The 126858-nt window shown below is 43.2% G+C and overlaps 1 protein-coding gene across 2 annotated transcripts; it reads left to right on the forward strand.

The window, feature by feature from the left end:
• The first annotated feature begins 56110 nt into the window (after positions 1 to 56110).
• Positions 56111 to 120815, forward strand: rgs20 (regulator of G protein signaling 20). 2 transcript variants are annotated; one of them, XM_078216176.1, is made up of 4 exons: positions 56111 to 56256; positions 87708 to 87794; positions 104182 to 104416; positions 120627 to 120815. In XM_078216176.1, the coding sequence occupies exons 1-4, from the start codon at positions 56111 to 56113 to the stop codon at positions 120813 to 120815; spliced, it is 657 nt and encodes a 218-aa protein (XP_078072302.1). The 2 variants fall into 2 exon arrangements, with proteins under 2 accessions (XP_078072302.1, XP_078072303.1); XM_078216177.1 differs by having other exon boundaries at positions 87720 to 87794.
• Positions 120816 to 126858: the final 6043 nt, after the last annotated feature.

Here is a 126858-nt window from a genome sequence, read left to right on the forward strand (position 1 = left end):
CTGAGTGCCTTTGAACAAGGTACTCTGCTGGGAGTCTGCAAGCAAACATGCCATGTTAATATCAGTGGCAACAGAATGAGGCTCTTAAGTGGGCATTCATTGTCGACTTAGGCGTTTCAATTGGCAGTGGGGAGGGAAGGCTGTCCATGGACCTTCCTGTCCCAGACATAATTAGGTGAAGCCAGGTAGGTGGTGGCGATCCCCACACACCACCTTCCCACCCAATTAAATGTCCGCCCACCATCAAACCCTCCATGAGAAGGCACAAGATTCTGCTTGTTGAGAGGATGAGTAATGGTGAATAGAGAGGAAGGAAATTAACACAAATAAAGTGCATAGAATTTTGGGAACATGGGGTGCTGCTTTCTACAGATACCAGAAGAAAAGATTCCTGAATCAGAAGACAGGAGGATTGTAAAAATCTGGTTCTGATAGTAGGAAAATCTTGGAAGCATGCAAAATAAAAGATGAGATTTTGAAGACATGGCACAGGTTAGACAAAAATCATCAAGATGTGGAGAATTTGCAAGGTGATTTTGAAGACTTGAAGAGGACCTTTGATGAATGGAAAGATACAAAGAAAGATTGCTAAGTACTTTAACACAATATCAATTCCATTGAGCTCTGTTCATATCGAATAGATGGAATTGAGAAACCTTATTCTGCCCACTAACATTTAGAAATGATTAAGTTATCCCAGAAGACAAATAGTAATTTCCACATCCTTATTAAATGAAATTTTACCTATGAAATAGTAATATCGCATAACAAAGAATACCACATAATCTTGAGTAGAATTTCACTTTCTCTCCTGTACACATGAAGTACAAATACAGAGTAAGTGCTTGTGTGAAAGTGAGGGGAAACTGAAAAATGGGAACAGAGAGCCATAGCATTCTGACTAAATTAGGATTTTTTTTTCTATTCTTGCCATGTGACTATTCAAATGTATTTAATCATCAGGAAAATGGAAAGACTCCTGGTTAGGTAGTTATTTAATTTGTTTTCTAGTAATGTATTATTCATGTTGAATGAACCTGAAGGTTGCATTTTCCTGCAAATAAACTTGACAGAATATACACCGCTTTTTCATTCCAAAGTTACTAAAGCACGTGGTAGAACTGGATTGAGTCACTACCTCAAGAATAGGTCTTGCTCTGTTGGATCCATTTCTTTCATGGAATTGTATTCGATCAAAACAATGATACCAGATAAAGGAGGACTTAAGAGCTGAAGAAAGGGTATTTGATTTTTCAAGTCTTTTTCTTTTTACGCACTCTGGACAATCTTTCCTAACCAACAAATTTCATTGCCCAAGAAGAGTTTTACAGATACAAAAGTAAAATGCTGCAGATGCTGAAAAATTGTAATAGAAACAGACAATTCTGGAAATGCTCAGCAAGTCAGACAGCATCTGTGAAGAGAAACAAGTTCTGATGAAGGGTCATCGATGTTAACTCAGTTTCTCTCCACAGAATCTGTCTGATCTGCTGAGAATTTGCAACATTTTCAGTTTCTATTTCGGAGTTTTACAAAGTTTCTAACCCAAATGTGGATCAATATCTATAGCATATACCCTTGATCAGTCCCTTCCTTAATGTAAACATAATATAGTTGCAGTAACTCAGAAAAGCATCTTGTTCCACAGAGCATTTGTAAAATCTGGAGCATGCCTCACTCAATAATAGAACCATAGAAAATTACAGCTCAGATACAGGCCTTTTGGCCCTTCTTGTCTGTGCTGAACCATTTTATGCCTAGTCCCACTGACCTGCACTTGGACCATATCCCTCCACACCCCTCTCATCCATGAACCCGTCCAAGTTTTTCTTAAATGTTAAAAGTAACCCCGCATTTACCACTTTATCCGGCAGCTCATTCCACACTCCCACCACTCTCTGCGTGAAGAAGCCCCCCCTAATATTCCCTTTAAACTTTTCTCCTTTCACCCTTAACCCATGCCCTCTGGTTTTTTTCTCCCCTAGCCTCAGCGGAAAAAGCCTGCTTGCATTCACTCTATCTATACCCATCAAAATCTTATACACCTCTATCAAATCTCCCCTCATTCTTCTACGCTCCAGGGAATAAAGTCCCAATCTATTCAATCTCTCTCTGTAACTCAGCTTCTCAAGTCCCGGCAACATCCTTGTGAACCTTCTCTGCACTCTTTCAATCTTATTTACATCCTTCCTGTAACTAGGTGACCAAAACTGTACACAATGCTCCAAATTCGGCCTCACCAATGCCTTATATAACCTTACCATAACACTCCAACTTTTATACTCGATACTCCGATTTATAAAGGCCAATGTACCAAAGGCACTCTTTACGACCCTATCCACCTGTGACGTCACTTTTAGGGAATTCTGTACCTGTATTCCCAGATCCCTTTGTTCAACTGCACTCTTCAGAGTCCTACCATTTACCCTGTACGTTCTTCTTTGGTTTGTCCTTCCAAAGTGCAATATCTCACACTTGTCTGCGTTAAATTCCATTTGCCATTTTTCAGCCCATTTTTCTAGTTGGTCCAAATCCCTCTGCAAGCTTTGAAACCTTCCTCACTGTCCACTACACCTCCAATCTTTGTATCATAATGCTGCAGCAATTTGGCTGCATGTCTTGCTTTCTTAAACCATTTCAACTGCAGATTCTCACTCGATTACTTTATTGATTCCTTCCCAAACTCAGTTGGGTCTTCCTCCTGAATCAGTACATTTTGTCCTTTGACCCATTGGAATCTCACTTTTCTGTAGTTTAGAACACATTAGGACACACACAAAAATGTTCAGTGCATAAACATAACCAAATTGCATTGTACCTACCCCTTTAGGTGACTACAATCCTACAGCATGAGATACTATATCATGGTCATTCATACAGAATGACCATGATATAGTAACTAAGCTAAATAATTACATAGAAACTAGAAGCAGGAATAAGCCATTTGGCCCTTTGAGCCTGCTCCACCATTCATTTTGATCATGGCTGATCATCAAATTCAATATCCTGATTCCTTTTCCCCTCATATAGAGTCAGAGAGGTTTACAGCATGGGAACAGGCCTTTCGGCCCAACATGTACATGCCGCCCTTTTTTTTAAATCACTAAGCTAGTCCCAATTGCCTGAGTTTGGCCTATATCCCTCTATAGCCATCTTAACCATGTAACTGTCTAAATGCTTTATAAAAGACAAAGTTGTACAAAATATCCCTTGATCCCTTTAGCCCGAGAACTATATCTAATTTTTTCTTGAAATCAGACAATGTTTTGGCCTCTTGGCGTCTTGGAGATTTATAACAGAGATGAGTAATCTGTATTGTCACATGCACATTAGTAAAACAGATGTTGTAAATAAGCTCAAGGGGCTGACAGAAGAGAAATATTTGTGAAGCATTGACCAGCACTTGAGAAAAGTTCTGACAGACTGGAAATAGACAAATATAGTATCCCTATTCAAGTAGGGCAACAGAAACATCCTTCACAACTACAGATTTATTAGACTGATGACAATGACTGGAAAACTGATGGAATCAATAATCAGAAACAAAATGGAAGAGAAATACATGGAAACATAATAACTGACAAAGGATTTCTCTTCAGAAGAAGTAGATTTTGTTTGATTCATTTAACAAACATTGTTGAAGACATAGTATTTCAAACTGATCGCCAGAAGACATATGATTCAGTATTTGTGAACATTCCAAATGGTCTTTGATGAAGTAGCAAATGAAATAACAAGGTCACTGGCTATCCAAACAACAAAAAGACATGATGGAATCATTAATAGTAAAAGGAAAGGAGACGGGAATGAATTATTAGGAGCTCTCAAATACACTGGAAGGAGTTATTGAATGCAGTACTCCAACTGCCCATGGTGGATGTAATTTAGTTCCTGACACACATGAATGTTGTTCCTAGTATACATGAATGTCCCAGATTTGCAAGATAATTATATCTGTGACAATACCTTGCTAGGCTGAACTTTGGATACAACAAAGTTCTAAACTGAGACTGATCACTAGCAAATTTAATTTTTCAGAGCAGTGCTGATATTGGAAGTAAAAATAGGAAGTACATATCTTTTATGGTTTCTGGAAAAAATACAATCAAGTATAGACCAGTTTGCCTAACATTTGTTGTTGGGAAATCAGTAGCATAAAGGATAGAATGGCTGAACACCTTGAAAAATATCAGCAGATTAGAGAGAGCTAGCTTGGATTTTTAAATAGCAGGTCATGGCTGATGAATCTGATTGAATTTTTTTGAAGAGTTGACTAAAGCAATGAACAGAGAAGTCCCTATAGACGTTATCTTATGGACTTTCGAAGGCATCTGGTAAAGTTCCTCATAAGAGATTGCTAGCTAAAGTTAAATGTAGAATTAAGGGCAAATTATTGCCCTGTTAGGAAATTGGTTGAGCAGTCAATTGGAGACAGAGTAGGATCAATGGGTAGTTACTCTAATTGGCAGAATCTGATTAGTGGCACCCTGCAAGGATCTGTGATGGGGACTCAACTATTCCCATAATTATTTATGATTTAGTGAAGGAATGGAAAAGTCACATATCTATGTGTGAATAATTAAATCTAACAAGTGTGAGATCATCCATTTGGACCTATAAAGGAGAGAACAGAGTATTTCCTAAATGGTGAAACGACAGTAAACATCCAACAAAACTTGATAGATCATGAAAATGTCATTGCTGGTACAAGAAATAATAAAAAAAGCTCATCAAATTCTGGCCTTTTTATATAGTGGGCTAAAATACAAGCAGTTAAAAGTCATGCTACAGCTGTAAAAATCCTTGATTAGACTATAGTATCATGAGTAGTTCTAGGCATCGCACATTAAGAAAAATATAAAATGGTTTTGGAAGGACTGCCTCATAGATTTAGTAGAATGAGACCTGGAACAGAATTTTTTATTGGCTCCCACTCACCCCAGTGTTGGGCTGGGAACTGGAGGGGTGTGGAATTGTGTGTGATAGAAGGATGTTATGCCCATCACATTCCTGCCTCCAGAAGTATTTTACCATGAGCAGTGAAGGTGGCAGGCAGCACACCCTCCCGTTGGCCAATTCCCACCATGGCTGGTATTTCACTGGCGGTGGATGGGCACTTTGCCACCTTGGGGTGCCACACAGTAAAAACTGCCCACCATTTACAAGGCAGAGGTCAGGAGCATGGTGGAATACTCTCTACCTGTCTGGATGAATGCAGCTCCAACAAAACTCAAGAAGCTCAACGCCATCCAGGACAAAGCAGCCCCCCTCTTGATTGGCACCCCTTCCACAAGCATTCATTCCCTCCACCATGAGCGAATAGTGGCAGCAGTGTGTACCATCCACAAGATACACTGCAGGAACTCACTCAAGTTCCTAAGACACCCAAGCATCTAAGGCAGCACTCTCCAAACCCAAGACCACTACCATCTAGAAGGACAATGGCAGCAGACACACGGGAATACTACCACCCAGAAGTTCCCCTCCAAATCACTCAACATGTGATTTGGAAGTATATCACCTTTCACTCACTGTTCCTGGGTCAAAATCCTGGAATTCCCTCCCTAACAGCACTACACCTCAGGTACTGCAATTGTTCAAGAAGGCTGCTCATCACCGCCTTCTTAAGGGCAATTAGGAATGGACGATAAATGCTGGTCTAGCCAGCGACACCCACACCCATGAATTTTTTTAAATTACACAAATAGATTATAAAGTAACTAGGATTGTATTCCCTGAAATTTAGAAGATTGAGGGTGATTTGACTGAAGCTTTCAAGATGATTCAGAGGAACTGATCAAGTAGTTAGAGACAAGCTACTGCCTCTGGTTGGGGAATCTCGGACTGGAAACATAGCCTAAAAATTGGAGCCAGGCCTTCCAGGAGATAAGTAAGGAAACATTGATCTTTTCTTACTGAGGTCAGTTTTTTTGTAAGATTTATGCCTTTTAACAGATCATGTCATCATCTATCAATATTCTTATGTGTAACAGTTCACTTGTGTCAGGCTAACCTGACACAAGTGAACTGGCTAACCTGACACAAGTCATGACTTTTCTGGGGACCATCCTCTACAGTCCCAGCTGTGGGCTCCTGCAATTGGCTTTCCTGCCCGGTAGCCAGCCAATCTGCCAATCTGGCTGACCTCTGGATGGCAAATGTAACAAAAGAATGATAATGAGGTCCCTCCCTTAAATTCGAAAGGACCTCTGCATTGTCAGGATTTCAGGAACACCCCCTTAGTAATGCACACTCCTGCTCCTTCCTCACCTCCTGTAAATATGAAGGCCGTACCTTTGGAATAATGAACTGCATCAATTGAATTTCTCTGTGATATTAGGAAATACAGTAAATTTTTACGAATGTCTTTTTACAAAACATATATGTTATTATCTTAGTAATTATTATCTTAGTTTCATTATAGTAATGCTCATGATCGGACTGCCATACATGAAGAATTATCAGATCAGTTGTAAATCGTAGAATGAATGCAATTTTCATTCAGCTTCAGAAACATTCATTTTTCTGTGGAAGCCGATGCCAAGAAGATGAAAAGAAAATACAAATTTAGGGAAGGAACAAGCAATAAATTATATCATAGAAACCCTACAGTGCAGAAGGAGGCCATTCGGCCCATCGAGTCTGCACCAACCACAATCCCACCCAGGCCCTACCCCCACATATTTTACCCACTAACCTACGCATCCCAGGACAATTTTTGTTTTTAACCTGGCCAATCAACTTAACCCGCACATCTTTGGACTGTGGGAGGAAACCAGAGCAAGGAGAATGTGCAAACTCCACACAGACAGTGACCCAAGCCAGGAATCGAACCCGGGACCCTGGAGCTGTGAAGCAGCAGTGCTAACCACTGTGCTACCGTGCCCTAACTATATGTTAGCATTATAAAGTTGTAACTCAGAACAGTGTGTATCACACTCTTTGCGCACTAGAGACTCTTTATGCTCATCAGTACATCATTTCTAATCAGTTGTGATTGTGCCAAACTTCATGGAAAATGTACAGCTTTTAATTCTGTATTACCTGTGGGAATGCTGCAGTCTATTATTTTGTGTTGATACAAAAAAATCAATAATGATAAATGTACCTGAGTAAAATAACATTTAGCAGGATATAGTGCTGTATATAAAGCTTTTCTTGGGAACCAAAGTAAAATAGTATTGTAATGAGGGAACCAAGCTATATGAAATCCATTTTAGTAAACAGCGCAGTACAGTACGTCTGTGTATCAACATGAACTGTGTTCCTTGAAATGCCCTTACTGGTTAATTTATTGAAACATACAAAATTCCACAGATGAATAGCAGAACTTCACAAAGGGAAAGATTTAAGGTGTCACAGAATATTTTTTCAGACTTTTTTTTACAGTGCAGAAGGAGGCCGGCCATTTGGCCCATTGTGTTTGCACTAACTCTTCCAAATGAGCAACTCATCGACTACCATTCCCCCCTATTTTGCCAGCAACCCAGTACATTCTTCTTTTTGATGTAACAGTCTAATTTTCTTCTGCCTGTAACCCAACACATTATTACTTTTCAGATCACAGTCTAGTTTTCTTTTGCTTGTAACCCAGCACATGATTCCTTTTCAGATAACAATCCAATTCCCTTTGAATGTATCAATTGAACCAGCCTTTACTACACTCTCAGGCAGTGCATTCCAGACCTTAACCACTCGCTGTATAAAAAGGTTTCTCCTCATGTCATGAGAGGGAATAGTTTCAGATGCAAAATACTCAGTTCAATCTAACAAAGTAAAATCATTATTAATTATTTGTAAACTGAAGTTCATCAGTTGCAGACAGAATAATGCATTTTGGTTGTATAAGGTTTTGTTTCATTTATTAAAATGCTTAACTGAATAGTCACAGAATCACAGAATTGTTACAGTGTAGTAGGAAGCCATTTGGCCCATTGTGTCTGTACCAGCTCTCCAAATGAACAATTCGCCTCGTGCCATTCATTGGTATTCTCCCGATAACATTGCAGATTGTTTCTATTCAAATAATCATCTAATTCCCTCTTGAATTCCTCAATTGAGTCTGCCTCCACCATACTCTCAGGCAGTGCATTTCAGGCCATAACCACTCCCCCCAAAGCCTCTTGTGAACTGAGGACCACCTTGTGCATGCCACTCTTTAACAATTGTTTTTGGCACCAGTGTGATTTCCCATTGGTGTGATGCAGCATTGGAAGGCCTGATGAGACACCAGCGGGCACCTGTTTTAATGAGCATTCATGAGATGTAAATGAATGCAAATTGCATTCACGTCAACTGCCAATGAGATGACCGACCCATCATCATCAATCTGCCATTGGGAGAATTACAATGTAATTTTGATTTGATTTGATTTATTATTGTCACATGTATTGATATACAGTGAAAAGTATTGTTTTGTGTGCGCTATACAGACAAAACATATCGCACATAGAGAAGGAATGTAGTATTGCAGTCATAGCTAAGGTGTAGAGAAAGATCAACTTAATGCGAGGTAGGTCCATTCAACATCTGATGGCAGCGGTGAAGAAGCTGTTCTTGAGTAGGTTGGTACGTGTCCTCAGAATTTTGTATCTTTTTCCCGATGGAAGAAGGTGGAAGAGAGTATGTCCGGGGATCCGTGGGGTCCATAATTATGCTGACTGCCTTTCTGACGCAATGGAAAGTGTAGACAGTGTTAATGGATGGGAGGCTGGTTTGAATGATGGACTGGGCTTCATTCACGGTCCTTTGTAGTTTCTTGCGGTCTTGGACAGAGCAATTTTACGCTGGTGGGTTTCCGACTTCTTGGCTCCTGTTAGATTTTTCGCTCCCACCTGCCACCAAACCCACTGTAGTTGGGTGAGGAGAATTCACTCTAAAATTTGTAGGAGATATTCAAACATTTTCAATTGTTTCAAAGCTGAAAGTAGTGGAAAATATAATGCAAATTTGGGCACCAAATGGTGCTTTAAGAGAGTTTTTGTATTTAGGGATAGTTACATTACAAATTTACGTGAAGATGGATGGCCATAGAACAAACAGAATGTCACAGTTCCTGGTGGTTTCACTTATAAGTCTGTTGTAATAAGATTTTTGTATTATGGGCTTTTGCCATTAATGACTTGCTGAAACTCAACAGGATCAATACCTGCCTCCATTATGTCCCCATGGAGAAAATGGGAAATGATGGAGTGATATATTTGACATAGATCAATTCTGCTTGATCTCCACCTATTTATGGCCTATTGGATTTTCTTGTCAGATCTCCAAGCTTCCATCCAGACTTTATTAGGATCAATAAAAGTAGTGGTATGTCATGCCCATCATTTCTTGAAATGCCGTCTGCAGCACATCAAGTGAAAATTGGTGTTAAGTCCAGAATAGAAGAGTATTTTTAAGACATTTCTGCACTATTTGGAAGACGTAGAGGTCTATGGAGGAAGGTTAGAAAGGTTAGGTCTTGTAATAGGTGCCCTAGACCTCCTCACTGGTATCTACAAACCCACATTTGCAGGCAGAAATGATGTTATCTCACTTTGGCAGAGTGGGAGTGAAGATCCCTGTTTCCAAAGATGTATTTAATAACAGGTTCCTGATGGCTTTCTAAGCTGCATGAAAACCTGACTATCTCCGACTGAAACACCCGATTTGCAGCATCTAATTATGGATAGTACGGCAAGATAATGACATGCTAGGGTAACCAAGTGCCAACATTATCTGATTAGCCAATCTGTCAAGATGTAATCAACCATTTCTCCAGGCACTAGCACAATTATTTGGCAGTAATGATGGGAGCTATTCTTCTTAGGATGTGAGTTAGCTGTGCTATCGGGCCATCTTCAACTCCATGCAGCAAGGCAATAATAGTCAGCTGTAGCCTGAAATTTGGCTGCATTTCTTTGCACGTATGTAATATCGTCCTATGGGGATGGTATCATTGAGTGACGCAAAGAACAATACTGCAGCTTCACTCAGCCATAACAGTTATCAAACACAGGATTGATTACTGGGTAGCTCCATTACTTCACTATAGACACATACCCATGCCTTGGGGTTCCTTTTGTCTTAATTCTCCCTGGTTTAGTCCTCTGCATGTACAACAGTGGCATAAGCTTCTGGTAGGTTGAGATGCCTCTTGGGGATCTACAGAGCCTATAAATTTTAGTTCACGTAACGTGGCATATAATTTTAATCTGATCAGAAATGACAAAGTTTTGAGAGGTGACGGTTTGGTTTTAGTCAAGGCACCTACCTCTACACCCCCACCTGCCCAACCCCACCCCTGGCATAAATGTAAGGAGTGAACCCACTCCCATTTCCTGGCTCGCCCCATAGCCATTCAATGGCTGCCGAGTCGTTAATTGGCTTGAGATGGGTCTTCCGCCTCTGAAAGCTGCCAGCCTATCAAATGATTGGCAGATCTCTGGTCTCAGCAGCATCATTGAGAGTAGTGGTCATTGCTAGGATGGTAGCTGACCCAAAGTGAAGCTTGCTGCGATGAAGATGGCAAAGTGGTTGGCACTCCAAAGACTGTCCAACATCTGAAAGGCACAAGTCAGGAGTGTGATAAAATGCTCTCCACTTGCCTGGATTAGTGCAACTCCAACAATCACTCAAGAAGCTCAACAACATCCAAGACAAAGCAGCCAGCTTGATCGGCACTGTATTCACCACCGTAAGCATTTTCGCCATTGCACAGTGGCAGCAATATATACCATCTGCAAGATGCACTACAGCAACTTGCCAAAGCTACTTTGACTTACAAACATGTAACCAAACAAGAGCAGCAGACCCATGGGAACCTCTAAGTTCCCTTTCAGGTCACACGCCATCCCAACTTGGAACTATATCACCGCTCCTTCACTGTCACTGTGTCAAAATCTTGGAGTTCTCACCTTAACAGGACTGTGGGTCTATCTAAACTACAAGGACTGCAGAGGCTCAAGAAGGCAGCTCTCAAGAACAATTAGCAATGGACAATAAATTCTGGCCTTGCTGGTCGTACTTACATCCTATGAACGAATATGTAGAAAAGGAAACAAAGGACTTTGATGACCTTCAAGGTGGTAACAGTGAGCAGCAGTAGAGCATAAAAAGTAATTGTCAATTAGAGAAAAACAAAAAGAATTACAGATAGGTGAAAGAAAAACTCGAAGAAAACTAAAATCCCTATTGACAGCTCATGCAAAATTTGCATTTCAAAACAGCCAGCAGTTGTGTTGTGAGAAATAAAAGACAGCAAGGAATTTGCTGACTGAAGCTTAAAAGAAATTTGCTACTGCCACTGCTTGCCAGTAATTTACAAAATAAGAAAAGGGGTGGTCAAAAACGACCCGAAGGAACATAATTGCTGTCACAATGGAGTAACAACGAAAATAGAATGGCTGTAAATTAAAATGAGGGGTAACAAGATGAAAGAATTATTTGAGACATTAGAAACACATCAGGCTGATTTAACTGGACAGTGGCAGACCTTCTCCAGGACCAAGGAAACCTCACGGTGGAGGTCCTGCCCAGCAATTGAATGGCAGCACCACCAGTGAATGATGCCAGTACAACACCCACACAAGCCCTAGTTTTGTCGCCAGATCGCAGGCCACAGGTGAGCGATGGCTTCATTGGGGTGGAGGTGGGAAGATGGCGGGTCCTCCGCCAACCAGCAGTTAGGAACACAAATGATATGTTGGTCTTCGTCACAAGGGGATTTGACCACAGTTGTAAAGAAGTCTTGCTGCAATTGTATAGAGCCTTGGTGAGACCTCACCTGGAGTATTGTGCACGGGTTTGGTCCTCTTAGCTATGGAGGGATGTACTTGCCACAGAGGGTCACCAGATTAATCCCAGTGAAGATGGGATTGTCTTATGAGGAGAGATTGAGGAAACTGGTCCATGTTCTCTAGGATTTTGAAGAATGGGAGGTGACCTGATTGAAACTTAGAAAATTCCTACAGAATATGACAGGGGGTAGTGTACAAGATTATGAAGGGTATAGATAGGGTGAACAGTGGGAAGCTTTTTCCCAGGTCGGAGGTGACGATCACGAGAGGTCACGGGCTCAAGGTGAGAGGGGCGAAGTATAACTCAGATATCAGAGGGACGTTTTTTACACAGAGGGTGGTGGGGGCCTGGAATGCGCTGCCAAGTAGGGTGGTGGAGGCAGGCACGCTGACATCGTTTAAGACTTACCTGGATAGTCACATGAGCAGCCTGGGAATGGAGGGATACAAACGATTGGTCTAGTTGGACCAAGGAGCGGCACAGGCTTGGAGGGCCGAAGGGCCTGTTTCCTGTGCTGTACTGTTCTTTGTAAAGATGTTGATAAGATGCTTCCCCTGACTGGCGAGTCTAAAATTAGGGGTCAAAATTTCAGGATAAACGGAGGGCCATTTAAGATTGCGATGAGGAGGAATTTCTTCACACAGAAGGAGGCGAATCTTTCAAGGTCTCTACTCCAGAAGGCTGTGGAACCTCAATCATTGAGCATGTTCAGGACAGGAATCGATGGATTTCTAGAAACTAATGACATCAGGGGATATGAAATAGTGCAAGAAAGTGACATTGAAGTAGATGATCAGCCATGATCTACTCGAATGGCAGAGCAAGCTTGAAGGACTGACTGGCCAACTCCTGTTCCTAATTTGTGGCAACTACTGATTTCTATCCAGCTAAATTGTGATGATATTGGGGAAATGGTTCAATGGGGCAAGGAAGAAGTTCTTGAAAATAACATCTGAAATGTGGATGCTTATTACTGTATCTTCCATGAAACCCTCCTGTTCACATTGACCAAATCTTAATTTATGTGGAGATAAAAGTTAATCTTCACAAGGAAGGAGCTACTCAGGGAAACAAACTGGCTTCCCCAGAGAAGTGATGGCGACTGAGGCAAGAAAGCTGGTGTGTAGCTGTATATCCTGTATCTCAAACAGCTGATCTCAAACAAGTGATGAGACAGAGTACAGGAATGAGATAGAGAATCTGGTGAACTGGTGTGATGACAGTAATCTCTCCCTCAATGTCAGCAAAACAAAGGAGATTGCCATCGACTTCGAGAAGCGTAGTGGAGAACATGCCCCTGTCTACATCAACAGGGATGAAGTAGAAATGGTCGAAAGCTTCAGGTTTTTAGGCGTCCAGATCATCAACAATCTGTCCTGATCCCTCCATGCTGGCACTATAATTAAGAAAGCCCACCAATGCCTCTATTTTCTCAGAAGACTAAGGAAATTTGGCATGTCAGCTACCACTCTCACCAACATTTACAGATGCACCATAGAAAGCATTCTTTCTGGTTGTATCACAGCTTGGAATGGCTCCTGCTCTTCCCAAGACCACAAGAAGCTACAATAGGTCATGAATGCAACCCAATCCATCACGCAAACCAGCCTTCCATCTATTGAATCTGTCGACATTTCCCGCTGCCTTGGCAAAGCAGCCAGCACAATTAAGGACCCTATGCACCCTGGACATACTCTCTTCCACCTTCTTCCATCGGGAAAAAGATACAAAAGTCTGGGGTCACAAACTAACCAACTCAAGAACAGCTTCTTCCCTGCTGCCATCAGACTTTTGAATGGACCTACCTTGCATTAAGTTGATCTATCTCTACACCCTAGCTATGACTGTAACACTACATTCTGCACTCTCTCATTTCCTTCTCTATGAATGGTATGTTTTGTCTGTATAGCGCGCGAGAAACAATACTTTTCACTGTATATTGATACATGTGACAATAATAAATCAAATCCAGCTTATCTCGTCACATTGTGCAGCACACTGTGCAGAACAAAATCTGCAGGGGTGGCCCATGCTGGCAGGGCAGGGCTGGAAAATTCTGTCAATGCTGGGAATGGGCATCCAAAATTTCTAATACAAAACAAATAACTCCCCCTTGCACCCCACGTGCACCCCCAGCCACACACAAGGGGAACCCACCCAAACCCCCCACCTTCTCGGACATGGGAACCCCCCTTCCATGGACACAGAATCCCCGTGGACAAGGGGAACCGCGCCCCTCAGTGGTGCTGACTTTCCTGCACTACTAAGTAATTTACAATGGATTTTGCTACTACAAGTATCAGATTGATTAGAGAAGGAAATTAGCAACTTAGGAAAGCAATTAAAAAAAACCAAATCCTTTGATGAGATATTGGAAAATATACTTTCCAGATTCTTACTTCATCAAATATCCATCATGTACCAGACACTGAATGAACAGTGAAAAATTAAAGGTGTAACACTCTGGGCACGATATCTATAGACCTTCTGGCATAGTAGCAGAGGAAAGACCACTTGTCAGCAAGAATTTATTCATTGCTGTACACCATAGAATCATAGAATTCAGCGCAGAAGGAGGCTATTTGGCCCATCGAGTTTGCATTGACCACAATCCCACCAAGGACCGTATTCCCGTAACCAGACATATTTACAATGCTAATCCCCCTGACACTAGGGTCAATTTAGCATGGCCAATCAACCTAACCCGCACATTTTTGGACTGTGGGAGGAAACCGAAGCACCCGGAAGAAACCCATGTAGACACGGGGAGAATGTGCAAACTCCACACAGACAGTGACCGAGGCTGGAATTGAACCTGGATCCCTGGCGCTGTGAGGCAGCAATGCTAACCACTGTGCCACTATGCCGCCCTTTTTGAAAGATAGTGGAAGTCTGGAGAATCTACAAGTTAAATGCATGAAAACAATATGGGAGCTGCTGGGAGCAAAGAAATAGGCTCTTTATTGCATCTGTGCCTAAGTCATGCGATTCAAACTGTATTGGACACACCGTATTCCAAATGACTTCGTAGTGCAATGCGAGGAGAATAATTTGTGTTGGAGATAGTAACTGCAGTAAAGGGAATGGGATTCCTACATACCTTTGTATGCATATTGGCAGGCTAAAACTTAATTGAACTTCCCCATCATGAAAGCTGGTTCAGTCACAACAATGACTGGGCATTTTAAAATATTTATCACAAAGTGCGTCTTGATAAAGTGAAGGAAGAAGCTCTCAAGGACTCAGAAATGACGTTTGGAAGGATGAGAATAGAATCAGAGCACTAATAAATTATTTTCAGATTCAGATTCATTAAATAGTTTTTGTATTGGTATGGACAGGAGATAGGGACAAAACTGAGACAAGACAAAAATGGTTAGCACTTCTGCCTCACAGCGCCAGGGACCTGGGTTCAATTCCAGCTTGGGTACGGACAGGAAATAGGGACAAAACTGAGACAAGACAAAAATGGTTCGCACTTCTGCCTCACAGCTCCAGGGACCTGGGTTCGAATCCCGGCTCGGGTCGCTGTCTGTGTGGAGTTTGCACATTCTCCCCGTGTCTGCGTGGGTTTCCTCTGGGTGCTCCGGTTTCCTCCCACAGTCCAAAGATGTGCGGGCTAGGTTGATTGGCCATTCTAAATTGCCCCTTAGTGTCCCGGGATACATGGGTTAGAGGGGTTAGTGGGTAAAATATGTAGGGATATGTGGATAGGGCCTGGGTGGGATTGTGGTTGGTGCAGACTCGATGGGCCGAATGGCCTCTTTCTGCACTGTAGGATTCTATGATTGGGTCACTGTCTGTGTGGAGTCTGCACGTTCTCCCCGTGTCTGCATGGGTTTCCTCCCATAATCTGAAAGCTGTGCTGGTTAAGTGCATTGGCCATGCTAAATTCTCCCTCAGTGTACCTGAACAGGTACTGTAGTGTGGCAACTAGGGTATTTTCACAGTAAGTTCATTGCAGTGTTAATGTAAGCCTACTTGTGACTAATAAATAAACTTTAAGCTGAACTCCTTTATTCTCTTACCATCTGTCCATAAGTTTTAAAAGTAGGCTTTGGCCTATTCCAAAAACCCTTTTTTTGGTGTAATCAATTTCTAAAGTCACTCACAGCAAACACTCTTCGGATTAAATCACATGTCTATTCACACATTCAAATCTGGGGGCAGGGCAAGAAGGGGTTGGGAGCAGGGGAGAGGGGGCAGCAGTGATCACAAGTTCACATACATATGCAACTGTGCAGTGAGAGAATAGAGAAAGGGGACGGGGAGGGCAGGGAGTTACACCTATGAATAACTTGACAGTTAAAAGCACCGCAGAGATGGATATCAGTTCATGTGATTGCCAGAGTCTGAAAATCCAAATCCAAAGGGAGAAGTTCCAGTTCAGGTGGGTTCCTGGCTGAAGGCAGAAGTGCAGAAATTCCTGTACTAATGATGATGACGCAGTGATCGATATTCAGATACTTGGTCTGCACACATGAGGACGGCCTAAACCGGGATGTTGGATTTATGTCACACTATCAGTAACCCCCACAGCTTGCCTCCTGGGCTTGCAGAATCTCACGAGCTGTTCTGTCTGGAGACAATACACATCTCTTTAACCTGTGTTTAATGCTCCCTCCACCCACATTGTCTGTACCTTTAAGACCTGGCTGGTTGTAGGGATTTGCATTCTAATCAGTATTCTGCAACTTGATTTTGTGTCTGTTTGCACTGTTTGAGAGCACATTTCCACTCCATCTGACGAAGGAGCAGTGCTCCGAAAGCTTATGGTATTTGCTACCAAATAAACCTGTTGGACTTTAACCTGGTGTTGTGAGACTTCTTACTGTGTTCACCCCGGTCCAACGCCGGCATCTCCACATCATGGCCCGCAGTGGCCAGTGGCTGCTAGATAAACTGGCATCAAGGAGGGCTTGTTACAGGTTGTTTGGTCAGCCTGGAGTCCTGCTGTTGGATGTTTGCTGGTTGGAGAGAAATCAGAAAATAATAAATGGTTTATTATTTATTTGATGTATTAGGGACACGTCAGTATACACAATCTCTGATATCAAATTCTATACAATAGACTGACAGCAATGTTGTGTGAAATTGTGGCAGAGTTTTTGCTCTAGTGAAGGGAATAATATTACCTACATTGCAGCACTTACCATGTTTAAAACACTTACAAAAGCATAAGTGACTCTGTTTTATTTTGTTTCTGATTTTTATTTGAACTTACTTCAGTCATAAAAATGATTCTTTCTGGCCTTTGCACTTCTGAAATAAAAATCAGGATTGTACTTCCAAGTGTTTATTACCTTCTATGTCTCGCCAATCTCTGCAAGAAGCTTTCACTAACTGACTACTGCTCCACAGTCATCTCTGTCTGTCACATTTTTGAATAAACACTGAGTCACAACCACTGATGAAGTGTCAGAAAGTCTTACAAAAATGTATGTGGTTTATTGGGAAAAGAGTGAAAAATTGAGTGAAAGTTAGTTTAAAATGAATTACGTATTTTATCTGTTTATATAATTTTTAATTTTACCAATATGTGCAGTAGGGATACTACCTAAAAGTGTCATAAAATATAGATCATAAGGCGATTCATACTAATATATTTTGTATTGATTATTGTATTGACCCACTTACTGATTGCACATAAAAACTAATTCATATCTATATTTACTCCAACACTGCTGTAGGATTTGTATAACACAAATAAATCTATTTTTCTGCAATTTGAAAATGTTCATTTTAGAATTAGATTCAGGATTTGCACATATTTGTTTAAAAGTATGACAGACAGATGTTTCAGGTAGGCAATGAATGAAGGAGTATCTGGAGTTGATGATTTGTGAAATATAGAGCGTATCAGGAATGGAAGTGTTTATTTGTAATCTTCGATATTGATAGTTTTGTTTTTCAATCATTCCCTAAATGGAAATTTTCATAAGGCACAGCTATATAATACTTCATCGAGAACATTTTATGAATCTTCATTTCCCACTGCAGAGTTTCAGCTGTCAATGACACTTGTCAGTAATTTGGGTGTGAAGTCAGCGGACCCTAAATAATTTTCTTTATGTTCACTTTAATCACAAACGTGTGTTCCTGGTGGGAAAAGCTGTGCACTCAGATTGCAATTTTGTGGAGTGCGCTTGATATTCCCATTGAAAAATTTGCATGTCAGAAATTTGAACACAAGCTGCACAGAAATTTGATATGGTTCACTGCTGGAAAGCAATCAGCGACTCATTTGGGGGCAGCATGGTGGCAAAGTGATTAGCACCGCTGCCACACAGCGCCAGGGACCCGGGTTCGAACAGGTTCCGGAGCATGGTGACTAGGGGATTTTCGCAGTGATGTCATTGCAATGTTAATATAAACCTACTTGTGACATTAATAAATAAATAAAATATCTAACAACAACTTGCATATATGTGGAATTTTAATGTAATAAAATGTGCCAAACTGCTTTACAAGAGTAGCAGCAAACAAAATTTATCACCAAGCCACGTGAGGCGATGAGAAGGTATATAACCAAAATGCTTGGTCAAAGGGGCCAGTTTGATTTAAAGGAGGAAAGAAAGATTGCAAAGTGGAGAGGTTTAGGAGGAATTTCAAGTCTCATGGCCAATGCTGATATGATTAATTTGGAGATGCTCAAGAATCCCGATTAGATGAGCGCAGATATTTCGGAGAATTGTAGGGGTCCAGGAGATTAATGTGATAGTCAGGGGGCGAGGTAACGGATGGCTTTGAAAACAAGGACAAACGTTTTGTTAAATCAAGGAGCTGCTTAACTGAGGGCCAGTGTAGGTCAGAAAGCACTGGAAGGATAATGGATGAATAGATCATGGTGCAAGTTAGGACCTGGACGACAGAGTTTTGGACAACCTCAAGCTTATAGAGGGTAGAATGTGGGAGGTTACCCAGAAGTGCATTGAAACCACAACAGTGGCAAGGGAATCCCCTCCAATCCAGGAGGAAAGCCTTGCTCAGTATGCTTTGTCATGCACTATAGGTGAGACCAGAACATCATCACACTATTTTGAGCATCTAAAACTAGAGCATCGGAACATGGAATGTGAGATCCTTGCCATAACCGAGAAAACTGACGAATCTCAAGCATGAAATGAGGTATTTGAAGGTTAACATTCTTAGTTTGAGGAAAAATGTTAGAACAATGCAGGTAATTTTACGTCAGAAGGCATCGCACTCATCTACGCAAGAGATTGCACGAGAGAATTGTCGGAATCCTTCTGGATGGAGAAGTTTCAAAATGTGTGCTCGACTATCTTGGACAGAAGGATCATTGTTAAAATCAGAGTACAACCATTTAACCTTGCCATGATCCAACTCGACACACCAATATCTGTCAGTGAAGAAGAGGATATTAATTGCTTCTATAAAGACCAGATTAAAGCCAAACATCAATGTGAAAAAAATGAGGAGAGTTTTGCAAATGTGATTCAAATGCAAAGGAAAGTTCCATCAGGAAAGGCATCATAGTTGGACCTCATGGCCTGGGTGGTCCCAGTGGAAGAGATGAAATGTGGATCGATTGGGCTACAGCAAATAATCAAGTTATTCTAAACACCTGGTTCAAGGAACATCGAAGAAGGAAATACACCTGAAAAAGCCCTGGTGACATGACCAGAAATCAAATCAACTACATGACAATAAACATCAGATTCCAAAAAGCAAAGACCTACCCTGGGGTAGTGGCCATGTTGCTGTAGTTTGTACCAAGATAAAGCTGAGGAAGTTAATAGAAACCGTGACATTAAAGAGGCTAGGGCCGGAATTCTTTTTTTAAAATTTGATTTATTATTGTCACATATGAAAAGTATTGTTTCTTGCGCGTTATATAGACAAAGCATACCGTGCATAGAGAAGGAAAGGAGAGAGTGCAGAATGTACTGTTATGGTCATAGCTAGGCTGTTCTTGAGTCAATTGGCACATGTCCTCAGACTTTTTCCCGATGAAAGAAGGTGAAAGAGCATGTCCGGGATGTGTGGGGTCCTTGATTATGCTGGCTGCTTTTCTGAGGCAGTGGGAAGTGTAGACAGAGCCAATGGATTGGAGGCTGCTTTGCGTGATGGACTGGGCTTCGTTCACAACCCTTTGTAGCTTACACCATTCTCCACTGCTGCCAGCAAGAATGGAGAATTTGGCACTCAGCCAAAACTCCATTCACTGCAGCAGGACTGGAGAATCCCAGCTGCTGACAAGGGTCAGAGAATTCCAGCCTAGATTAAAGTAAAAGTAAAGTAAAGTTTATTTATTAGTCACAAGTAAGACTTACATTAACATTGCAATGAAGTTACTGTGAAATTCCCCTCGTTGCCACAGTCTGGCGCCTGTTCAGGTCAATGCACCTAACCAGCATGTCTTTCAGAATGTGGGAGGAAGCCGGAGCACGCAGAGGAAACCCACTCAGACACGGGGAGAATGTGCAAACTCCACACAGTGACCCAAGCCAGGAATCGAACCCGGCTCCCTGGCGCTGTGAAGCAACAGTGCTAATCACTGTGCTACCGTGCCATCCATAAACTTTATGAACTGGAAGTGGACACGAGACGCCCTGTCAGTGCCCACCAGACACCCTGGCAGTGCCAGTAGGGGCTATGACTAGGGCGGGAGAGGGGGCGGGGGGTGGTATGGAGAGGGGGAATGCAGGTGGGATCATGCAGGGATGGATCATGAAAGGGGCATGTTGAGGGTCATTGTGAGGGGGACATGTTGGGGGTTATAATGGGGACTATGTTGGGGGTCATACAGGGGGACCCTATACCGGCGACCTGTGTCGGGGATGGGGGAGTAGATTACCAATGGGAGGGGGTGGCCTGATGCCCATTGTGGGAGGGAGGGGATCACCCAGTGCACTGTGAGATTGGGGCACCCTTGCAAAATGGAACCTGAGCTCTCTGCAGCCGACCTCACCAGCGCGTTTAGGTCCCGCCTCCATCAGTGCCAGTGTGAAACTCACCACTCTCCAAAACACGACTGAGTGTGGGACGATTGCGGTCCGGTATTCTGGCCATTATGACACCTGGGAAAATTCTGCTCAAGATGACTTCATGTGTTTCATTTATTATAGCAAAGCATTTGACAAGATAAAACATGAAGAACTGAAGAGCACGTTAGTGTCTCTTGACCTGATGGCAAGGATTTTGGAGCGATAGGAAATCTTTATTAGGGACAAACTGTGGTCATAAAAGTTGAGAACAATCTAAGCAATTTTGTGAAGATTAAAGAGGTGCCAGTCAGGGGTGTGTTTTCTCCACAGATTTATTCAGCTTGTATAGTGAAAATCTTCTTAGTGAGATCGACAACTTTCTTGGATTATGAGTTGGAGATTCCAACTTTAATAATACAGGATACAGTGATGATACCATTCTTATTGCCAACTGAAGAGAACCTGGGAAAGGTTTTGAATACAGTAGTGAATAAAAGTGAGTCGAAAGGACCGAGCTTAAGAAAATGTCCAGTAGTATCCAAAAAGAAAGTCATAGCAGACTGTAAGGTCACAGTGAAGAATGATACGGTCACACGGGTAGGCTATTATTGTTACTTCGGAAGTACGATAACATCGGGCAGAAAGTGTGACCAGGAAATAAGACAAATGAATGGGATGCCTAAAGATGCATTTCAAAAAATGAGAAAGATTATGATTAACTCAAAATTAGCCATGAAAATAAAGCTCGTAATCCTGTAATGCTACATCGCATCAATTTTGAAGCGAGTATTGGATACTCACTGAGGCAATGCAGAATTGAGGATGCAGAGTTGTGGCTTTTTGGTGAATAATGAAGATATCTTGGACATGTCACCATGCCAGTGAAGAGGTGCCAGCAAAACCTGAGACCAAAAGAACCCTGCTGACCAAGTTTGGGAAGAGACAGTTGGAATTTCTTGTTCATGGAACAAGAAATCATGACTTAGAAAGTCTGATGCTGATGGGAAAGATCGATGGCAAAAGAGATTGAGATAGATAAAGAAAAATATTTCTAAAGAGCCCACAAACTGGAAGAATGTACCACCAATGAAGATGATCCACAACTCCAGGGCAAGATTAGCATTGAAGTCCATGGTTTCCCAAACATAAACACTCAGGCTTGGGCTGATAAGTAACAAGTAACATTCACATTGCACAAATGCCACACAGTGACCATCTCCCAACAAGAAAGAATCCAACCATTTATTCTTGACATTCAATAGCATCACCATTGTTGAATTCCCCACCATCACCATCTTGGGGTCACCATTGTTGACAAACTGAGCTGGACTAGCCATATAAATGCTGTGGCTACAAGTTCAGGTCTGAGGCTAGGAATACTGCAGCGAGTACCTCACCTCTTGTCTCTCCAAAATCTGTCCACCATCTATAAAGCACAAGCCAGGAGTGTGATGGAAAACTCTCCACTTGCCTAGATGAATCCAGCTTTAACAACAGTCAAGAAGCTTGACACCATCCAGGACAAAGCAGCCTGCTTGATTGATACCCCATCTGCCACCTTATACATCCACTCCCTCCACTACTGACTCACAGTGGCAGCTGTGTGTGCCATCTACAAGATGTACTGCAGCAACTCCCAAGGCTCCGTTGACAGCACCTTCATGACATCTATTACCTAGAAGGACCAGGGCAGCTGATGCGGGGGAAACTACCACCTGCAAGTTCCCCTCCAAATCACACGTCATTCTGACTTGGAACTGTATTGCCATACTTTCACTGTCACTGGGTCAAAATCCTGGAGATCCCTCCTTAATAGCACTGTGGCTGTACCTACACTACACGGACTGCAAAGGTTCAAGAAGGTGACTCACCACCATCTTCTCAAGGGCACCTAGGGATTGGCAATAAAAATACTGGTTGTAGTAGTGTGAAAGAATAAAGAAAATAAAAATGATTTACTAATTGTTCAAAGTTTATTAGTCACAAGTAGGTTTACATTAACACTGCAATGAAGTTACTGTGAAAATCCCCTAGTCGCCACACTCCAACACCTGTTCGGGAACACTGAGGGAGCATTTAGCATGGCCAATGCACCGAACCAGCACTGTCTTTCAGACTGTGGGAGGAAACCAGAGCACCCAGAGGAAACCCATGTAGACATGAGGAGAACATGGAGACTCCACACAGATAGTGATCCAAGCCAGGAATCGAACCCGAGTCCCTGGTGCTGTGATACAGCAGTGCTAACCACTGTGCCATCATGCTGCCTATGCACCATGCATCTAAGAAAAACAAGCTCAATATGAAGACAGCGTTCAAATGGTCACAGCTGTTGAAAGTTTGTCATGCTCATGACCTCAATCCGTGACGTGGTCTGTTTAAATGGTGGGGCAAGTTCAGTTACAATGATTTTTAAACCAGCATGAAAGGTCATAAAACCTCAATTCATACAGCACAGAATGATTGCATTCGGCCCAAGATGTTAGCCTAGTGCCACCAGCCCACCTTTTCCCCATTGCTCTCAATTTATTTTCTCTATAGAATATATCCAATTCTCTTTTGAATGTCGTGGTTGAATCTGCTTCCACCACATTAGCTGCATAAAAATGTTTTTCCTTATGTCACTGTTGCTTCTTTTGCCAATCATCTTAAATCAGCATCATTTAGTTCTGGGTCCTTTCACCAAAAAGAACAGTTTCTCCCTATCTACTCTGTCCAAAACTCTCATGACTTCAACTTAATCCAGGCGGTGTGGCCTGTGTTTGGAATGTGTTGTCTTGGTGATTTCCCTCATATTCCCACATTTCAGTAATAAATAACAGGGTTCCATGAATATACCCACCTCACCATAAAGGCACCAACTCATCAACCTGGCATCTTCATGAACAGGAAATCTTTCCACTGTCTGAATGTGCAGCTGATTTGCAACCACACCAATGTGTACCTGCATGACTGTACACGCTACCCTGGAAGCTGCCATGACTTACTTAGCCCGAGGAACTTGCAACTGCTTCAGCTTTTTCAAACACTTACACAGATCCCAGGTTGGCTTTTGGAAGACAAGGGGTACCCCTTAAGGAGATAGCTGCTAACCCCTTTAGGCAGCTGAAATCCAATTCCAAATGACACTGTAACAACAGCCAGGTGGTGACCTGCAGTGCAATAGAGCAGTCTGTTGGTTCTCAAAATGTTCTACAAGCGGCATGACTGTTCCAGAGGAGCTCTACAATATTCCCCTGCACAGGTCTTGTGAATAGTAGCCATGTGCTGCATTCTGTACAACCTGTTGCAGTGGAGGGGCGGCAAAAGATGAGCCCGTAGCTACAACATTGGAGCAGGAGGACGTTATGAAAGATGAGGAATTCTAACCATGAGACAGTGGCAACCCATGTCCCACCCACCATCCTTTGCCCTTACCCCTTTTATGCTAACTTACATAGTATGATGTGGAGATGCCAGCGTTGGACTGGGGTGGGCACAGTAAGAAGTCTCATAACACCAGGTTAAAGTCCAACAGGTTTATTTGGGATCACAAGCTTTTGGAGCGCTGCTCCTTCATCGGGTGAGTGGAGACATACGTTTCACAAACCCGGCATATGTAGACAAAGATTGGCAATTAGTCCTTTGTCTATATATGCCGTGTTTGTGAAACCTACCTCGCCACTCACCTGATGAAGGAGCAGCGCTCCGAAAGCTCGTGATTCCAAATAAACCTGTTGGACTTTAACCTGCTGTTGAGACTTCTTACTGAACTTACATAACAGTATCCTTTGACAGTTTTTGATCACTTTGACCGTTCTTTGGCAGCTTTGACAGTTCCAATCAGTTTATGCATTTTTATTAACAATTCCAATGGGTGCCTTTCCTCTTCCAAAGCTGTCCCATGACTACATCCAAGGGGACCTCTCCAAAGGGGTGCCCTGGCAATCCAAATGAATCCACTAAGTCCAGACAAGTTCTTTCCCGGTCTAATCTGCACACTTCGGGTTTCACACTCCTGGCCGACCAAAATCCCAATTCAGCGCTGGCAGCTGGTGATTTAAGTGGCCAGCTGCTTCTGTAAATTATGCTTGTGCAAACCCTGGCCTGACTCCAATTGCAAAAATAGGAAGTGCTGTGTTCAGTGACATAACTTAGACTTTCCAGACTCGCCTGCCTTTTTCACCACGATGGAGCTCCTCTCTGTCATGGTAGAAACCTTGGCCAATGAGAATGACTGTTAACTGCCCTGTGAGGTAGCCTAGCAGGGCTACTTAGTTGTACCAAACCCCTCATCATGTGGGCCTAAGTTTAGGAAGCTGGTTCACCGCCAACTTCGCCGTGGCAATTAGGCATGGGCAACAAATGTTAGCATGCCAGTGACACACATACACTATGAATAAGGTACAAATACGAATATGAATGGCCTAATCCTGCTTCTAGTTTCTATATCTCCATGAAGAAATTAGATATAGCTCTTGGGCTAAAGGGATCAAGGGATATGGGAGGAAGGGGGGATCAGGATATCGATCAGGAATTCGATGATCAGCCATGATCAAGATGAATGGCAGAGCAGACTCAAAGGGCCGAATGGCCTACTCCTGCTTCTAGTTTCTACGTTTCTATGTTTCTAATAAAGGAAGACAGAGATATGAAGTAGATCTATTTAGTGTGAATAAATGTTAAATTTGATTTTAGTGTAAACAAAAAACAAAGATTGGAAGTTCACAGCTACAGGAACTACATTGAAGGGTGTGTTAATGAAGGGACCTAAGGATTCAGATATATAGTTTCATAATAAAGCAATAAAAAGACCAATGATGTTTTGAGCCAATTGGCCCACAGTGTAATGGTAAAAAAATACACAACAGCAATAGTTGGCATTTATATAGCCCTTTTAATGGAGAAAATATCCAAAAATGTTTCACAGAGAAGTAATCACACAAAAATGGACACTGAACCAAAGAATTAGGGATAACCAAAGGTTTGGTCAAAGAGATGGAGATGTTTTGGGTGAGGATTACATAATGTTTGGTTTAGATAGCTAAGACCACTGATGGTCAAGCAAAGGTGGAGAATGCGCAAGAGGCCAGAGTCAGGGAAACAGAGAGTTTTGGGGAGTCGCAGGTCTGGAGTTACAAAGCTAGAGAAAACACATGGATAAGTATTGTAATTGGTGGAGTTGGGGGACTCATGGTCCCCCTGTCAATGCATGTCTCCAAAAACTGGTGAAATGAGCCAACAGGACTTGAAGAGGGATAAGATAATAGCAACACAATTCTTAAGGAAGTTAAATGATAGTATTCTTAGAATCATAGAGCGCAGAAGAGGCCCTTTGGCCCATCAAGTCTGCACGGACACTGACTTCGACTGAAACTCTAAATGCAATTGCCCCAAAAACCATGAGATTGAAGATCTATGTTTGCTATTGTGCACAAGCTTAGACCAGCAAGGAGCAATCTTCAGTATGCTACCTCAGTGGGAAAATGTGCATGCTGTTGGCTATTAACACTGAGGTCAGAATTTGTAAAATGAAAATGTTTATTTTTAAGATAAATTTAATTGAAATGTACTTTAAAACATGAACTGATTACATTTTGGGACTTCAATGTGATTTATTGGGCTGACTGTCATGTTGTCAACACCCTACTTGTACTTATTAAAGGGTGTAACAACACAGAAACAAACTATCTATTCATAATCTAATAATGATGCACAAGTCACTTAAGTGCAGATGCTGCAACAAACTCTGGTCATTACACCAGGTCATCACCATGTGTGAACTGTGAACAATGTGCATACAGATGTTAAGCTGTATGCACCAATTGCTTTAAAAGGATCTAATAAGAAAGACTCATTTAGTGGTTATACCACCATTCCTCTTTTTCTGCTGGGATTTAGATTCTCAGGAGCTTTTGTTCCAGTTGTTCATGTTTTCTTATGCCCAGCCACCATTACTGGACCGGCATCAATAAGTATTCCAATGGAAACTCCCCCAGTCTGACCTCTTTGAAATTAGAGCAACATTGCAGGACGTTGAACAGTCAGGTTGCATGAGATTTTTGATGTATATGCTGTGTCCACCTGGATGTACCCATCCACCTATAATTGCTACAGAAGTGACCACATCTTGCTTTGGCAAACAATTAGTGATGTAGTGGCTGTGATGCAAAACAAATAGGTAGGTTTTAAAGTTTTTAAAAATGATCTAAGTGTATTTATTAGTGTCACAAGTACGCTTACATTAACACTGCAGTGAAGTTACTGTGAAAATCCCCTAGTCACCACACTCCAGCACCTGTTCGGGTACACTGATGGAGAATTTAGCATGGCCAATGCACCTAACCAGCACGTCTTCTAGACTTTGGGAGGAAACCAAAGGAGACCCATGCAGACACAGGGACAACATACAGGCTCCGCATAGACAGTGACCCAAGCTGGGAATCAAACCCAAGTCCCTGCCACTGTGAGGCAGCAGTGCTAACCACTGTACCACTGTGCCACACCGTGAGTGCATAGCTAGCTATAATTGTCCTTTAGAGAACTCCACTTCACTGTATGCTATGTTTTCAGTGATACTGCATAAAAGAAGACTTACCAAGCTGATCATCAACGAGCAACAGTAAGACCAAGTGCCAGAGCAAGCCCAAGATCAGGTGCAAAGCCTTTTCTTCTCAGCTTGGATTCAGTATGTCTCTCTTGTTGGGACCATGAATTGGATTCAATTTGAATTTGATTTCTGGAGCAAGCAGGATAAGGGCTTTCCCTACCCACTCTGGACATTGGCTTTGTAACTTTCTAAGAGTGGAGTAATTTTTTTTTAAAAACAGCAATAATATTGAGACACGCCATGTTCTTTGGTAACTGGGCTGACAAACCCTTTCTCCCTTCACCTTCAGGTCAGACTGCCAGAACATACTGGGGATGTAGTTCAGAGGGACTGAGGCATGTGCTACAAACTGGGAGAAGTGAATAGCTATGGCCAGATAAAAACTGGGCAGGTGGGAGCAATGCTCATTCTCCATTGCGGGTAAGAACCTGGTCATTAGAGATGAGACACTCCGGGCGGGATTGTCTGATCGTGCTCACCCCAAGGTCGGAAAATCACGCCCGAGGTCAATGGACCTTTGCATGGTTCATGTCCCGCCCACTACAGTTCCCACGGCAGGCGGGACGGTAAAATTCCACCTTCTGTGTTGCAAGTTTGGCCCATTCCTCATTCCTGTGCTGAGGTGGTCAGCTGAGCCATCTTCCACTTTAATCTGGAGGCTGAACATGGGCTGAGTTTACAGATATACAACCCACTAGATAAAGGGGGTTGTACCCATCATTCTCATCCTGAGGGCCACCTTTGTGCGTGACTGTGTCAAGCTGTGCATACACCTTCAGTATGCAAACATCAAGTGTCAATATATACTGATGTTCTACCTGGCCTCTGTGTTGCAGAGGATGGGTCTGGCCGCGCTGCCGTAGAATGCTCCAAATAGGACCACCAAAGTTTAAGTTTATTTATTAATGTCACAAGTAGGCTTACATTAACACTGCAATGAAGTTACTGTGAAAATTCCCTAGCCGCCACACTCTGGCGCCTGTTTGGGTTCACTGAGGGAGAATTTAGTATGGCCAATTCACGTAACCAGCACATCATTCAGACTGTGGGAGGAAACCAGAGTACTCAGAGGAAACCCACGCAGACACGGGGAAAACATGCAAACTCCACTCAGACAGTGACCCAAGCCGGAATCGAACCCAAGTCCCTGGCGCTGTGAAGCAGCAGTGCTAACCACTGTGCCACCGTCTCTCATGGAAAAAATTATGCAAAGAAATGTGGATTTAGGGCCTTCAAGAGGGCACCATATCAAGCACTACCACTGCTTCAGCCAACAGCATACCTTTTTTTCACACCTGCATATTGTGTTTCTTTAATGTTAGTCTGTTGCTTCCGAGCACTCTCCAACGTCAAACCTGACAGTGCTAATGGATATTTATGGATTTTAAGCCTTGCATAGCCTTTAAGAATTTTTCTCCCCTTATTTTGCCATTTCCTTTCCATTGTGCATGTCCATTACATTTCAGCTTGAAAGGATGGTAGAAGCAGGTTCAATGGTAACTTTCAAAAGGGAATTAGATAGATATTTGAAAAGGAAAGAACTTTAGGACTATGGGGAAAGAACAGTGAACGGGGACTCATTGGAAAGCTCTTTCAAGATAGTTCTTAAGAGTTGTCCCTTCACAGGGTCATTTGATCAAATGCTCTCTTGCTGTGCTGAATCATTCTTGGGTTCTGCAATTTGTGTTAAATAGCTTGCTTACCACATACATTAAAACTTGCATCATTCATTTGTCAACTACCAAAATAACTTTAATCACATCAGTCTTTCCTCATAATCTGGCCCGATAATCCTACTCATTGTTCTCTGAATCTATTCTAATTCTTCTGTAGTTGTTTTGAGGCAGGGTGCCCTGCTTTATTCCCAATTACATTCATCTGCCTTATCTCAGCTAAACTATGGTTGGAATTCTCTGACCGAGCCCACGGCTGGGATTATCTGGTCCCGCTGCTTTGAATGGAGATTTGGCTGAGCGCCAAATTCTCCATTCTCGCTGGCAGCAGTAGTGGGGCATGCGAGACCAGAGAATTCTGGCCTATATATTTACTTCAATTCTCTATGAAGATAATTAATTTACTGTCTAGTCATTACCTGTGCAGGTAATTTTGTGTCATCAGATTTTTTTAATAATACGACCACAATACCCTGTTCTCTATTACCCACAAGCATTGTCAATAGTTGGACCCAGAACAAATATATTCAGAACATTACTCATTTTTCCCAGGCAACTTTTTTTAATGTATTTTTATTTATCACCCCTCTCTATACTTTGCTGCTAATCCAATTCTCAATCCAAGATCAATGATATACTTCCGTAATTCTCAGTCAATTAGAAATATAAGTTCAGTGCTTCCTGTTGGTATACAGCATGATGTTGACAAATTGGCAGCACTGGTCAATAATGTGTGGCATCCGTTATTTTGCCTGATTTTTGTATGGCAAGAATGTACCATTATATTATTTCAAATCTGGTGCACATTAATGTAGATTAGCCTTTCTTCCGCTTAACAACTTCAGGGTTCCTGCTTGTTCAAAGAAGAGGTCACAAAATTCAAATGTTCCTGTAATAGATGAATTCCACCCATATGAAATATGCTGAGGTAGCTTCTTGCATGTTGGAATTTGAAGGGAACTGCTGGCAGCTCACAGACATTCCTACTATAATGGGAGAGGTTGATGATCGGAGTAGCGACGAGCCGGTAAAGATGTCAGACCTGCTGTGTTTTTCCAGTGTTGTCAGTTTCGGCCTTTTGGCCAAGATCAAGTGTAGTATGGATTGGATGCTGCGCTTGGTTGAGGTCATTAGGTTACATTTAAGCTTCATTTGAAGCAATTTTTAAAAGCGGCATCTCGGCCTTTTGGTTAAGATGCAAATAAGATCAAGCCTTGGAGGAGGTGAGTCTGCACCTACTCCAATCAGCTTGGCTCATGTAGATCAGGCCCAAGACAGGAATGGAGGCCCTGTCTTGTCAGCTTGGAACGGAAATGTCTCAACTTGTTGAGACTCTGAATTGGACTTGATTTGATTGAATTGGAAAAGTATTTTTTTTTTAATTTTTCTTATTTTACCAAAGGTGTACTGTGAGCACACAATGATATGTTGCTCATCACATTGACAGGCCCAGAAAGGGACTGAAAAGCATTAGCTCCAGGGGCTTCAATTTAACAGTTGATAGTGATAGAGTTGTGCCATTTTCTACAGAAAGATCTGCATAGAGATCTTAAAAGTAAGTACAACATTGCAAGCGTCTTTCAAGTTGATGACAGCTAGGAATGTGGATGCTTTCCTCCAGAAGAACACTGGGAACATCTGCAATTTGTTGTCCGTTTCCGTATTAAACAGATGATTGATGTTTTGGCCAAAAGGGAGATCAGCTTATTTCCCTTTTCCACTGACCAACCACAGTTCACTGGACTGCAGGATTTCCAAAGCAAGGCAAATGATTGATTACACCCATTTGCCACTTGGGCTTCTAACAGTAATTTAATGAACCACATGAATCGAAAGGACATCTACTTCATTAATCTGCAGCTATTCAGTGATCATCAACACCGTAGATACAGGGCAATTCACTCTTCCCAGGCAGCGCGACAATGCTTTCATTTTGTTTCAAACATCTTTGTAAAGCTAATTTGGAAGTGAAAGAAGAGTGTAAAATGGCTTCCTGAAGATCAAAGCAGCCATCTTCATCCCTGGCTGTTGAATATTTTCCTTTAGTAGCTACTGACAGAAGTGGAACATAAATAAATGAAGCTCATTTTACTACCAGAATCACTTGGACATATCATTGGTGTCTAGAAGTAGTGCTTTAGGTGTCTGAAAAGATCAGGGCATTATGTTGCAACCCCAGGCTCTCCACAATCACCCTTGTGTGGTATATCCCCTGCTACACAAAGAATTCTCACCATGGAGGCCAGCCCAAATTCAAGATCAGGGAGGGATGAGGACATTGAACTAGAATACGTAGCCTTTGAATATCTGTGCAGCCAGTTGTAATAATGTCCAGGCACTTATATAAGCAATATTCAACTGACACCAGGGCAGAATTTTTTTTCTCCCCTGAGATGTGCTACAAGAAAGGGGTGGGTCTGTTTTATTGGGCAGGAAGATGCAGGGTGGAAGCCTAAATGCCTTCCTGACTTCCTCCGGGTGGGAAGGCTGGAGGACGGTTTCCTCACTGGAAGGCAATTGAGGCCCTTACTTGGCCATGGCAAATGTACTGCAGCCCGGTGAGGGTTAGGGAGGGGAGGGAAAGTGGGTTCCTTCTTCTAGCCCATGCCCAAAGGAGGGATCAACTGGCGGTATGGGCCACTCATAGGTGGAGACCTTTGCAGCCCTAAATACAAACCTTCCCCCAGCAAACCTGCTCCATTTACCATGCTTCTGAGGCTCCATCACCTATCCTCTGCCTGGCCTCCCTGTAGTGCAGAAGTGGTCACCGCTCCCACTGGAGTAGGTAGTAATTGAGTGTTGCTGGCCCTGATTGCCGGCAGCTCTTGAGTAATGGAATAGCCGCCTGACACTTGATGGTCTGGCAATTTAATGTCCCCGGTGGAGCCAGGGGGCTAGCTGGCAGGGTTACTGCTGCCAATTCTGCTGCCAATTGGGCACTATATTCTATCAGGACTCCTGAAGATCGGGTCAGCTGGAGTGCCACCAGATTTCATTTCAGAGGTGAGACCCCTGCTTCCTGCATTAACCTTTGCCTCTAAGCAGTCCTTTAGGGAACTAATTAGTCTCATGTAAGCAATGAAGTGACCCAAAAGACTTGTAGGAATATTTCTGCACCTTTCAAACCAACATTGACACTCATCTTTTACTGTGGTGCTATAATTCTCCACAACCAGGGAGGACAAAAATCGTTCTCTGGACAAAGATTTAATACTAAGCAACAAAAGTATTGCCCAAAAAAGTGATATTATTATATATTCTCAAACTCTGTTCAATATTATTAGTGAACTTCCTGTGCCACTTACCATTTTTACCAGCTTTCGCTTTGTGACAAGAGTAAGTACAAGAGCTGGCTGCAGGGTTTCAATGCACAAAGTTGGGATCAGACAGCCCTGTAATATCATGAAATTAAAAATAGGAAATGCTGGGCAGGTCATCAACCTGAAACGTTATCTCTGTTTCTTTCTCCACAAATGCTGCATCGCCTGCTGAGTATTTCCAGCATTTTCAGTTTTCATTTTGGATTTGCAGCATCTGCAGTATTTTGGTCTACGACCTACAAACAGCATGGTTTTGCAAGAGGGAGGTCGTGCCTTACAAATTTGGTGGAGTGTTTTGAGGAAGTGACAAAAACAGTTGACGAAGGAAGGGCCATGGATGTCGTCTATATGGATTTCAGTAAGGCATTTGACAAAGTCCCTCATGGCAGGTTGGTTAAGAAGGTTAAGGCTCATGGGATACAAGGAGAGGTGGCTAGATGGGTAGAGAACTGGCTTGGCCACAGGAGACAGAGGGTAGCAGTCGAAGGGTCTTTTTCCGGCTGGAGGTCTGTGACCAGTGGTGTTCTGCAGGGCTCTGTACTGGGACCTCTGCTATTTATTATATATATAAATGATTTGGAAGAAGGTGTAACTGGTGTTATCAGCAAGTTTGCGGATGACACGAAGATGGCTGGACTTGCGGATAGCGATGAACATTGTCGGACAATACAGCAGGATATAGATAGGCTGGAAAATTGGGCGGAGAAATGGCAGATGGAATTTAATTCAGATAAATGCGAAGTGATGCATTTTGGAAGAACTAATGTAGGGGGGAGTTATACAATAAATGTCAGAGTCATCAGGAGTATAGAAACACAGAGGGACCTGGGTGTGCAAGTCCACAAATCCTTGAAGGTGGCAGCACAGGTGGAGAAGGTGGTGAAGAAGGCATATGGTATGCTTGCCTTTATAGGATGGGGTATAGAGTATAAAAGCTGGAGTCTGATGTCTGATGATGCTGGTTAGGACACATTTGGAGTCCTGCGTCCAGTTCTGGTCGCCGCACTACCAGAAGGACGTGGAGGCTTTAGAGAGAGTGCAGAGAAGGTTTACCAGGATGTTGCCTGGTATGGAGGGTCTTAGCTATGAGGAGAGATTGGGTAAACTGGGCTTGTTCTCCCTGGAAAGACGGAGAATGAGGGGAGACCTAATAGACGTGTACAAAATTATAAAGGGTATAGATAGGGTGAACAGTGGGAAGCTTTTTCCCAGGTCGGAGGTGACGATCACGAGGGGGCACGGGCTCAAGGTGAGATGGGCGAGGTATAACTCAGATATCAGAGGGATGTTTTTTACACAGAGAGTGGTGGGGGCCTGGAATGTGCTGCCAAGTAGGGTGGTGGAGGCGGACACGCTGGCATCGTTTAAGACTTACCTGGATAGTCACATGAGCAGTCTGGGAATGGAGGGATACAAACGAATGGTCTAGTTGGACCAATGAGCGGCACAGACTTGGAGGGCCAAAGGGCCTGTTTCCTGTGCTGTACTGTTCTTTGTTCTTTGACCTGTACCTTCATCTGCTGGCTCTTCAAGTTGCCTTGCCACTGATTCACCCACATTGTTCCTTGCTTATCCTGCCCACTTTGTGACAAATCAACTGATACTTGCAGAGAGATGGTACATGGATGGATGTGGAAGCTTTGAAAGAACAAATTATCCCAATCACCTTGAGGCTGGATTTTCATCCTGGGGTTGGGAACCCGACACCTGGAACCAGAACATTTCTGAGTCCCAAATCCACCTTGGGCCAGCATTAGTGATGCAATCTGATTTTAAGATGCAAAGGGTCTACCTGGCCTGGAGGATGATTAAACATCCAATTACAGGCACTGGAAGCAGCCTGAAGGCAACATCCAGTATCCAAGGGCCCGATGACAAGGCAGCAGCATGATTGTTTGCCTTTTGCTAAGGAGTTGGTGCAGTAGGATTCTCCGAGGGCAAGCATTGGGACGTAGGTATCCACAGGCAGCCCCAAGATTCTCTGAAGCCCCTCTTGAGGCCTTTGCTGACTCAGTTACTGAGTGTTGAGAGATACTGGTCAAATTTTTCTGGCCCTTCCTGCCAGCAGGATCTTCTGTTCTTGTTAATGGCAACCGCTCTTGGTGCACTCCCTGGCGGTAGAGCGAGTGGAGCACTCAAAACCCCATAGACGTTGGCTGGACCAAAAGATCCTGCCGCTGGCCAATGGCGGGCCATCTCCATCACCTGAAAACACTCCACAGGAGAGGCTGGAAAATCCCGCCCATTGTTTCTGACGTCCAGCAGTAAAGAAACCACCCAGAGACACCAAGAGGGCCCGGATGGAGTTGGTGATGGAGGTCAACAGTAGAGGACTGACCAGGAAGACATAGATCCAGTGGTGTCAAAGACCTGATAAGAGCTGGAAAACAAAGTGGCAAGCTAACCTGTGTGCAGCAGCATGCACATGAGCCAAGTAGGCTGAGTGCCCCATCCCTTGTCAGAATAGGTGTCCAACCCCATCACCAATGCATCAGCAACTTCACAATTGAGAAGGGGGCATCACTGAAGATAGCAACATTGTCACTGCCCTGTTGCAATAGGTTAAGGAGGCTAAGGTATTCATACATAAATGTCTCCACATCCTGCAGCAACCAGAGTAATTGCTTTTCAAATTATTTTGGTACACTTTATGACATACGGATACTTGGTATTTTACGGTTCAATTCAAAGCTCTGCAGTCCCGCCACATCCAACTATGAATGGTGGTTGACAATTAAACAACTAATGAGGGGAGGAGGCACCATTAATATTCCTATCACTGATAGTAGACCCTAGCATATCAATGCAAAATGACCAAGGCTGACTTAGTCATTAATATGCACTGAAAAAAACATTGGTCCACCGCCACTCTATACTTCAACTGAGTTTGAAAAACAGCCTGTCACCAGTACACTCTGCTTTATGTCTCAGTCCACCCCTACTGCCACTTTAGTACCATGAGGTTCAATTATGCTAATAATTTTATTAAGTAGCACTTTATTAAATATCTTTTCAAAGTCTGCAGAGCTAGTGGAAGACTTCCACTTTTTACTACCTACTCTCCTGATGATATCACAAGCAATGGTGCCTAGGTTGAGGCAGCACTGCTAACCACTGTGCCACCAGTCAAGGCTAATGCAAAGGAAGATGAATGTAGTTACTGGAGACCGGTTATCTTCGATGCAGTAATTCCTTAAGGTAGTGTCCTCAGTCTAACCATCCCCTGCTGTGCCACCAATGAACTAACCTTCACTAAAAGTTCCCAAGTGGGGACAGTCGCTAATCATTGCACAGTGTTTAGCACCATTCACAAGTCCTCATATACTGAAGTAGTTCATGCCCAAAAGCAGCAAGACCTGGACAACAGTCAGACTTGGGTTGACACATGATAAGTAACATTTGTGCCACACAAGTGCCAGCCAATGACCATCTCCAGAAAAAGAGAATCTAACCATCTCCACTTGATGTTCATTGGCATTATCATTGCTGAATTCCCAACCATCAATACTCTGGGGGATACTATTGATCCGAAACTTAACTGAACCAGCATATAAACACTGTGGCTTTCAGAGTAGGTCATGAGCTGGGAATTCTGCAGTGGGTAAATCATCTTCTGACTCCCCAAAGCCTGTCCACAACCTACCAGGCACAAGTCAGGAGTGTGATGGAATACTCTTCACTTGCCTGGATGAGTGCAGCTCCCACAACATTCAAGAGGAATTGACACCATCCAGGACAAAGCAGCCTGCTTGATTAGCACCCCATTCATGACCTTAATCTCCTATGGTAGCAGAAAATGTATATCATCTACAATATACACTGCAACAACTTGCCAAGAATGCATTCTACAGTCAGCATTCATTATCTCAGCAATCTTCTCCCAAGATAGTTGAATGAGTTTTTTTTGAGCAGCATGTCTATCTATCTCATTCTGGATGGCCTTCCTTTCCCACATCATTAATCAGGGCATCCTGTGTTTGTTATTTGAAGGAATTACATTATTCTTCTGGTTTCCATTCTATACCAAAATAAAAGAGCAACACTGGGCTACTTTCCCCTGTGCTGCTGGAGGAATGCAAACGTCTGTTTGTACATTTAACCTTTGCTCTGCATGCTAATCAGTGCTGGTGTTTACCTGACAGTCTGATTCTCTGGTGAAAGATCAGAACTAAAAACGATTGACCAGAAATTACTGTCACCGATAGACAAACAGCACCCACCACTCACCCAGTTAGTGTCTATGAATTTTCTTTGCTGTAAATTAGAAATCAAATAATGTGGCACCCTCATAAAGGAATGTAACCGAGTGTCTCTCTAACCAATAAGATTGAAGTATTGTTAATGACCGGCACTGAATCTGATTCAGGAACTGTAAATTAGAATACTGAATACAACGTCAAATCAGGGACAGAAAACACAATAAAGTGAGAGAAAAAAAGACTGGACAAAGAAAGAGAAGGGACAGAAAGCTAAAGTGTTTTCAAAAAAGTTAATTTACACTTTTTAAGAATTTCAAACAAAGTATATTTCTAGTATATTTCAATCAATACTTTATATTTTTAAAACCATAAAAGGATACCAAAAAGGTGGTCACCTGAGGATCACCTGACTTTTCTTGTGGATTAAAACAGTCCTCAGTCTCAAAAGGGAACAGAAGGATTCTTCAAGGACCTTTTCCTGAAACTAATTCAAAAGGGTCATTTCAAATTGAGCTGGTCATTCAAATACAAAGATGCCAACTGTCTCAAACTGATTTGATTTGATTTGATTTGATTTATTATTGTCACATGTATTAATATACAGTGAAAAGTGTTGTTTCTTGCACATTATACTGAGAAAGCATACTGTACATAGAGAAGGAAACGAGAGAGTGCAGGATGTAATGTTACAGTCATGGCTAGGCTGTAGAGAAAGATCAACTTAATGTGAGGTAGACCCATTCAAAAGTCTAATGACAGCAGGGAACAAGCTGTTCTTAAGTTGGTTGGTACGTGTCCTCAGACTTTTGTATCTTTTTCCCGATGGAAGAAGGTGGAAGAGAGAATGTCTGGGGTGTGTGGGTCCTTGATTATGCTGGCTGCTTTTCCAAGGCAGCAAGAAGTGTAGTGAGTGTCAATGGGTGGGAGGCTGGTTTGAGTGATGGACTGGGGTTCGTTCACGACCCTTTTTAGTTTCTTGTGATGTTGGGCATTACGGGAGCCATACCCAGCTGTGATACAACCAGAAAGAATGCTTTCTATGGTGCATCTGTGAAAGTTGGTGACAGTCGTAGCGGACATGCCAAATTTCCTTAGTCTTCTGAGAAAGTAGATGCTGTGGTGGGCTTTCTTAACTATAGTGTTGGCATGGCGGGACCAGGACAGGGACAGGTTGTTGGTGATCTGGACACCTAAAAACATGAAGCTCTCGACCATTTCTATTTTGTCCCCATTGATGTAGACAGGGGCATGTCTTCCACTACGCTTCCTGAAGTCAACGACTATCCCTTTCGTTTTATTGTCATTGATGGAGAGATCATTGTCATCATACTAGTTCACCAGACTCAATCTCTTTGCTGTACTCCGTCTCGTCATTGTTTGAGATTTGACCCACTATGGTGGTGTCATCAGCAAACTTGAAAATCGAGTTGGAGGGGAATTTGGCCACACAGTCATAGGTGTATAAGGAGTGTAGTAAGGGGCTAAGGACACAACCTTGATTTGATTTGATTTATTGTCACATGTATTAGCATCCAGTGAAAAATATTGTTTCTTGTGCGCTATACAAACAAAGCGCACTGGTCATAGAGAAGGAAACGAGAGAGTTCAGAATGTAATGTTACAATTATAGCTAGGGTGTAGAGAAAGATCAACTTAATGCAAGGTATGTCCATTAAGAAGTCTGATGGCAGCAGGAAGAAGCTGTTCTTGAGTCAGTTGGTACGTGACTTCAGACTTTTGTATCTTTTTCCCGACGGAAGAAGGTAGAAGAGAGAATGTCCGGGGTGCAAGGGGTCTTTAATTATGATGGTTGCTTTGCTGAGTCAATGTGGGGGAGGCTGGTGTGCATGATGGATTGGGCTACATTCATGACCTTTTGTAGTTCCTTGCGGTCTTGGGCAGAGCAGGAGCCATACCAAGCTGTGATACAACCAGAAAGAATGCTTTCTATGGTGCATCTGTAAAAGTTGGTGAGAGTTGTAGCTGACATGACAAATTTCCTTAGTCTTCTGAGAAAGGCTTTGGTTGGCTTTCTTAACTATAGTGTCGGCATGGGGGGACGAGGACAGATTGTTAGTGATCTGGACACCTAAAAACTTGAAGCTCTCGACCCTTTCTACTTGTGGGGCACCTTGTGGGGCACCAGTGTTGAGGATGATCATGGAGGAGGTGTTGTTGCCTATCCTTACTGATTGTGGTCTGTTAGTTAGGAAGTTCAGGATCCAGTCACTGAGGGAGGAGCGGAGCTCCATGCCATGGAGTTTGGAGATGAGTTTCATAGGAATAATGGTGTTGAAGGCTGAGCTGTAGTCAATAAATAGGAGTCTGACATAGGTGTCTTTGTTATCTAGGTGTTCCAGGGTTGAGTGCAGGGCCTGGGAGATAGCGTTTTCTGTGGACCTGTTGTAGCGATAGGCAAACTGTAGTGGATCCAGGCAATCAGGGAGGCTGGAATTGATTCATGCCATGACTAATCTTTTCAAGCACTTCATAAGATGGATGTCAGAACCACCAGATGATAGTCATTAAGGCACGCTGCTTGGCTTTTCTTTGGTACCAGGATGATGGTCGTCTTCTTCAAGCAGATAGGGACCTCAGATTATTCAAAGAGAAGGTGAAGATGTCTGCGAATACACCCGCCAGCTGATCCACACAGGATCTGAGTGCATGTCCGGGAACCCCATCCTGGCCAGTCGCTTTCCGTGGGTTGACCTTTGAGAAGGTTGCTCTGACGTCTGCAATGGTGACCTCAGATATAGGTTTGTCTGAGGCTTCCAGGGTGGAGGGCATGCTCTCGCTGACCTCTTGCTCAAAATGCATTGAGCTCACCAGAGAGGGGTGCATTGGCGCTGGCAATTTTACATGCCTTCATCTTGTAGCCTGTTATGTCTTGTAGACCTTGCCATAGTCGGCGGGGGTTGGTATTGCTCGCCTGGGACTCTAGCTTGGTCCGCTACGGTCTTTTGGCATCTTTGATGGTTCTCCTTAGACCATATCTGGCTTTCTTGTATAGGTCAGTGTCACCTGACTTGAACGCCTCAGACCTGGATATCCCTGCTCATCCATGGTTTCCGGTTGGGAAACACGCGGATTTGCTTCTTTGGCGCACAGTATTCTACATACTTACTAATGAAGTCAGTTACTTTAGTGGCATACTCGTTCAGGCTGGTCACAGAGTTTTTAAATACCGACCAGTCCACTGACTCCAAGCAGCCCCATAGGAGATCATCCAACTCCTCAGACCAACATTGCAGACTTTCTTTGATGGATTCTCCCGCTTCAGTTTGTGCTTGTAAGCTGGGAGCAGGAGCACAGCTCTGTGATCTGATTGGCCAAAGTGTGGGTGGGCAATAGAGTGGTAGGCATATTTGATATTTGTGCAGCAGTGGTCTAGGATGTTTGGGCCTCTGGTGGTTGGTGGTATCTTGGTAGGACACTCTTGAGCTTGGCTTGATTGAAGTCCCCGGCCATGATGAACAAGGCCTCGGGATGTTTCATCTCGAGGCTATTTGTAGTGGTGTATATTTCATCCAGCGCGATCTTCACGCCCGCATGGGGTGTGATGTAAAGTGCTGTCAGGATAACGGAGGTGAACTCCCGCGGAAGGTAGTAGGTGCAGCATTTTAGCGTCAGGTATTCTAGGTCTGGGGAGCAGAAACTCACCAGTGTTGCTATGCCTAGGCACCATGAGGTGTTGATTAGGAGGCAGACCCCACCTCCCCTAGCCTTGCCTGAGGCCACTGTGCAGTCCATTCAGTGGATTGAAAAGCTCTCTGGTTGTAAGGCACAGTCCGGTGAAGCAGGAGTGAGCCATGTCTCCGTGAAACAGAGTACGCAGCAGTCCCTCAGTTCTCTTTGAAAAGTGAGCCTGGCTTTAAGTTGGTCTAGCTTGTTTTCCAGAGATTGAACATTTGTCAGGGGTAAGCTGGGGAGGGGGACTTTGGGAGCACATTGTTTCTCTCACCCGCAGGCCTGCACGTTTTCCAAGCTTCCTGGAGTGACTGCTTCTTTTTGAGCCTGGGAGAGTGGTTTGCGGTGTTAAGGGTATTGGTGTGTCCAGTGAGGTTCTTCGCTCTGGTTGGTGTGTGGATGGAGGATTTGTTGCCTTGTTTGTGATTCCTGCATCGGTAGATGGGTCTGCGCGGTCAGGCGTTCCGTGTCGCTGTCGGGCTGCGGTTTGGCTTTGGCTTCGGAGGTTGGAGGATGGCTGCGGTTTGGTTTCAAAGGACTCTCAAGGTGTAAAATTCATCACATTATACATCATCCAGCTGTATAATCAATCTGGTTACGAACCTTATCTGGAAAAGGACTTGAGACTTTTAACATGGTGAGACAGCCGCATTTGTAGCCTGAAAGAAGCTGTTCTGCAGCAGCATCCATTCGACTGACATTAAACCAACTGCACTTCAGCTAAGCATCCAAAGTAATAAACAAGTATACACTGAAGGCAGGAGAAGGATTCTCCCCAATCTGTTCCAACTTCATGTTCACTTGAGAACCAACCTTCTGGAAAGTTGACTACAAAAGGCTTTGCAGCTTACTGAAAATCCTCTGTTTTGCAAGACTTTCACTTCAACTGATGCATCAACTCATCTGAGAAACTACAGACCTGCTAGAAGAGAGGAGACAATGATAATTTATAATTGTATTTTTTTCTCCTCATCGATATCTAATTTTTGTATAAATGATTGTGTGGATGAGTCAAGTGAATGAAACACGTTTTTTAAATCTCCAGAGCAAGTGTGCGATAATTAATTACCATCCTTATATTTAAATTCACACAAAGCTTGCTGCTTGTGACAAATTGCAGGACTTAGTTAATGGTAGGGCGTCGGGGAGAGTTACAGAACAAAGAGATCTAGGGGTACAGGTTCATAGCTCCTTGAAAGTGGAGTCACAGGTAGACAGAGTGGTGAGAAGGCATTCAGCATGCTTGGTTTCATTGATCAGAACATTGATTGCAGGAGTTGGGCATCTTATTAAAGTTGTACAAGACATTGGTAAGGCCACACTTAGAATACTGTGTACAGTTCCGGTCACCCTACTATAGAAAGGATATTATTGAACTAGAAAGAGTGCAGCAAAGATTTACTAGGATGCTACCAGGACTTGATGGTTTGAGTTATAAGGAGAGACTGGATAGACTGGGACTTTTTTCTCTGGAACGTAGAAAGCTGAGGGGTGATTTTGTAGAGGTCCATAAAATAATGAGGGGCATAGATCAGCTCGATAGTCAATATATTTTCCCAAAGGTAGGAGAGTCTAAAACTAGAGGGCACAGATTTAAGGTGAGAGGAGAGAGAAACAAAAGTGTCCAGAAGGGCAATGTTTTCACACAGAGGGTGGTGAGTGTCTGGAACAAGCTGCCAGAGGTAGTAGTAGAGGCGGGTACAATTTTGTCTTTTAAAAAGCATTTAGGCAGTTACATGGGTAAGATGGGTATCGAGGGATATGGGTCAAATGTGGGCAATTGGGACTAGCTTAGGGGTTTTTAAAAAAAGGGCGGCATTGACAAGTTGGGCCAAATGGCCTCTTTCCATGCTGTAAACCTCTATGACTAATTATGTAAATTGGGGCAATCACTTTGAGGGTTAGTAACCACACGCCCCTCACCTATAAAGCATGCTGATCACAGGCAGTAAGAGTACATATAAATTCTGCCTGTGACAAATTGCTTACTACAGTCTTGTTCATTGCAAATGAACCGAGTCTGAAATTAAAAGAATTAGATCTGAAAAAGAAAAGCAGCATGTAGTCAAAATGGTGGAAAGATGAAGGAAAATGGATAACAGTAGTAAGATTTGTGAATACTAACCAATGGAAAATAAGATGGCAACTTTTGATGTGAATGCATTTCTGCAAGAGATTGACTTAATTTGGCAAACGTTAGCATCCTTAAACATAGAACAGCTAAAGCTCATAGCTAAGCAGGTAAAATTTAATATACATTTTAAAGCGCAGAGACCCGAGGTACTAAAGATGATGGGTGAGATTTTCTGGCCCTTCATGCCATGCTCCCGCTGCAGCGCGCTCGGAGAATTTGGCACCCAGCCATATCTCCGTTCACCGCAGTGGCATGGGAAAAACCTGCAGGCGTGAAAGATGGTAAGGTTCTGGCCAATGTCTGAGCATCTCAGTCTTACTCCAGATTTGGATCTGGTAGAAGATGCAGAACTTGAAACAGACTCCATTTCCTTGTCCAAATTTTGCCTGGCAGATGGGAGGCTTGAGATAGAGTTTTAGGGAGGGAATCCCAGGAAAAAGAAATAATTCCAGAAAGAGGGAAAGAAAGGATATTTCGAGAAGGAGAACATTCTTCCAGCTCAAAAAGTTTGAGAGAGAGCTACAGGCACAGCAAAGTTGAGAACTGAGGCAGATTGCAGCAGCTAGGGAGAAACTGACTTTACTTGTTAGTAATCTAAATATCCAGAGACCAGAGACAAGTTTTGATTTCCTAAAGCATTCCCGATTTGTCCCCAGATTTTAAGAGAAGGATGTGGAAATTTTCTTTGAAAAACTGGCAGCTCAGTTAAAATGCCCACCAGAGTTTTGGACACTCCTAATACAAGGTCAGCCAGTAGGATAGGCCAGTGACATTTATTCCATGCTGCCTGCTGACAGACCTGCCAGTTATAATCAGACAAAGGTTGCTGTTCTCAGTGTCAATGAACTCGTGCCTGAGGAATAAAGCCAACAATTCTCAACCTCCCAGAAAAAAACCCACAGAGACCTTCCTGGATTTTTTTTTATTCATTTGTGGGACATGGGTGTCACTAACTGGCCAGTAATTATTGCCCATCCCTAGTTGCCCTTGAACTGAGTGATTTGCTCGGCCATTTCAGAGGGCTGTTGAGAGTCAACTGAATTGCTGTGGGTCTGGAGTCACATGTAGGCCAGACCAGGTAAGGACGGCAGATTTCTTTCCCGAAAGGACATTAGTGAACCAGATGAGTTTTTCCTGACAATCGATTCATGGTCATCACTAGACTCTTAATTCCAAATTGTTTTAATTGAATTCAAATTCCACCATCTGCTGTGGTGGGATTCAAACCCTGGTCCCCAGGACATTAGCTGAGTTTTTGGATTAATAGTCTAGCGATTATACCACTAGGCCATCGCCTCCCCCTGGAAAAAGAGAACTAAATAGCTAGCATTTGACCAGAGGGTCTGAGGTCTAAAAAATGACCACACCTACAAAAGGTGAATAGAATTGGTGCTGCCAGGGGAGTTTAAAAACTGTCTTCCATTCAGCTTTAAAACTCATATTGAGGAACAAAGGGTTTCCAAAGTCAGAGGTGCAGCTATCATGACTGATGACTATGCTTTAACCCTCCAATCCAAAATAAATCTTTGTGTGAATGACAGTGCAGGTGAGTGGAGTGAAATGTCACATTTTTAAACCTCCAGAGCAAGTGTGTGATAATAAATAATCGTCCTTATTTTTAAATTCATGAAAAACTTGCTGTTGGAATTAATTAAATTGGGATTATCACACTGAGGGCAAAAAAATGCACACCCATCACATACATGGGCAGTAACAAAATACATAAATTCTATCTGTGAAAAACACTCCACATTTGCAAAAATTAATTTTCAGTGCCAGAGAGTTTGTTCAATAGTAATTATTAAGATGCATCATACTGCTGAAAAGAATGCTTATATTGAACTGGAAAAGCCCTAACATTTTGTGGGGAGCTTCATCCATATCTACAGAGTAAGAACTGTGACTTCATGCTGCTCAATGCAATTGAATGGGGAGTTGGACAGCGCAGCTTACGGAGGAGCGGTGCATCTTTGATATGCAACTTCTGGATTTTGCTTTTAAATGCACATGTGCACACACCTGCAGTTACTGTTTGACCAGCAGATAAATAATATTAAACATCATTAGCCTCACTGTTACCTTTTAAGTACATTTAGGTCCAGTGTTTAACAGGCAATCAGCAATTCTCCAAGATAAACTTCTGAAGAGCGAAATTCCAGAAAGAAAATTGATTTGTATTTGACCTAGAAATTGATTGAGCCCATTATCTAATGTTAATCATCTAATCTAAAACCTCAGTCGGTAAAATGCTTAGTACTGTGGAACAGAATAGACATGGCAAAAGCATATGAGAATACGGAAAAATAAAAGATTGGTTAGTCCATTAATTCCTTACCTTCCGACCAACCATGTCCAGTTTGTACCATTATTTACTCTGCCAAATTTATTTAATCTCACTGGTTAAATGTCCAACAAGCTAGTTCCTAGGAAATATCTCTCAGAATTCTGCAAGTAATCAATTAACTACATAGGGTTGCACAGTGTCACAATGGGTAGCACTGCTGCCTCATGCCAGGGACCTGTGTTCGATTCCTGCCTTAGATGACTACAAAATTTGCATGTTCTCCGAGTGTCTGTGTGGGATTCCTCTGGATGCTCTGGTTTCCTCCCACAATGAAAAGTTGAGCAGGTTAGGTGGATTGGCCATGCTAAATTGCCCTTAGTGTCCAAAGATGTGTAGGTTAGATGGTTTAGCCATGGTAAATGCACAGGGCTATGGGAATGGGGGAGTGGCTTGGACAAGATGCCCTTTCGGAGATTCGGTTTCTGCACCGTAGGGATTTTGTGGGACATTGCAATGTGTATTGTTTCACTGTGACCAACTGCAATGAACAGATGGCAATTCCATAGTTTCATCAGCAGCAGGAACCATTCTGTTTAACAGATTATTTTCATATCTCTTCATTTCAACTAATCCTCCTAATCTTCAATGTTTCTCTAGTCAGATTCTCAAATAGTTCTATTTTGAATACTATTTTAATAATCCTGCTTATTGGGAAACTGTAATGCAATGCATCTGCAAAGTGATTCGCGTTAACCAAACTTGCCTTCATACATTGGCACCTTAGGCATAAGATACATTCATTTGGAGATGTGGCCTGTGGTTAATATTTTTAGATATTGCTTGACCCAAAACATCAGTGAACCAACCTTTGAATATTGTTTCTGAGTCATTTACCTTTCATAATTGGAGTAATGAACAATAATTATACCTTCTGAGGAGAGTTCTGTGGAGAGTGGACTCTTGTGCCCATATATTACGGAAGTAAATAGAAACATGAATCTTAATTAACTGTTATTCTGTCGCAGCTCTTGCCAAGTATAAACCAACTCCCCAGTATTTGAATCCTTGTTGCCTTATACTTGAAGCACATATTGATGAAAATGGACATTAAAACTGTTCCCCCAAATATTGTTTACTATGAATATCTCCTTATAAGCAAATAGTAGATTTGTGTGTTTGATGATATTTTACCCTTAGTTTTACCAATTAATCGTTCCATAAAACAGTGTCTACTGTAATGTCATATTTTCTGTACACTTAATGAGTATCCAGAGCAGCCACCACATTTAGCAAGGAGAGCGCAGGTCTGTCAGTCTCCATATTGTCGGAAGTCCCAAGGCACTGACCTCCGTGGGAATTGCCTGGGAAGTTTCAATTTCCAACGGGCAATTCCTCTGCTCCCAAAGACCCTCTGCAAAAGTCTCTTGATTCAGAATTCATAGAATCATGAATCCCTACAACACAGCACAAGGCCATTTGGCCCATCAAACCTGCACCGACAATAATCCCAGCAGGGCCTTATCCCCGTAATCCCACATATTTATCCTGCTAATCTCGCTGACACTGAGGAGCAATTGAGCATGGCCAATCCATCTAACCTGCACATCTTTGGACTGTGGGAGGAAAGTGGAGCACCTGGAGGAAATCCACTCAGACACAGAAAGGGTGTGCAAACTCCACACAGTCACCCAAGGCAGGAATTGAACCCGGGTCCCTGGCGCTGTGAGGCAGCAGTGCGAACCATTGTGCCACCATGCCACCCATTAGAGTCAGAGACTTCGGACAATTCCAATTTACTTATTGAATATTTACCCAAAAATGTTAGGCAGCAAAATCCTAGTCTAACTCCTGGGCAACTACACAACTGACCCTCCCCAATCACTGACTCCCTCCTGAATCAAAAATGTACAAGCAGAACGGCAATTTGACAAGGATTGCTGCAATGCGGAAAGCTGGGTGATATAACCTTATAGTCTTTTAAAGAAGATTATAATGTAGAAAGGATTTTACTTTTTTAGCTTATTGGTGAATGGCTGTTTTTTTTTCATTGCAATTTAAAGATAAAATTGGATGTTAAACCTCTGAGCGAGAGGAATGAATGGTTTTGGCCAAAATCTGCCAAACCCCAATTTCCAATCCGGATCAGACAAAAAAATATCCACTTACCTTCCACTGATTTTTCTGAGCTTTCCAAACTGGCTCAACACAGGAAATTTGGAGACATCTTTGCAGAAGCTGTGCCCCCTTTTTGCAGCACTAGCTGCCATATTATGGTAATGAAGAATTTAATGTCCCAAAGCTTCTTTGAAAAGCTGCAGAGAAAAGTTAAATGGCTAGAGTGGGTGAGGTAAGTGGGTATGGTGGATAAGGCGGTAGCTGGGTGAAGGGGTAGGATGACAGCTGGGAAGTGTGGTGAGGTCATGTCAGGTTGGGTTGGTGGGAGGAGCCAGTCGTCAGGCAGACAATCAAGAGTTCGGGGGTGGATGGGGAGTTGAGTGGTGAGGTCAGCTTGGGATGAGGAGTCAGACAGGGAGTCAGGTCAGAGCTGCACTGCCAGAGGAGAACTGGATTCCGAGGTCATAGGGTCAGATCTGGAGGAGTTGGGAGGTCGGGGGATAGTCAAAGGTGAGGTGAGATGGTCAGGTCGGGTCGGGTGAGGTGAGATGGTCAGGTCGGGTCGGGTGGGGTGGGGGAGGTTTCTGAGGTTCGAGGAGATGAGTCGGGGGGAGTCAAGGTGGGAGTCAGTTATGTGGTTACCTAGGAATTGGACGAGAGTTTTTCTGTCTAACATTTCCTTGGTAACTATCCAAGTAAGCAACTCGGAATCATCTGAAGTCTCCAATGCTAACTCAGAGTTGGAGACTTTTTTAGAGGCTCCTAAGGAGCAGAGGAATTGGCCAACGGAAGTTCAAGCTTCCTGAGTTCCCCCTTATCCATACCTATCCTCTTACCAACTTCCATCACCTCCATACTCCCTTATTTCCTCTACCCTCTTTTATCCATACCTCATCCACCCTACCCGCTTACCTTTCCCTGCCACCTTATGCATTTAGCTCACCCACCCTACCTCCTTACCCACCCTATCCACTTACCTCACCCACCCTATCCACTTACCCACTTACCTCACTCACCCTATCCTCTTATCCACTTACCTCACTCACCCTATCCTCTTACCCACTAAGCTCCCCTATACTAGCTCCTTTCCCACTTACCTACTCCCCATAGTTTTTGAAAGAAGCTTCGGGACATTTAAAATCTTTACTTATGAGAATGCAGCAGCTAATGTCATCAAAAGCGGCATGGCTTGTTTTTTCCGAATGGCCCAGTATTACAAAGAAGGAGTTCCATTTCAAGAAAAGCTGGGATCTGAAGTCCCGGCCAGAAATGTGGAGCAGAAAGATGGAAGCAGATTGACATTTCAAGGATGATTGCTACTCTTTGGAAGACTGATGCTAATGTCTTTTTTCCCATTAACAATGCTGGTTTCCTGTGGAAGATTGCCGGAAATTCTTTAACGTGCTGTCTGCCTTTATTTGATCAATATTACACAGAGTGGCCCTCAGGTTAGTTCTACTTTTTAAACTCATTTGACATTATTTTGACTCACGATGATAATTGCCTTATCCAAATCAGCTGCAGGGCATCAAGAAAACAAACCAGACCAAATGTCAGATTTTCAGTGTGAGAAATGTTCTCAGTACTTGATATCTTATTACACTGCCTAGTCCAATCATTGATGGAAGGACAAACTTGGTTCATTTTGTTCAGAGGCCAAACAGATTACAAATCCCTAAAAGATAGAAAAAAAAACTCTTTCTGAGGTAGTATCTGAACCGTAAGTAACTCGGATAATATTTCTTTTACCTTTTTAGGTATATGTTTTTTAATATTCACGATGATCATCCTGTAAAGGACGAGATTGATCTGTCCATTGTGGTGGATTCTTTTGAAAGGTGGAAAGGATGATAGCACCATCCCTTTTTTAAAATGGTTGTGTCTTCTCAGAATAGACTTAACTAGATATTTAACACAAGCATTGTGCATTGGTGAAAGATGTGCAGGTTAGGTTGATTTGCCATGTTAATTGCCCCTTAGTGTCAGGGAGATTAGCAGGGTAAATACGTGGGGTAACGGGGATAGGGCCTGGGTGGGATTATTGTCTGTGCTGGCTCAATGGGCCGAATGGCCTCTTTTTGCACTGTAGGCAAACTATCCCCTGCAAGTCCTTTCACATTTAAGTGTCTATGAAAGATTGCAACAGTGCTTGTCTTTCAAAAGTAGTTAATTCACTGGTATTTGGGGCATTGAGAAGGTGTGAAACAATCACATGGGCCACATAATGCTCTCAAAGAATGGCACCAACTGTTCACGACACTGGCATTTTCCAACAGACTTTCTATTGGATTTTGCATTGGAGGTTACGAGAGAGGCCTTTCAGCACAGCACCCTCTACAGGAGATCCAGGACCTGTGTGAACCCAGTGAGCAAATGTACATCTCTGTTGCCAATCGGATTATCAATGAACAGCACAGAATAAATCAGGAAATAACAATTAAAATATTTAATTCAATGTCAAATTATGCACAGAAAGCAGAAAGGATGCAATTAATAGAAAGCACTGAAAGAAAAGTAAAAAAAACTTTTATAATGTCCAGCAATAATTAAAATTTGAAAGAATGAGACGTCATACTTGTAAAAGTTGATATTCAGTGCTAGGGATATTGTTTAGCTGTAATTAAGAATTATCAACTGTTAAAATGTTATTTCCTGTCTAAATTTTTCTGTAGAATTTGGTGGGGTTCCACAATATAAATATCATACTTCACACCATTAATTTTGCATTGTTATCGCATTGAACTCTCAAAGATGGTGTCAAATGTTGCTTTTTTCTTGGTAGCAATATTGTAGGTCTTGGGTCAAAGTAAAGGGTGGCGCAGTGGCACAGTGGTTAGTATAGTGGTTAGCACTGCTACCTCACAGTTCCAGGCACCCAGGTCCAATTTCGGCCTTGGGTGACTGTGTCGAGTTTGCACATTCTCTCAGTGTCTGTGTAGGTTTCCTCCAGGTGATCCAGTTTCCTCCCACACTCCAAAGATGTACAGGTTAGGTGGACAGGCCATGCTAAATTGTCTCTTAGTGTCCCAAGATGTGTAGGTTAGATGAATTAGCCATGGGAAATGTGTGAGGTTACGGGGAGAGGACAGGGGAGAGGATCTGGGTAAGATGCTCTGTCAGAAAATCAGGGTAAGCCCAATGATCATCTTCTACGCTGTAGGGATTCTATAATAAAGGATTTTCCACATGCATCTTATGACAGCAGCCATAATAGTTATTATGCACACAACAGGTTTCCTTGCAACACACAGGCAATGGAAAAACATTTCCAATTTCAAATGTCAGTTGAAATATTACTCATTTTGGTTTGATAACAAAACTGATTTTGATATATTTCTTAAAAAGAAAAGAATCCTTGACTCTGAAATCATGGTATATTAGTGTATAAGTACTTTTTTCACTCACCTCCGTTTTACTGAAAGTACTGAAAGCCAGAATTTTACCACCTCGCCCACCCAACGTTCGTAAGATTTGTCTCGAGGCCAATGGAGAATGCCATTCTGTGAGTGTCGCCTACCCCGATTCTGGGGCAGGCGTGCTGGTAAAATTCTGGCCGCTAAGTTTTTCCAGTATTTTCTGATTTTTGTTTCAGATTTCCAGCATCTGCAGTATTTTACTTTTATTTTGGAGTCAATGATAGCCCACTCCACATAGAACATAGAAAAATACAGCACAAACAGGCCCTTTGGCCCACAAGTTGCACTGGTCATGTCCCTACCTACCTAGGCTTATATATAGGCTTACCTATAACCCTCAATCCTATTAAGTTCCATGTACTCATCCAGAAGTCTCTTAAAAGACCCTAACGAGTTTGCCTCCACCACCACTGACGGCAGCCGATGCCACTCACCCACCACCCTCTGAGTGAAAAACTTACCCCTGACGTCTCCTCTGTACCTACTCCCCAGCACCTTAAACCTGTGTCCTCTCGTAGCAGCCATTGCAGCCCTGGGAAAAAGCCTCCGAGAATCCACCCAATCTATATCTCTCAACATCTTGTACACCTCTATCAGGTCACCTCTCATCCTTCGTCTCTCCAAGGAGAAAAGACTGAGCTCCCTCAACCTTTCCTCATAAGGCATGCCAACCAATCCAGGCAACATCCTTGTAAATCTTCTCTGCACCCTTTCAATAATTTCCACATCCCTCTGTAATGAGGCGACCAGAACTGAGCAGAGTACTCTAAGTGGGGTCTGACGAGGGTCTTATAAAGCTGCATCATTATCTTGGTTTCAATCTCATTCCCCCGTGATTCCATTCCCCTGGATTCCCAAGTAGGCACACAAGAACAAAATCACAAGCACAGCTTCAAGGGCTGAATTTTATGAGAGTTTTTCTAAGTGTCCAACTAGCATGAAAATGGGAGAATTCCTGATCCGTTGTTTGGGTGAGTTTTCATGCCCAATCTTATGGTAGACCGTTTCTAGCTGCTGCAGACAGTGGGTTGGGCTTAATTTGCCAGCCAGCCTGCAGAGGGAGCTATTGCGCATGTACAGACCTCTGATTCTGCACATGCACAATTCCAACAGCAGAGGTCTGACTGACAGAGAGAGAGAGAGAGAGAGCTGTCAGGTCCCTGCTGTTGCAGTCAGACTCAACACAGCCACACTCCATCTGCAATTGCGGGGGCCCGTGGCCAATCGCCACCCCCACACTGCCTAAAATGCAGCCCAGGCCGACCCTACCACTGCCCAGACTGATAATGATCCCCCCCTCCCCCCACATGCAACGATCGTGATGGAGAGCGCCACCCCCGCTACAATCCAATTGAATCTGCAGAGAGCAAAGGGCCACCCTTCCCCTGATTTGGCCCCCCTTCAAGCCCCGCCCCTATAGCCCCTGCCTCTTATGGGCCCCAATCCCGTAGGCCCTTCCCCTATAGGCCCCACTCCTATACACCCCATGCCTATAGGCCCCACCCCTATCAGCCCCACTCCATAGGCCCCACCCCCACTGGGCAGTGCCAATGTGCCAGGCTGGCAGTGCCAAGGTGGAAGGGTGGCAATGCCAAGGTGCCAGGGTGGCACTGCCAGGCTGCACTGTGCAAGGGGCACCACACCCTTACCCTCGGCCTCCCCGGTGTGCCTCAATGGCCTCCGGTTCTACTGGCGAGGCCAACACGACTGTTCCCTGTTCATGGGGAGCAGTTGTTTTCCTCACCGGTAAGAACATCGCCTGGTGATGGCATAAAGGCAAGTGAACCCAGACAATTCAGTGCCAGGCTCGCTAATCACATGGTAATCCTCACTACATTACATTTGAATAAATTATTCAGCCTCTTGCCGGAAATCCAGCTTTCGTAAGATCGCGAGAGCTGGGTAATCGGGCGTGATCCTGATTTCTCGGCTCTTGCGCGATTTTACCGGCTCGCTCCACCCATTAATGGTTAGGGCAAGCCGCTAAAATCCCAGATCAGATCTTTGGTCTTGCCAAGTGGAGCACCACTGCTCCAAAGGGGTATGTTCGCCTCAACAGTCCACAGCACAGAGTCACTGACCCTCTGCCACCTTCTTCACTTGAAGTCCACTCACTGTCGCCCCTTTCCTGTTTGCAGCCAGGTTCTCTTCTTCTCTTTTTAAAAAACTGAACTGGGACCTTTTCCTATCCACCACCCCCCCCCTCCCCCCACCTTCTCTCTGGTAGTCTTCTCTCGGGAATCTCCTCCTTTCCCCTCTGGGATCTGTATCTGTGCCCTGCCGGGGACACTAGTCTTTCATGGCACTCTGCTCCTGATCTGGAGTTTTCAAACTGGTTTTTTCCTTCCTACATTGGTGCACTGGGCCAATAGAACAGAAAATTGCAGAACTGTGCACATGCAGCCTACTTCTGATCTACACGTGTGCAAAAATTCCAAGGACTGTCAAGGGTTGAAGTTCCTGACCTCTGCCCTCATTAAGAAAGGTATAACTTTCACAACAGCCAACATATTTAAGTAAGTTGCAATCTGTACCATTCACTTTTCATCGTAATTCTCACTTTTAACCTTTCCTGGATCTTGCTTCCCGCATTCTGACTCTTGGTTGTGGGATAAAGAAAGAGAAAATAAGTTCCTCTGTGCACTTAATGTTTTCCAAGACCAAAATGATATAATTAGTTTTCCAGTGCAATATTAATTCGGAGCTCTTTTGGACTGCAGACGCAAGTTTACTGAGTTCAAATAAATAAATGTGATTATTATGCATTCTGTGTTTCTTGCTATTGGTGGCCACTGAGTGGTAGTGCTACCTTGAGATGCATGTAGAAAACTATTTTCATTCCCAAGTACTTTCATTCTAGTTCAAACCTTTTAAAGTTATCTGTGAGGTGACCTTCGGCTCCCCTCTGCTTTGATTAGATTTAAGCCCAGGATCCAAAGGTAGAGAAGGGCGGTGATATTAACAAAGATGTGCCAGCCATCGTTCCTTTGATTATCTTTTATTTTCGGTACTGCTCTTAAATAGGAATCATAATACAAAAATGCTTTGTACCACAGTGCACAGTGCAGGCACAATTATTCAGTTTTCATCAATAAAATTTAAACATAAGAATTCTTCTTCCATCATTGTTGCAGTACTCAAAGGAATAGTGGAACTGTCCTAATCTGTGTGAAGACTTTGTTATTCACCTGTGACCTCTTTTTTACAATGGGAATGAGATCAGTATTTCACTCATCCTTGTGTGTACATACAATAACAATATCAATAGAAGGGGAAAAGAACAGCAAGTGTGGGACATTTGAAGCAAAACAGAAAATGTTAGAAACACTCTAGGTCAGTAAGCATATGTGGAGAGAACAGGGACATTAAACATTTGAGATATAGCTCTCTTTATCAGAACTTGGGTAACAATACAAGGGAACAATATTTAAAGGAGCAGAACCAAAATACGGCAGAGAGAAGAAAAAACCATGCCTGGTGAGAGAAGAAACAACTTTGTAAAGTGCTCAAAAGGAAACCAAGCAACGGTTAAATGACTGAAGTAACATTAGCAGAGGATGATAGGAAGAAGCATAATAATAAAAAAAACCTTCAGAGATGGGGCAAGTATGAATAACGAAGGTGTTAAAGTATGGAAAATGGTCTGAAATGGAAACAGGAAGAGTGGCAAAGTAGAAGTGAATCTAGCAGTTTGAGAAGAAGAAGCAGGATGATACCAGTGATGCAGGGGCAATCTTACCAGAACAACGAGCGTGAAAATGGCAAAGTTTCAGATCCAATTTTTGGGCGAGTTTAAAAATGCAATCTTATGCCACTGTGCAAAAAATTATGCACAATTTGTTTCCTGCCAGCAGGGGGAGGGTGCAGGGCCTAAGCTACCGGAAAGCTGACTGCTCATACCCGAGGGCGCAATTGCGCATGTGCAGATTTATCTCTGTTCTGTTGTACAAAATAGAGAGATCTGTAGGGCATTGCCCAAGAGGCACTGCCCCCTTGTCCTCAACATCCCAGAGGGCCTCAATGGCAATCCCTAGACGATTATGATCCGGGCTCACTAATTTGATTTAAAATAGATTCACATATTGAAATCCTCCTCATGCCCTTTTCGGGCGTGAGGCTGATCTCACTGGAAATCCGGGCCCGGTAGGATCACAAGAAACTGGGCGCGAACCTGATTTTTCACCTCTCGCCAGCTTGCCCTGCCCATCGGCCAGCAGGACACGAAGGTAGGACCACCCGCCTAATGTTCCAATGGAGTGTCTCCCACCCCACAACTAATTTCTTTCCCAACCTTACCAACACCACTACATTAATCCCAAATTAGCAAAATCTGCTACTATAGAGAAAATGGAAACTAAGTTTAAGAGGATCCTCCATAGAGACACTAAAATTATTCTAGATTAGTGGGCTTTTTAGCCAGGAAAAGGGTGGGTCATGTTTAATATGGTAAAGCCATATCTAGTGAGTGTTAGGTAAGTTCGCGGTGGTAGGTATGTTCATTTGTGTTCTACGTAGTTGAGGTAGTGAAGATGGAGATTGCAATGAGGGTGCACCAAGGATGAGAGATGGTATAATTCCTGATAATCAGAGGCAGGGGTAAGGGCCTGATTAAGCACATCAACAATTGCTGAGGTATCAGCATGAACAGAGAGCCAGAGATTAGAAAATATGGATCCTTGAGTGTGGAGTTGGATTAGCTGCAAGGATAGCCTTCTGATCTGCTGGTCACTGGAAGTGAAGTAATGGAAATAGTAAACTTTGTCTGAAGTCATATGCATTAATTTGAGGATGTGTTTTAGTGGAAAAATCCATTTCACAGCAAAGCTACAGTTTAAGTTTGGAACTGGGACCTAATCTGAATACGAAGAGAAGTGGTGTGAGACGCCTGGGGTATGTATCTCACACTGCTTCAGCTAAATATCCTAAACACTTTTTAAAACGTTTGACTTAATGAAAATGTGATACATTGCCATCCAAACTGCCTTAACGTGTACATTTAAAGTGCTGTGAGATGGATATTTAAGTACATACATGCAAGATTCTCTTCTGGTCAGAAGAATTGAAGTTCTATACTGGACAATCTATTTCTCGGCCAGACTCTATCTGTAGATCTGAGGAGATAACTGGTTGCAGCATGAAGGCAGCATTAGCCTTCACTGAAGAGTCAACTCAAAGGGACCAATATCAATGTTTTAGTATTTGGATGTGAATGTTCAAGCTATGCAGAGAATTCAGATATAAAATAACAGTTTCCAAAAAAGCAATGCACTTTTTAATTGTGCTGTACAAGTGAAATACAACCTATTTTAAATACCAAGGTTATTTACTAATTATAATATCCAGCCAAATGCTTTGCACTAAAGCAGAAAATGCCAGAAATAATTAGGGGTCAGACAGTGTCTATTGAGAGAAAAGCCAAAGTTAACATTTCGATGACCTGTTCTTTAGAACTAAATTGTAAGGCAGATTTGACCCGTGTGTGATACTAGTCTGTTATCCTAAATGGGAAAAGCATCGCCATTCACCTCAGTCTTTAGCTGCAGTTTTCACACAGTCATTTTCTCAGTATTCCTTTCGGGTTCATCCATGTTGCTTTCTGAAAACAAAGAAGACAAATGTTTGCTCAGCTTAACAGGGTTGCCAACATCGAGGAAACATTAGGAAGAGATTTATGGTTATAAAGCGTCAAATACTTCAAACACATTTAAACAAATAAAGATATGTTCATCAGAGTGATTTGCACCAAGGTAGATTGCAGCTTTAAATTTAAAATGGTACCACTCCTAACAATTACCATTTAGAGACTGACAAAAGGAGAACATATTGTTGTACACCGTAAGCCTCAACTTCCATCTTTTTCTATTTTGTTGCGAGTTATTGATTATTCAAGAATATGAATGTGTTATTAGTCTTCAGCTGTTTTCTCTCTTTTAATGCATTTTCATGCTTTCTCCACAGCCCATGGGATCGGAGCGGATGGAGATGCGTAAGCGGCAGACATCGGTGCAGCAGGAGATGCCGGGCTCTGCACAGCCACAGCAAGGTGCTGGGAACCGTGCCTCGAACGCCTGCTGTTTCTGCTGGTGCTGCTGCTGCAGCTGCTCATGGTACGTCTTTCTGTCTATTTTCCCCCACCTCTGGAGAGTGGCTGGAAGGTAAATACCAGCGCACAGATCTACACCCACATGACTGCAGGCATCAGCTGTCAGCCTCCCCCAGAAACCAGTGCTTAAACAAAATAGGCATAATGATTCTTTTAATCAAAAGCCATCTTGTGTTTCATTAATCTGGGAGGAAATTGAATAAATTACAACACAGTCCTGTGGGAACTCACTTGCCGAACTTCAGGAGAATCAGTTAGGAAGTAAAGTGCCGGTGGTTTTTATATTAATTTGTTTCTAGCAATTCACTGCTGAAAAACAATGTTTGTCAGTAATTTGTTTTAAATTTCCCCTGTCCAGCAAAGGCCAGACCAGATCTAACTCTTCTCCTCAAAGCCCTGGTCATACAATTCTGACTGATGTGACTGGGTTAACCCAACAATCAATGGTGTACAGACAGGAGGAGCAGAAAATAAAATATCCCTAAATGCTAATGACACATTGTTATACGTAACTAAACCAATCCCCGCACCCCCAGCATATTTCAGATTACCAGAAAACTGGATAACTCTTCAGCTGCAACCGCAAACATTTTAACCAAAAGATATGTCTTTTGTGCCGAACATCTTCACACAAATTCCGGTGGATGGCTGCCTTGCAGGGCACAGACTTCTGGCTTTAAAGGTTTTGGTCTGCATGTTGCACTAAAACTCGCAAGCCTGTACAAGAAGAACTTTCTCACCCTTCCTAATCATCATAGTAGATTAATTATTTGCCCATCCCACTCTCGAACATGTGACCACAGCAAAGATGATTGTGCTCCCCACTTCGTTTACTTAAAATCCTTGCTGTTTTTAAACATGCCAACCCAAAAAGTCATTGAACCCACAGAAGCATCTCAATGGGCCAGAGAGAGCGAATATGTCTCAAGTGTCTTCAGTTTCATAACTGATGTTTCATAATTGAGAGCGACCCAAGGATAGTGACCAGCAAGGAGCCTAGTAATTGTGATCTCTGGTCTCTCAGTAAAACTAATGACTGGGAACGAGTCCAGGTTCACCCTACCAGCCATAGCCCCGCTTAGTTTACCATTCATTCATTCTCAAAAAGAATAACAGAGAGCCAGAAGCATCCCATAGTAACTGCAATCCTCTCAGCCTGGAACAAGGCATGTACTTTCCTGAAGATTCAAACAGGTTTTTGTCCACACTCCAATTGGACACAATGTGGAATTGCTCGGGAGGCTCACATCAGGTGAATTGCCTTATGTCTAAACAGTCTCTAAAAACACAGCTCCATCCAATGCACAACCCTTCACCTCCGTGACCAAAGTTGGTCCAGCAGCCTGAGAGTAAGTTATGGATGAGATTGACGCTGTCCGTTAGGCAAGGAGGAATGATAGTCAGCAGCGATGCATGATCTCAAGGAGTTGGTTTGCAGGTGCAGCAGGTAATTAAGAAGGCAAATGGAATTTTGTCCTTCATTGCTAGAGGGTTGGAGTTTAAAAACAGCGAGATTATGTTGCAACTGTATAAGGTGCTGGTGAGGCCACACCTGGAGTACTGTGTACAGTTTTGGTCTCCTTACTTGAAAAAGGATATACTGGCACTGGAGGGGGTGCAGAGGAGATTCACTAGGTTGATTCCGGAGTTGAGAGAGTTGGCTTATGAGGAGAGATTGAGTAGACTGGGGCTATACTCTTTGGAATTCAGAAGAATGAGAGGAGATCTTATAGAAACATATAAGATTATGAAGAGAATAGATAAGATAGAAGCAGGGAAGTTGTTTCCACTGGCAGGTGAAACTAGAACTAGGGGGCATAGCCTCAAAATAAGGGGAAGCCGATTTAGGACTGAGTTGAGGAGGAACTTCTTCACACAAAGGGTTATGAATCTGTGGAATTCCCTGCCCAGTGAAGCAGTTGAGGCTACTTCATTGAATGTTTTTAAGGCAAGGATAGATAAATTTTTGAACAGTAAAGGAATTAAGGGTTATGATGAGCGGGCGGGTAAGTGGAGCTAAGTCCACGAAAAGATTAGTCATGATCTTATTGAATGGCAGAGCAGGCTCGAGGGGCCAGATGGCCTACTCCTGCTCCTAGTTCTTATGAATACCAACTCAGAATTATACATTGAACATAGTGCAATCCACAATAACAAAACTGCAAGGACAAGGTGCAGTCATGCAGTCCCGGAGAAGCCAGTGATGTCTGCTTACTGAATACAGGCTAGTAGAACTTTCACTAGTGGCTGCAAAAGATGCATCCCTGTTTTTGTGGAGCAGTCCAGCCTTCCCCAAAGGAGCTAAAGTACATGTTGAACATGTTCCATTCAGGATGTGACGATTAGCCTTGGAAAAAACACCAAGGAGTTTGGACCATTTGTGGAAGCTCATTTTAATACAAACCTCCCAAAATCAACCCACCAACTGACCGTTAAGGACAAGAAGCTAATTGACATGATCACCAGTGTGTAGAACTTACACTTCCCCTACACCCACGCCAAAAAAAACAGAAATAAAAAACAAACAAGTTAATTCGACCCTGTAATACATTTAAATGTACTGTCATGCCATGTTCCTCATAGAAATGTAGGAAGAAAAGAAGCAGGAATATACGATTAATTTTTAGGTTATACCCTCTTGATCTGGATTCTCTAAATTGAGGAAGTATTTCTCTGTATCTACTTTATTAAATCCCCTTATCATTTTAAAACCCTGGATTAAGGGGTGGTAGTGTAATGATAATATTACTGGACTAATGCTATAAAGGCCTGGACTAATGCCCTAGGAACATGAGTTCAAAACCCACCACGGCAGCCAAGGGAATTTACATTCAATTAATTAATAAATCTGGAAGAAAATGCTGGTCTCGGTAATGATAATCATGAAACTACTGGATTGTTGTAAAAACCAATCTGGTTCCTTAATGTCCTTCAGTGAAGGAAATCTGCTATCCTACCCTGGCCTGACCTACAGGTGACTCCAAACCCATAGCATTTTGGTAGACTCACACCAACTTCTCAAATGGCCTAGTAAACCACTCAGTTGTTTAGCCCGTATCAAAATCATAAAATCATACAGTGCAGAAGAGCCTCTTCGGCCCATCAAGTTTGCACTCAAAAAACACTGCAGGAAAATGCTACAGGAAAGTCGAAAAGAAATAAAACCAAATGGACCATCCAGCATTGATCAAAGCACAGGAAATGACAAAGGTACATCTGTTCCCTTATTCTTTCATGGGATATGGCATCATTCACTCGGCTGGCACTTATTGCCCAATCCTAACCACCTTGAGTAGATGGTGGTGAGCTGTCTTCTTCAACTATTGCAGTCCATGTGATGTTGGTATACCCGCAGTGCTGTTAGGAAGGGAATTCTAGGATTTTGACCTTGTGACAGTGAAGCAATAGTAATACAATTCCAAATCAGGATGGTGTATGATTTAGAGGGGAACTTGCAGGTAGTGGTATGATTTGATTTATTATTGTCACATGTATGGGGATGCAGTGAAAAATATTGTTTCTTGAGTATCATACAGACAAAATATACCATTCATAGAGTATATAGGGAAGGCAAGAAGAGGGTGCAGAATTTGGTATCACAGTCATAGCTAGGGTGTAGAGAAAGATCAGCTTAATATAAGGTAGGTCCATTCAAAAGTCTCTTGGCAGCAGGAAAGACGTTGTTCTTGAGTTGGTTGGTATGTGATCTCAGACTTTTGTATCTTTTTCCTGATGGAAGAAGGTGGAAGAAAATATGTCCAGGTTGGGTGGAGTCTTTGATTATGCTGACTACTTTTCTGAGACAGCGGGAAGTGTAGACAGAGTCAGTGGATGGGAGGCTGGTTTTCATGATGGACTGGACTATGTTCATGACCTTTCGTAGTTACTTCAGTCCTGGTCAGAGCAGGAGCCATAACAAGCAGTGATACAACCAGAAAGAATGCTTCCTAAGGTGTATCTGTAAAAATTGGTGAGAGTCGTAGCAGACATGCCAAACTTCCTTAGCCTCCTGTCAGTGTGGAGGGACAGCATGTTTGTGATCTGAACACCTAGAAACTTGAAGCTCTTGACCATTTCCACTTCATCACCATTGATGTAGACAGGGGCATATCCTCCACTATGCTTCCTGAAGTCGATGACAATCTCCTTCATTTTGTTGACGTTGAGGGAGAGATTATTGTCATTGCACCAGTTCACCAGATTCTCTATCTCTTTCCTGTACTCTGTCTCATCATTGTTTGAGACCCAACCAAAGTGGTGTCATCAGCAAATTTGAAAATGGAGTTGGAGGGGAATTGGGCCACACAGTCATAGGTGTGTAAAGAGTATAGAGAGGGGTTGAGGTCACAGCCTTGTGGGGCACCAGTGTTGACAATAATCGTGGAGGAGGTGTTGTTGCCTATCCTTACTGATTGTGGTCTGTGGATTAAGAAGCCAAGGATCCAATCGCAGAGGGAAGAGCCGAACCCCAGGCCCCAGAGTTTGGCGATGGGTTTTGTTGGGAGAATGGTGTTGAAGGTTAAACTGTAGTCAATAAATAGGAGTCTGACATAAGTGTCCTTGTATCTAGGTATTCCAGGGTTGAGTATAGGGCCAGGGAGATGGCTTCTACCGTGGAACCATTGTAGTGATAACGAACTGTAGTGGATCCAGGCGATCTGGGAGATTCAACGTGAAACGTGCCATGACTAATATTTTGAAGCGCTTCATAATGATGGATGTCAGAGCCACTGGGTAGTAATCATTAAGGCACTCTGCTTGGCTTTTCTTTGGTACAAGGATGATGGTTGTCTTCTTGAAGCAGGTAGGGGCCTCTGATTGGTGTAAGGAGAGGTGAGAGATGTCTGCGAATACTCCCACCAGCTTTATTCTTTTATTCTTTTACCAGCCAATCAATTCCTGACCCATGTCACAATTTCATGGCTCTCATTTTTTCCAATAATCTTCTGAATGAAGAGATGCCTTCTCAATGTCCATGTAGACAACATTCATAGTCACCTATTCATCATGCTCGTAACATGCTCAAAAATTCAACGAGATTAGTCGGACATGGCAAACTTTTCACAAATCCAATCTGACTTGCTTTCAACTGCTTATACTTGTCCAAGCGTTCGGCAACTCTGTCTTTGATAATAGATTCCATTAACTTCCCTATAATTTATGTTAAACTATGAGGTATGGTTCTCCGTTCCACCTTTCTCAAGTAATGGAGTAACATTTGCTTTTTGAAATGAACAGGAATGATTCTGGATGGATTTGGGAAACTAGGAAAATTAACACATCTGCAATTTCCTCAGCTATTTATTTTAATAAGATGGGATAGAAACTGCGTAAAATTGCTGAATTGAGATCAGTTAAATACTATGAAATGAATACTCAAATTAGTCTGGATTTTAATGTTCAGGAACATATGAGGTTGGGCAAGGAGTTAAAATCAGCCAAATTGACAATGGCTCAGGTGTAACCCACAACCAATCCAGCTGTAACCCACAACCTTTGGGTTTCACTGCATGTGAGGAATCCTTTTGGTGGATTCCCAATTGATATATATTTAAAAAGTTTATTTATTAGTCACAAGTAGGCTTACATTCACACTGCAATGAAGTTGCTGTGAAAATCCCCTAGTCGCCACATTCCGGTGCCTGTTCGGGTACATTGATGGAGAATTTATCATCACCAATTTAACTAACCTGCATATCTTTGGACTGTGGGGGGGGGAAACCGGAGCACCCGGGGGAAACCCATGCACACACGGGGAGAATGTGCAAACTCCACACAGACAGTGACTCAAGCCAGGAATTGAACCCAGGTCCCTGGCATTGTGAGGCAGCAGTGCTAACCGCTGTGCCACCGTGCTGTCCCAATCACTCAACTTGAGTGATATTAGCATTGATTTTTCAGTTTAACTTTGTGTCCAAGGGTTTCCCAGGCTGGCTGGAACATACTAATGGACGCAAGACAAGAACAAATTGGCAATTCAGGGCAATAAAACAATTTCTGGAAAATATGCCAGTATTCAATGCTCAAAGCTGCTTCCTTACCTGCTTTTAGAAGAATGTTTGTTTACTGTACTTGTGCTGAGAGTGTAAGATTTCTAAACACTTCTAGTTAAAATTTCTACGTTCTAAATTCTGAATTTCTAAGATTAGGGTCCTCAGTTGTTCGTGACCTAATCAAGTAGAAATTATTAGCAAGACTTTACATACACATAACAAAAGTGAAGACAATCCCTCAAGCTCCTAGAATTCCTTGAGTGCTGTCAACATGGGAAACTTCTTTCTCTTCTCTGTCCTTGAAGTGATGTTGAACTGTGTCTGGAAGAATCATACCCTAGAAACCATGGTAATACTGTACCAGCAAAGATTCCAGTTTTCCATTTTTTATCCCCACTTCTCATGATGCCAGAATCCCTCATTTGGAAATTGTTCAAATTCACCTCTTCCATTTGTTTAGGCTGTGAGTCATCTCATGTCACCCATCTCTGTATCTAGAGCCATGTAGACTAAAGACAAATGCCCATCCCTTTTCCCCAGGGTAACAAATAGCACATCTCCTGTAGATACAGAGCAGCTACAAAGTCATATCCTCTTGTCAATAATGCACTTATCATAAACATGCACGTGAACATACTCTATCCCATTTCTATAAATTTAAAAACCATTAAGAACAAATGTTAAAAATACTCCCTATCATAATACCAAAGCAGTAAGAAATGTTTCCCTCGAATACAGATGTTCTACCCTACAAATATAATTAATAAATTAAATCAATGCGTGGGTTTTAGTCATCCAAAGTTCAAACTACTTTTAGCCATTCCTTCAAAGCTGATTAAAAAAAACTCTTAGGGTGGAATTTTAACTGCTTGCCCCACCCATCAATGGGCGGAACAAGCCGGTAAAGTCGCACAAGAGCCCAGAAATCAGGATCACCCCCGATTTCTCGACTCTCGCTATCTTACCAAAACCGAATTTCTGATGAGCTCAGCCTCTCACCCATTTCCAGCGAGACGTTGAATAAACGATTTAAATTCATTTAAATCCTCATTTGCATCTGTTTAGCAAGTCTGCACTCAGTCGTCTGGGCTCATTTGCCTTTATGGCCTCACTGGGAGAAGCTCTCTCCGGTGAGGAAAATAGCTGCTCCCCATGAACGGGGGACAGTCGTGTTGCCCTCGCCGGTAGAACTGGAGGCCGTTGAGGGTCAGGGAGAAGCTGAGGGCAATGTCAGCCTGGCAGTGCCAGCCTGGCACCTTGGCACTGCCAGCCTAACACTTTGGAACTGCCCACCGAGCACCTTGGCACTGCCCACCGGGCAGGGTGAGGTGGCAGGGCCTGTGGGAGTGGAGCCTGGAGAGGCCAAACCAGGCTGGGGCAGTGCGATCAAGGAGGGAGGAGGGCCCACTGCCACTCTGCCTGCAATCGGTGGAGTGAGGGAGGAAGGGCCTGCTGCCACTCTGCATCAAATTGGTGGGGGGGGGGGGGGGGGGGGGGCGGGGGCACGATCAGTCTGGGCAGCGAGGGGAGGGAGGACTTTGGGGATGATTGCAGGGGTGGTGGACTGGAGCTGGTTGAGGCAAGCTCCAGCAGCAGAGGCCTAACAGCTCTCTCCCTCTCTCTCTCTCTCTGTCAGGTCTCTGCTGTTGCTGTTGTGCATGTGTAGCATGAAAGGTCTGCACATGCGCACTAGTTTCCTCTGCTGTTGAAATTGGACATGTGCAGATACAGAGGTCTGCACATGCGCAATAGCTACCTCTGCTGCTGGCTGGTGAATTAAGCCCTGCCTACTGCCTCCAGTAGGTCTAGCCCATTTTTGCATGCGCTATGTGCACAAGATTGGGCATAAAAACGTGCCCAAAAACCCAGATATGGAATTCTCCTGTTTTCATGCTAGCTGGACACTTAGAATTATCCTCGTAAAATTCCGCCCTTAGTTCCAACATAGAACTGCTGAATTCAGACTCTCGGGAAGCTTTAAAATGTAAAGCAACTAAAGTGTAGCTTCTTACAAACAACAGCTTTCCTGTAAAGTGCCCCAACTGCCTTCCCTCCCCATTGTTTCACTAACAGCAATCCAAACTGAACTATTTAATTTAAACTTAACTAGAGATTAAAACCCGTAGATGTTACTAACAACAAACCGTAAAAATTAATAGAATTCCCAAAATCTTACTAGAGGTTACATAAACACACTTTGAAGCCATCATCTACACATTGGAGGTTTGGAAATCTGAACTGCACTTTGGAGGTCCGATCGGTCAGATCAGAATGGGCGCCACTTATGCTGCTTTAGATTGGACCTCAGATTATCAACAATAGCAACAACACGAGTAGCAGCAGCCTGCTACATGTAGCTCTACAGGAGAGGGAAGAGCAGCAGAGAGGTGCAGCTCCAGAAGCCTGCTATATGTAGCTCTACAGAAGAGAGAGGAGCAGCAGAGAAGTGCAGCTTCAGAAGGTCATACCCAGTACACAGGGTCTACAAACAGAGGATAAATTCAAACCTTGGTGAAAACCTAACTATCATTGCAACTGGTCGCACCAAGGTGCAAGTATCTGAGCTGCTGCATGGTCTGTACGAGTTTGATGTCAGTGAACTCTCAGCGCATTTGAGCACCTCTGAAGAATCATCATCAGTGATCTGAAGCAACTGCTGTTGAATGTGGGAGATAAAAACGTGAATGAGTAATGTCAAAGTTAGAATATTGGAATTTATCATAATGAACATGATCATCTTTCACTCACAGTTGACAATTCAACATGTCTGAGTGTTGTATGTCATGTGGCATTCTGATGTTTAAATCTGTCACCAAGTATCTGGAAGGCCCCCATTGCTGATAGCCAAGCATGCCATGCTTCTGCCATCTCCACTTTCTCCTCTTCTGCAACTATTAATTGCGAGATGACAGGCCACTTCCAATTCTCTGCCTACTTCCCAGTTCCCTGGTGTCCTCTCCTCTCTTTTACAAGGAGGGAAAGAAAAGATCTATAAGTGAAAGGGATGAAATGTCTTCCCACAATGACTGGAGAGCATTTGTTGAGGATGACAACAAGGGAGAAACATGATGTTGCTAAACGATGAGGGTGAGTGTTAGAGGTCGATGCATAGATGGGAATTTGAGGAAGTGCATTGACAAGGAGAAATGGCTGCACCTGCTGATAAATTGGTGTGAGGAATAAAGTGCTGGAGTAGGCTTGGAAAGAGATTAGGTAGCACGGTGGCACAGTGGTTATCATTGCTGCCTCGCAGCGCCACAGGCCCGGGTTCATTCTGGACTTGTGTGTGTGTTTGTGCGTGTGTGTGTTTGCATGTTCTTCCCGTGTCTCTGTGGGTTTCCTCCGGGTTGCTCTGGGTTCCTCCAAGATATGCAGGTTAGGTTGATTGGCCATGCTAAATTGCGCCTTAGTGTCCCAAAATATATATATTAGGGAGATTACTGGGGTAAATACATGGTGTTATGTGGTAAGCTTGGGTAAGTTTTGGTGCAGACTCGAAGTGCCGAATGGCCTACTTCTGCACTGTAGTGATTCTATGATTCTGTGGTTGATACACACATCAGGATGTAGTGAATGTGCCAGTGTACTCACCCTTGCTGCGAGTTAAGTAGTTAAACCACTTCCTGTACTACATGAAGGAGCATGTCACTGCTGCTGACCTCTTTCTCCATCCCTTCTTGGTTTACCTTCTATTGGTAGCAAAGAGTATTTCTCTCTGAAACCCCGCAGACCCCAACAGCACATCCAGAGAGGCACCCATGCAGTGAAGTGCAACCTTTGTATGTTTCTGAACTTTCTCATCATTTCTTCCTGATTCCACCTCCTACAGCAAACTTGTGAGGGTTATTCCTTTAAACATGGAGTTGAGAGCATGTCATGCAGGTTGTCACAATGCTCACTAATGCTGATTTGACAAGAAACCCGGACATAAATGAATTGATGGCATGAAAATGTCGCTGACGGATATGGCGAACTTATTTCTGGATTTCCCAAATACTATCAAATGTCACCAGAATGGCCATATAAATACTGTGATTACAAGAGCAGGCCAGATGTTGGAACTTCTGTGGCATGCAACACGCTTTGATTTGATTTGATTTATTATTGTCACATTTTTTAGTATACAGTGAAAAGTATTGTTTCTTGCGCTATACAGATAAAGGATATTGTTCATAGAGAAGGAAAGGAGAGAGTGCAGAATGAAGTGCTACAGTCATAGCTAGAGTATAGAGAAAGATTAACTTAATGTGAGGTAGGTCCATTCAAAATTCTGATGGCAGCAGGGAAGAAACTGTTTTTGAGTCGGTTGGTACATGTCCTTAGACTTTTGTATCTTTTTCCTGATGGAAGAAGGTGGAAAAGAGTACGTCCGGTGTGCATGGGGTCCTTGATTGTGCTGGCTGCTTTTGCGAGGCAGTGGGAAGTGTAGACAGTGTCAGTGGATGGGAGGCTGGTTTGAGTGATGGACTGGGCTTCATTCACGACCTTTTGTAGTTTCTTGCGGCCTTGGATAGAGCAGGAGCCATACCAAGGTGTGATACAACCAGAAAGAATGCTTTCTATGGTGCATCTGTAGAAGTTGGTGAGTGTTGTAGCGGACATGCCAAATTTTCTTAGTCTCCTGAGATTGTAGAGGCGTTGGTGGGCTTTCTTAACCATAGAGTCTGCATGGAGAGACCAAGACTAAGTTGGTGATCTGGACGCCTAAAAACTTGAAACTCTCGACCATTTCTATTTCTTCCCCATTGATGTAGATAGGGGTATGCTCTCCACTATGCTCCTTGAAGTTGATGACTGTTTCCTTCGTTTTGTTGACATTGAGGGAGAGATTATTGTCATCGCACCAGTTCACCAGATTCTCTATCTCTTTCCTGTACTCCGTCTCGCCATTGGTAAAGTTAATTTATTAGTCACAAGTAAGGCTTACATTAACACTGCAATGAAGGTACTGCGAAATTGCCCCAGTCGCCACAGTCCAGCACCTGTTCGGGTTAATGCACCTAACCAGCACATCTTTCAGACCGTGGGAGGAAAACGGAGCACCCGGAGGGAACGCATGCAGACACGGGGAGAATGCGCAAACTCCAGACAGACAGTGACCCAAGCCAGGAATTGAACCCAGGTCCTTGGCACTGCGAAGCAGCAGTGCTAATCACTGTGCTATCGTGCCACCCATTGTTTGAGATCTAACCAACTACGGTGGTGTCATCAGCAAACTCGAAATCGAGTTGGAGGGGAATTTGGAGATACAGTCCGAGGTGTATAGAAGTATAGGAAGTATACTTGCGGAGCACCGGTATTGAGGATGATTGTTGAGGAGGTGTTGTTGCCTATCCTTACTAATTGTGGTCTGTGGGTTAGGAAGTCTTGGATCCAGCCGCAGAGGGAGGAGCCAAGCCCTGGGCCATGAAGTTTGGAGATGAGTCTCGTAGGAATAATGGTGTTAAAGGCTGAGCTGTAGTCTATGAATAGGAGTCTCACATAGATGTCTTTGTTATCTAGGTGTTCCAGGGTTGAGTTTAGGGAGATGGTGTCTGCTGTGGACCTGTTGCGGTGATAGCTGAACTGTAGTGGACCCAGGCAGTCCAGGAAGCTGAAATTGATTCGTGCCATGACTAACCTTTCAAAACACTTCATAATGATGAATGTCAGAGTCACCGAACGATAGTCATTAAGACACGCTGTCTGGCACACCTCCTAATTCCTCAAAGTTTGTCCACCATCTACAATGTGATAGTCAGGAGTGTGATGGAATTCCCTCCGCTTGCCTGGATGAGTGCAGCTCCAATAATACTCAAGAAGCTCGACGCCAACCAAGACAAAGCAGCCTGCTTGATCAGCACCCTATCCACCACCTGCAACCTTCAATATCAGCAACCTACTGCAGCAATGCGCCTTCTACAAAATGCGCTGCAGCAGCTCACCTAGGCTCCTTCAACAGCATCTCTCAAACCGACAATCTCTACTACCTAGAAGGACAAAATATATGGGAAAACCACCACCTGAATGTTCCTCTCCAAGTCTCACACCATCCTAACTTGGAAACTATATTGCCATTCCTTTACTGTCACTGGGTCAAAATTCTGCAACTCCCTCCCTAACTGCATTGTGGCTGTCCCTACACCACACAGATTATAACTGTTCAAGAAGAGAGCTCACCACCACCTTCTGAAGAGTAATTAGGGATTAGCAATGGCTGCATTCCTTGCCATCAACGCTCACATCCCCAGGAGTCAATTTAAAAAAAAGAAAATGGGAACAGGGCAGAAACATGGGATTAAGACGACAGCTCAAATGGAGGATAACTACCTGTATGGATTCATTGTGTCATTTCCATGTTGTAATTTCGATGTAGTTAAAGGATACAAAATTACACTTCTCTGTTTTCCATTTCTTTCAGACTAATCAATCTTTCTTGTAAGTCGAACATTCAATGTTGCATAACACCACCATGATGCCGATTTCTTTTCATCATTACGTTTTGATCTATTAAGCCCATAGTGGCGAGTATGTTTTAGCCTTGTCACATCATGTGGTTTAGGTTTGTGGATTTCCTATGTTAGATGAATGCTAATTTTATGCAGATTTCATTTCTGGAGAGCTCCCTCGTTTCTTGATCCAGTTTTCTGTCATCTTTCCATTAGTCTGCTTCACCAGACATGAAACAGGAAGTTAGGCACAGTGTTACTTGCCATTTTGTTATTCCATTGCTTATGGCCTGCCACTTCTTTCTCCCATACAGCTTCTGGATAGGATGATAAATATTATAAAACCTGAGTTTTGAAGAACTTTTATGGCTACATCAAAGTCATTTTCTCCATTGTATTTAATGGCATTGGATGCCACCCTACCCCCATGCATTAATTGTGCCCCTTCCATCTGGGCCAATGTATCAAAAGACTATTCCGTTTTTTTTTAATGACCAGGTCTCCGATTTGGGCAATATTGTTTATACCCCTTTCATTTCCACTGTCAAATCCCAGAAGTGGCAGAGGACAATATGCAACTGTAGAACGATTCCCAAAAAAACCTTCTGCTCCATTTTGCAAGTCTTATGTAACTCTAATGAAATTCTGCTCCCTGTTTTGCAAACTTGTAATATTAAGAGGAATGGGTAGTCAAAGTTGCTTGTAGGTGCATGTGATGTGCCCTTTTATGCTTGTGTAAAGTTGCACAGTAGGCAAATTTATAAGTTAAGTAGTGCGCATAAACCATGCATAACTGCAGCTCATGCTACTAATAGCTGATAGCTGAAAAAATATTTGCTTCGTTTACTTTTCATGGTGCGATAAATAAATATATATTATTCATTTTCCAATGGAGAAACAGATGTTATATATTTGCATTGCATGCTCCCCAGGTGGGTTTTGTGGGCACCAAGGTTTACTATTCTACAATTCATGTACAACCAAATATGGTATAGAAATATAACTTGAGCACAGTAACCATAACTTCATTTATTGTGTATTCTAATGCTACCCAACAGTATTCCATTGGATATTCCCTTGCTAAAAATATCAAATTATATTCTATTTCTTACAATTGACAACTGCCTTCAAGAGGAACTGCTGCAAACAAAGCAATTAACATGCATCTATTTGATCTGGAGTTAATTATTTTTAGTTTTGTATTTAGAAGGTGCAGAAGTGAGAATAAAAGGAATCATCAGTATAGGCACAGTACCAAACTGTAACTGAAGGAGTGTTATTAAACTGCAACCTTGAAATTGTTTTAAAAATAAGCTGGCGGGATTGTTAATTCAGCCCCATGTGGGTATCAGATCACAGGAATTATTAATATTTGTGGCTTGTACTTTTAAAATGATCACTAATAACTTCTAAACAAAGGAATATACAAAAACAAACACTGACAACTTCAACATGTTGCACTGCACTGCAATAACTGGATGCCCTTTACAATATTATTTTCCGAATACTACAGCCTAGCAACATTTCAGGTGACAAGCAGATATCTAATGATAAATTCAGAAAGGATTTTCTGCTTTTCTCTCCAGTTTTTTTTCTGATCAACCTAATCACTATATCTGGAAATCAAACCACCACAGTACGTCTAAGGCTAATATTACATTGGGGAAATGTATGCAAAATAGTACCTGTAAATTACAATGATACAAAAAAGAACGTATTCATAATAAAACTTTAATATGCTTTTGTGTACCTTGTTACCTTTTAAGTAATAATACATACATAAAATGTGGATTTAACAAGCTACAATATGAGTGATGTTTCTTCTATTCACTCAATGTATATTCTAAACATTTATTGATATATAAATGTGAAGTAACTCTCATATATATTGTGGTTAGGGCTTGTAGATAACAATAGGAAGTCAACATAAGATAAATATTCCAATGATGTAAACAGGAAAAATGGCAGATAATCAAAAGAAATCCATTTTTCTTTACATTAAATTTTATGTACATAATCTAATTAACTGACAAAGTTGAAGATAATAATGAGGTGAACTTTCTTTCCTCCTCTGCTTGCCTTAGTGTACTGAGCTTTTTGCAAACCTTCTACTGACCGCCATTGAATCATTTGGTTTTTCTGGGTTCAGCTAACCTAAATGTGTGGCTGAGCTCTGAATAAGACACTTTCAAGTTGAGGAAGTATTGATTTCAACAAAGATTGAAGTGCTCAAAAGAAAATACACCATGGCATGCAGGAAATAAAAATTATGACACCCCCTGTAGAAATAATGCCTCTCGGCAACAACTTCTGTGTGTTCTTCCCACACTTCCTTCTGCCTGTCCAAGACTCGGAGCTTCATGTGGTCATTAAGAGTCACAAAGGTGCTTCCACAAACAGTAGTGAGAAGGTTTGGCCATCACCTCGACTATTGTTTTTCTCACACACTTGGTTTCCACATTTGCCTTGCTCTATGCCTCAGGCCAGCCTTCTGTAACCCATCCAATCTCCATCACGTCCTTTTCCAACTAGGTTACTGAAACAATGAAGGGCAGACCTCCTCCCGTGCGTCTCTGCTCTCTAATATTGTGAACCCATTTCTTCTGCAGTAAACAGAAGTACACATTATCATTTGTCTCATGGCCCAGTTATTGTCATCAGACTGCGCCACTTTAAATGACCATCATCACGCCCCTGGCAGGCTTTTTGAAGGAGTCATTCATGCTTGGCATTGCAGCGAATGCCTCTGATTAACCATGGTCCTCGGGTGTGAGGCCACTCTGTGGTTCTCCACACAGTGATCCTTGGTGGGTCCTTGTGCATGGCTTGGTCACGTCACCTCACAGCTGATAGCTATCATATAAGATATACATAGCTGCCACCTTGCTATCATGCACGTCACTCACCTTGCCAGGCCTCACTAGGTCATTGAAGCATTTCTAGCACTGAACCCATGTTCACATGGGCACCCTGCAGCTAGTTACTTCTTTGGACTCCTCCAGACAGACGTTTCTCATGAGGCTGGTTGGCCTCCTCTCCTGGTCCACTGGGTACAGAACCTCACTTCATTCCCTCACTACCTGCAGGAGTTCTCGAGGGAGGTATGACTGAAATGTGGAGCAACTATTTCTCTGACTGCAGGCACTTTTCCACAAGGTCTTTTGTGCTGCACCCCTTCTCTTGCCTTCTCTGGGTTCAACCTCTATGAAAGCTAATAGAGTCATAGTCATAGAGTCATACTGTACAGTAAAGGCCCTTCGGCCCATTAGGTCGGCACCAACAATATCTATCACTAAAGGCACACTAATCCCATTTTCCTGCTAACCTCTCTGCCAGGACAAACTCTCGCATGTCACCCATTATTAGCCACTCCTCTACCAGCCAGATGCGAATTGCTCACATAGTGGAAGATGGCCACAGAATTGTTGCCTATGTATTCACAGAACCCACAAATGAACCCAGCATCAGGACTTTGAGACAATTAGTATTTATCTGGATCAGATTAAAATTGTGGCTTTTTTGTATCACAAATTGCTATCACTTTTGTGTCCATTGCTGTATTAGAAATTTCAGTACTCACTTAAAAGTAATTTGAGAACATCAAAGTTAAAACAACAACCACCATTTAAATGTAGGTGTATGCAAATACGGGAGGAAGTGCCTGCAGAAACAAACACACTGGAGGGGAAATTGGATAAGGCCCAAAAACCAGTGTGGGGATTGTGATGAACCTCCACCAGTTCATTATGGTGCAACGAACACACAAACTTTGTATCTGCTCATTTAAATGATGTCAGTAGTAAAGTAGCAACCCAGCATTAAACACACTGTTTGATGGCTGCACGTCTCATCAGGGGAACCAAGCTCATATAAGGCTAACGCACCTAAGTTACCCTACATTACTTCAAACCAGCTCTGGCTTCAGCATAGAACCATAGAACCTATAGAAGAAGGAAGCCATTCAGCCCATTGAGTCTGCACCAATTCTCTGAAAAGGCATCCTACCCAGGACCACCCCAGCCAACCTATCCCCACACATTTAGCATGGCCAATCCACCTAACTTGCATATCTCTGGACTGTGGGAGGAAACTAGAGCACCCGGAGGAAACCCATGCAGACATGGGGAGAATGTGCAAATGGCACACAGACAGTCACCTAAATCCAGAACCGAACCAGGGTTCCTGGAACTGTGAGGCAGCAGTGCTAACCACTGCGCCACTGTGCCTCCCAGCAGGCGCTAGAACTCTTTGTCAAAGAGAATCTGAACAAGAAGAAGAGTAAAAATGGTACAACTGGACAAAGAGTGAGCTCCATGATCCTCTGGTGCAACAGTGGAGACCTTGGTGGACAGGAGAAGCGAGCTTATCCTGGACTAAGGGGTCTGCCAGATAGACACTGAGAAGGCAGTGGGAGCAGAAAAACATTGGTCAATGCCTCGGACCTCGATGCAGTGACACAAGGGCCCCTATTTTACCATTTTGATTCTAAGTGCTGGGCGGACTTGAAACTGGGAGTGTTTCAGATCTGACTTTTAGACCCGTTCGCAGGCGCCCCCATACGCACTCTGCCTGAAAAAACATCAGCGATTCCGAATCGCACTGCACAAGCCTGTGGGCGGGGCTTAACGCGCCCGAAATCCTGCAGGTCCGATCAGTGCCTCCAACTGCGCATGCTCAGAAATAAAAATGATACAGTGCGGCTCCCTTGCCACATCGCAAATGCATTTAAATGGCCATCGCTCCCATTTCGGGCGTGATCCCGATCACGGCCATTTTCGGGCCTTGGTAAAGAGGGAATTGGCACGGAGGCAGCACAGATCGCGCTACTCGCCTCACACCCAATTTTATCAAGTTTACGTGCCTGAAAATGGGCGCAATGCGATGGTAAAATCGGGCCCAAGATGTTCAGTGACCACACACAATGGTCAAGTTCAGTGATTGCATCTTCAAATGCCCTTTCCTTACAAACGACTAACCTCACACATCTGCTCTACCCGCTAACACCCCTTCACTCTCCTACCAATATTCTCTATCAACCATCACTCATAATTCAAATTCATTTCTTCTCTTCATCTTCACAAACATACCACTGCTGCAAACCTCACATCTCTATCTCTCCCAGTTATTGAACAATGACAGCCACATCACATCACTTACACACACATCTCTCACCATGACGCCAGGCAGCAGCTAAACGGTGACAGACAGGCGCAGATACATGTCCTCATTCCACTGTATATCTGTTGACAGAGCAGGGGCATCGGAGCTTTGACCCCAACATATTTAAAAAAGAAAACTTTATGTTCTGGAGAAATTGCTTCTCATAAATTTGAAATTTGTAGAATTGAAGACTAACCACCAGGCATCTGATCTCTGATACAGACTAACAGCAGCCTCACTGCTGCACAGATTCTGTTTTACATGTTCACGAGAAAACAGTCAAAGATAAAACTTTGGCGTGAATCTTATGTCTTTTGGCGGAGGAGAGAGACCGACCTTGTAGTGCGCCATTCGCTGACTGCCACCCCCATTTTCAAAGACACCGAATAAAGAGTCTACCGGCCAATTAGGCCACCCAGTGGGATGCCAACACCACGAGGCAGGTAGACACAGTGCCCATTATGTCTTCAGAGAGACAGAGGGGTCAGCCTGGGAACTGAATGTCGATAATGGTCACAGATTGGTGGCAGCTGTGCAAGAATCAATAGTATACTTCCTGTTTGGACCAAGAAGACTTGTAAATCCATTGGACTATTGGAGTAGCAGCAGGTAAGATCTTGTTTTTCAATTTTAGTGAGTATTGTGCCAGCAGTGCATTACTCAGGACCCTTGCTCAGGAGGATTCATTTGAACAGACCTGTCTCTTCTTATGAATGATAAGTGTTTCATAAAAGACTCAAATTCTGCCCTTTAATTCTCTCTGTCTCTTCATAGAGGTTGTAAGGCCACCATGTGGTCCAGCGAATGGAGGGACCAGCTGTTGGACTAAGGACAGCCCCACACTTTGACGATAACTCCCTTTAAGTCCTCCTCAAGGCTGTGAGAGATTGGTGGCAGATACTCATGTCTGCTGACAGGAAGAGGAGGCCTCCCAGCTAGACCAAAGCAGCCTGGATGGAGGTTGCAGAGTTGGTCAACAGCCTTGTGGTTGTCCACAGGGCAGATTGCAGTATAGTGAAGAGCTGAATGATATCGTAAAATCTACTAGAGTGACTGTGTAGCTACTTTGCAGATGAACCTCAATGGAAGGGTGTTAGGGTGCGATGTACGTCAAGTGTGGGATTGTCTTATCCTGGTCAAACGCAAAGATGGTGAGAAATATTCATGCCAATCTTCATGGCAACATGGGGGATTCCGGGATGAGGGGGTGGGCGAGGGTATGTGGGCTTATGAATATGTTACTTAATGAGGATCATTTAGAACTGTTGGCTGTCGGTAAAGAGACGTTGGGAACACAATTGAAAGCATGAATTTTGATGGGTTTCGACTTTGAAGGTTTGCAGAATTTGGGAAGGAATGTATTCTCAGTGCTGAAGGTGCTGAGGTTTAAACCCTGGTTGCCTGTTGTCAGTGTGGTAGTGTGTGTTTTTAGGAAGTGTTTCTCTGTGAAGGCATCTCAAATGATGATGGTGCACTTCATACTCATTGCTTGTTTCCCCCACAGGTGAAATATCAGCAGCTGTTGCCACTAGCCCCAAAGAACCGATGGTAACCTCTGAGGAGGAGGGAACCTCAGAGAATGCAGCATCACACTCTGCCTCCTCACCTCACACCAAGCGCAGACACACCAACCTCGGGTGGGAATGCAGGAGGTGGATCCAAGGATCCACACACTGGTGAGAGTACATTACATTCTCCAGACCAGATGTTGGAGACTGAGGTAGAGCAGTCTGACACTTGGAGGAGTATTGGAGATGACCTTTCTGCCTCGCCCTAGGCTGATGACGAGCCTCTGGAATCAACTTTCAGGTAGAATCATAGAATCCCTACAGTGCAGAAGGAGGCCATTTGGTCCATTGAGCCTGCATCGACACCAATCCCACCCAGGGCCTATCCCCGTAACCCCACGTATTTACTCCACTAATCCCCCTGACAATAATTTAGCATGGCCAATCAACCCAACCTGCACATCTTTGGACTGTGGGAGGAAACCGGAGCACCCGGAGGAAACCCACACAGACATAGGGAAAACGTGCAAACTCCACACAGACAGTGACCCAAGATCAGAATTGAATCTGGGTCCCTGGCGCAGCAGTGCTAACCACATGGCAAATCCTGGACGTACTGCACAAGCTAAGTGGAGACATGGCAGAGTTTCCAGAGGGGTTGTGCGCACTGGCATGGACAGTGGAGGAGCCCGTGCAGACCATGAGCACTGAGATCAGCCTGTCCTCAGAATGTGCAGGCTCTACATCGAGAGACTGGTGACCGTCATGGAGAGCCAAACTCAGCAGCTGATGTGTTATTTGGTATGCGTTCTGGCCTCCAGTACATCACCTCTACCTGAGCTCCAGTGTCTCCAACCAAGGAAAGAGGGGAACCAGGCACCTGGCATCACAGCCAAGGCTTGGTTCCTCTCAGGAAAGGAGGGAGGGCCAAATGGATCAAATGGCGGTAGATGAGCAGTTGTTGTCACCATCAAGGGGCACCTCACAGGGCATTTCTGATGGAGCCACGTCTCTGCCCATCTACCATTGCCACAAATGCCTCAGTGTGCTACAACAACAAATGAGCTTCCTGCCACTGTGCAGGAGACTCCCAGCATGCCAGTGCTCTCACAGCCTCAGGTAAACAGAGGATACTCTCCAAGGTTATCCCAGACAAAGGGGCTTAAGGGTGTCTCCAGCCTGGCTGATGAGCAATGGGAAAGCACTGCACCATGGAACCCGGAAAAGATTGAAGAAAAATCTCATTAGTTACAAGTGTTTATGCTTAGTTTTGTTAGGTCTGAAATTGCTTGAATTATTTTGTCAATAAATAACTCTTCTTTGCACTTGTGGCCCTGGCTGCTGTTTCACATTTGTGATGTTCTGGTTTGGATCTGGATGGACTGCATGCTCTGAAGGATGTTTGTGCTTTTATGGGCCCCTCTGATCAGTCTTATTTGGTAGATCCACATTGACACATGCACAGTAGGCACTGGTGTTGATGATTGGGAGACGCCAAGAGAAGGGGATTTTGATTTGATTGATTTATTATTGTCACATGTATTAGTGTACAGTGAAAAGTACTGTTTCTTGCAGCTAAAATGGTCCAGGTCAAATTACGGTTGCTAAGTAAATTTGCACATTAACAACAAATCTCGTGTCTCCCTGGCATCCAAAGCAACCTGTGCACAGTCTTGTGCAGCTGTCAGAGGATGGGGCTCACTCCATTAGATCCTCCTCTATGCCAGAGCTTCCCCTCTCTGGAGCACTAGCTTGTGCATGGAGAGGCAGACTACAACCAGAACTGAGGGTTTGAGTAGGAGAGCATTGAAGAGCACTACCTGACCAGTCCAAAGATCTGACATTGGATCAATGCCATCCTTTGCATTTAGAATCTATTCACAGGGCAATGCCTCTGCGTATCGGCTGCTGTTCTCTCCCCTCCACTGACTCAGCAACAGGTTCAAAAACTTCCTGAACCACAGAGAGCGCCTGTTCTTCTCCTGTCCTCCTTACTAGAGCGAGAGCCTCCTCCGGAATGCACAATGCCCAACAATGGTGGAAATTTTCTGGTCTTGCACACTTCACTGTGGCTGCCAGCAAGAATGGAGAATTTGGCACTTGGCCAAATCTCCATTCATAGCAATCGGACCGGATGATCCCAGCCACAGGCGACATCAGAGAATTCTGGCCTATATCTCCCAGCAAAGGCTCAAAATGATTATGAAACTCACTAGTAAACACCCTCCTTCTCCAGTAGACTCTTCTGTTAAGGTGACCCATAGACCCATTTGCAGAATTTTTTATTGGCATTTGCAACGTCCCCTCATATCTAATGTAACTCCCTCTGAATGCTTTTCTGTGCACCCACTGGCAAACACCATGGCCAGCATAAAAGCTTAGTCGATTGGCTTATTAACAAGGTCAACAGCTTGTTAATCAGTGTTTTAAAAAAGGCGGCGGGTTACCAATTTCAGCATTGACCTGACTTCTATAGTATTGAAGATGTTGGGCTAGTGATCTGATGTCATCACTCCAGACTGTAAGTAAGTGCGGGGGTGGGCTAATAGCCAATGGTCCAAATTTCCTGACATAAAATTCACCTTTTAAGTTGGTAATATTTTCAAGTCTCTAATCATTTATAATTTGGAAACATGACATCCTTCAATTTAATTCCACATGGTAATATTTTGTTAAAAATTCATCCAAAAAAGCCTGTGGCGGACACAGAGTAGCGTTTATGTTTGATTTGAAGGAAGAGGATGAGGAATGACTTTATTTTAAGAATCTTGCCCTCCTGTTATAGATGCTTCCATGGCCTTATTCTATCCCATGTCTCCTTCTCCAGTATTGGTTTACTCTTTGTTCCCAATGTCTTTGCTTTAGCAGCTGTCATTGATGTAACTATTGCACCCTCTAGAATGCCTTCCCTTAATAAGTGTGCCTTGGTAATGCTGCCTGCTTTCCAAAACCTCTTCAAGTCTTCTCCTCCATCCTGTTTTCGCCCTTCCTTCTTTTGTCCTCCTCTTCAGTGTTCATCTGGAATCATACCTTACAGAGAATGTCCCAGACACCACCATCACCATCCCTGGGTATGTCCTGCCCCACCCACAGGATAGGCCAACAGAAGTGGTGGCACAGTGATATGCAGTCCTGGGAGTCCTCAACACCAACTCCCCATGAAGTCTCATGGCACCAGGTCAAACATGGGCAAGGAAACCTGTTGATTACCAACAGACAACCCCACTCCCCCCCATCAGCTGATGAATCAGTACTCCTCCATGTTGAACATCACTTGGGAAAGTACTTGGTGGCAAGGGTACAGAATGTACTCTGGGTGAGGGAGTTCAATGTCTATCACCAAGAGTGTCTTGGTAGCACCACTACTGACCAAACTGGCTAAGTCCTAAAGGACTTAGCTGCTAGACGTGTCTGCTGCAGGTGTTGGGGGAATTAACAAGAGAAAAAAACCTACTCACCAACTTGCCTGCCACAGATGCATCAGTCCATTAGAGTATCGGTAGGAGTGACCACCTCACAGTCCTTGTGAAGGCCAAATCTCATCTTCACATTGAGAATACCTTCCATCGTCTTATGTGACACCAGCACAGTGCTAAATGGGACAGATTTCAGACTCAAGACGAGACAACCATGAGGTGTTGTGGGCCATCAGCAATTGCAAAACTGTACTCAACCACAATCTGTAACTTATGACCAGGCACATCCCCGACTCTGCCATTACCACCAAACTGGGGAATCAACCCCGGTTCAATGAAGAGCGCAGGAGGGCATGCCAGCACCAGACAACACCTAAATATGAGGTGTTAACTTGGTGAAGCTGCAACACAGGGCTACTTGCACAATAACAGCATAAGCAACAAGTGATGGACAAAGCTAAGCGACTCCACAATCAATAGATCAGATTTAAACTCTGCAGTCCTGCCTCATCCAGCTGTGAATAGTGATGGATAATTAACTCACTGGAGGAGGAGGCTACACAAATATCTCTATCCTCGGTGATGGAGGAGCCCAGCACCATCAGTGCAAAAGATAAGGCTGAAGCATTTGCTGCAGTCTTAAACTAGAAGTGCTGAGTGGATGATCTATCTTGGTCTTCTCCAGTCGTCCCCAGCATCACTGATGCCAGCCTCCAGCCAATTTGATTCACTCCACGTGATATCAAGTAAAGGCTGGAGGCACTGGATATTGCAAAGGCTATAGGCCCTGACAATATTCTGGCAATAGTACTGAACACTTGTGTTCCAGAAATTGCCGTGTCCCTAGCCAAACTGTTCCAGTACAAATACAGCACTGGCATCTATCCAGCAAGATGGAACATTGCCCAAGTATGTCCTATAAACAAAAAGCAGGGCAAATCCAAACGGGCCAATTATCACCCCATCAGTCTACTCTCGATCATCAATAAAGTGATGGAAAAGTGCATCAACAATGCAATCAAATGATTCTTGCTTAGCAATAATCTGCTCATTAATGCTCAGTTTGGGTTCTGCCAGGATCACTCAGTCCTGACCTTATTACACCCTTGGGTGAAATATGAACAAAAGAGCTGAACTCCAGTGGTGAGGTGAGAGTGACTGCCCTTAATATAAAGGCAGCATTTGACAGAGTGTGGCATCAGGGAGCCCATCACAAAACTGGGGTCAATTGGAGTCAACCAACTCTCTGTTGGTTGGAATCATATCTAGCACAAAGGAAGATATTTGTGGTGATTGGAGGTCAATCATATCAGATCCAGGACATCACTTCAGGAGCTTCTCAGGGTAGTGTCCGAAGCACAACCATCTTCACCTGCTTCATAGAAAACATAGAAAATAGGTGCAGGAGTAGGCCATTTGGCCCTTCAAGCCTGCACCACCATTCAATATGATCATGCATTTTCCTTATCCCACTCCCACTTTCTCTTCGTACCCCTTGATCCCTTCAGCCACAAGGGTCACGTCCAGCTCCCTCTTGAACATATCTAACAAAGTGGCCCCAACAACTTTCTGTGGTAGCGAATCCCAGGTTCACAACTCTCTGAGTGAAGAAGTTCTTCCTCATCTCAGTCCTGATTTGTAGACAGTGACCCCTAGTTCTGGACTTCCCCAACATTGGGAACATTCTTCCCACATCCAGCCTATCTATCTCATCAGGATTTTATGTGTTTCTATGAGATCCCCTCTCATGCTTCTAATTTCCAGTGAGTACAAGCCCAGTCGATCCAGTCTCTCTTCATATGTCAGTCCTGGCATTCCAGGAATCAGTCTGGTGAACCTTAGCTGGACTCCCTTAACAGCAAGTATGTCCTTCCTCAGACTAGGAAACCAAAACTGCACAATTCTTAAGGTGTGGCCTCACCAAAAGGCCCTGTATAACTGCAGCAAGACAGCTTTACTCCTATACTCAAATCTTCTTGCTATGAAGGCCAGCATGCCATGAGCTTTCCTCACCACCTGCTGTACCTCCATGCCAACCTTCAGCGACTGTTCCACCATGACACCCAAGTCACGTTGCACTTCCCCTTTTCCTAAACTGCCACCATTCAGATAATAATCTTCCTTCCTGTTTTTGCCGCAAAAATGGATAACCTCATATTTATCCACATTATATTGCAATTGCCAAGTGTTTGCCCACTCAGCCTGCCTGTCCAAGTCACCCTGCAGCCTCTTAGCATCCTCCTCACAGCACACACTGCCACCCAGCTTAGTGTCATCTACAGATTTGGGGATGGGATATTGCATTCAATTCCTTCACCCAAATCATTAATGTATATTGTGAATAGCTGGGGTCCCAGCACTGAACCCTGCGGTACCCCACTAGTCACTACCTGCCATTCTGAAAAGGACCCGTTTATTCCCACTCTCTGCTTCCTGTCTGCCAACCAGTTCTCTATCCATGTCAATACATTACCCCCAATACCATCAGCTTTAATTTTGCTCAGTAATCTCTTGTGTGGGATCTGTCAAAAGACTTTTGAAAGTCCAGATACACAACCTCTACTGGTTCACCCTTGTCCACTCTACTAACCCCATCCTCAAAAAATTACAGAAGATTTGTCAAACACGATTTCCCTTTGGTGAATCCATGCTGATTTGGATCGATCCTGTCACTGCTTTCCAAATGTTCAGTTATTGCTAACCTGTCTATAATTCCTGGTTTTCTCTGTTCCTCCTTTTTTTAAAAAGTGGGGTTACATTAGCTTCCCACCAATCCACTGAAATTCTTCCAGAGTCTATAGAATGCTGGAAAATGATCACCAATACATCCACTATTTCTAGGGCCACTTACTTGAGTACTCTAGGATGCAGAACATCAGGCCCTGGGGACTTATACGATTTTAATCCCAGCAATTAATCAGAAGGGGACCAATATCCTGGGGGGTAAATTTGCTAAGGCCATGCAGGGAGGTTTAAACTGATTCGGGGGGGGGGAGGGATCCTGAGTAGTGGGGCTGAAAGTGAGGGATGCATGGATGGGGACTGCAATGCACGGCATTGCAGAGGTGGGGTGGAGCAGGGTTTGAAATGTGTATACTTCAATGCCAGGAGTATTCGCAATAAAGTGGGTGAACTTGCAGCGTGGATCAGTACCTGGGACTTCGATGTTGTGGCTATTTCAGAGACATGGATAGAGCAGGGGCAGGAATGGATGCTGCAGGTCCCGGGGTTCAAATGTTTTAGTCGAAGTAGGGAAGGAGGTAGAAGAGGGGGAGGGGTAGCATTATTGGTCAGAGATTGTATCACAGTGTCAGAGAGGAGGTTTGATGAGGACTTATCTGTTGAGGTAGTATGGGCGGAGATTAGAAATAGGAGAGGAGAGGTCACCCTGTTGGGAGTCTTTTATAGACCTCCTAAAAGTTCTAGAGAGGTTGAGGAAAGGATTGCGGAGTCAATCCTGCTTAGGAGTGAAAGTAATAGGGCAATTGTTATGGGGGATTTTAACTTGACTAATATTGACTGGAATTGTTATAGCTCTAGCTCGTTAGAGGGGTCAGTTTTTGTTCAAAGCGTGCAGGAAGGTTTTTTGACTCAGTATGTAGACAGGCCAACTAGAGGTGAGGCTATATTGGATCTGGTGCTGGGAAATGAGCCAGACCAGGTGCTAGACTTGGAAGTTGGTGTGCATTTTGGTGATAGTGACCACAATTCGGTTACGTTCACCTTAGTGATGGAAAGGGATAGGCATGAACCTCGGGCCAGTGGTTTTAGCTGGGGGAAGGGTAATTATGAGGCTATTAGGAGAGAATTAGGAAACATAGGTTGGACTAGGAGATTACAGGGACTGGGAACGTCCGACATGTGGAGTTTTTTCAAGGAGCAGCTACTGCGAGTCTGTGATAGGTATGTCCCTGTCAGGCAAGGAGGAATTGGTAGGGCTAGGGAACCGTGGTGCACCAAAAAAGTTTCTTTGTTGGTTAAAAAGAAAAAGGAGGCTTATGTTCGGATGAGACGTGAGCACTCGGGTAGTGCACTAGAAAGCTTTAGATTGGCTAAGAGGGAGTTGAAGAGCGAGCTTAGAAGGGCTAAAAGGGGACATGAGAAGACTTTGGCGGATAGGGTTAAAGAGAATCCTAAGGCGTTCTATAGGTATGTCAAGAACAGAAGGTTGGTTAGGGCAAGTTTAGGGCCAGTTATAGATGGCAGAGGGAAGTTATGTGTGGAACCGGAGGAGATTGGTGAAGCATTGAACCAATATTTCTCTTCGGTGTTCACGCAAGGGGACATGAATATAGCTGAGGAGGACACTGGGTTGCAAGGGAGTAGAATAGACAGTATTACAGTTGATAAGGAGGATGTGCAGGATATTCTGGAGGGTCTGAAAATAGATAAATCCCCTGGTCCGGATGGGATTTATCCAAGGATTCTCTGGGAGGCAAGAGAAGTGATTGCAGAGCCTCTGGCTCTGATCTTCAGGTCGTCGTTGGCCTCTGGTATAGTACCAGAAGATTGGAGGTTAGCGAATGTTGTCCCATTGTTTAAGAAGGGGAACAGAGACTTCCCCGGGAATTATAGACCGGTGAGTCTCACTTCTGTTGTCGGCAAGATGTTGGAAAAAATTATAAGGGATAGGATTTATAGTTATTTGGAGAGTAATGAATTGATAGGTGATAGTCAGCATGGTTTTGTGGCAGGTAGGTCGTGCCTTACTAACCTTATTGAGTTTTTTGAGAAAGTGACCAAGGAGGTGGATGGGGGCAAGGCAGTGGACGTGGTATATATGGATTTTAGTAAGGCGTTTGATAAGGTTCACCATGGTAGGCTTCTGCAGAAAATGCAGATGTATGGGATTGGGGGTGATCTAGGAAATTGGATCAGGAATTGGCTAGCGGATAGGAAACAGAGGGTGGTGGTTGATAGTAAATATTCATCATGGAGTGCGGTTACAAGTGGTGTACCTCAGGGATCTGTTTTGGGGCCACTGCTGTTTGTAATATTTATTAATGATCTGGATGAGGGTATAGTTGGGTGGATTAGCAAATTTGCTGATGACACCAAAGTCGGTGGTGTGGTAGACAGTGAGGAAGGGTGTCGTAGTTTGCAGGAAGACTTAGACAGGTTGCAAAGTTGGGCCGAGAGGTGGCGGATGGAGTTTAATGCGGAGAAGTGTGAGGTAATTCACTTTGGTAGGAATAACAGATGTGTTGAGTATAGGGCTAACGGGAGGACTTTGAATAGTGTGGAGGAGCAGAGGGATCTAGGTGTATGTGTGCATAGATCCCTGAAAGTTGGGAATCAAGTAGATAAGGTTGTTAAGAAGGCATATGGTGTCTTGGCGTTTATTGGTAGGGGGATTGAATTTAGGAGTCGTAGCGTTATGTTGCAACTGTACACAACTCTGGTGCGGCCGCACTTGGAGTACTGTGTGCAGTTCTGGTCCCCACATTACAGGAAGGATGTGGAGGCTTTGGAGAGGGTGCAGAGGAGGTTTACCAGGATGTTGCCTGGTATGGAGGGGAGATCCTATGAGGAGAGGCTGAGGGATTTGGGATTGTTTTCGCTGGAAAGGCGGCGGCTAAGAGGGGATCTTATTGAAACATATAAGATGATTAGAGGTTTAGATAGGGTGGATAGTGATAGCCTTTTTCCTCTGATGGAGAAATCCAGCACGAGGGGGCATGGCTTTAAATTGAGGGGGGGTAGTTATAGAACCGATGTCAGGGGTAGGTTCTTTACCCAGAGGGTGGTGAGGGATTGGAATGCCCTGCCAGCATCAGTAGTAAATGCGCCTAGTTTGGGGGCGTTTAAGAGATCCGTAGATAGGTTCATGGACGAAAAGAAATTGGTTTAGGTTGGAGGGTCACAGTTTTTTTTTTTAACTGGTCGGTGCAACATCGTGGGCCGAAGGGCCTGTTCTGCGCTGTAATGTTCTATGTTCTATGTTCTAATACAATTTCCTGACTAATAAGGATTTCTTTTAGTTCTGCCTTCATGCTAGATCCTCTGTCCCCTAGTATTTCTGGAAGGTTATTTGTGTCCTCTTTAGTGAAGACAAATCCAAAGTATTTGTTCAGCTGGTCTGCCATCTCTTTGTTGCCCTAGGAAGGTCATCAATGACCTTCCTTCCATCATAAGGTTTGAGGTGGTGTTGTTCACTGACAATTGAACAACGTCCAGCGCCATTCGTGACTCCTCAGGTACTGAAGCAGTACGTGTCCATATGCAGCAAGACCTGGACAATATCCAATGGTTCAAGAAGGCAGCTCACCTTCACAAGGGCAATTAGGGATGGGCAATTAGGGATGGGCAATTAGGGATGGGCAATGATGCCGACCTAGCCTGTGAAGCACACATGTCTTGAATGAACTTTTGTTCATCAGCCTGTAAAGCATGCTGTTGTGCCCTTCTCTACATGAGCAGCACTATGAATATGCTATTTAGAATCATAGAATCCTACACTGCAGAAGGAGGCCATTCGGCCCATCGAGCCTGCACTGACAACAATCCCCACCCGGGCCCTATCCCTATAACCCCATGCATTTACCCTTGCTAGTCCCCCGACACTAAGGGCCAATTTAGCATGGTCAATCCACCTAACCTGCACATCTTTGGACTATGGGAGGAAACCGGAACACAGAGAGGAAACCCACGCAGACACGGGGAGAATGTGCAAACTCCACATAGACAGTGACCCAAGCCGAGAATTGAACCTGCGTCCCTGGCGCTGTGAGGTAGCAGTGCTAACCACTGTGCCACCGTGCCGCGCATTTATCTGTATACAATGAAGTAACTGGCCTAACTGGTAAACAGTGAGGCACTAAACAAAATAAAAGTAGTCACAGGGCAAGTCATCATGAATCACTTGCTTATTCACCTCTTCAGTCACTAATAACAATGACTTTGGCAAAGGCCTGGGAGCAAGTAGACTTCCCTCCTTTGTGCCATTTGGTTTGGAGTTTGCAAGATGTAATGATTGGAGAAAATAACAAAAGGAGTTATTAACTTTGGAACTAAAATTTTACAGTCATTCAGGATGCACCAGAACAATGGTCAGTTCATCAAAATGAAACAAAACAAGCTATCCAAGAAACAAGTAAAAACTTGTATTAAACTGACAGAAATGTATAAGTGAAGTATTGTACGTGCATCGTGGACCATTGGTGTAGTCCAGATTAATTCGGTTAAATTAATAATTGTACTGATGTGCAGTGGAATTAGAAATTCCAATACTTCTTGAAGTCCTCAAAAAGAAAAAAAATCAATAAAAGTTCAGAAGAAGAAAAAAATCATAAGTGAATCCTTCTCTAGTGTTAAATTCCATCCAACCAATACATTTATTATTTATCATGTATTATTTCATCAAATAAAGCCTTTACTCATGCATACTGATTGAATTAGGCAACAGTGAGGCATGAATGAGTCAGGCTGTTACCCCATGATAGCAAACAAAACCTTCACATGACAAGTCATCCAGTCTTTTCCCTACGCACCTCACTAATTTCCCATGAAAATCAGAAGATTTATTACTCTGGTATTATCACTGCTCCTTATTAACTGTGAGCTCAGGTCGTTAACACCAAAACAAATACAGTACCTCAAATCCAGCACCCTTGGAACCGAGGCCATTCGAGATTTCAGATATTGACGGATTTGGGATTGGGCATTTTGGGATGTTGGCAGTTTGGGTCAGACCAGATCAGCTGCAGTAAGGGTAACTTGGAGAGCGGGATAGAGTGGCGCAAAAAACGGTGAAGCCAGTAACTAGTCTGGAGCTACATTGTGCCAATTTAATTCCGAGTGGAATTGTCCAAGCAAATTTAAAATTGATACAAGGAGCATAACAAAAATGTCCAGTTTTCGGACACTGCCAATTTTCATATAGCCGGATTTGAGGTACTCTACCTCAATGGTTAGGCTGCAGTTAGACTTTTCCGTCCAGTTTTAAACATATTCATCCTTCTGTTTCTGGCACCATGAGAATGATTTTTTAAATATTTCTTTTGAAAAACACCTATCTTTTGGTGGCAGTTTTCCAATGACTGCTTAAGAATTCTGAGCAAGTTCCACTCTCACTATTTCTATCTGTTGGTGAGATGATAACTACAGGAGATGATTCCAGATCATCACCAAAAGGAGATAAGGGTAATTTCTTTTCACAAATGGTTGTTAGAATATGAAATGCTCCCATTGGGGAAAGCAAAAGCTATGCTAGATTTTATAAGGGACATGAATCACAATTTGTTAAAGAAATGTTTATAAGGCCTAGGTAATGGAACTGAGCGATTAGCTCTGTTAAAGAGCTAGCACAGAGTCTGTGAATAGTCCTCTATGTTGTTAAATTCTAAGCTTCGATGAAGTTAAGTGCATGGAGACAGAGAAAGAGAGAGATAAAAAAACAGGAATTCATAGAATGGGAGACAGTCAGAAGAGAGAGAAGACAAGGAAGAGAACCTTAAAAAAGAGAGGGCGGGGGGTGTGAATGGAAGAGGAAGACAGATGCAAATACAACAATAAAAAATTAATGAGTCACAATGAATTTATAGAGTGGGAGATATGAAGAAGGATCATTATTTGATGAGGAATAGACAGAAATCTATTTCTATTTGTCTGTGAGCAATGCCATGGGAAATCAATTAGTGCTTATTACAAGTAACAAGAATGCTTCAGATTGGCTAGCTTTCTATTATCGCAACAGTTAATGAGTGACTACGACTTACAATTTAATTTTTCTTGAACAAACAGCAAGGCCAGATAATATTGCCAGTGACTGTTATTGATTTTGAAAACTACTGCACTAGCCTGAAGAAAACGCTTTGGAGATTCTTCTGTATCTTCATTTTCAGTAATCTAGAAGATTACGGTTGATCGGCCTGAATTTCTTTTGTGAGTAACACACCATTGGCATCTGCTCCTGTACCTAGATAAAATGATTTTATTTACTACCTTGCAGTCTTACTGTTAGGAATGAAGACGATGAACGAGCACGAAGAATGTCTCAGGAAGCTAGAGGAGAAAGCCTGCCAAACTGTGAAGAAAGGTACATTATTCTTTAACCAATTTCTTCTTGCACTGAAACTCGTCTTTGCTCTGTGCTCAGTACTGCTGAAACATTATGAAGCAAAAATAGGCATATTTTTACCCCAAACCATTGCGACTCTGATACAGAGAGCCTACGTTGCAGCCCTGAGGTTGGAGCTTCAGCCAAACATGGTGGGTAGAGTTTAACTTATGGTGCCAACAGGAAATGGCTGGTAGCAGATTGACTGCCTGTTATATACCCCCAGCTATTCCTTTCCATTGGTTTCAAAAAAATGAAAAAAAAATCTACCCAGTGCTGTTGTAATGAGAACAGAAAATGTAGAAATATACAGCACCTGAAAAAAAAATTAGTTGATGTTTTGAGTAGGATCTTTCGTCAGAATTTGATTTCCAGTGGCTGTGTTTCCTTGTATCCCATTGTGGCCTCTCCATTCTGCCGCAATCCTGCTCTAGCACCAATGTCACTTGAATATTTCACTGCCATTCTTTTATCAAGGGGGGTCATGAAGGGGTGGAGCATGAAGGAGGTGCATGTCAAGGCTCATGAAGGGGAGGCATGTGAGAGGTCATGGAGGGGGACATGTTGGGGGTGTTGAAGTGGGGGGGGGGCATGAAGGGGATCATGAAGGGTGATCCATTGGGAGGGCCCCAATGCCCTGGTGCCAGTGATCTGTGTCGGGGGAGGGAGTGGGGAAACATGCCATCAATGAGGGGGCGTCCCGATGTCTGTGGGATAAGGGAGGAGGTCTCCCACTGCATTGTGAGATGGGGGCACCCTTTCAAAATGGTGCCCGATCGCTTTGCAGCCAAGCTCAACGGTGTGTTTAGGCTCTGCCCCTCCCAAAACCTGTGAGCAACTCACCACTCTCCCAAAAAACGATTGAGTGTGGGACGATTGCAGTCCGGTCCACGCTGGACAGACTGGCACGGATCATTCCAGTTTTCTCGCCGTCATGTCACTTTATCATTTTTGGGAAAATCACGGCCCAGATTTTAATGGCTGTGTCAAACCAGCGGGAGGTGATGCAGTGTTTGCTGGTGGCGGGATTCTCTGGTCTCGCTGCTGTCAGTGGGAATTCCCAATGATGTCACCCCACGCTGGCGGCAAACCTGCAGGCGGGGGTGCATTGCCGGCGGGACCAGAGAATCCTGCCGGCGTGAACGGCCGGAGAATTCCAGCCTTTAACTTTCGGTGGCAGCAGAATTGAGCTGTTTCCCACACCCGACTCCTGATTTTCCTTTATGTCATCATTAAAAATGAAAATTGATCCTATTGACTTAAATGACACAAAACATAGGGTAGATTTGAAGGGACAGACAATCCACAGCCAGCCATTTTCTGAGTCCATTGAAAGTTAAAATCAGCCTCTACAGCTCCTAAATATGGCTGACCTGTAATTGGTGGTATAATGAGTAACTAAATACTGAGCACTTTATGTCACATTTTATGTGCATGTATTTCAATAACGAGATAAAGATTAAAGGATTGATTTTAACTTTTGGCAGAGGTAGTAGCAAAATTTTACCTGAGCATACACTTTGCCTTGTTTTCCTTTCCAGTGTGAAAAATCAGCCATAGTTCATAATGAATGGCAGATCCATGACCTCTGACTTCCTGCTGCTACTGAAAAGTAAAATCAACCCACAACTGTGTTAATTTGATTTGAAAAATGGCTAATTCTAATGGGTGAAAATTCCTAATAACACAGGATATAAAATGCTGTTTTCAAATATTTCTGTGGCAAAGACTTAGGTAAAACACTGGTTGATAGAATTTTTTTAACTCAGTCAAAACTACTGATTTATTTACAGGGGACTAACTTATTTACTCTGAGAAAATGTATTTACTTTTCACTAACTTCCTCAATAAAACTTGTCTTCAGATACACAAGTTTATTTAATTGATGTTCTAGGGGAAACTACTGTTTCCAGGACATCACTGAACAACCAATAAGGCATTAGATTAATGGGCCACTGTATTCAGGATATTGAAGTTTTGAAACATTTTAGTGAGGTGTAGTAATCTACATTCCTGTATATTATTGATCTAGATTCAAGAGAGAATGAGTCAATTATCCTTTTACATTCTATGCTGCAAATAAATTCAAGCTACGTACACAATAGGATTCCACCCCTAATGGTATAACTAGTTTTATTTTCACCCAATTAACTTCTTCCTTAACCAAGGCTGATAAATAAGCTTGTGCAAAGTGTAAAGATAATTTTATTTTCCTTTCACTTTCCACTTCTGAATCTATTCCGTAGCATTAGCAAGAAATCTATGGAAATTGATATCATGACATGAAATGTTCTAAGTTAGCTGTTCTGAATGAGGAACATGGAAATTAACCATGCTTTTTGCAAATTCATAAAATCACACATTGATTTTGCTCAGTTTGTATTTAATAACACAGCAGCTTCTGGACATTGGACATTGTTCATTACACATTTAAAAAGTACAAAGCAAATGTTAGTGTTTCCACTGTACTAAACATAAAGCAGGCAGGTGAGTTTCTTCAGTCATGTACAATTTTGGAGTTTTGCACTGTGGAACAGCGATTTTCAAAAGCCCAGTTTCCAAAAGGTCACTTTAGTAATGAAACTTTCCAGATGGAATTGCAACTTTGACTAACAGAATATCTCCCCAAGTAATTACACAAAAAAAGCCTTTAAATATATATTTCTTGACACCTCAAATGCAACCCCTTTGATAAAGGGAGAAAATAAGGTATTTGTCCAACCAGCTTCAAAAACACAGATCACACAGAATATTAGATCTGAATCAAAGCTAACGGCAGAATGCAATACTTGCACAGAATTAAATGTGTGTTTTCTGTGCATGATTCCCCAGCCAAAACTAACGAGTAAAAAAATTATCAGCGGTGGCACAGGATTTCCAACAACGTACTCACAGTGAGCACAGGTCCCGTCCTACTTGGAGCATGGGACGATAGGTTCAGCCCTATTTTTCAGATTCTGAGCATGTAAAGTATGGTTTAGGCATATTTTCTTTTGAGGAATTAATGAAGAAAGATGAATGAAGCTAAATTATTTATCTTCGTGGTTGTCTTCAATCTTTAAATATAGTTTACCCATCCTAAATATGTTTCGATAGGTTCATCGTACTCTTTGGAGAAACAGTGGAAACATCATTCCATGAATTTTAAACTCTAAAAGAGTGATTGTCAAACTTTGTGCTCCCAGAAGGGTGCCTCACCCAGGGTGGCACATACTTCTTGCATCTCCTGCACTTGCATAGAAACGTACTATGGGAAGGAGAGGGGGTACTGGGGGTGATTGAGGAGTGAACCAGGATGCCATAGAGGGAATGGTGCCTTGAAACGTCTGAAAGGGTGGAGAAGATTTGTTCAGTGGTGCATGTGGCAGAAATGGCAGAGGATTAACCTTTGAATTAAAAGGTTGATGGAAGGTGAGGGCAAGAGGAACACTATCATGGTCCTGTGAGAGAGTGGAAGGAGGAGGGTAGAGTGTGGTAAATGGGACAGACAAGGTCAAACATGGTGGGGAGTATATGGGAAGCATTATTATGGAAAGATGCAATATAAGAATAGATGCAACAGAGATGGAGAAACTGGGAGAATTGAATGAAGTCTTTACAGAAAGCAAGTGTATTCAAGATTGCTGTGGGAGACAGTGAGCCTATAATAAATATTTGTTGGTAACAAATCGTTCTCGAGTCTTCAACCAGAAGAAACATCTTCTCAGCATCTACCCTCTCAAGCCCTCTCAGAATTTTATAGGTTTCATTGTGATCGCCTCTTATTCCTCTAAACTCCAGAGAGAATATGGGCCAATCTACTCAATGCGATGAATTTTTCAGTTCTGTCCACTGCAGAAATCATAGTGGGTAAGATGGAAAATTTGGCGGACCGTTTATAGGTCTGTTAACCTCGGGCAGGAATTGCCGGTCTCAGGGCGAGTGTGACCGGAAAATTCTGCCAAATTTCTCCTATTGGCCAACTCTCTCTGTCCAAGAATCAATCTGCTGAAATTTCAACACATCTTCTCTAAGGCAAGTATATCTTGCCTTCGGTATGGAGACTGAAGTTGTACACAGTACACTATGGACCCGATTTTACCAACAATTTGCGCCCGCTTTTGGCGGGGACCCGTTCCGCGCCCAAATCGGGCACAACGACAATTTAAATGTATTTGCATGCATTTAAATTGAATTAATGAACTGCCCGCCCAACTCTATCAGCATTTCCCCCTTTACCACTGCGTTTGCCGATCCGGAACCGCGCTTTTAGGCACCTGCTAAATAAAAGTCTGAGTCGGGTGCTCCAGCCTCTGAAGAGCACGGTGGGGGGCAGGAGGGAGGCGGGTCAGATCATTCTCTGGTTGGAGGGGAGAGAAGGGGAGTGTGGTCAGATCGTTGTCTGGTTGGGGGGGTGGAGGAGAAGGAGGCAGGTCAGATGTATCTCTGGGGTGGGGGGAGGTGGGGGGGAGGTGGGTCAGATGTTCCTCTGGAGGGGAGGGGGAGTGAGGCCAGACCATTCTCTGGGGGAGGGGGAGTGAGGCAAGTTCATTGTCAGGAGGGGGGACATGAGGCCAGATCGTCATCTGGGCGGGGGGGGGGGGGGGGGGGGGGGAGGGGGGTGATCCAGATCGTTGTACACGGGTGGGGTGGAGTGAGGCCAGACCATTCTCTGTGGGGGGGGGAGGGAGTGAGGCCAGACCATTCTCTGTGGGGAGGGGGTGAAGGAGTGAGGCCAGATCGTTGTCTTGGGGTGCGGGGGGGGGGGGGGGGGGGGGAGGGAGTGAGGCCAGATCGTTGTCTTGGGGAGGGTGGGGGCGGGAGTGAGGCCGGATCATTGTCTTGGGGGAAGGGGTGGGGGAGGGAGTGAGGCCAGATCATTGTCTTGGGGGTGGGGGGGGAGGAGGGAGGCAGGTAAGATGTATCTTGGGGAGGGGGGCAGATGGATCTCTGGTGGGGGGGGGCAGATGGATCTCTGGTGGGGAGGGCATATGGATCTCTGGTGGGGGGGGGGCAGGGGGGTCCGCTGCCACTCTGCAGGTGATCGGTGGGGGGGGAGGGGGGCAGGGGTGGCGATTGATCTGGGTAGTGGGGGGGGTGAATAAGGGGGGGGACACACACATCACTGTCCCCCTTATCCACCACCCCCCAGCCTGTTTAGAACCTCCATTTCATTGGCATGGAAGGGATTAATTCTCTTTGGATTATCTGTAATTGTGGAGGACAGGTTGCTGTTTTTTTCCCTACTGGACATTTGGAGCAAGTAACACTTAAGGAATCATTTGCCATACATTAACTTTACTTCCTGGGGATGAGACAATCTCCCCTCTCGTGTTCAAAGGACTGAGGTATCACAATTGGTAGACCTGGTATCTCCTAAAACTTGAGAGAAACAGAATTAATTTTGGGTCTAAGGGACCCTTTTACCTTTCTTCAGTTCTGTAGAAGGGTCCTTTAAACCTGAATCATTTACCTCTGTTTCTCTTCACAGATGCTGCCAGACCTGCTGAGTTTATCCAGCATTCTCTGTTTTCATCCCAGTCTACTCCCCCGAAAACATAGATAGAGCGAAATTATTTTCACTGCTTGGAGAGTCTAGGACTCGGTGAAATAACCAAGAAGTTAGATCCAGGCCTTTCAGGAGTGAGGTTAGGAAACACCTCTTCACACAAAAAACATATAAACATATGAAATAGGAGCAGGAATGGGCCACACAGCCCTTCGAGCCTGTTCTTCATTCAATAAGATCACATCAATGTGCTCAATTTGGTTTCCTAATGATTTTATTTACCATTTGTATAACTTGCTCTGTATTTTAATAAAACAGAAAACTGTACAGAAACTTATCAGAAATTACTTATATTGACAGTAATTTTGTCAATCAGTGGTATTTGGTATTTCTTTTTGCAGAAAATCTGTAGAATCAGCACAGAAGTAGATTTCATATTAACATTATTACCCTTAAATCTCCCTGTCACTTTGTAATTTTCTTCATTTTATAGGCTATGTTATTCACCTCACTATAAAACAACATTTCAAACAATTTTATTCAGGGTTTGGTGATAATAAAACATTCAGTGAAGGTAAAGGGAATAACATTTGCAAACACCAATCACGTTTGAATAAACATCATCTGATCAAATGCCACACAATCAAACGGTACATGATCAAATCTCCAAGAGCATCTCAAACCAGACTTGGCAACCCTACTCAGGCACAGGCAGAGATGCCAATGCTGTGGGGGGTGGCCAAAAACTACCTTTTGGATGAGATATTAAACTGACTTCCTGACTGTTTGCTCAAATGAATGCAAAAATCCCGTAGTGGGTTTTGAAGAGCCGCCGAGTTGTCTTGCTGACATTTATCCCTCTGCAATCAGCTATAACAGAGAATCTGGTCCCTTACCTTGTTTCTGTTTGTGAGATTTTGTTGCATATAATTTACTGCCATGGTTGCCGATGTTACAGCAGAGTCAGATGAGCTTCATGCATGAAGAAGTGGGGGACAGACAAAGAGAGATGCACAAACCTTTATTCACAGTCTAAATTACCTTTTTAATTTTATCAGACAATCCGTAATAAACCCTGGTGTTTCTCTATTTCTGATTTTGTGTTAAAGTTGTCCTGTGAGAATATCCATTGTGTAACTTCTTACTTTCCATTGTATCGACTTCTTTAATGTCCCAAGTATTCCTGAGACTATCTTCTTTCCCGTTTACTAGGCAAATTCCATAAAACCAGAATTCAAGAGCGAATCAAGGCTGTAGATTCAGATTGCTTTAGCTGGTAGCACTATCATCTCTCAGTTTGAAGATTCGAGCCGCAAAATTTGATAAGTCCTAAAAATGGGTGTGGGGATTGTGGTGCGATAGGAATGTTACTTACATAGCAGGCAGCACACAAACTTCATTTAAATAATTGGAGCATACAACCACTCAGAAGCATTGATAGCAAGTCCATTTTTCACACATCTTTAAAAAGGGACATTGTCACTATAGAGTTCGGTAAAGTTTCTCTCTCCATCTGTCTGGTCGAGTGGCTGGATGTCTTCAGGTACAAAATTGAGAGAGGCTAGTATGATTCAAGCCAGCCTATGCCTCTTAAGCAAGGATACATTTTCAGCCGGAGAAGATGCCGGAAATTATTGTAAAAGTAGATTCATCTGGGAAAATCACAAGAATGGTAGGTACTACATGGCAGAGAATGGCCAGCAGGATTTGCTGTTGCTGCAGAGGAGACCTTGCTTGAGGGGGTGCAGAGGAGGAAAATGTTATATCTCAGATGAAGACTCAGCTGAAGATTTTGATGGTGTGGCCTGCAGAAGAAGCCTGATGAGTTTGTAAACTCATCACCCCTCCATCAAAAGATGGAGATGTTCGCTGATGATTGCATAATGTTCAGTACCATTTACAACTTCTCAGATACTGAAACAGTCCATCCCCATATGCAGCAAGATCTGGACAAGATTCAGGATTGGGCTGATAAGTTACATGTAACTTTTGTGCCACACAAATGCCAGGTAATGACCTTCTCCAACAAGAGAGAATTGAACATTACCTCTTGATATTCAATGGCATTACCATCAATGAATTGCCCAACAACCACATCCTGGGGGTTGCCATTGACCAGAAACTGAACTGGAATAGCCATATAAATACTGTGGCTTCAAAAACAGTCATGATGTGGAGATGCCGGCGTTGGACTGGGGTAAACACAGTAAGAAGTTTAACAACACCAGGTTAAAGTCCAACAGGTTTATTTGGTAGCAAAAGCTTTTGCTACCAAATAAACCTGTTGGACTCTAACCTGGTGTTGTTAAACTTCTTACTGTGCTTCAAAAACAGTAAGAAGTTTAACAACACCAGGTTAAAGTCCAACAGGTTTATTTGGTAGCAAAAGCCACACAAGCTTTCGAGGCTCTGAGCCCCTTCTTCAGGTGAGTGGGAATTCTGTTCACAAACAGAACTTATAAGACACAGACTCAATTTACATGAATAATGGTTGGAATGCGAATACTTACAACTAATCCAGTCTTTAAGAAACAAAACAATGGGAGTGGAGAGAGCATCAAGACAGGCTAAAAAGATGTGTATTGTCTCCAGACAAGACAGCCAGTGAAACTCTGCAGGTCCACGCAACTGTGGGAGTTACAAATAGTGTGACATAAATTCTGATTCTAGGATCGCATGATAAAGACTCAGGAGGAAAAAAGCAGAAATATTTATGTGAAATAGTGTGACATAAACCCAATATCCCGGTTGAGGCCGTCCTTGTGTGTGCGGAACCTGGCTATCAGTTTCTGCTCCGCGACTCTGCGCTGTCGTGTGTCGCGAAGGCCGCCTTGGAGAACGCTTACCCGAATATCAGAGGCCGAATGCCCGTGACCGCTGAAGTGCTCCCCAACAGGAAGAGAACAGTCTTGCCTGGTGATTGTCGAGCGGTGTTCATTCATCCGTTGTCGCAGCGTCTGTTAGGAAGGGAGTTCCTGTTGGGGAGCACTTCAGCGGTCACGGGCATTCGGCCTCTGATATTCGGGTAAGCGTTCTCCAAGGCGGCCTTCGCGACACACGACAGCGCAGAGTCGCGGAGCAGAAACTGATAGCCAGGTTCCGCACACACAAGGACGGCCTCAACCGGGATATTGGGTTTATGTCACACTATTTCACATAAATATTTCTGCTTTTTTCCTCCTGAGTCTTTATCATGCGATCCTAGAATCAGAATTTATGTCACACTATTTGTAACTCCCACAGTTGCGTGGACCTGCAGAGTTTCACTGGCTGTCTTGTCTGGAGACAATACACATCTTTTTAGCCTGTCTTGATGCTCTCTCCACTCCCATTGTTTTGTTTCTTAAAGACTGGATTAGTTGTAAGTATTCGCATTCCAACCATTATTCATGTAAATTGAGTCTGTGTCTTATAAGTTCTGTTTGTGAACAGAATTCCCACTCACCTGAAGAAGGGGCTCAGAGCCTCGAAAGCTTGTGTGGCTTTTGCTACCAAATAAACCTGTTGGACTTTAACCTGGTGTTGTTAAACTTCTTACTGTGTTTACCCCAGTCCAACGCCGGCATCTCCACATCTTCAAAAACAGGTCAGAGGTTGGGAATTCTGCAGTGAGTAACTATCTCTTGACTCCCCAAAGTCTGTCCATCATTTGCAAGGCACAAGTCAGGAGTGTGATGGAATACTCTCCACTTGCCCAAATGAATGCAGCTCCAACATCACTCAAGAAACTTGATACCATCCAGGACAAAGCAACTCACTTCATCACTACCCCATTCACTGCCTTAAATATTCACTTCCTCCACCACCATTGCACAATGGCAGCAGTGTGCTCTATCTACAAGATGCACAGCCTCAGTTCTTTCAACAACATCTTCCAAACCCGTGACCTCTACCACCTGGTACAATGGCAGCAGTTGCATGTAACGCCAGCACCTGCAAGCCACACACTATCCTGACTTGCAAATTTATCATTATTCCTTCACTGTCGCTGGGTCAAAATCCTGGAACTCCCTTCCTAACAGCACTGTGGGTCTGTCTACCCCACACGGACTCCAACAATTCAGGAAGATGGCTCATCACATCTTCTCAAGGGCAGTTAGGGATGGGTAACAAATGCTGGCCTAATCAACAATCCCCACTTCCTGTGTAAGAATGACACGGAAATGCTTGACGCATTTTCAAAAATCATGTGGTTAATGTCAAGGAGCATGGAAACGTTTGGCACCAACTTGGCGCAGGACTTTGTGGAGGGTGGATGTGGCAGCCAACAGGAACATTTGTGGACTCAATCAAGTCGCAACTTCCATTGCAGCATAAACAGAAGCCATACAACATCTGTGAATGCTCAGACTGATTTCTTGCAAACTCAGCTTGCTGCTATAAAGGTTCAGATTAGTGCTACCATAGCTGTAGATACTTATATTCAATGAGGCTCGCAGGGTTATGCAGATGTCCAGCAATCTGTACTCTAACACATTACTAAGAATAATGAGGTACCACTCCATGTGGTACATGTTGCTCCATGGTGTTGCTCTCTTGCCTTTTCTTCTCTATTTAATTGATTACATCTTCCCACACTTGATCCCTTGCCCCAACAATTTAGTTTAGAGCCGTCTCTACCGTCTTAGTTATCCAACTCACCAGAACATCATCCCAGCACAGTTCAGGTAAAGACCATTCCAATGGTACAGCTCTCCCTTTTCCCAGTACTGCTTCTAGTGCCCCATGAATCAAAACCCATTGCTCCCACACCAACCTTTGAGACACTCACTTGACTCCCTAATCTTATTTACCCTACTCCAATCTGCTTATGGCTCAGGTCATAATCTAGCTATGCTATGGTCAGTTTGCTCATCCGCCCAGCAGGCCCCACATTCATCCAACAGATTTCAAGCACCTCAAAACTGTTGGACAATTTCAAAGGCTGAGGCTCCTCCACATCTACCTTCTGGGGGGATCCCCATGCTAGCCTCACACACAGTCACATCCTCCTGTCCCTGACCACTGAGCAAATCAGAAGACCTGATCCTAAGTTTCCACTCAAGTAGATAGAGCTGTGAAGAAGGCCTATAGTGTGTTAGCTTTTATTAACAGGGGGTTGGAGTTTAAGAGCCGTGGGGTTATGCTGCAACTGTACAGGACCTTGGTGAGACCACATTTGGAATATTGTGTGCAGTTCTGGTCACCTCACTATAAGAAGGATGTGGAAGCGCTGGAAAGAGTGCAGAGGAGATTTACCAGGATGCTGCCTGGTTTGGAGGGTAGGTCTTATGAGGAAAGGTTGAGGGAGCAAGGGCTGTTCTCTCTGGAGCGGAGGAGGCTGAGGGGAGACTTAATAGAGGTTTATAAAATGATGAAGGGGATAGATAGAGTGAACGTTCAAAGACTATTTCCTCAGGTGGATGGAGCTATTAACAAGGGGGCATAACTATAGGGTTCGTGGTGGGAGATAGAGGAAGGATATCAGAGGTAGGTTCTTTACGCAGAGAGTGGTTGGGGTGTGGAATGGACTGCCTGCAGTGATAGTGGAGTCAGACACTTTAGGAACATTTAAGCGGTTATTGGATAGGCACATGGAGCACACCAGGATGATAGGGAGTGGGATAGCTTGATCTTGGTTTCAGATAAAGCTCGGCACAACATCGTGGGCCGAAGGGCCTGTTCTGTGCTGTACTGTTCTATGTTCTAAGTGGTCTGACTGTCTCCTGGAACAAAGTGTCCAGGTAACTTACTCCTCCCTGATGTATCGCAGTGCCTGCAGCCCAGCCTCCAGCCCAATGACTCTGAGCTAAACTCCTCAAGCTGGACAATTGCCACAGACATGTTTTCCCTGGATCACAATGATGTCCAGGAGCTCCCACATACTGCAGCCACAAACATCTTTATTAGGTGTTAATTAATTTATATTTCTTAATTAATGTATAATGAATAAATACCACTGCTCCCAATCACCTTTACTGCTGCCGGTAAACCTTACTACAACTAAGAAAACCTTACAATTACTAATAATATACATGGGTTTTGAAGATAAACAAGGAAAGTATTAGCAAACCAACCACTTATCTATATACTTGAGACTGTTTCCAGGTCTTCATTTCACCCATTCTTCTGGGTGTTACCGCCTGCCTCTGGAACCTCTTTTCTCTCTCTATTCATGGTGTTACTGACTGCTCGGTGTCCTCTTTTCTTTTATTATTTGAGGTAGTGCTGAAATGTGTGAGTAAGATCTGAGACTGTTGGTGAGAATTGAGGTCGCATTCACTGACACTGCTGTCAGACATATTGATCACAGCCAACCCGGCCAGAAAAGAGTTGTGTTAGGTGCCCCCTGTTGTCCTCCTCTGCCTTCTCCACTGGTTCCTGCTCCTCTTCCTCCTCCCTCTCTGGTTGCAGTATAGCTGATGGCAAGCGCCATGCCCTCATGCTGAGGCAGTTGTGCAGCATGTAGCAGACCATGACATATCTTGACACATTCTGTGCTGAGTATTTCAAGGCTCCTGCAGAGCAGGGCAGGCTACAGAAGAGTTGCTTAAGCACCCCAGTGCTCTGCACAATTACATTTCTCATGGCAGCATTGCTTTCGTTATATGCATACTGCCCACATGTTGGCTTGGCATTGGAGTCAAGAGCCATGTGCTCGCAAATAGTCCTTATTGCCCAGCAGTTTGTAATGGTGGCTGAAGAGCAGATGATACTCTGGAATGGGACAGATTGTAGGCACCATGAAAACTGCCGGGATACCAGTATTGATCTGCATGGTACGCTGTGTATGGTTGTACACCAACTGGATGTTGAGAGGGTAGGTTGGATTGGACCTAGGAGTAGGTAGTTAGGGGTTGTGGTAAGTGTTGGAGGCGGGGAGAATCCCACTGAAGTGGGGGTGGGGGGGAGGGAGCGGAGGTTTAGTCAAGAGGTGGGCAAGTCCCCTGGGTGTTCAGGGGTTAGGAAGAGTCCTGTGTGAGGTCGGTGTGGGTGTGTACAATAGTTATACAGAAGAAGCTAGAATCATAGAATCGAGAAGTGGTAATAATTCTTCGAAACCTTTTCTGGGTAACACTGATATCACACAGTTGGAACCATCTGCAATTTAAATCACATTTTCATGTGGTTCCCAGGGCAGGGCAACTGTCCAATTGAAGTTGCACTTCCCAAGCAACAGTGTGCAATCTTTACCTGGGAACGTCTGGTGAGTTGGGGAGGGGGGTGGTGGGGCTGGCAACACATCTTGGGGTACCCTCCAAATATGACACCCGGAGAGCTTGGAGGTTACGGTCAATATGTTGAGACGGTTAGATGGCCTAGTCTTACCAAATTGAATATTAAATTTCAACAATAAATGTTAATTGCTTCATATTTTTAGTTGTACTTTATGGAATTGTACGGGCTTAAATCCAGTGATTTTACTGCTCATGCCCCCACTGCCCCACTCCCCCACCCCTCCCCCCACACCCTGCCTCCATTACTAGAGTTTCCAGTCTGAATAGACAACATAGAATATGGCTGCCCTGCTGTGACTATTTCTTGTCACTTATACCATAGCAACTTCTAACATCCAGGATTAGCAGGGTGTCATAAAAATGTAAAATGGCTGCCATAGCGTGTTATTTCAAGGGGTGATCAATACATTGGTGCTGCTGAGCAATGAATAAGTGAATCACAGAGTGAGCCAGAAATACTGTCAGCCACATGACACTATTGTTAGTTCCAAGGCCTCTTGTGGCCTTCCATCTCCCAAGGCAGGCTCTTCAGTATAGGTCTTTGACAATTCAGTGTGGAATATGTGGAATCTGTTGAGTTAAGGGACAGCCAAAGCTACCTTCCATCCCTATTGCTATCCCCCCACCCCACTACTCCTGCTCCACTCCCCGCCTCCCCCATCCACCACCCCACTGTGAAATAAAAGCAGGATTCCACCAAAATGGAAAATGCCACCTGAAGAATATATAACATACATAGGCTTTAATGCAGAAGACAATTTAGAGTCATAGAGCTTTACAGCACAGAAAGAGGCCCTTCAGCCTATTATGCCTGCACTGGCCATCAAGCAGTTATCTATTCTAATCCCATGTTTCAGCATTTGGTCCGTAATCTTGTATGCTATAGTGTTTCAAGTGCTCATCCAAGTGCTTCTTAAATGTTGTGAGGCTTCCCATCTCTACCGCTCTTTCAGGCAGAGTTCCAGATTCCCACCACTCTCTGGGTGAAAATGTTTTTCCCCAAATCCCCTCAAAATCTCCCACCCCTGACCTTAAATCTATGTCCCTGGTTATTGATCTCCCGACTAAAGGGAAAAGTTTCTCCCTATCTACCCTTTCCATGTCCCTCATAATTTTGTATACCTCAATCAGGTCCCCCCTCAGCCTTCTCTGCTCCAAGCAAAACAACCCTAACCTAACCAGCCTCTCTTCATAGCTGAAACGCTCCAGCCCAGGCAACAGCAAAATAACAGTGTATCTTTACAATCATCACAGCTGTTACTGAGCCTTGTTATGTCGATGTGCCCAGGCTTGTAACTACAGATTCACCGCCTTACGTTACATAATATATATTGCACAGTGTTTGCAGATTTTACAGCCATAATACTTATAAACATACCAAAGCACTATATAAATTATGGGGAAGCTAGCATAACATTGTGTACATAGAAGTATTGGTTTGAGCAAATGTGCTAAAACAAGAAATTTTAAGAGGTCCAGCCACTGAAATTTTAGAAAAGGCACCATGTATTACATTAGGATTATTGCAAAGACCAAACACACATTAATGGTCGAAGATCAAATCTGCTTATGTTGAGATTTTACCAAATCCCAGTTTTCTCCTCATTTAATCATCACACATATTGACCAGGATTCTGCCAAAAAAATTCTAAGTGCCGAATTCGCGTGAAAACTGGAGTAACTCCCATTGGTTTCTTTAGCAGGATTTTCAAAATGAATCTCCCACATTCTGTGCATCACAGAGTGCCTCAGGGAGATTCACGTTGAAAATCAGGGGACAGGACCTATTCCCTGGCCCTGCACTGCCGGCCTCTCGATCGTTGGCTAGCTCAATTGCTGGCCAGCCCTATCCCCCGATCGCTGGCATCCCAGATATCTCCGGGCCAGCCCCGATGTTCCCTGCCTCCCACCCCCCACCAGCCCTGCTCTCCCCCTCCCCCCCCGACTGCTCTGATCTCCCTGAACCCCACCCCCTCGGAAGTCCCAACACCACTCCCCTCCACCCGGCAGCCCTGAGCCCCCCACCCCCCCCCTCCCGATCAGCCCCTTCCCTCTGCCATCAATCCCTAGGTAGAGTAGTAGCGGGACCCCCACCGATCACCCCCCCATAGGGCCTGCCCCTAATAAGTTCCACCTCCTCTGGTCCTGCCTCCTTGGCACTGCCCGATACCCAGTGGGCAGCGCCAAGGTGCCCTTGGGCGTTGCTACTTTGCCCTTCGGTCAATGCCAGGGAGCCAGGCTGACACTGCCAGGCTGGCAATGCCAGGGGGAACCCCCCTTACCCCTGACCTCCTGGGGACCTCCATGGCCTTCCTTCAGTCCAGCGGCGTTGGACTGCCAACTCCCTGTTTATGGGGAACAACTGTAAACCCTGTTGGAGTTAGCCACTCCTTGTGGGGAGGAGTGTCTAGTGAGCCTGGAGACTTCAGTCTCTGGCCCACTAATAGGGTGCAACATTTAAATCAGCTCCACACCGATTTCCTGCTCGGAGCTGACTACGCCAGAAGTCCTGGCCCCCGAGAAACGTGGAGGCCATGGCATCCAGCACGGAGCCCACGAAATGGCTTCTGCTGGCAACTCCTGGAATGAAGGTATTTAAGGGGAGGCTAGATAAAGGCATGAGGGAGAAAGGAATTGAAGGATATACTCATGGCATTTAGATGGAGAAGGTTGGGAGGAGGCTTGTGTGGTGCCTAAACACCAACATGAACCAGTGGAGCAGAATAGCCAGCTTCTATGCAGTTATCACTATGTAATACTTTGTGCTGAATTTTCCAGCACTTCCTGCCAATGGGACCTTCTAGTCCTGTCAAAGGTGACCCCTGCGGTGGGCTGGGTGAGCCATGCAAAACGCTGTGGACATTGGCGGGACTAGGAAATCCCACCGGCAGCCAACGGCACGATGCCTCCATTGCCTGAAAATACTCCACTGGGGGCGGGGAGGGGGTGGGTGGTCAGAAAATCGCACCCTTTATCTGTAATAAAGTCAAATCCATTGTGCAAAAATAATAGCCATCAATTCCATACATTATATGACTGAGAATGTCGATTATCCTTCTTTTCCAATAAAGGTATTTATCAACGTACATTTTATACTTCCGTGTATGTTATATTGATTAGCAACAACAATCTGCATTGATATAGCACCTTTAAAATAGTAAAACAACCCAAAGTACTTCACAGGAGCATAACCAAACAAAACTTGACACTGAGGCACATAAGAGGGTATTAGGGCAAATGACCAAAGGCATGGCCATTGAAGTAGGTTTTAAGAAGCATCATTAGGAGGCAGAGAAATTTAGAGATGGAATCCCAGAGCCTGGGGTGTTTGGTAGCTGAAGGCATAGAGTCACCAATGATGCAGCAATTAAAGTCAGGGATGGATAAGAGGCTAAAAATAGAAGAGCACAAATACAGCAGAGAATTGTAACACTGGAGGAGGTTACAGGGATAGAGCAAGATCCATGTGTTCCTTTGATTCGAGGTTGCAAATGCAATAAAATTTGCATCCAATAAATTTTGTCAACCTTGTTTCTGAAATTAATGATGCCATTCCAATTTATGGTTTTTTTTAAAGCATTGTCTTTGACTTTCATCCTGTTTTCCCGAGTGTTCTTAAGGTAACCAATGCCTTTCTTCATTTGTGATTTTGCTTGTGCAGTCCAAAGCCAACGCTTGAAGAAGTACAGTCCTGGAGTCAGTCTTTCGACAAGTTAATGAAAAGTCCTGCAGGAAGGAATGCATTCAGAGAATTTTTACGAACCGAATACAGTGAAGAGAATATGCTGTTCTGGCTCGCCTGTGAGGATCTAAAAAAAGAAGTCAACAAAAATCTTGTTGAGGAGAAAGCAAGATTAATATACGAGGATTATATATCCATCCTTTCACCTAAAGAGGTGAGTTTACAGTACAATAAATATTTTTGGGATCATTGGAGAAAATATGACAACAAAGGAAGCCGGGTCTATTAACATTTTGTTCCATCAGTAAACCTTATCTATTAGCGTTATAGTATGTGACTTGATGAATAGGCAATTTAGTGACAACAACCCTATAACGCAAAGGGAGCATAATTTTCACTTTTCTTCCAGAAAAGTGCATCACAGCTGGAAAAGACAAAATAAGAATGGGGACAGATCACAGCTGGATTTGGGGAATTGTGGCAGTTTAAATCATCAGTAGAATAAGATTTAACCGTAAAAAGGAGAGTAATTGGGCCAAAATCAAAGTAATGTGGATGATCATAGACTGAAAAAAAAATCTAACAGAGATAAATACAGGTAAGTGGTGCATCTATTTATAATGCAGATAATAAACCACTGGTTTTGACTTTGGCAGTGAGGTGCTAATTGACTGAAATGTACTGTGTCGACCAGCCTGTACACAATGACAGGTCTTTGCTCAGCTGATCAGTATGATCAGCAGTCAGCCCCATGCTCAGAAGACCTGGGGTGCAAGGTTGTAGCAATGTGTCTGCTTTTGCAACTAATATGTGTGGGTCCCTTTTATTTTCTGGAACTTTTGCAAGACCTACTCTGATTTCTGAGGCAAGTACCGAGTAAAGAGGCCTGGATCAAAAGACGGAAGCAGATGTTTTGGGGTTGTCAAATGTATTCTGCAAAGGTTTGATCACTTATGTCTGGATACAATCTTAGAACATATGATCCAGTTACACCGAATGATATTCATCGGGTTTTTCAAATGTATATGTGAGGAAGGAAGGAAGGAGCGTTTTATAATCTCTAGACAGCTAATCACTTAAAACTCTTCTAAAGTTTAAAGTTTACTTATTAGTCACAAGTAGGCTTACATTAACATTGCACTGAAGTTACTGTGAAAATCCCGTTTCCACTGATGCAGCATCTTTCTATAGAAGATCAACGGGGTAATGGTCTGACCATATTTTAAAACCACTCTGTTCCCGAAACCAAGCTTATCCAAACATTTCTTTCTGCAGACTCCTTAATTCAAATACTCAAATTTAGAAGCAAAAAAAATCCAAATCCTACTGAATGATTCTTAATTCAAAAAATACTGTTGTTGCGAACATTAAAGTCAGACCAATAAAGGGTCAGGAAGCCTTCATGTGGAGTTGGTTGTGAGAGAATGAATTGCTAATATTTTAATGCTCTATCAAATCATTCGTTAACTGGCTTTTAAAAGAAAATATAACTACTTTTCTGCCCTTGCAATCTGGGTAGAATTAGTTGGCTGCTACTGTACATTTGTTCCCCAGTTTCTCAGATTTTAAAAAATGCTCATTTTTCAAATGAAGTGATATAAAAATATTTTAAACGTTAAAATAGAAATGGCTCTTTCTAACTGCACAGCTGGTCATCTGGTGAAACTAACATTAGCCAAACTGTACCTATTTAAGTAAGAAACAGTATTCTTATTTCTTTATATAAGGAATTTTGGGATATAATAGGAAAAACAAAATCTCCTGGATCACATATAAAGATAAATTAAACCAAAATTTGAACTACTCTATGCCAAAAGGTCAGGGTTGTATTATATGTTCTCATATTCTATTTTCCCATATCTCCCACATTCATAAAATTAAATACAATGGGAGGATTCTCCAGCCGCATGCACCCCACGACCAGAAATTTTTGCCCGAGCTCAAAGGACCATTGAATGGTGCACTGAATTTTCTATCTTGCCTGCTGTGATTCCTACAGTGGGCGAGATGGGAGAATTTTGGCCATTGTTTTGGTTTACTCTATTTCAAAGATGTCGTTTGTTACAAATATTGCCCTGTGATTGGAATAGGGCAGGTGCTTCCATTGGAAGAATTTGGATCAGTTTTCTGTTACTTTTGAGAGCTGAAACAAAGAATGCTCAACAGGCAGGTAGAGCTGGGACATTTCTGGTTCCCATAGTGTTATGATCCGCCAGTAGTAAGTGCCATGCAAACCCAATCACAAAGGGAAATGTGGCAAGCTATCACAGCTCTTTTCTATATGTATTTTATTCTGAGTAGCTAGCAGTCAGGAGCCATAAATTTCCATAAAAACCATGAAATATGGGGCGGCATGGTAGCACAGTGATTAGCACTGCTGCTTCACAGCTCCAGAGACCTGGGTTCGATTCCTGGCTTGGGTCACTGTCTGTGTGGAGTTTGCACATTCTCCTCGTGTCTGCGTGGGTTTCCTCTGGGTGCTCCAGTTTCCTCCCACAGTCCAAAGATGTGCGGGTTAGGTTGATTGGCCATGCTAAAAATTCCCCATAGTGTCCTGAGATGCATCGGTTAGAGGGATTAGTGGGTAAATATGTAGGGATATGGGAGTAGGGCCTGGGTGGGATTGTGGTCGGTGCAGACTCGATGGGCCGAATGGCCTCTTTCTGTACTGTAGGGTTTCTATGATTTCTATGACAGCTCCGAACCTCTCGTTAAATATGTTATTTCTCTGTCACCTTTTCCCATTGTCCTTATCCTTCTTTGAAATTTACCTTTCCCAGGATATAAAAATATTTTATGTTCTCCGTATGCCCATTACGTACAGGTAAAATAAATTTTAATAACTTTACCCTATTTATTTTCTAAGTTGTACAATCTTCTTATCTCCATTGAAATTCAATGGCAAAATATTTAAATTCTCACTTGTCTCCTAATGCAAATTTCTATACATGTTGTGTTTGCTTGTAGAAAATTCAATTTGGCCGTTTTTCTACTTCAAGTGCCTGCCTTTCACAACTGATCCCATTGATATCCTCAACTTTGCAGACACTCAGTCCTAAGCTTAATTAAATTAGTCATAAACACACACATACACATACAAATACCAGAAAACCCGAAAAATATATATATTTTTAAACCCTTTTCTTTAACAACACTCTGTATCTGAAGGAAATGGTGTGCAGTCAACAGATAAGTTGTTCAAAGTGAAACCAAGTTCAGCCAGACAGAGGTTTGGAAGTGGTATCAGGGATTGGTTGACCCACTCTTCAAGGTGCAAGCAAAAGCTTAGAAGATATGTTGAACCTTTGATTCAGTCCTACTCAAGCCTCTTCCTTGACCTCTTGGTGACCTGTGTTGGTACTGCTTGCTGCTTTTGTTCCAATTTGGAGAATTTCATCAACTAAGCTTCAGATTTCCACCCACCTCTTCCCTTTATGTGGCCCACCTCTGACTCTTCACTTCCCTTCCAGGGTTTTTCATATGCATAGTGTTGAATGTTTCATAGACATCTAAAACTTATTCACAATTACTTGGATTAGATTCTTGGATTGCTTTCTTCCTGCTCCAATTCCTGTATGGACTCTATTCCTTTTTCACAGTTTCATTTATTCTGTGTCTGATAAGTCTTCTATCATGATGTGGAGATGCCGGAAAGTCTTCTATCCACAGAGGTTCTGAAATGTCCTTTCTCATTAATTGAAGATTCTCCTTCACTGACATATACAGGAGCACTCAATAATTTCATCACAATTCCTATCTATACACTCTCAGCCCTTTTCTTCCCCATTCAGCTGTCCTCAATGTTTTCATCTACTACCTCACATCGCCAGATCATCCACTCCATTTCTATCTGACCATCAAACCCTTCCAAGAAACTTGGTCCACTCCTCCTCCACATGCTCTCCTTTTCCTGCTTCCTTGCTGTGCAAGTTTACGAGATGCAGAAGCTATCTCTTCATTCTTCCCTCACCACTGTCCAGGGCCCCAAATATTCCTTCAAAGTGAGATAACATTTTACATATACTTCCTCCAGCCTAGTATATCTGCTGTTCATCTTCTCTAAAGCTTTGGGGAGACCAAAAGGTGACTGCTTTTCTGAACACTTCCCCAGCATTTATAAATACAACCTTAAACATCCTTTCATTTGTCATTGCACGGTGGCACACTGCTGCCTCACAGTGCCAGGGACCCAGGTTCAATTCTGGCCACGGGTGACTGTGTGGAGTTTGCACCTTCTCCCCATGTTTGGGTGGATTTCCTCCGGATGCTCCAGTTTCCTCCCACACTCCAAAGATGTGTGGGTTAGGTTGATTGGCCATGCTAAATTGCCCCTTAGTGTCAGGAAGATTATTAGGGTAAATATGTGGGGTTACGGGGAAAGGGCCTGGGTGGGATTGCTGTCGGTACAGGCTCAATAGGCCGAATGGCCTCCTCTTGCACTGTAGAGTTTCTATGATTTCTGTAATGATTTAAATCCTTTAAATGCTTCTAATTTTGTTCATTATTTCCTTCTTAACATTTCATATTCACGTTTCAACCATTTAATCGTCTCTTGTTTCCTTTTAAGTACTTCACAGATCTTTCTGTACTTACTTATTATTCCATGGGTGTCTTTTTCCTTCAACCTTCCCTTGGTTCTGTTTTTTTTTATATGCTGTTCATCTTAACTTTTTTTTCCAATTTCAATAAGAGATATGAACTATTAACTGATCTGTTTCCTTTGCAGAAACTGGGTGAATTGCTTCCAGCTTTCACTGTTATTGTTTCAGATTTGTAGCATTTCCAGTTTTTTTGCTTTTTGTTCTTTTGCTAATATGCAAATAATCTGCCCATACATAAACTAATGTTTAAAACATCAGGCTGAAAGGAACAATCTCAGCTTCGGTACTCAGTTTCAAAATCAAAAGCTGTATTTTTACACAGCTGGACGACTCAGTGAAGCTGGAAAAATGGTGGCCGGGACCCAATTCCAGGATTTCTGACACTATTGCCAGCACCCCAAATTTTTACCAGTGCGTGTTAAAGGTGCAGTTAGTGTGCGTTGCAAGCCCACATCCTGCACTCCCAAACTGGCCAGCACCAAAGCATGGATAGGCATCTCCAAGACCCCTGCAATTTTCATGGAGCTGGGCCAGCTTTTAAAGAACACATGGATCATGGCCCATGAACCATAGTCTCGATAAGGGAACATTTTGAAAGGTAAGTTCAAATTGGTCTTACCCAAGCCCTCCATAACAGCCTATGCCCCTCTACCCACTTTCCAAGATATCTCACACTCTCCATGCCAAGCTGTGGCACTTTGATCACCATTGATCCACTATACACAGTGCGGAATCAATGAACCCTCTAGTAACAATAGGATGTGTAAAATATCATCTAAAGGACATTCATTCATAACTTTCTACTTTCTCTATCAAAAAGCTACAGCCCTTTAAAAGCATCAGTCAACAAGACCCTTTAGAACATCAATAGCACAAACAGCAAGCATTTGAAATCTCTTTATCTTGTGTAAATAAACATTGTGCAATTGACAGAATAGATCACAAAGCAAGAGTTGTCAATCAAACATTGTTTTCCCTTGGACACAGCTGTTTCAACAGATTAATGCATGTCTAAACTTTCAACCAATTCTTGATTAACAGCTCTGTGCATGGGGGGTGAGGGCTGTGAGGGGTGAGGGTTAAGGGGCTGCTCTTCATTTTTCTGTCACTATTGTAACTGAGATGAAGCCTCAGAGCATTAAGATGGGCCTTTTAAATTGCCCAGCTTAACACTCAGCAGCCCATGTGGCTGCTTCAGAACACTTTCTAGGTGTAGTGGGCTTGACTCCGGATAGTGCCTGCTCCTGCCACCCCTAACCCCCAGAACAAAGTCTTTGTTGGCACTTTCTCCTGAGGCAGATGGGCTGAGCCAGGAAATTTCCCAATTCCCATTACCCACCCTTGGTGCAAACCAACATAAACACATCTTTTCAAATTGTTGACTTTACTTACTCATTAATTACCCCCTAAACATGCCAGAAAAAGTTATTAACCATCCAAATGCAAGTGAATTGTTAATGGATTGCTATGTGTTAATTACTACCAACTTTTCTGGTGTTGAAAATTTATTTTTATCGATGTGGGGCATGATCGTACCTGCCGTTCACCTCACGTTGCCACTGCAGTGAGGTCGGAGAATTTGGCAATCTGCCAAATCTCCATTCACTGCAGCGGGATGGGACAATCCCACTGGCGTGAATGGTGATAAGATTCCTGCCATGGAGTCTCATTCCTTAAGATGATAACTATTGTTTGATATTTAAAAAAATAAAATTTAATTTTCAATGAGTGTTTCTGTCTCTTCTCTCTCAATTCCATCTTTATTTTCCTCTCTTTTTATCACTTTCCATCTGTAGTTAATTATTCTGACTTACATTTCCAGGTTTAGATTCCACATGCCTCAGTAAGGATTCTTCAATCTGTTCAGTTGAAGAGACATGGGGGGAAAAGCTTGTTCAGCGGGCACCACTTCAAGCGACACTACACACAATATGTTGAATCCTGAAGGGTAGATAATGCTGCGGGTCATTAACTACATTGCCCATATAACATTCACCAATGAGGAAACCTCCACGATCCGTACAGTCAATTACTGACAGCACTGTCTACCTCACAGGGAATTCTGTGCGTCTTTCTGCTTGAAGTGAAACTTATTTTTCTTCCATGCTACTTTGAGTTCTTTCCACACTGGTCCCAAATCCCCCATGGAGAGCATTGCACTTTACTAGTATCCCAATGACCATAAATTGCTGCACAAAAACCCAGAAAAAGTCTCTGGCAGCTGCTAGCATTTGTTCATTGCTGATTGTAAACTCCAAGCCATACCACATACTGGTATTACTTATTGGGTTGAGTTAACCATTGTTCAATTTTAAATCAACACCCAGAAACAAAACAAGCTTCATTCTATGAACTATTAAGATAAAGTACTTAGGTTCTTTAGAGATTTGTCAGCTGGGTGTGAATACAACCACAAGATCAATCTTGCCCATGGCATTACCCAAAGGCTATACAGTCTTTCTCCATTAAAGTGAAAAATGTCACAAGATTGAAAAGAAAAGCATCAGTACAAAAGGTGGATGATTAGTTTCTTTTTAGATTAATTACTAGAAAGGTGCTGTCAAGGTTTGACTGGATCAGTAGCTGATCTAAAGAATGTCTGAGTGTAAGCAATACACCTTTTTCATATATTCCCAAAACTCAGTGCAATTAAAGTGTACATCATTTGTACTGTGGCTGGATCACCCATCTAATTGGACAAAAAGCAAATCGTAGAGACAGCTTCCCACCTAAGAACACTGAAGAGGGACTTTGTGATCTTCCTAATGAAGCTGTACAAGGTCATCAAGAAAAGCAACAAGGAACTCAATACCTCTAAAATTGAACAAAGGATTTTTAGATATATTCAAAACTGATGACCTGATCAAAAACATACTAAATAAGATACATACCCAAACCACTCAAGAATGATAAAAAGTCAACTTAAGAATTCTGGCATGTTCCAGATGAGAAATCTACCGATCTTCTTTCTAATATCTGTCGCATGGTTAATGACAGTGATGGCTCAGGAGACAGGAAGAATTATTTTTGAAGTGTAAGGCGCTGGTGCCAGTGTGCCTCTAAAATCTTCACATCTTACAAATGGAAAATGGATGGCAGCGATCCAGACTGCCTGTACTACTTAAGGCTATGCTGGGAAGGTATGGCCTTCATGGCATGTCTGTTCTTCTTAAACTTTACCCAACTTGATGTCATAAAAGAACAAATTCATTCAAGCTCTGGAGATTTGTGCAGTTGATAGTTTTGTTCAGGAATATGATCTCACTGAGGGTATATCAGTTTTCTGTATTGTTGGAGTTAGTCTACAATTATGGACAGGCTGTAGAATTCTCTGTACAGGTCTCAATTTCCCTACTTGGTATGTACTACATACCTAACATTGGGTGATATTAATTTTCAAAGCAGATTGCAACCTCAACTCTTTCTCCTTCAGCCACCTTTCCTAGCATACTGAGTCTAAGAATGTTGATTCTTTCTCAGATTTGCAAATGTCTTTCTGGTAATTACTCAATGAAAAACAAATATGTGAATATATTTCCAAAGCTTCCAAATCTGGAACATAGCTGCTCCACTCAAAACAAACTATCAAAGGTAGCTCAGGGAGAAAGTGAGCCCGCTTGTAGATGGCATCAGAAAAACTGAAAAGATTTGTATTGGTAATTCTGTGGATTGATTTTTATATTGCATGTTTATAGTGCTGTTTCCTTCTTTATTTTGTGAGAGAGGAGTTCCCAAATGAATACCTAAGAGCAAGTACTTTAGTTGGAATGAATAAAGGTTATATTCCATGTGGAGAGAAAAGATTGTAACTGTCTCCGCACTTCCAATACAAGTACAAATAACTCTGTGTTCGTCAATGACAACACCTGGATAACTCGTCTTATGAATGTAAGATTTTCAAATACTCATACTTTGAGTTATTTCATTGCTATATTTAGTGGTTTATGGATCGACACTGAGCTCCATTCAAACTTATATGTGTTCGTCCAAGAATTGGAAATCATAGAAGAGCATAGATATAGCCACACCACTTCTGTGTTGTATAGAGGCCTTACTCACTTAGATTCTGAAACACCAAGAAAGAATTGGAATTCTCCAGCCTCATACGGCCTACCTCTGTTGCCAGTGAGGATGGAGGATTTGCCGTTCAGCAGGACCAGAGAATCCCAGCTGCGGGCAAGGTCAGAGAATTCCAGACATGGATTTTCAGAAATAGAACAGAAAGGAGTCCTTGACTCCTTTAAAATATTTTAACAATTTAATTATTGTCCAGATACTGCTGCAAAACATAATGGTAAATGAGAGAGGGCAAGGACTGGTCCTCAGATGATTAAGAAACCTTGTTTCTCCTGAGTTTTGACTGCCATCAAAAGGCAGTCAAAACTCTTCTTCCGCATTTCTTTCCTCAATGACCTACATTGGAATCCAGTCATCAGTGCACTCTCTACAAATCCTCTATGCTACTCCGTCATATCTTAGAAATCTCATTTCTAAGGTCATATCTCTGTAACCTCCTGTAATTCTGGAAGTCCTCCCAAGTCCATTATCCTGACAGAACCTTCTGTGCTCCCAACCCACCCTCAACCTTTGATCCATTACCCCAACATTGGTGCTGTGAGTTTTCATTCACCTCAGTCTTACTTGTTAGAAATTCCTTTGTAAATCTCTTTACCCCAATCCTGAGTCTTCATTTCTGTTATCTATCAAGTCTTCTTCCTAGTTTGGCAACTAATTGAAGCACAAGGCTTTTTTTTTATATTACTGGAAAATAAATGGCGGTTGTTGAAGTCGTGTATGTTGTGATGGCCTCGTTAAGGATCCATCAGCGTATGGTACGGATCACATGACTCAGGGGAGCAGGGTAGGAGATCACCCTGGCGAGCTCAGGTTTCTGTTCCAGAACCTTCTCAAAGGCTGACTGGCAGCCATGAGGCTGCAAGCCTCTGTATTATCGTTATACGGAAATAAACATTGCAGTTGTTATTTATCTAACTGGCGAACAGGAATTATTACATCGGTGATGAGGATAAAAGAGGAAAAAAAAGCGATCCCAAGATCATGACTATAAACTCACATTGAAATTTAGTTCAAGTTGAGCTGCAGACAAGTGTTTTCAGATATGCTCCTATTGGGATGGATAGATTCTTTTGATGCCCCCGTGGAGGATTCGACAATACATTGAATGTTTGGGTTACTATTTTCAGGCCAACAGAATAGAGGAGGAGGGGAAGAAAAAGGCAATTCTTCTGAATGCATTCGGGACCAAGGCCTACAACTTGATTTGCAGCCTCACATTCCCAAGTGTGTCCAACTCCAAGTCATTCACTGAGATGGTTGAATTGGTGAAAACACACTACAACCCGAAGCCATTGGTAATATTACAATGATCTAAGTTTAACTCAACTGGAAGAGCCACTAGTTAAGACAGATCTCAAAGCTATGAGTTCAGAGCCACTCTCAATGATATGCTGTGGAACTGTTCAGTCTGTGGAGTAAATTTTGAGGCCATCTAAAGGAAACTATTAGCAGAAGCGGAGATAAATTTTAAGGAAATGCTGGAGATAGTGCTGCTAATGGAGAGCTCTGCGAAGGGTGCACAGGAGCTTCAGAGCACGCAAAAATGTCACAGTTCACCAATTAAGGTAGTACGGTGGCATCAGCAGTGGCACCAAAAATGAGGATGTAATTTTAAAAAGGGAAGCAAATGCATCCATGACTCGAGTGGGAAGATTTAAAAGAGCCAATCAATCAACGAGGATTGAAGTCGAGTGTTACCGGTGCAGGGATAATCCCTCCCCTGGAGCCTGCAGGTATGACGAGGCTGAATGATTTTCTGTCACAGGAAAAGTTACTTAAGGCATAAATGTAAAAGTAAGTCAAGTCGATCCAGCAACAGGGTTAGTAATATATCGCAAGTGCATAATATGAGTCCAGTACTAAGGATTTAAATGTTCACTCATTGTTCAACGTAAAAGCAGACAAGGTAGCCTCTATCACTTTTGGTAAATGGTAAACCCTTAAAGGTGAAAGTTGATACAGGAGCATCTGCCATGGTGGTAAGAGAACACACATTTCGATATTTCCAAGGAGTCCAGCCATTGAGTTTGAAGGGTACCACAGCAAAACTAACAGCTTACACAGGAGAAGCCATCAAAATAAAGGGTACTACCACAGTACCTGTAAGCTATTGGCAACAGTCCACTCAGCTCCCAGTGATAATAGTGTCAGTCCAAGTGCCAAGGCTTTTGGCCGCTCAAAGTAATCAAGTTAAATTGGATCAAGATCTTTCAAATACGGGAAAGGGGATAGCCTGAGTTAATGAAGAAGTATGAGAACTTTTTTTATAACGAGTTAGGTAAAATAAAGGGCCTGGCCTCCAGGTGAAGATCTACGGGTGGCATGGTGGCACAGTGGTTAGCACTGCTGCCTCACAGCGCCAAGAACCGGTTTGATTTCCGGCTTGGGCAATTGTCTTTGTGGAATCTGCATGTTCTCCTTGGGTCTGCATGGATTTCCTCCGGTTTCCTCGCACAGTCTGAAAGACGTGCTGGTTAGTTGCATTGGCCATGCTAATTCCTCCTCATTATACCCGAACAGGCACCGGAGTGTGGCGACTAGGGGATTTTCACAGTAACTTCATTGCAGTGTTAATGTAAGCCTACTTGTGACACTAATAAATAAACTTTAAAACTTATATAGATCCAGAGACTACAAATTAACAGTTAATCAAGCTGCCAAGTTAGGTAAGTATCCAATCCCAAAGATTGCAGACTTGTAAGAAAGCTGGCCAGAGATCAGCCTTAAACAAAGCTGGATAATGAGCCACATGTATCAACAACTTGAGTCAGATGATCCTTCCCGAGGTTTTGTTACGATATATACACATAAAGGTTTGTTTCAGTATATACATCTACCCTTTGGTGTGCCATTGGCATGTGCTATTTTCCAAAGAACAATGGAAAGTCTATTTGCAAGGACTGCTCTGAGTTGGAGTACACCTGGATGATGTTTTACTAATTGAATCGACAGAAACTGAGCACCTAGCTAACTTAGAGGAGGTGCTAAAGTGGCTGGAGTTCATCTCAAAAAGGAGAAATGTACTTTGGAAGGCACTGAGGTAGCCTATCTGGGGTATCACATGGATGTACAAGGAGTGCACCCCAGTGTCCTGGAAGACAAGGTCAACGCAATAAAGGAGGCACCGACCCCCAGAAACACATCTGAGCTCAAGCCATTCTTAGGAATGGGTGTTTTCCATCAAATTTGCCAACATTATCAGCCCCCTTGCATTTGCTGCTAAAGAAGCACCAGGAAGATGCCCCAGAGGGAAGCTTTTAACAGAGTAAAGCAATTGTTACATTCATTGAGTTTATTGATGCATTTCAAACCATCTAAGGAATTGGTGTTAACCTGTGATGTCTCCCCACATGGTGTCAGTATAGGATTGTCCCTTGAGATGGATGATGGATCTAAAAGATCTATACGGTACATCTTGAGAACCCTCTCAGAGGCCAAAAGAGGTTACTCTCAGATTGGAAAAAAAAGGCTTATCATTAGCAAATGGGGTAAAGAGCACCAGTCCGTGTATTGGAAGCATTTTACCATTATTACGAACTACAAGCCACCCTTGGGTCTTTTTATAGAAGATAAAGGTATTCCACCAATCGCATCAGCAAGAATTCAGCATTGGATGTTAATTCTGTCCACCTACAAGCACCAGCCTGGAACACATATCACGAATGCAGCTGCACTTGGACACCTGCCTTTACCAGAGAGTGTAGCAATTCCCCCAGTACCACAGGAAATTGTTATGGTGTCGAATGTTTTGGAAAGTTGCCAGTTTCGGTGCAGCAGATCAAGTATTGGGCCAGCAGGGATCTGCTTTGTTTAAAGTGAGGCACAGGATACTACCAGGATGGGTCACTTCAGTTTCTGAAGAAATAAAACCATATTATATACAAAAGGATGAATTAAGCTACAAAAATGGCATCATAACTTGAAAAGGCAGAGTAGTCATTCTTGTACAGGAAGGGAGTTGCTCCTCGCTGAAATGCAGTGCCCATCTGGGTATATCTCAGATGAAGATGCTCACCAGGACTTGCGTCTGATGGCAACATTGATATCCTAGTCGAGGTTGCCTGCTACAGCCCCAATGCACCCTTGGGAATGGCCTGGCTGGCCATGGATTTGAGTCTATGTTGATTACGTTGGTCCATTCATGGGCACAATGTTTTGCTCCTTGTATTCAAAGTGGATGGAAGTTTTTGAGATAAAGTCTTTGACATATATGCTACTGTTGAAAAATCATGCCAATGATTTTCCACCCACAGAATACCTTAAGCCATATTGTCTGATAATGGAACAGTCTTCACAAGTGCTGACTTTCAGAATTTCACCACCTCAGTGGTAACAAAGCACATTAGGACTACTCCCTACCACTCAGCATCGAACTGAGGCGAGCTGTCCAAACTTTTCATTTTCCTAAAGAAGCAGCCAGGAGAGACCCAGGTGACCAGGATTTCACAATTCCTTCTGGGCTATAGGACCACTCCACATGCAACAGTGGGAATCCCGCAAGCAGAGTTGTTAATGAACCATCATCTCAGAACAAGACTGAGTCTCATGTTTCCAAATTTGCTGGAGAGGGTGGAGGCCAACCAAGGCAGTCAGATGACAAACCACGATTCATGTCCATCAACACAGTTGTTTACAATACATGAAGCCGTGTATGTGAGGAATTTTGGAAGTGGGTCGGGTTCGAACCCTGGAGCCATATCCAAAACTGGACCCCTGCCTTATCAAGTGGATGCAGAAGAAAGGATCCTGCGGATACACATAGACCATTTGAGAGAGCGAGAGTTATCCCAGCAGCCAGTACTGCCATCAGGAGCTATATTACCATTTGGGAATGCTGTTGACTATACAAGCACTGATGTACTTGGTCATCCTGTGTCAGGCACAACCAATGTCTCCATGTAAACAGATAGAACTGAACTGCCTGTGCCTAAAGAGGCATCTGTCGTTGTGGTTTCGGCTGACAGTAATGCTGCGGAAGTGCCCCAGATAGATGAGTAATACTGCTCCACAAAGATTCAGAAACCCCTGAAAGACTTAATTTATAATTGACTAAATTCAGATACTAAATGTTTAATTCTCTTGGCCTGTATAATTTGAGTATTGAGAATATGTTTAAAAGGACTTACAGGGGGAGAGATGTGGTGATTGTCCATTTAATGATCCATCTGTGGAATAAGGGTCACATGACTCAGAGAACCAATCATGAACCAATCATTGGGCAGCACGGTGGCACAGTGGTGAGCACTGCTGCCTCACAGCACCAGGGACCCGCGTTTGATTCCCGGCTTGGGTCACTGTATGTGTGGAGTTTGCATGTTCTCCCCGTGTCTGCGTGGGTTTCCTCCAGGTGCTCCGGTTTCCTCCCACACTCCAAAGATGTGCGGGTTAGTGGATTGGCCATGCTAAACATTGCCCCTTAGTGTCACGGGTACTAGCTAGGGTGGGTGCATGGAGTTATGGGGATAGGGCCTGGGTGGGTTTGCGGTTGGTGCAGACTCGATGGGCTGAATGGCCTTCTTCTGCACTGTAGGATTCTATGATACAGAAGCAGAGTGGGGGGGATCCACACTGTCGAGTTTGGGTTTCTGCTCCAGAACCTTCTCAGAAGCTTACTGGCAGCTATGAGGCTGCAAGCCTTGGTATTATAGTTATGTGTAAATAAACATTGTATTTACCTAACTGGTGAATAGGATTATTGCAGTATTCAAGCTTTTTATTGCTGGGAGGAAGACCCACAAGGTTTAATAGATTTTACTGGCTGAAGAAATATTTTTGCTCTGCTAATGAGCAAAGAGCCAGGCACTTGAGGTACTTGTTTCACCCTTTATACCAGGGTGTGCTGAAGATGTCAGAATTCGATCGAGAGGTAGGAACCTAAAGCAACAACAAATTTTCTACAATCTGTACAAAACTGATCAGATGGATCAACCCTGAAACAAGCTTTTAATCAGGCCTGTCTGTGATTTCTACAAAAGCCGATGCTCATTATACAGATCAAAACAAATGCAGAGTTATATAATGTCCATTGTAGAACATAGAACATAGAAAAACTACAGCACAAACAGGCCCTTCGGCCCACAAGTTGCGCCGGTCGTGTCCCTACCTACCGAGGCTTATAAATAGACTTACCTATAACCCTCAATCCTATTAAGTCCCATGTACTCATCCAGAAGTCTCCTAAAAGACCCTATCGAGTTTGCCTCCACCACCACTGACGGCAGCCGATTCCACTCACCCACCACCCTCTGAGTGAAAAACTTAGCCCTGACATCTCCTCTGTACCTACTCCCCAGCACCTTAAACCTGTGTCCTCTCGTAGCAACCATTTCAGCCCTGGGAAAAAGCCTCCGAGTATCCACCCGATCTATACCTCTCAACATCTTGTAAACCTCTATCAGGTCACCTCTCATCCTTCGTCTCTCCAAGGAGAAAAGACCGAGCTCCCTCAACCTATCCTCATAAGGCATGCCACCCAATCCAGGCAACATCCTTGTAAATCTCCTCTGCACCCTTTCTATGGCTTCCACATCCTTTCTGTAATGAGGCGACCAGAACTGGGCACAGTACTCCAGGTGGGGTCTGACGAGGGTCTTATAAAGCTGCATCATTATCCGCCGACTCCCAAACTCAATCCCTCGATTGATGAAGGCCAGCACACCATACACCTTCTTAACCACCTCCTCCACCTGCGAGGCCAATTTAAGAGTCCTATGGACCCGGACCCCAAGGTCCTTCTGATCCTCTACACTGCTAAGAGTCTTACCCCTGATATTATACTCCTTCATCCCATTTGACCTGCCAAAATGGACCATTACACATTTATCCGGGTTGAAGTCCATCTGCCACTTCTCCGCCCAGTCTTGCGTCCTATCTATGTCACTCTGCAGCTTCTGACATCCCTCCAAACTTTCCACAACACCACCAACCTTCGTGTCATCAGCAAACTTGCCAACCCATCCCTCCACTTCCTCATCCAGGTCATTTATGAAGATAACAAACAGCAAGGGTCCCAGAACAGATCCCTGGGGCACTCTACTGGTGACCAACCTCCATTCAGAAAAAGACCCATCTACTACCACTCTCTGCCTTCTGCAGGCAAGCCAGTTCTGGATCCACAAGGCAACAGCCCCTTGGATCCCATGCCCTCTCACTTTCTCGAGAAGTCTTGCATGGGGGACCTTATCGAACGCCTTGCTGAAGTCCATGTAAAACATCTACCGCTTTTCCTTCATCAATGTGTTTAGTCACATTTTCAAAGAACTCCACCAGGCTCATAAGGCATGACTTGCCTTTGACAAAGCTGTGCTGACTACTTTTGAGCATATTAAACCTCTCTAAATGTTCATAAATCCCGTCCCTCAGGATCTTCTCCATCAACTTACCAACCACTGAGGTTAGACTCACCGGTCGGTAATTTCCTGGGCTATCCCTATTCCCTTTCTTGAATATAGGAACCACATCCGCAATCCTCCAATCCTCCGGAACCTCTCCCGTCTCCATCAACGATGCAAAGATCATCGCCAGAGGCTGTTATATGTTTAGTCACATTAGGGGATTTTCACAGTGACTTCACTGCAGTATTAATATAAGACTACTTGTGACACTAATAAATAAACTTTTCACTCCTTAGGAATTTTTTTGCAGCAAATGAAGTATATTCTGGAAACTAATATTTCAACAATTAATATGAATACCACATTGTATGTTGAAATATCTGACTCTTATTTTGGTTTGTTCTCAATGTAGGTTAGCCTTGATTCCAGAGTGCGCGAGGTCATCAACAGAAACATGCTTGAACCTACCCCTCACACATTTGATGATGCACAGCTTCAGATTTACACATTAATGCACAGAGACTCTTACCCGAGGTTCATGAACTCTACAGTCTACAAAACCCTGCTTCAATCCTTAACTGATACATCGTCAGAACCTTAAAACTTTTCGGCTACGTTTCTGAACCTAAAATTGGAAATGTCTGTGGGCTGTAACTGTTCACAGGGACATTGGAGCGACACGATCTTCACAAGAAAGTAATACTCAGGCATATTTTACTAAGGATTTTAATGTCTATCTGCAGAAGGTTCTGAACACAGGCCAAAACATAGCTTCAGATCAACACAGCAAGATTTCTCCAAAGGATGACTGATGAAATGTTAGTCGTTTTAAAGCCTGTAGTTGTATTTTTTACATAAAATAGTAATAAGATGTACTCGAAGACAAGAGTTTGATAGCGGAAGTGCCTTGATATTCCTCTAGTGACATCCTCACATGAGCTACATATGCTATGATACAGTTTAAAATTCTTCTACCATTCCGTACTATGATAATGATGCCATCACCACAATCAGCATTATTTCGGGCGGTACTTCCACTTGTCTTGGAGTATATATACTTGATATATGTAAACATAGTGCTGATGGAAACAAAATGGATCAACCTCAAGTATCTAAGCCAATGGTTTGGAAAAATACTGCCTATAAAACATATTCTGTTGTAAGACTTCTATTATTTTAATATCAGAGTTTTGCTTAAAATGCAATTTTTTTAGTTACAATTTGTGAATGTTTATAAAACTTAATTTTAAAGAATTTATCACCGGTTTTATTTTGCAAATGGAAAACGGACAAAGTGTGGGCATTTCAATTCTTTTCACAAAAAAATAAAGCACAATCATTTTAATTGATTGTTGTAAGTGATTTGTCTTTTGTACACAATGTGGTTAATATCCTTTTAAAAATATATGCTGTACATGATATAGAACAGATATTCTACACCTTAACCCATCTTCTGCTTGGGAGAAAAATTGGTATTGGTCTCCTTGTTCTGCTAAAAGTCAAAAAGTTGATTTCAATGTGGTATTGATAAAAAAAATCTTAGAACATGCATCACCCGCACCTTCCCTTTCAGTTTCAGTAAGTTGTGTGGAACCAAATGTGAGGGTGCAATGGGAAAAATGTAGTTAATGCTTTTTATATTTAATCTTATATTCCAGTCAATTGTTTTTACCCATTCAACAATGAGATTCTTGTGATTTGCAGTTTTAGATATGGTTTGTTAAAATCATGTGACATGTACTGTCATACTGACATATTAAAGGTCAAATATAAAATCTATTTCTCTTACAGGTAAAATAATTGACAAGTCTAATTTCGCAACATACACTGTATACTGGCATCTGGTAGAAAACCCAATTAAAAAGATAAATTCACAACTAAAAGAGTCATTAAAAAGTGTAATTAAATAATATTTGGTGAAAAGAACCTCCAGAGGCTACAAGGTCGAAGTATATTCTATACAAGGCATAGAATAAATTGTCCAGCACAAAAATGCCTATTGAGATACAGTTTATATTTAGCTGTTGATTGTTGTAACAAGTTAAAATTGCTATCATAGCAAGGTGCTGCCTAATTAATGTACTTTGCTAAAAATATCACCATGTGTTTATCTGAGGTTTCCTGTAGCTGTAATCTGGCAAATACTTTTCTTCACTCGCTGTCCTTGTTAACACGTTGCAGCTGCAAAATTCATCTCTATGGTACCTATTTTTCACTGCTATAGGTGCCATTTTCTGTGCAGAATGGTCATATGCGGATACTCCTGGTGCGGGTCCTGCTGGGTGCGTTTTATGAGGGAATTAGTGTGGCCATAAGAAGCATGCACCAGAAGTATGTAGTGTAGATGGACTCGTAATACTGAATGGACTGTAGCAAGGCAGGTGTGCAGCCACTGAATGGAGCGCTCATGCCACCATGTAAATGGCCATTTGAGTTCATCTAATTTCTCAGTTATTGGTGCTCATAACTGACTTCAATTTAATCGTTTTAAATCTGAATTTAAATTTTGTTGCACACTGAAGTGTAAAGCATGATGCTAAACAAAAAAGGGATTGATAAGATATTTAAGTTATGGTCCAGTGGCTTTGATCAGCAAAGAGCATGGAATGAATTGACGAAGCTTAATCACACATTGCGATTCCTGTGCCCATTTTTAGGCTTTATTCAATTATTCTCTGTGAAAATCTTATTAATAAACATAAAAAAGCCTGAACACAAACTCATCACTAATCATTGAAATAGATTCCTTGTTAAATGTTCTTTTTGCAGTTCATACAATAAGAATGAGCTTTCACTAACATTTGGAAAAATTATTGTCTGTAAACTTAGAATGCTGACTAGGTAAAAGGGAACAAATTGAATCCTGGCATTAATTCACAATATTTTTCAAATAAAATATTTTAGAATGCCATATGGCTACATTTTTGACTCTCAAATGCGGGTCTGCTGGAGTGGTTAGGAGATTAACTCAATATGTGATCATTTTACCTCTTGGATCAGGATAAATACTAATTTAATTGCATTTTTTAAATGTTATGGCTAACAAAGCAGGATATGGATATCCAAATGCCACCACATTACTATCCATTCATTTGTGTTGATATTTTCAATCACAAAGCAGAATCACAGAATAAAAAGCAAGTTAATGACTGCATATTTATGGAAGTTTGTTGCACTGATGACATGACATAAACTTCAAAATTAATTTGCTTGTTACTGATCAGAGCCATCGGGCTATAATACAAATACTTCCTCAGTCATATTTCTGCTTTAGCATCCTATTTTATAATTCCAATGTATAATAAATTAAATACAGATTTAACTGAAGCCAGTTATAAGCAATGATAATTAATAAATTAGATTAACTCAAGAATTTTTTCTTTCACTTCACACATTAATTCTTCAGGGCCCCATGAATAATTTAAGTTATCCATTAGGGATACCGCAAGGATAGTCTCCCCATCTAAGAAGTTGGATTTCAGGGAACCTCCTTACCATGCCATTTATAAGTTGCATCTTTTGTCAAATGCCCAGTTATTTTCTAATGAGGAAGTGGACAAGGTAGTATTTAAGTTAATAGCTCGGTAAGTAACTACCTCTACACCTTTTTCTTCCTCTGCACTTCTGAAAAATAAACTTCTAAAGTAAGTGAAATGCTCCATTAGAAATAAGGAATAGTAGTTTTCTCTGCATATTAATGCATACTAACATTGAAATAAGACTGCAAGAAACTACAAAAGGTCGTGAATGTAGCCCAGTCCATCATGCAAACTAGCCTCCCATCCATTGACTCTGTCTACACTTCCCGCTGCCTCGGCAAAGCAGCCAGCATAATTAAGGACCCCACGCACCCCGGACATTTTTCCACCTTCTTCCGTCGGGAAAAAGATACAAAAGTCTGAGGTCAACCGGCTCAAGAACAGCTTCGTCCCTGCTGCTGTCAGACTTTTGAATGGACCAATCTTGCATTAAGTTGATCTTTCTCTACACCCTAGCTATGACTGTAACACTACATTCTGCACTCTCTCGTTTCCTTCTCTATGAACGGTATGCTCTGTACAGCAAGAAACAATACTTTTCACGGGATGCTAATACATGTGACAATAATAAATCAAATCAAATCAAAAGGTGTACTCTTCAGTTGGACCAAGATTTGTATCTATTACCTCTGTATCAAACTGAATTATTTGCTAATAGCTAAATGCAAACAATGGAGTATAGCTACAAAAGTAATCGAGAACTATACAAATATACAAATGCATAGTGCAAGATTGATCTCAATATGAGCACATGAGATGATTACAAATCCTTAACTCTCATGATGTCTCATGAAGAGATGGATCCCAAAATCTATTCATTAGGCTAACGGGCACGGGAGTCGTGATGTGCCAACATGCCGGTTAGATATAATGTAGACAATGTGCCATTTTCATGCTGCCTGCTCAGTTATATGATTTCTGTGAGCAGCTAACATGAAAAACACTATTGATTGGTTACACACATCTGTATGTGGCTCAAAACCAATACTTGTTGTCATGACTTAAAGCCACTGCTTAGAGACGAGATGCATTGTGTGGTGGAGCAGATGTTGGCATCCTGCGGGAGCTGAATCTGACCTGGGAATGACATGGGATTGGCTGAAGCTGGAACGACACAGGTACCCTAGTTTTCTGATGACAAGCTGGATATTTTGGCAAAGGAGATGGAAAGGAGGAAAGATGTCCTGTAACTACAGGGAAGCACAAGGCCTCCAGGCAGATGTTGTAAAGGCAGTGGGAGCAGATAGCTGGTGAGTTCAATGTCAGGGGTTAAGCCCCAAGGATATGGATGCAGTGCTGCAAGAAGTTCAATGATTGTTAATATGAGTTGTCAAGGAGTGTGAATGTATCTGCAAATGTGATATCTTACAAACTGCATCACCAATGCCCAGTTCGCTGCACCCTCACCTACCAACAATCACTATCAATTAGGATTTATAACAAACAAACATGTTCTTCACCTAACCCTCACACACTTAGCAATCAACCTTATACTCACATCTCACAACTTGCGCTTCCAGTTATGCAACCATAGCAGCTTCTTCATCCAAATATCTTGTACCACAAGCACAGACACAGTACCCTCTCTCTGACATTCAACCAGAGGCAGCAGCACCTAACTGAGTGGGAGAGGCAAATCTTGAACTTCTTGACCATCCTTAATTGCCTTGAAGATGGTGGTGAGCTGCCATAGGTGAGACACTGTGAACACGTACACTAAAATTAGGCACGGGTAAAGGTAGCCTAGTTGCCAGCCGAGTTTTGCTTTCAGGATTTAACAGCAAACCAACAATGTCTCCTCCAACATACAACTAGGTTGTTAACTCACCGCCCTGGAGCAACAGCAGTGGCCCCATGGAGCACACACCAGTTGTCCTTTCGCAGGAAGACAGCATTCATCCTCCCAGTCTGCCACCCTGACTGTACCTTATGGTTGTTTGCTGACAGATTACTGCTGCTCATGCCAAGTTGATGCAGCCTGCAGCCAGTGCTTCTAGATCTCCAAGGTCATCTTTAGTGTCCTCCAATGAAAGTCAGTAGCCTTCTCCAGGCCATACTGTAGCCACTCGGTTAGCACTTTGTAACCACATTAGGCCAGGCAAGGTACACCGAAGATATGTACTAAGGGAATTCACAAGGGGAATTAATTGACTTTTGCATGCAGAATGGCATGATTTACTTAATAAATTCGGTATAGAATATTTACACCTGGTGGATTGTGGGACTGTTGGTGAATAGTAAATTGGGGTGGCAAGTTACTGGTATCACACACGAAATGTTCTTCATGCTCAGCGCAGGTAGAAAGGGGCTGTCTAGAGCCCTGCCATCCCTCCCCTTCCTCCTCTTCTATATTCTCTTCCTCCTTCACATTCTATTGCCCGTTAGCTTCTTGTCCTTTACCTGGTGACAAGGGCTGTCTTCCCATGATGGCGAGGTTCTCTAGATGACCACAAATCTTGAAATCTGCTCAGCTACCGCAGAACTCTTCCAGATCCATTGAGACAACAGAGTCATGGAGCTGGATTATATGTTGTGGACAGGCCTTCCCACTGCAGCACAAATGTCGGGTGAGCACCACTCCCCCCGGCAGTTGGCCAACTTGTGGTGATTGCAGGTGATTGTTATGAGCAAGCCTCTGTCCTTCAGGAAGACATCCTGCCCCAGAGAGTTGCTGGAAAACCTGATGGTGGCAGCTCTACAGTACTGGGAGCAGTGGCTACTGCTGCTCTTGTAGCAATGGGGAAGCAGAGAGCGATGAACCTGGATCTCCAGGTAAGTCCGGGTCTCTGACTAGCAAAGCCTGGTGAGGTGGGTGAGGGACATGTTGGGCAGGACTTAGTGATGGTGAATGCACGGGGGATAAGCTGTTGGAGGAGGGCCTTGGATTATCACCAGGAACCCAGAAAAGAGGAACCCCCCACTCCTCCTTGCCTCTGTCCCTCGACCCCACCCCACCCCCATTTATAACCAGCAGATCATCGAGACAAGCTAGACTACACACTAGACACAGGCCTCTCCGCCATCCATTAATCCTGGGGGGTGGCAGGATGACGGCGGCATGGTGGCACAGTGGTTAGCACTGCTGCCTCACAGTTCCAGGGACTC

This window comes from Mustelus asterias, chromosome 7, assembly GCF_964213995.1.
Source record: "Mustelus asterias chromosome 7, sMusAst1.hap1.1, whole genome shotgun sequence".
NCBI lineage: Eukaryota > Metazoa > Chordata > Chondrichthyes > Carcharhiniformes > Triakidae > Mustelus > Mustelus asterias.

Coding starts and splice junctions, on each gene's coding strand:
- rgs20 (XM_078216176.1), top strand. CDS start 56,111: ATGGGATCGGAGCGGATGGAGATGCGTAAGCGGCAGACATCGGTGCAG. Junction 56,257..87,707: donor TGCTGCTGCAGCTGCTCATG/GTACGTCTTTCT, acceptor ACTACCTTGCAG/TCTTACTGTTAGGAATGAAG. Junction 87,795..104,181: donor CTGCCAAACTGTGAAGAAAG/GTACATTATTCT, acceptor TTGCTTGTGCAG/TCCAAAGCCAACGCTTGAAG.